This window comes from Mytilus galloprovincialis, chromosome 11 (assembly GCF_965363235.1).
Source record: "Mytilus galloprovincialis chromosome 11, xbMytGall1.hap1.1, whole genome shotgun sequence".
In the NCBI taxonomy this organism is placed as follows: domain Eukaryota; kingdom Metazoa; phylum Mollusca; class Bivalvia; order Mytilida; family Mytilidae; genus Mytilus; species Mytilus galloprovincialis.
Window position 1 is genome coordinate 57833225 of NC_134848.1, and position 144179 is coordinate 57977403.

The following is a 144179-nucleotide window of genomic DNA, read 5'->3' on the forward strand; positions in this document are numbered from 1 at the left end:
TTATATGTCTGTTCAATGTCAGAAGTCTGTTATTCACTCTATTGTGGTTGACGTATGAACATTTTTGTTTTTTCTGAATTTTATTGTTACCTTAGTGTGTCAGTTTTGTATTATTTTTTAATTGTTATAAAATACATCAAATGACATAATTTCAAACCTGATCTTAACCAGTATCAAATTTTTAGAAACTTATCTGTGACACAATTTTTGTGGCGTTGATTCAGCTGCGAGCAAGACATTTCGTGGTTCTGTTGTGTTATTTTTGTGTGCTCTCCTATGTTGTTGTACGTGTTTGTTTTTATTCTGTGTATTTCTCTTTGCTAAATGGTCTTGCTTTTATTTGTACTGTACTTCTGTCATGTGATGTTGTCATTTTAGTGTTATATTCAACATTGCCATAAAAGCGAGAGGTTTGGCTAGCCAACAAACCAGGTTCAACTTACCATTTTTTTTCTTAAAATGTCCTGTATCAAGTCAGGCAAATGGCAGTTGTTATCTCATAGTTCGTTTCTCTGCGTGTTGCATTGTCGTTAGTTTTTTGTTCACTTAATAACATGTTTCTGTTATGTCTTTGTTTTCCTCTTAAAATTGATGTGTTTATTTCGGTTTTAGTTTGTAATTCCGATTTGTTTTCTCTCAATCGATATACGACTTTCTAACAGCGGTATACTACTGTTTATTTGGCATTTGGATTATTTCCATTTCGATGTCGCAGCCTTTTCTATATGTTATTGGTGTTTTCTCTCAATCGATTTATGACTTTCGAACAGCGGTATACTACTGTTTAGTTGGCATTTGAATTATTTCCATTTCGATGTCGGAGCCATTATTATATGTTATTGGTTTTTTTTTCTTTTTTCTTGGTCTCATTGGCAATCATACCACATCTCCCGTTAATATTCTAACCGGTATTTTTTTCAAGACAAAAAAGGTAAATGGCGACTTTTGATGTTACTTACGTAACAAACAGTATCACAATTTTAATATTTAGTCATGTTAATGTAACATAAAGAAGTTATTTCTTCTCCAATTTTGTGTTGTAAAATCTTTAGAAAATGTATGTTCCTTAACTGTACGAAGGTAATTAGCCTCACTCATTATTTAAAAAATGTAAAAAATTCTAAATGTCCCGTTCCTGCGAAAAATTCACAACATGATAAATTACCATCTGTAAGGTACCTTACCTGTTGTTTGTGAACTACGTACATCACGACTAATCTAATTCCCATTATTGAAAAGGAATCCCCGCCGTTATTTTGACATGTTACGCAGTATATGCATTGTACGTGTATTGGAATTTACTGTACAGCGTCGCATTTGGTTTTAACACTTCTGTTGTTAAGTGGAGTATTTGACATATTAATTATTTCGTCCTTTTTCTTGTCTTTAGAGATATTTTTGGTAAATGTTGTCTTTTAATCGGGAGATCAATCACAACAGTAAAAATACGTTTGGTCATCTTGGAAAGAATGTACCGATTAGTGGTAGATTGAATGAACACCAAAAACACAAAACGACAGTATTCATTTGGATAATGAATTAGAATATCAAACAAGCTGACACACATTGGTTTTTTTATTTTATCTAATGTAGATACGTTATGTAATTATCGTAGTTAGTCCAAAAATGAAACATTTGTTATGAAAAGTTTTCATCTAGTGTGTAATTTAAAAGATAAACAACGCGTTGGTAAGAAATTTTCAAAAAAAAACAAATAATGTCAAGTTGTCTGTTTCAGGAGTCGCATGGTCATTGATCCGTCAGATGTTTCGGCATTTAGACATTTAAGATCAGGTAAATGTCTCTTTTAGATTGGGTAAATTTGAACAATATGAAATTTGTGAGAATAACTACATTACATGAAAGAAACTCATCAAAATACTTAGTTTATATAAAAATAGGACGGTGTGGTATGATTACCAATAAGACAACTCTACACAAAAGTAAAAATAAGACAGAAATTAACATTTAAGTCAACCTAAAGCATTCTACAATGAGTTAAACACATACCGCATAGTCAGTTTTAGTCCTGAATTTACACTTGAAACGAGAAATCTAATGGCCTGATTTATCTACACAATAATGAACAAAAACAAATATGATACTCAGCAACAAACAAAAACCATTGAATTACAGGGTCCTGACTTGGGAAATGCACATACAAAATGTGGCGGGTTTAACTTGTTTGAATTAACCGTTAACTGGTTTAGTATGTTAACAGTTTCACAGTTCATTTATAGTGTTTGTATTGAGATTTACATGTACTAAAATAGATCTTTTTTATGTCAATTTAAAAGATTTTACATGCATCTTAATTGATATAGTATTCGCGTGTATTCATTGCCACAAAGGAATATCTACCGCTAAGCACAGAGGGAAAAACTATTGGCGTTATATATGAAATTTAGTCGAATAACCGTCCGCGTCTAACGTGCGACTCCTCGATGAAAAATTCACCCACGTAAAAAATTTTTACTGAGGGTATACTTGGCCATACTTAAGAACCAAGAAGAAAATAAAAAATGAAATTTAATGATTTATGAACTTGTACTCATTTAAGTTGTACATATCTGAGTCTTATATCAATAAAAAGATACCGATAAATTGAAACACTCGTTGTTCTGTTATAATTGAAAAGACGTTTCATATGTTAACTGCATTTGTACAAATATTTAAAAAAATATCTGTTTAAAAAAAGTGTTAGAATATGTGTCATCAGAAAAAAACATCGATCCAAACTAACAAAGAACAACTAGGTGTTAATATATGGCTTGTAACTAAAGAAAAGTGTCCATAGCAAAATGTTATGCACTAAACCGTCATTGGGATTTAACCATTAGATATTCTGATGTTCATTACTATACACTCAAAACAAATTTTTCTTGACGGATAACAGCGTCTGCAAAATAAACAAAAGGAATCTTTAAACACTGATTAAGCTGAATTTCTATTTAGGACTTGCACATAGACATATTTATGCCATTTGTCTTTTCACATTTGGTGTGTTTTCATCTTGTTTGAGTATAATAGCTAAATTCAGTATTTATTTGATCCTTATTCAGATTGTATAGACTATCAGCAAAGATCCTCATGCATGCATGGTTTTGTATACTTCGATTGTAAATGTCAATGTAGACCAGGTTATACAGGACAATGGTGTGAAATCTGTACGTATTATAGTTAGAATGAGAATTAATAAATAATATACACAAACCATTGCCTCGAGGATTTGAAATTTATTCTTTTATTAATTATGATATTACTACAAAGTGAAATGGTACACATAGAAGTATGTTTTCCTGTTCCAATCCAATATCTCTGAGAATAAAACATTTCGTTTCGCAATGCATAAACGTAGAAAATAACATTGCATTGCAATCGAAACGTAAAAATATATGTCGCGTGTAAGGGGACATCAGGATTACTTTGAAATATATCAAAAGATCCGTTTGTAACCTATTTCGAATAATCTATGATCGAGTAACCTCTCATATCCCTGTTTAGATATCATCAAGAGATTGATACTACTAGCCTGTCAATTTTTTTAATTTACTGAAGACAACAGAAAATGTTCAACTACTTACATATAAAGGTATTGTTTCTTGTTGGAATGCTCCTCAGTTGTAACCAAGATTTGCAAAAGGTTACTAACAAAATTTGGCATACACTATGGTTTCGCTTGCAGATATTAAAATTTCTATACATGTAAGATACGTTGAGTGAATTAAAAGAAAATGTTTTAAAAGATACACAACATTTTAAATTTTTAGACTAGTGTATGGTGGCCGCTTAAGGCCATTTCACGTTTCCGCCCTTCATATTCTATAGGGCGCAAACGCGAAGACGCGAAAACGCGAAGACGCGAAGTCGAAAACGCGAAAAGGCGAAATATTTTTTCTTTCCGATTTCGCGATTTCACTTTTTCACCATACTAGTCTTCTTGTTCCTTCTTTTTCAATATCATTTACAAAAAAAAAACTTTCTATGATGGTTGATTTAAAACTGCTATACATTAAAAAAAATTATTCTCAGTCGTCACAGTTTTTTTGTGGAGCCAAATTAGCAAATACAAAATGTAGCTTTTGTGTGAGGTTATATAAACTTAGCTTGTTGTCACTTTGTAGTTTGTGAAGCTTAAAGCTAGGTTTAAGCCATCTTTATAAGTAAAGAATATGACAGTTGTTTTCAACTATCCTTGGGTAATGATGTTTGTTTAGTCGGTTTTATGGACTTTTCGTTTTAGAATTTACATTAAAGTTCATTCTGTTGTTGTTTTATATATATGCACTACACAATGCATTACTCCTTAGTAAGTTAAGTGAATATATATTTAAGTGTTATATTGAATAAATAGTCAAACCTTATATATAAAGTCAAACCTTATATATAATAGTATCAGAGAGATAAGTTGCTATTGTAATTACAAAGTTAAACGGAACAGATGCATATTTTATCTATTTAAAACAAAATATACTTGAAATTCCTTTAAGTAACAATATTATTAACACAAAGTGTCGCATTATATTATTCTTAGCATCTAAATATCATTTAAAGACGTCAAAGTGGTTTTGTTTTACAGTACCATTAAATGACCACGATTGAGGATCAGTTAACAACGGGTAAAATGTACTACATGTATCTAATAATTGTTTTTAAGATATAAACGCATGCAAAAGTATGCCATGTCGGAACGGAGCTTACTGTGAAGAAAATTATGGTCTTTACGAATGTGGTTGTATTGGAGGATGTATTGGGAAAAATTGTGATAAAAGTAAGTATCGAATTTGTCCTCGGTCAAACTATTTGGCAATACACATACATGATATATCCAAAAAGCATGTTTTCTTAAATCTTAGGACCAATCATAACTTAGGGATGGTCATTTGATTATGTGGCTCATAAGTTTTTCTCGTTTTTATATAGATAAAACCCTTAGTTTTCCCGTTTGAACGGAATAAAAAATAATTTGTGGGGCCCTTTATAGCCAGCTGTTCGGTGTCAGCAAAGGCCCAGTGTTGAAGAACGTACTTTGAGAAACTGGACGATATTTATCTAAACGCACTCAAGAACATCTGTATCGTTTTAAAAGACCCAATGAATTCAAAAGTATCATTTACCAACTTTATCTTACGGTGTTTATATATCTCAACTTGTACGATTCGCTCGTGTATGTAACAATGTTTTAGATTTTAACGAGAGAAATTTATGTATTACTGAAAAATTATTACACCAGGGTTTTCGATATCACAAACTAGTCAAAACATTTACTAAATTTTATCATCGGTATAAAGACATCATTCGTAAATATAGCTCAACATGCAGACTTCTAATACGTTCAGGTATTTCACATCCAATTTTTTATGGTAATATTCTTTATAAAGCACAAAGGTGTCAGTATTCACCTCAGAAACTTACAAAACCTTTGAATAGACTTATTAAGAAGGGATATAATTACGATACTGTTGTCAAGTCATTAAAGATTGCATATTTTGGCGTTAATATTGAGTCACTGATAAGGTCTTTGCATCGGAACTAAACACATTTATTCTAAAAACAGTTGTTGGCATGACACGGGTTATGTTCTTCTCTTATATGTTATGATGGTATGATACTAAACCCCTAACGGGAAGGATTGTGCCTGATGTTCATATGATGAAATCATAATCTTTCAGTCAGTTTAATTGAAGTCTGGAGCTGGCATGTCAGTTAACTGCTAGTAGTCTGTTGTTATTTATGTATTATTGTCATTTTGTTTATTTTCTTTGGTTACACCTTCTGACATCAGACTCGGATTTCTCTTGAACTGAATTTTAATGTGCGTATTGTTATGCGTTTACTTTACTACATTGGTTAGAGGTATAGGGGGAGGGTTGAGATCTCACAAACATGTTTAACCCCGCCGCATTTTTGCGCCTGTCCCAAGTCAGGAGCCTCTGGCCTTTGTTAGTCTTGTATTATTTTAATTTTAGTTTCTTGTGTACAATTTGGAAATTAGTATGGCGTTCATTATCACTGAACTAGTATATATTTGTTTAGGGGCCAGCTGAGGGACGCCTCCGGGTGCGGGAATTTCTCGCTACATTGAAGACCTGTTGGTGACCCTCTGCTGTTGTTTTTTATTTGGTCGGGTTGTTGTCTCTTTGACACATTCCCCATTTCCATTCTCAATTTTATTTGAACTATTATGGTTTACTTTATAAAAAAAAATATTTCTTTTAACTGGATTGTACACTGCTGCCTTTGTTTTTTACTGTTAGCCTCACGCAATAAGTTGGTATGCACATAATCTAAAACACATATCTATTTGAAACAGCCCTGAAAGATTTGCTGTAGAACATTTACTTGAGGCCCAGATGAAACAATATTTTACCGTCTTTTTGTGTAGTTAAGGTATCGAACACATAGAAGGGATCTTCAAATGCCAAAAAGAGGCATTAAGCAGGGTCGTCGTTATTCTATGTTTATTTACTATATGACTCTCTATGGAAGAATTTAAAATCTAATCCTTAAGAACTTCAGTGCAGTATTTACGGCTTACCACCACCACATTGTTAGCTGCTTTATCGGCCGTTACACACACAAACCGCTTTTAAAGTATTTGAGGTTTTATTTCTTATTCTAGATAAAGGCGTATTTTGTATTCTTTTATTCATTTCTGAATTATTTTCAAATTGCAATATTTGAATATCCACAGCATTCGTATCAAATATTCAATTAAGAATCAATACAAATATTTTACTATATGACTCTCTATGTGTGTTTAGATTTAATTTTGGTCAACGTAATCTGTACGATAATTTACGTTTGATTGATTGATTGATTGATTGTTGGTTGCTTAACGTCCAGTGGCAAATATTTCATGCATATTCAGGACGAGAACAAGTTAACAATAAATACTATAGGTAGGTTGATACAACAGAGGCCACCTGGGATGATGGTCAGGTAAATTTGGACTGCCACTGGAAAATGAGGGTATATTGGAAAGGGACAGAAATTTTGACTTGCAACAGGCCACCTACGGACCCCTCAAAGAGTTGTTGCAAGGGTTCTTAACGTGCAAAGAGCGTGGCACTCTCTGTACACGAGGCATCGGATTTAACGTCCCCCTTTTGACCGGACGTGACTGCGAACTTGATACATCCCGCACAGCCAAACGGACGCCCCACTTCGGCAAGCGTTTTACTGCCGGTCGGGAGAAGACCAAGTGACCATATTTCTAGACCCCAGTCACCCTTGGGGTTAATTTACGTTTGAAGTTGGATTCATAACAAACTGCACATATATATATTATAGTTAATTGCTATAATTAAGTATATTGTTGAAATGCAATATCAGTATTTAGTTCTATTTTAATCTTTAATCAATCCTAATTCTATCTTACTTTTGAGATATAGTTTTTCATATGTTACGTCATTCTTCTGCTGTTTCAGAAATTCATATATTCATATGTGACGTAATTTTTAATGCCTTTTCACCATCGTATGTGACGTAATTTTTAATGTCTTTTCACCATCGTATGTGACGTCATTTTCATAATTTACTGCGCTGAGGCCTGGACTGAGTCGGGTGTGTCTATTCTGTGTTGGTCTTTCATTATGTATTCGTGTTTGTTTTATGTAATGAGTTCATACTTCAGTTTCATTATGTATATCTGTTATATTCATTTGATAAAATTTACTGTTTGCAATAGCATTAATTGTTCTAAATAATAAGGATGTTCTTATCCCAAGCATAAAAATTTAGCCGTATTTGACACAACCTTTTTCAACTTTTGATCTTCAGTGCTGTACAACTTTGTACTTTTTTTCGCTTTCGATCTTTTATATCTGGGCGTCACTGGTGAGTCTTGTGTGGACGAGGCGCGTTTTTAGCGTATTAAATTTTAAACCTGATGCTTTTTGTTATTCATTAATCATGTGTTTCTTTGTCAAATACGTTCTCCTATTTATTTGTATTGTAGTCCTGTAATATTATGTTGTCATTTCAATGTTATATTTAACATTGCCATTAAAGTGCGAGGTTTGGCATGCCACAAAACCAGGTTCAACCCACCATTTTTTCCTTTAAAAATGTCCTGTACCAAGTCAGGAATATGGCCATTGTTATATTATAGTTCTTTTCTGTGTGTGTTACAATTTAACGTTGCGTCGTTTGTTTTCTCTTATTTTTTAGTGTAAGTTGACATTACGAAAAGACGTGTCACGGTACTTGTCTATCCCAAATTCATGTATTGGGTTTCGATGTTCTATTTGTTATTCTCGTGGGATTTTGTCTGATGCTTGGTCCGTTTCTGTGTGTGTTACATTGTAGTGTTGTGTCGTTGTTCTCCTCTTATATTTATGCGTTTCCCTCAGTTTTAGTTTGTTACCCCGATTTTGTTTTTTGTCCATGGATTTATGAGTTTGAACAGCGGTATACTACTGTTGCCTTTATTTACATATTTTTCCCGTTGATATATTTTTTTACAATACGATGAAAGAGCGTCTTTTGTGACCTGACGACACTGTTTTCAATCTATTTTTGATTGAGAAAGATATTGTGGTAATTTTTCTAAAAGTTTTTGGAGGGATCATATATTTGAATATCAAATATTAAACTAAATGCACGAAGTACACGAATTACACGCCATAACAGTTAACTTAATGATATTAATCTTTTATTGATTTTGTGAATCAGAAGCTGCGTTTTTGGATTGGTTTTATTTGAAACGTATATATTTCTTAAAATATTTAAATGATATAATGTCAGGTAAAAAGATTTGCCGGTGACTTAAATACTTAGTCCTTAGATTTCTTTGTTGTGTTCTGTGTAGATTTTTGTGTCTTTTGTTAGTCATGGCGTTGTCAGTTTGTTGTCGATCTATGAGTTTAAAAATCCTTCTAGTTTCTTGCGCTATTCTTTTATACAATCAGGTTCAAAATGATAATTATGTACTGTTTCGTGTATCATTCAGGCAACATCCAGTACATGACTGTCTTGGATTTTCTTTAAAAATATCACGATGATGTTACATAAATACTTTTGAAATCTGTTCGTGTATTTTTAATTTTTAATCAACGCAAAACAAATAAGCTCAGATACCTGGGACGATTTCATTTTATAAAGGATTTTATTGTTTCGTTCCTCGAACTTATTAACCCGGTGTAGGTCCTAAAGTTGAGGTTCAATTTACTAAAAATTAATCGGGCATGATTTATTAGATTCGCCCTCTGAAAAGCAATCATAGGATCAGGAAAAACACTCAGCGAAATACCATTATTTACTCTTTTAGAAATTCTTTGAGTTAAGTGTTTTTGGTTGCTTTAATATACCCAGTCAATAATCAAACGATATTTTAGTGGAAATGCTAACAAGTATCGAACTTGGAAATGTTGGATGCAATAAGAAGTTATTTACCCAAAAAAATGAACTCATAGTGACCGTAATTGATTGTAAAGTTCATGCCGTTTTGTTTTTGGCATTCGTCTTCCTTGGAGATAAACGCGGGAATGAGCTTACGACTTCGGTCATGGTTCAACTTTATTCTGTGTATATTTTTATGACATTGACCTTATATTGTTTTTATACTGCAACTCAAATTAATACATTGATATGGTTTTTAATAGTAACACAAATGTCAAACTTATTTTTTTAAAGGGCCCCTGATTGTGAAGAAAGTGTTCCATAATGAAATTGACATTATAAAGAATATAGCTATTTTACTACATTAAGGAAATAAACACAGCTAGTTGCAGTATAAATTCGGTTAATTGGCCTTGTATATGTATTTAATTTTCACAGTGTTTTCTTTCTGGTGTAAAATTCATGAACATCAATCAGAATTACTGCTCGATTATACTATTACTCTTGCTCGACTGACTGGCTAATATAGTCATGCCAAACTTCATATTTTCATTGAAGTATACGATTTATGAAATGATACAATATGAAGTTTTTAACTTCTCTTTGATATAAAAATGAGAAATGTATGTACATTTTGTTTAATGCGTGTTGTAGTAAAAAGAGAATGGTTGATTATTTGGTTCAAACCAATTTTCAGAACCCGCCGCTAATGCCTACATGGGGTTCAGTTTTGAAAGGTGAAGAAAACCAAAATGCCGGGAGATAACCCCCTACCATAAGAAACAAAAATAAAATTTGACAATAATAATCGGATATGATTTCAATAGTTTAAGCGAGGTTCAGGCTCACCAACATAAATGATATCTGGTCAGTGCTTGTAGTTGTTATACTAACAATACCAAACGTTTTGAAGGCAAGAAAACTTATTTTATGATAGACAATACATCAATATTATTCAAAATTTTACAAAATTGATTACAAGCAATTATAGATTTGTTATGTGGTCAGTCGAAAAGTAACACACATACTTTTGTTAACTATGTGATAATAATTTCAAACTGAATTTCTTTTTTAGATGGAACATGTCACAGTAACCCATGTTTGAATGGAGGTACGTGTAGAATTAATTATTTGGATTCTGACCACACTTGCTTCTGTTCCCCTGGATTTACTGGACACATTTGTGAAACAGGTATATATCTAAGTACCAACCCTTATTTATCCTTTATTGACAATTTCAATATAAGAAATAATAATAAATTGGATAACTGGTAAGAAATATTAGTGTATATCTGCTTATTTCTCTAAATAAATATTTTCTTCATCCATATTACCACCGTTACTTTGATCATGTATACAATAATGTTATCTTTTAATTTATTCGCTTAATATTTTCTTTTGAATATGTTTGTTCTGATTTGATACCGGTGCTGGTGGACTAGGGTGTGGTTACAATTGAGGGTTTACAAACTTAACCCTGCCACATTATATATTGGCCTGTCCTCAAATCAGGAGTATGTATTTCGTTGGTTGCCGTTGGTTTATGGATTGATACCACCAAATTTCGATACGTCACATCCGGTTGCATAGGAAAAACGGTTAATTTTTTTTTTACCTGGAATTGGACAGTTGTATTAAATTAATCTTACACTTCATTGGAGTTACCTGGTCGCCAAAATAAGTGGTAAACATTTTATCCGTTCACTTACAGTGATTGTTATCATCTTATATGTTAGGACATGTTATATGAAAATTGGGTCTGAGGATATCACTTTACTCATTGCAAGTATTTCTTTATTTTAAAAAAGGATAAATTCTGCCCAATTTTTTGAAAAGAGCAAATTTAGCAAAGAATTATAGTGGTAAACAAAGGTGCTATTACACCTTTTACATGTATTATGGAGAGCTGTACATACACCTTTGAAGTTGTTTGTTAAAATTGCATTCTATTTGAGGGAAATATAACAAAAATTAAATACTTTGAGTGGGTTGAGTCTATTAAACATATTGAATGAAATTTTGCCTTGAAATGTAAATACATCAAATATTTCTTGTCCTGCTTGGTCGTATCGCTCTTTATTTTTTTTTTATTCTTATACATCCTTGACCTTCAAATATCTAACGTTGGGCGTTCCTGATGAACGTTAATCGATACAATCTTTACGGACGCATGTAATTTATAACGTGTTGTTTTCAGTTTTAACTATGTCGATACCTCTGCTGGTGAATTATAAGTCCCCAATGGTATCAACAGCTCAGTACTCAGTTCTTCGGTACTGACATTATTTATAACAAATTTCTCTAAAATTGTGCACATTTTTTATTTAAAGTTCAAATTTAACAAAGACTAATCGAGGAAAATATTGGTGGTTATTACACCTCATATCGGCCTGTTCATGTAACATATTTGTTATTCGTAAATTGTTATGTTATTAATCAGACAGGGAGTTATCTCGTTTGGAATGTTTCACTTTTTGTCATGTCAGGACTTTTCATAGTCAGCAAAACGGTTTTGGTGTTTCAAATAGTTTGAGGCAGTACGGTGACCCATAATTACTTAACTCGACTTATTTTAACTCTGGTGGATAGTTGCCTCATTGTCAATTATACCATTTCTCCGTATTTTTATACCAGTCCCCGCGTGTATCATCAGCTCAGTTGTCGGAACTTGGGTATTAACAGAATTTATACTCATATATATGATATAAATGATATATTTAGATTCTCTTACTACACTTAAATATTTCTGTTATACTCAAGACAAGCCACTGACAAGCAACCGCCTACTGGAATAAGCGAGCTAGAAAACAAACGTTTACTTGTTAAATAAAAAAATTTCCAAACATAATTTCACAAGATTTGATGAATAGATTACAATAAACTTACGTCTATATATGGAACTGTTGCACAACAGAGTGAAAGTGATCTTTCAACTATCAAATTGTAAAATTGTAAAATAAGTTGTAGAGAGATCCAACGTTTGATGTCGTCGAAACTTTTATTTTCAATAACTATATGTCGTCTTGTATGTCACTCCGTTTTTTATGGGGTTCGTGTTGCTAAGTCTTTAATTTTGAATGTTGTGTTTTGTATACTGTTATACGTATGTCTTTTGATTGGGGTTTACTTTATTCCTGTTGCGTTGTCAGTTTGTTATTTGAGTTTGCCCTCTCTTTTTCGTATTCAGTGCAGAGTACTTAAATACGGATAGTATTTTCAGTATATTAATTTTTAAGAAATCAATGAATGTGAAAGCAATCCGTGTCAGAACCAAGGAAGTTGCAAAGATCATATGTTGGGTTACACGTGCACATGTTCTGCAGAATATACGGGAAAAACTTGTGAAATAAGTAAGTATGGGATTTGACATACAGTTATGTTATCAATAGAATAAATTATTTAAATTTTGTTTTCAGATATGAAAACTAATATCCTTAACCAAAAACCTGAATTGTGACTTAAGATTCAAGTTTGTTTGCTATACCAAGTACTATTTAGACCATACTATTACATTCGTGTGTTTCTTTCCATCTGTTCTTGCTTACGTTCTAAATAAAACAAAAAACTAACTGCTCTGACATAAACATGAATCAATCATCTACGTATTATCAACAAACACTGTGATCATTAACGAAGAAGGCGAAGGTCGATAAAGCTCTTTATAATTATTTTTTTTCCGAATAAAATTCACAACGGAAAGTCCCTAATCAAACATCAAAATCAAAAGCTCAAATACTTCAAACGAATGGATAACAAATGTCATATTACGCACTTGGTACAGGCATTTTCAAATGTAGAAAATGGTGGTTAAAACCTTGTTTTATAGCTATTGAAACCTCTCACTTGTATGAAAGTCGCATAAAATCGATTATATTGACAGCGATGTCTGACCAAAACAAACAGACATAAGAGGTAAAAATGTCGAAATAGGGATACGACAGTCAACATTGTGTTATATTTTTTATCAATATACAAACAAACAAATATATTAAAAGGAAACACAAATTCCACAAGCTTAAATGAAAGACAAGAATACAAACATTAACCATAGCACAATAACACATTGTCGGAAGGTACAAGTACCGAACAACGTCAAATGAATATCACAAAGAACAACGTCAAATGAATATCACAAAAAACACTAAACAGTAGATTCAAAGTAATATTCAAAGATACAAATAAATATAGATTATTGTACCGAGATTATCAAATTCGAGGTATTTAGTCCAAAAAATGAATGAACTCCGACCCTATGAAAATAAGAAGTCGACAAGGTGAGGCGCACAGTTCTTTTCCAAAGGAATGCCGCTAATTTGTTGAAAAAATTCTACCTCCAAATTCAACAAATATGTTGTCAATAAACAAAACTCCAGAATAAAGATCACTTATTCCGCTGTGTAGCATGTTTTACGTTATTGTTCACTATTACCAAAATATGCCGTGTGGTATCTACAAGTAATAAATTGATAGCGTATGCTATTATTTTTATTGTGAAAAGCATTGTGGATTATTTCTTTTAGATGATTTTTTTTTTAATTTTGAATGGGGATCGACAGTTTTAATAGAACTTATTTCAGAAAAAGATCGATACTTAAAATGTCCAGAAGTTCGTCAGAGTTTTATAGAATCCACATATGGTTAATACCATGACGCGAATGAACAGTTTTACAGTATTTCTGAAGATCCTCGTTTACTGCGGACAGATTTTTGTTCAATCTAATGGACAGTAGTCTAGTCGAACATGCAGATATGCTGGCAATGTACCCTGTTAGTACGGAATTAAAAGAGGCTTAGGTATCCTTACAAACGAAGTATAAAGTCCTCCAATTTGTTGTACACTGTTATGTTAATAAAAGCCATGACGGACTTATTTTTTTCATCCTATTCAAATGATCTGTTTTTGTATATGAGAGTACCGGAGTACTATTTAGTCCTGATTTTTTATACGCACAAAGACAGTATTATTTGAAGCCTTGTCCCCAGGAACAACAACATACTTATCGTAGACAGATTATAAACATTTCACAGACTATTTGTCTCTCGAAATGGGCTTTGGTCGATCAGTTTTCAACTTGTGAATGCGACATTTTTATCCGAGACCTGTGTGACCAGTTCAACTTCTTCTCGTTTAGTATGTTTAAATACCTAGTAATAAAACTCAGAGGGGTCTGTAAATATAAGGCGAGTAGAAACCGTCACATGTAAGAGGGTTTTGATGGTTTTGTTCGAAATCTAGGTCGGTCAATGCTTGTTTATGATAAAATACTTTTCTTTGGGTGCAATGGTTTTGGTGTAACTGTAGGATACAATACGATGAGATTAATTTTGAAAATAGAATGGAATTTTATACAAATGTATCATGCTTACAAGGGGTATTTGCCAAAAATACCGGTTGAGAGGTACAAAATTTCTAGAGCCGTTAGGCGAGGGACATTTAATAACCTCGAAACCGGTATTTTTGACAAATACCCCTTGTAAGCATGGTATAATTGTTTAATTCCAACGAATGTTCCACCTCAGAAAGTTTTTTATAACCAAGTATTATATGAAATTTCGACTTGAATGTATAATTTTTGTATACACAGCAGCTGTGCTATTTGCGCAGTCAAATTGCATTGACCGTATAATCTTTTCTTATCTTTTTTTTTTATGTACAGTCACTGACTGTATATACCTCCCTTTTTATGATAATAAGCTGGTTCTTGGTTAACTGCTACACTTTGTTCATCAGTTTCAGTGAAGCGTAATGCAAGTGGATTCCAGTTTTATATGACCGGTTGACAATTAGTTTCCGTTGAGTTTTATTTATGACGTCATTCCCGGAATTTTTACGTCATTCGGTCCAAATTCAATAATGATGCTTTTGATCCTTAATATTTCATCTGGAACCATATATTTAGAATGACCATGCATTTGTCATATCAGAATAGAAATAATTCATTGAGTTATTTTTAGACATGGTATTTCCCATCTGCCCTGGTATTTGCTAGGGTATTTCAACACTTAACAAATAATTTATGATGACTCGGAATGTCTTTTTTAGTTATGTCTGAGAATGCGTGCAAGATTACATGAGAAAGTTCTCAATAATCCAATAATGTTACTTTCATTTTATATAATAATTCGTCTACAATAACATAAACGGTACCATTTTTTCTGCACCAGATGTGCATTTGACAAAAGACGTATCAGTGACGACCGATTGAAAAGAGTGAACAGGCCAAATGAAGTACGAAATTGAAGAAAATCGGAACGGTATATAACTAAATAACTATTAACATCTGTTCTGGGACAACAACCTTTGCAAATATTAGTCAAACCGGAATCATACCAACGAAACTTTAACATTAAATTCTAATGACATGTATAATTTTACAATACACGTGTAGTGAATAACGACACAACACGCTTTATCAGCTGCATTGCGGACTAGAGTATGGAACAAATGACGATGATTTATTCGTCTATGATTGATTGATCGTGAGTCAAGGATAATGGAGGTGACTTCGCGACATCCTAAGTTCAATAAATTACGACATGGGGAATAAATTGTTTGTAATGACATTCAATAGTCGTTCATTAGCCTGGCGTATAATTATGTAAGAAAATAAATAGTTATGATTTTTTTCAAGATTTAGAATGTCGCAGTAGTCCATGTTTAAATGGAGGTTTATGTACTGATAACCAGAAATCTGGTCATACGTGCCACTGTCCCCTTGGATTTACAGGATATAACTGTGAAAAAGGTTAGTTGATCTATATTTTTAAAGGTATCTATACTGAGTGTAATTGACAAATAAACCTGTAAAATATGAAACATCATGTGTGGAATTGAATTGTTACCATTTATGATATTAGATTAAGTATACAGCTGTATATTCTACCTTCTGTAAGGATACTCAACTTAATAACTTACAATAAAAATTTTGCGAGCAATTTATTTTTTCGAATTTTGCGATTAGACAAATAACGCATATATAAATCTTTACGAAAATGTAAAACTTGGTTCTTCCTTTATTTAACTAAATCGATAGAATCTGAAAATAGCGAAATTCCATAGGATGTTTAGGCTGTAAATGATGAATTCGCGATATCATTTGGCTAACGATCTGATTATATGATTTTCTTTTTTGAAATATTTAAATCTTTCTTACAAAATTGCCGTAATAATTACATACCTTCAACTAGTTGTTATCTTTAAGTACTTTAAACTTTATTGTTCTTATTGTCGATAAAACGGTCAACAGCAATTTCTCCAAAAATGTAAATTGCCGTAATAATTACATACCTTCAACTAGTTGTTATCTTAAAGTACTTTAAACTTTATTGTTCTTATTGTCGATAAAACGGTCAACAGCAATTTCTCCAAAAATGTAATAGATTCATTATGACCGAAATTTTTCATTAAACCGTTAGAGTTTGTTGTTTTTATTAATACACAACTGGTGAAATACATGCTTTAAACTATTGCAAGCCTTGTTATTAGAATTTGCCAAAAAATGTATTATGTAGTCATTACCTTGCACCTGTTTGGTTCTATTGATTATTGAATATGACGAAACAATCTGTAAATTTTACAACAAACATGTTAGTTTAACACTTATTGAAAATTATTCTTTAATAATATCGTGCTTCTAGAGCACTTTTTTATTGTTTGTAATAATTCGTCAAATTTTTGTCCCAATCCAATATACCCTCATTTTCCAGTGGCAGTCCAAATACCCCCGACCATCATCCAGGATGGCCTCTATTACAATACCTACCTATTGTACCTACCTATTGTATTTATTATTTAATTGTTTTTGTCCTGAACATGCATGTAATATTTGTCACTGGCTTTTAGCAACCAACAATCAATCAATCAATCAACTGTTCTTATACTGAAAACTAGAGATACAAGTTCAATTTATGTTTCAAAAGCAATCGATGTTTTTCTTTTCATTGATCTTTCTTTATTTCGTTTTTCATTTTTAAGTATTAATTTATACTTTAATTAAAAAGCCCAATTAGCAATATCAGTTTTTCTAACAGTTCTTATTAAAGATCTCAATTTCAAAAAGTTCTATCGACTGGAGGTAATTAAGCAAACCACATTTTGTTGGTTCCATAGTAAACACAATTGACGGTAAGCCTCTCGCCTTTTAACCCATTGTCAGATTTTATTAATTAATTGACTATCAATGTTCATCATAATATGACTGAGGGGTAGTTAAATCACTATTGGCATATTGTTCCAATACTTCGATTTGATGGTGTCATATTCATTCATTCAATATTCTTCTTTTTTTTCGAACAGATCCGCTCGTTTTGATAAAACCTAACATAAGTCTTTCCGAAGTAAAAGTTGTGTCTGCGGGATACAATATGTTAACCATACCATGTTATGCAGAGGGAATTCCAGTGCCATCTATTACATGGGAATCTCTTGATGTGAGTACGGATTACAATAACACATATATGAAAATAACTGCTTTCGTTTAATGATTTACTGCTTTAGTATGCAATATTTGTGTTTCAACTTCAAGTATAATAAGGCAAGCAAGTGAAAATCAATTTGGTTAAACAAAGAAATGATAAAACCATTTCACGAGGTTAACCAAATACATTCAGTGTGCTTGGTGGTGTAATGGCGCAAAAAGGAAGTAGAAACATAACACGTAAAAACACTTTTAGAAAAGTTTGGTTCTCAATGCTCTTAAATTTCGTTTTTATTTGGACTTTCAAATTTGTTTGATTCGAGTATCACTAATGAGTCGTTTGTGTCTGGCGAAAATACTAAATTTGAATCCTGGTATCTGTGATGAATTTATTTACAACCATTAGGTCGATGCGACTGCTGGTGGAGATTTATTCAACAAAGGTATTACAAGCCCAGTAGTTAGCACTTCTGTGTTGACATGAATTATCTTTTTACAATTATGTTTTTACATTTTTGAAATACTAAGGCTTTTCTACCTCAGGAATAAATTACCTTAGCTGTATTTGGCAAAATGTTTTGAAATTTTTGGTCCTCAATGCTCTTCAGTTTAGTACTTATTTGGTCTTTTAAATTTTTGATTCGAGCGTCACTCACATGACTAATGGGTCTTTTGTAGACAAAACGCGCGTCTGGCGACAATACATTATTTTAAACTTGGTATCTGTGATGAGTTTATTTATTATGAAAATCTTTAAATGCCTTTTATATATCGTTTAAACGAAATTATCAAATGCGTGCATTTTATTTTGTTTTTATAGAAACCATCACTTCCGAACAATACACTACAACTGGCACATTTTCTTGTCATTCTGAACGTTTCTATAATTGACGGTGGACATTATATGTGTACAGCCAAGAATAAAGTTGGTACAGATATAAAGGTTGTGGAGGTTATTGTTAGAGGTATGTATAGTGTAGTGCAATTTACATGGTGTTTTCTTAGTTTATACCTTACTTCACCTGACCCTCTAGTCTAGCTTGTAGTTTACGTTGAACACTAAACCTTTCATTTAAAATAATCATGCAAAGGATTGAAATTAACCTGGCAATGTATCTGAGATATCGACTTTACTGTTGATGATTATTTTCCAGTTTAATACATTTTTAACATAATAAAGAAGATGTGGTATGATTGCCAAACGGTCATTAGCTTCGAAGTTTACACAATATATATTTATAAAAAATATATTCAGTTTCGTCAAAAAAACAACAAAAGTATCGATGTCGTACAGTACGATGCAAGTCAAAAGTTCAATTCATTCGAATTCGTATTCATGCGAACTTCAGTTTCACCAATTTTACCAAAACGTGCTTATTTTTTTTTGTACCTGTATATTTATAATATACTGATGTTTAGATCAGGTCATATGACCTACGGAAATTTCGGAGAGTGTCTAAAAGGATAACAAAAAATAATGATACATTATAACGTGACCATGAATTGCATTTTTTTCTGTGTAATTTTTCATAATTTGGATATATTTTTAAGTATGTTTCAAATAAGTTTGAGTCGAATCAAAGAATATAACTTTGACAGCTATTGCCTTTTTTAATCAACTTAAAATAGCAGGAGACAATTTTTGTTCTATTTTAACGTAAAACTCCTGAATATTAGAATTTCGAATTATACATTTTGTGCAGGTGTTGACTTTAAAACCTTAATGTCGTTGTTTTATAAACATGTGGGTTTTACTATCAAAAGATACTTTGATTTTCAGCAAGAAAACATTTTGGGATTATTTCTGGTAAATATTCCTCAATGTCAAATGTCTTTAGACCTAAATCAATATGTTAACATCTAGAATGAAATGTTCAGAATGTTGATTTTATCCGTTAACTCTTTGTGAATATGTTTTTGTATCATCTTTCTTTACCTTGCGATTCCTTGTTTGGATGGCCTGTTCCAACTCCAAGTAACGTTTCAGAGCTTTAAGAAAAAACTAAAACAAACAAAATTTCTTGTTTTAGTATCAGTGATACAGAGATTACAAATGAAAAAAACATATATGAATCAGAGGTGATGAGGAAATTATGTTGTATCGTTTGTATCAACAATTGATCCTCCCGATGTTCAGTTTGTAAGGTTAAATATATGTAAATAACATTCAGAATTATATTTATAGCTAAAGATAGCAAGTTAATTGCACCAGTAATACATGCTCCGTCATCTGTTGAAGTTAAGTACTATTTAGAAGGCAGACTGACATGTAACGTTACTGGTTTTCCTACACCAACAGTTACATGGAAACACAACAATGTAAGAATAAATTACAATTATTAGATGACTGTTGGTCCGAGACCACAATTATTTCGCAGTGCATTTCCTTTAGAACATAAATAGAAATTAAAAAAATGCAACCTGCGCTTTCTCAATGAAATTTTTACAGTGTGTTGTACTACTTTTGGGACAAATTCTTTCCAAATTATAGAAAATTATATCGGCTCTAACTCAAAATATGGACAATTTTATGTTTAGAGCGTCTTAAAATCTTTTACAGCTTCCGAAGTGCTAAATTTTAACCTTTTTCAGCTGGACCAAATCACTACTTTCCTTTAAAATTCTGGACCCAAATTTTTTTACAGTGTAATTTCACCCCAATTTGAGGCATTAAACATGGAGAAATAAATTTGGAAGGGTATAAAAAAAAATGGAAAGTAACCCGCTGTCAACACTAGGGACTATGTTCGTGGACAACGAAAATCAAGGGACGACAATTGTGGTCTCGGACCTAATTTATTTCTGATTTCCAGACAGTCTCTTTTATAACTTGTGAACTGTACTAGTGAATCCTTTTTCGTCAAAAATTATATCATTTGGATCCATTCTTCGGCTGTTCGGGTGCTTCACTAGAGAATCAGATTTAACTGAATAAAATGTCTGATAGGTTATAGAAAAGAAACGCCTGTGACATTTTTTTCGTCTTTGTTTACAAACTTATCAGGATGCGTTTATATATATATATAACGTATAAATATATTGTGTCGTCATACATTACTCTTCGATCAGCGGCTTGTTTGCTGAATGTATATTATGTTCAATATTTCCCTGAACTTTTTTCTGTCATCAAGTGCATTTCACTGTGAGTTGTATGGTAGAAATAAACAGGTTTTATAGCGAAATCGTTACTTTATAAAAAGCAACAGCAGTGAAAATTTCGAAAATGGAAGTTGTTTTGTAAAATTTTCTGTAATTTATGTTAGTTAATAAACAAATTTTTTTTTAGAAAATTGTTCAGACTTCTGGAAACACCTTAGTGATACGCAGTGTGACAAATGCAACAACTGGTTCTTATTCATGTATTGCAACAAATAGTGCAGGTACCAGTCAAGCAAACATCCAACTGAAAGTATCGTATGGTATGTGCATGGACTAAAATTAAAAACACAACTTTTCACCTACACAATAGTGTATTCGAAAATAAGGTTTGGTGTACAAGCAAAAGCAAAACACGAGCAAATATGTCAAAGACAATCCTTAATTAATGAAACCTATCGTTTTAATTATCATTTTCTCTATTTAGCGTGATCAAGATTTAATATTGAATCAGTAGAATTGGGAACGTTACATCAATGATTACAAAATTGAATTCACTCGCATTTTGATTTCAATTGTGGAATAATTGGCTCTTATTTTGCGGTTGTCTTTTTTATCACGACAGTGTTCTGAAGTATTGACACAGAGCGCAACGATTCAAATGACATGTCTTACTGAGTTTTAGTGGCCTCGTTCAAATTCAAAGGTTTTAAGTTTATTGCGGAGTCTGAAATTATATGGTTATTTTATTTTGTTACTTTATGTTGTTAAGGAGTTAACCTTTTTTACCAGTTTGTTAAAGAGTCATCACAACATGCACAAGGCTTTTTCACGTTATGCGAATTTTAAGGGAATCAGATATATGCTCTTTTCTCAGGAATAAACAGATGTGTCGACTGATCAAGCATTTTTTGGTGGTATTAGATTTGTTGGTGGGGGGGGGGGGGCAGCTCAATAAAGATTGTGTTGTTAAATTGAGTATAACATTTCCGTTGTTTTCTTTATTTCTGTAAATTATTGTTTCTCTGTTGCAGTTAAATAATTAAAATTTTATACTATTGTTTAACCTTTTTATTAGTATACGCTTCACAAGTAGACCTATGGTATAGGAGAAAAAAATGCGAGTGCCTTAAAACTTGATATATTAAATACAAGTTATTATCACTTGTTTATCTCTAAGAAGTATCCATTCAGGCACTACACATTAGTTTTCAAATGTACACAAATCAAATCCTGATAAGGTGGATAAATATCCTTCAGAAATAAATGAATGCCTTAAAAAGTTATAATATTAAAAACATGGTTTAGAAAAAGTTAATTTTGTAACTGTCCATAGAGTGACGAATGTATACTGTTTCGGTAATAACCATCGATAGGCTCTATTTAACTTCAACTTTGTATTTGTTTTGGATTTGGATTTTTTTTTCATCTGGGCGTCACTGGTTAGTCTTGTGTGCATGATACACACGTTTGGCGTATTGAATTTTAAACCTGATACCTTTCGTAAGCTATTATTCGTGTGTTTCTCTGTCATATATTTTCTCCCATTTATTTGTTTTTCTGTCCTATATGTTCTCCCATTTATTTGTATTGTTATCCTGTCATGTAATGTTATGATTTTAATATTATATTTAACATTGCCATTAAAGCGGGTGATTTGGCATGCCACCAAACCAGGTTCAACCCACCATTTTTTTCTTTAAATGTCCTGTACCAAGTCAGGAAAATAGCCATTGTTATCTTATAGTTCGTTGTAGTTTCCCTCTTATATTTGATGCGTTTTCCTCAGTTTTAGTTTGTAACCCAGATTTGGTTTTTTTCCTCAATCGATTTATGAATTTCGAACAGCGGTATATTACTGTTGCCTTTATTTTATTGTATGTCTTTTGTCTCAAAATAAATACGACAGTATTGTACAAGATATCATCTGAACAAACAACTTATAACAAGCTAAAGCTAACAGATTTTCGTCATAAAAAATTAAGCAGACATATCGTACTAGAATATTGACATAGTATCTGTTCAAATGAGAGTACCTTTTTTTGGCGTAAAAATCAGGGGAATTGACAGTCTATAAGAAGAAAATATACCTTATGTTTTGTAGATGTAAATATGTCAATTCTTCTCAAGGGTAATAATCCCTTAATGAATAAAGCTGATGTTCATATACATTTTTAACTATGTGTATTATTTTAACGATATATTTTGATCTCCTATTTACATTGCATATTCTGGAATTAGACACTATAAAAGGTTTACTTTTTATCATACTTGTGTCTGTAAGTCAAATCGTTAAAATTCAGTTATTGTTAAAGGGTTCTTGATTTTGTAATTTTGTGATGTTGAGGGAATATAAACAAAATTTGGCATGCAACTGGTTGCAAAATTTAAAGCGATATTTGATTAAGTTTCAACACGTTCAATAGATTTCAACAATCAATTTACATTTCAGCTTTGAATATAACCTTGACTTGTCAGATTTTGTTTTTAAAATGTGTCTACTACACGTTTAAATAGTCGCGGCTATCCAAATTGAGAACATATGCAACCACATACAGCAATACATGCATACTAGTGTTTTTGATTGATGTTGAAGGTACCGCAAAATTGTTTGTATTCAATATAATCTTAACATAAAATACCATTGCGAATTACAACAAGACAGTATTTGATTATATATTGACCCCTGCCCTTCAAACAATCCCAGTATCATCTTTTCAATTTCAGTCATTTTCTATTTAACTATCAGAATATAAAGGCATATATGTATTCTTTACATTATCCCATCTCAATCTGATATTCAAATTATAATTTGTACAAGTTTAACATTCATATTATGATTTGCACAAACTATCGGTACAAATTAAAGTGATCATAACTTCTACACAACATATACGAACCGTCTGTTGGCTTTATTATTTCGAACGTCGCTGATGAATCTTTTGTAAACGATAGAATCATCTGGCGAACAAATTTATAAGCCTGTTATCCTTGATAAATATTGTTTTATTTCAAGGCATTTAAGTATGTTAAACAGCAAGCACTTCCCTGATTAAGCGCCAACGTCCAGTATTTCATTCTAGCAGTTGGGTTACACTTTACTCAAATGGCGGAAATTAAAACTGCTTGGGAACGTTTACAACTCGCAGTGAAGAAACAGTTCTGCTCCGGGGTTAAGACACCATTGTTACTTTGTGATGAAGTTTAGCAATAAAGGCGCTGTTCCGTGGTCATGTTAGGTTTTTTTTTTTGTATTTTATTATTTGGTTTCAAGATGGATACAGCATATCCTTTTCCTTCTCCTCTGAAACTACTGAATGGATTTGAATGAAACTTAGCATGATTGTTCCTTAGAGTATCCTGCACAAAGTCTGTGCTTCGATTTTTGATCCGTCAAAAAACATGGCCGCCGTTACTTAAAATAGAACATAGGGGTCAAATGCAGTTTTTGGCTTATATCTCAAAAACGAAAGCATTTAGAGCAAATCTGACATGGGGTAAAATGTTCATTAGGTCAAGATCTATCAGCCCTGAAATTTTCAGATGAATCAAACAAACCATTGTTGGGTTGCTGCCACTTAATTGGTAATTGTAAGGAAATTTTGCAGTTTTTGGTCATTATCTTGAATATTATTATAGATAAAGATAAACTGTAAACAGCAAAAATGATCAGCAAAGTAAGATCTACAAATAAGTTAATATGACCAAAATTGTCAATTGACCCCTTAAGGGGTTATTGTCCATTAATGACAATTTTTCACAATTTGTTCATCATATTTGCTAACTTTAAAAAATCTTCTCCTCTGAAACTGCTGAATGGATTTGGATGAAACTTAGCATGATTGTTCCTTAGATTATCCTGCACAAAGTGTGTGCTTTGATTTTTGATCCGTCAAAAAACATGGCCGCCGTTACTTAAAATAGAACATAGGGGTCAAATGCAGTTTTTGGTTTATATCTCAAAAACGAAAGCATTTAGAGCAAATCTGACAGGGGTAAAAATGTTCATTAGGTCAAGATCTATCAGCCCTGAAATTTTCAGATGAATCAAACAAACCATTGTTGGGTTGCTGCCACTTAATTGGTAATTTTTAGGAAATTTTGCAGTTTTTGGTCATTATCTTGAATATTATTATAGATACAGATAAACTGTTAATAGCAAAAATGTTAAGCAAAGTAAGATCTACAAATAAGTCAATTTGACCAAAATTGTCAATTGACCTCTTAAGGAGTTATTGCCCTTTAAAGACTTTTTTCACAATTTGTTCATCATGTTGACTTACTTTAAAAAATCTTCTCCTTTGAAACTGCTGTATCAATTTCAGCCAAACTTAGGCTCAATGAGTTTTAGAGTTTCAGAGTATCTAGTATAAATTTTATATTTTCTTTCCTTGTATGTCAAGAAACATAGCTCCTATGGCTAAAATAGAACATAGGAGAAAATGATTTTTTTTTTGCTTTTGAAGAAAATAGGACAATTCAAAGAACATTTAAATAAATTGAAAAGCCAAAATAATCATTGATATGAGATTAAACCAAAAAAATTCAGGTGAGCGATTCAGGCTCTTGAGAGCCTCTTGTTTCTATTCAGTTCAATTGATATCTGATTTTATACGAAATATAACATAGTACACAAATTTCATGTTCCCATATTTATCTAGAGAAACAATTTTTTGTGTATGCATGCTGGATTTTTTTGTATGGAACCAATCAAAAATAAAATATATGTTTTCGACATATGGTACTTTCTTTATTTTGTTACTCTCAAAAATGGGTTATAAATTTAAAAATAATACAAAATTATATCGTATACATTAATGATACAAAAATAATTGCTCTTTTTTTTCTATGTTACTAGAACACACCCGTGAAATCGCTGTTCCGTGACTGAATTTAAGTTTATAACTATGTGTGAGCCTTATTTAAGCCTGGCTATTTAGTATTGATATTCTCATCTGATAAAGTCATGCTGATCAAAGATGCACAGTTTTCTCTACTTTCGAAATCTTTCTGTTTGAAACCGTCGATATTGAACTTATCAATTATTGGTAATATTAATTATTTGAAAAACAATAGGAATCTGGAATGCCTTCACATATAAGTTTCATTATTTAGAGTATGGAATTTGAGTAGAGATACGCCTTAGTTCAAGTCTAAATTTTTAGAATTCGTATTGTCATCTTTTAAAGTCATACTGAATAAAATACTACAATGAGAAATGTGACAATGATAGATTTTAGTAATGTCATCCCTGTGATAATGACCCGTGTATATAGCAAATCCTAAATACACAGTTTGGTGGTGCTCCTGTCAGATGCAGAACGTACAGATAAGGTTTTGGTAACATGTGAATATACTTTTGGTATCAGTATCGGATTCGACCCGGAACTTGGCAATATTAATTATGGGGAAAACAAAAGGGTCTAGAGTGGTGTAATTTTTAATCAACACCATTGTCCTATTTTAGCTATAAATAAAGTTGAATTCTTGGTTTGTCGTTTTAACCCCATGACGGCTGACAAATTGGACCTCGTTATTTTAGTATTATAGATTCGAAGCATAAAATACTTTTTTGATTTCAAAAGTGTTATGCTCCTTGTCAAAAATTGAAATGCATCGAAACCGCGTTCATGTGAACAATGTTTTGTACTTAAACCTATAATATAGGATTATATCTTTAATGTCTCCCACAAGGTAAAAAATCAATGAGATTTCAATTTTGTGCTAAAATTGCATTTAAAGTGGTCTTGTGTGTTCAGTTTTTGCCAGATTTATCAAAGGGTTCATATCAGATGTCTTTGATGAGCTTTCAAACTTTTATCTCTCGTAAATATTTATATTAACAAGGTTGTACACAACAACAAAAAAATGTTTGATTCAGTTATTGTCCTGAGACTGATCGGATGTGTGCAACACGAGGAAAATTGGAACTATTTTCTTTCATTTTAATGAAAAAGTAAAAAATGTCAGTGTCTTAACCATTTTAAATTTTGGATATTAATTTTAATTTTAGAGTTTCTATAACTGATAATGGTATATTTGTTCATTATATATTCCCTCTTTTCATGCAGAAGTTATAGCTATTTTATTTTAGATGTTCCTAAAATAATCACCCCTCCGGTTACATCTGTTTTAATGGCTGGCCATTCACATAATTTTACCTGTATAGCCACAGGATATCCAAAACCAAGTATCAAATGGACATACAAGATGGTATGTAGGTGTTTTGTTTGTTTATATTTAATTTTCTAATTTTAATTGTATTCTGGATGATAACGGTGACCTATAGTTGTTAACTGTTGTGTCATTTGGTGCCTTGCAATCATACCACGTTTTCTTTTTTTTAAATTCATTTCCGTTTGAATATTTTACATTAAGCCATCTAAACTATCCATCAATTGACAATCCAGATGTCGGCTATGTTTTGTGTTGATTCTAGACCTTTAAAAAGCTTATTATCTTTTTATCAGAACTTTCAAATAATTAAAACAATTTGACAATGTCTTGTATTCCTGGAATAAGTAAATGTGTTAGGAACATAATTGTTTACTATTTCTCTTTATAGTATATCAAGCACACAAAAGACATGCCTTCACATCAACTTTATGATAATGGTTCAGTACTTATGTTGTACTCTATCAATACACAAGAATCTGGTCAGCTGACATGCACAGCACACAATGAATTCGGAGAAGACCACGTTTTTGTTTCTGTTATTGTTAGAACCCGTAAGTGTTTTTATATTTTTGAACGATTAAAACTTAGTTTACATTTGATTAAGTGTTTTTATCCTAAACTCAGCAGTAAAATACACGAACACAAAACGTTAACTTTGAAAGGACACATCGAAGCAGAAAATAACGCTTACTTTCTCTATCTTTATATTACAAAATAAGTCAAATAAGTACAACGAATTATTTACATAATTCAAATCCCAAATTAGAGCATAATAAATCAAGTTGTAAAATGCCGCAATGTCAAAACTGTATCAAACATTAGTGCGATTTTTAAGAAACTAAACATTTAAGAAAAAAATATTCTTAAGGTTTAAGGTGGTACCTAACACTACAGGGAGATAACTCTGTAAAATCAGCTAAACGTTTTATTTACGTTGTGTTGTTAAGGGTATATTAAGCTTCTCAATGATCAAAATAAGAGTTTGTCAAACTGCTATATAACCAGTGTAATTTTTCTGATAAAACGGTTGGTTCAAATTTTTTGAAATTTTTATATTTTTGTAAAAGGGTCAAAGTAAATACTTTGTCAAAATTTTAAGAAAATTAAACGAGCCAAATTAATTTTAGTTAAAGTGTTAGGTACCACCTTAAGAACGATTTGTATGTTGTTATAATCAGTAAATAAACTCGATTATGATCATCTAATATTAAAGTATTTTTTACAGCTAATCCGGTTGGTTAACAGGAGATACCTTCCACTGATTACATACACCATGGAAAAAACAAATTCGCAATAAATGTATCTACAATAAGAGTTTTTTTTATCATATCAGTTAAATACTGTATTCTCGTCTTTCGTTTAAGCTGATGTGCTTCGTGTATATGCCTTTTGCCTTCTTTTCTGACATATTTGTCTTGTTTTATAGTGATAACGAGTATAACGCAATGTTGACTGGTGCAGCCCTTTTTTGGACATTTGTACCTTTTATTTGTGTTTGTTTTCAATATAATGGCATTTTATGCGACTGTCATACAAGTGCAGCTATTACTCAAAGTTTTATCAACCATTTTCTACATAAAGAAATTCCTGTTACAAATCAGGCATATGACAATTGTTTGCCATCCGTTTGATTTGTGTGAGCTTTTGAACTGTCCTTTCAGTTTGGTAATTTACTATTTTACTCTTTGCAATTATGCCTTCTAAAGTTTAAAAAAAACAAGCTGTATTAACGTATAACAAAAATAATCGGTGTTCAATGACTTTATTGCTGTTGTATCTGTGTAAAAAATAAAGTTAATGTTGAATAACTTACAATATGACGATGTGCAAATTCTCTAGACGGATGGTGAGCATGGACAAATACAAATATAATTACAATATAAATACATTTTATTGTCAATTATGACGCCCAATAATTTAAGCATTGCAATTAAGTTAAATTTCAAACAAGTGATCACATATTGATTTATTGACACATAAATTTATCAACAATTAAACAAAATCAAGTCTTTCTGAGCAGAACAATTTCTACAGAAATAATATTTATATATAGTTTTACAATATTATACAGACAGACAAACTACCGGTGATTACACTATATCTATATTTTACAGAGATTTAAATGTTCTCTCTTTATATAAAGTACACAATAATAAACTTATTTTTTTTTAATTATAAAACTACCCTCAGATGACATTAAATATATTAATTTATGAGCCTTTAAAAGTGTTTTTTATTAATAGTTATCAAAGGTACCAGGCTTATATTTTAATAGCCTTATTTAAGTAATGTATACAGTCAGATCTTTTATTTTCTTAAACAGGAAAATGAACAAGAAAATGAATTGCATTCTCAACTTCAGTATTGCATAATCTACATATTCTATCCTCCACTCGAAGCCTGCATATCTGCCTCTTCCAATTTCCAATTTATGTGCACTGACTCTGAACTAAGTGAACAATCCCCTTTAATTTTATTTAAAATAAATAAGAATTTTTGCTTAGGTCATAAACAAAACAGGTAGATGTATGCAACTTTTTAATTTTCATTCCTTTTATCTTTTATTTTTAAATCGAAACAACTGTTCTGTACATTCGTAATTTTACTGGTTTGAGTGTTCTGCAAACCATTTTAGCTATCATTTGTCTTCAATATTACAGAGATATTGAAAGTGACAATATATTCCTTTCAATACTGGAATTTAAACAAAGATAATGGTCTGTTCTAAAGGATTTTTTTCTTATTCCTCGAATATTTAAAATATGTGGAATTTCCCTCTGCTGTACACTATAAAGGATACCAAAAGGGTTTTCAAATTCATTATTCGAAATGAAGTGGCAACGCCATTAGAAAACAAAATAAATAACTACAATGCATTGTGTTTCTTCCAAGTTCGACCAAATTACCCATTGTTAATGCTGTATTATCAATGACTGTCTCAGTGCAGGGATGTTTCAAAACTGTTTTTTTTTTAATTAATCAGCAGATTAGTATGAGACTTTCATAAATTTTCAATTGTACCATGTAATAAATATGACCGTAATTTATACATTTTGATTGTGAATCTCAGAAACCATTTGAGAAAAATCTGGAATTTGAATGTCTAGAATCTTTGTCGTTTCTCTCTTTTGACCAAATAATCATAATACTAAAAGATGTCTGAGTCGCATCGGGCGGAGCTTCGGTCAAATGGGAGGAAATGAAAATTACACTGTACATATCCTTACTACAATGATGTAAGGGTTACAAAAGCAAACCTTGGTGTAAGTCCAACGGTTGGTAAAGAAGTGTGGCTTAATACCATTGATATAATGCCTTATGGATCAGGTATAACCTTATTATTCAACCATATATACATGTTAATTGAATAATTGTAAATCAATTTCGGTTGCTATACCCTGAAAAAAGTCCATGAGATCCTTTTTGTTTTATTTTAGCATTAATTATGTTAATGTCTATATTCATAGGTGAAACTGTATTCGACTGATGCCTCACCATTTATACCACTTGAGCAAACACTGTAGTCTATATATTTGTTTACTTCTTGGCTCATGTCTTCCCAACTTTGGAGCTGTTATGCTTCTAAATCATCTTGCTTTAGTTTAATGTTTAGAATAAATAAACTAAACGTTAAATGCTAGTAAACTAGAAATTATAAAATAAGAACAACATAAAATAATTTAGGACTTTCCAATTTGACTTACTTGACGTAAAAAGTTCATAAACATAAGTGGGGATACCTGCTGATACCTTGGTAATACATGAAGAACTATGTACTGTGGATTCATTTATGGGGTCACACTGAGGTCACTTTGCATACGGAAAATATGTCTGGGAATTGCGTCCTGGAAGGAAGCAATGAAAATAAAGTAAACTTCCTCTGAATATGAACAAATTAAAGAACTTTCTTCATAAAAAAAGTATATGTACATAAGTTTTATAAGAAAACTCTCCGTTGAGTTATAAAAAAAAGGTATCTTATGATTTTAAATTAAATTATCAATATCTGTTTGATTTTCATTTTTTATTAATCCAAAAAGTGGACCGTTTGTACACTTTTCTTTAAAGACAAATAATATACAACCGTTATTGGAAATAGTACTTGTTATACAATAGAGAGACTATAATACACTGGCAGCGTTATCAACGAAGTGGTAGGAAAACATTTAGTATGATGTGGTGTGTTTAAATATTCACTAAATATTCTATGTAAGTGGTCAAGTGTTTTATCGGAATTATTATTGTTAAATCTTCATTTAAGACAGATAATTATTAAGAATGTCTATTACAAATTGACTACTAGAATAAGGAAGTAGCATAGGGTTCAACTAGGGTTTATCTTTCTTATCTGACATATTATACCTGTGTAAGACAGATATTGAAACAAACTGCAAAATGATCCTGATTATTTTAACTGGTAATGTATAGATTTTTATCTTATCCTGCCCCCGTTTTAAAAAAGTGGGGGTATACTGTTTTACCTCTGTCTGTCCATCCGTCAGTTCATCCATTCATCAATCCATCTATCCGTCATTTCCATTAATATTTGTGTCGTATTTTCTCAGAAAATTACTTGACAAGGATATCTTTAAATTTGGTTTCAGGGTTTATTTAAGTTAGTTATACCGTGTGATGCGTTTTCAGATTCATCACTCAATAACGTCCTTTTTACCGAACACTTGTATTATTTTACAAATGATATCCTACAGTAGTTGAAAATTTTCGTTACATTTTTTTTTTCAGGAACTACTTGACTATAATTTCTAAAATTAGGTTTCAGGGTTTATATAAGTCAGTTGTACCGTGTGATTTTCAATTTTATCACTCAGCATCTTTCTGTTTACCGAAATATCTCGGCGGGGGTATCATTGGTGAGCAGTAACTCACAGTTTTACTGGTTTATTCATGCTTCAAATGTGTATCAAATCATAGGGATAGCATTAAACAGTGTGTATCACAACATATTAATTCTTGTTAAATCTTCATTTAAGACAGATAATTATTAAGAATGTCTATTACAAATTGACTACTAGAATATGGAAGTAGCATAGGGTTCAACTAGGGTTTATCTTTCTTATCTGACATATTATACCTGTGTAAGACAGATATTGAAACAAACTGCAAAATGATCCTGATTATTTTAACTGGTAATGTATAGATTTTTATCTTATCCTGCCCCCGTTTTAAAAAAGTGGGGGTATACTGTTTTACCTCTGTCTGTCCATCCGTCAGTTCATCCATTCATCAATCCATCTATCCGTCATTTCCGTTAATATTTGTGTCGTATTTTCTCAGAAAATTACTTGACAAGGATATCTTTAAATTTGGTTTCAGGATTTATTTAAGTTAGTTATACCGTGTGATGCGTTTTCAGATTCATCACTCAACAACGTCCTTTTTACCGAACACTTGTATTATTTTACAAATGATATCCTACAGTAGTTGAAAATTTTCGTTACATTTTTTTTCAGGAACTACTTGACTATAATTTCTAAAATTAGGTTTCAGGGTTTATATAAGTCAGTTGTACCGTGGGATTTTCAATTTTATCACTCAACATCTTTCTGTTTACCGAAATATCTCGGCGGGGGTATCATTGGTGAGCAGTAACTCACAGTTTTACTGGTTTATTCATGCTTCAAATGTGTATCAAATCATAGGGATAGCATTAAACAGTGTGTATCACAACATATTAATTAGTTATTCAATCATGCGTTCATATGCAGTTTTGTATCTCTATTCTACGAACATAGTTGTTTAGATATATTTTATTTTGTTTTGTCCATCGTTGTGTTTATGATTTATATCTGAATATTAAGATATTTTAGCCTCGGAGAGAATAAGAGCTTCACATGCGGACACTTGTTGGTGTGGTTGTAACGGTGCAACAAAACCTTTCGAAATGTTTAGTCTTCAATGCTTGTAAACCTTGTACTAAATTTGACTTTCGTTAAAACTTTGTTTCGAGAGTCGTTGATTATTTTTTTAATGACGACACACGCGTGCGCCGTATTAAATCATTATCCTGGTGTTTGCAGACATATTTACTGATAGCTCACATTTTGATTAGTTTACCAAGAAACTATTTAACAGTATTTAGATGTCTTGTAATAGGCCCTTGTTCATGGTTTTGGATTATCAAACTCGTTTGAATTTAAACAGGTTGAGGAAATAAAAATATTTACATATTTTAGGAATATGTATGCTGTTAAGCAGTACAGTAGGTAAGTATTTGACAATGCAGATAAAGATCAAATGGTTGCAAGGTCATCAAATGTGTAGCTACTTATACCTAAATATTAACCCATATTAAATTAAATCGCTATTCATATTAGGTTTAAATGAAATAAACTGTTGTCTGCAATATGTTTTTGATATCGAATCTATTTATGACTTTTGAATAGAGGTATACTACAGTTACTTTTTTTATATATCAATCTAGGTCTCGATGTTTCTCGAAAAAAATTTGAACTGTCTTGGATTAAAAACTATACGGACGTGTCCCCTAGTCTAAATGACAAATGCTTAGAAACATACATTAAACGTCATCTACTGATATAATGACTATTCTTGATAAATTACAAAGCAATCATAGGTCTCTTGACAGAACAACAATCAACGAAGTCAACATCAATTGAATGTGTTACACTTGATTATATTCTATCAAAACTAGTATATAAAACCAAAGGTTTTGTTCAATGTATGTCAAATACCAATGAGAAATTACATAATATCAAATTGTTTTAGATTTTTAATAAATCCGATGTTTAAGACGTTATATCTCCATATTTTGATAACATTAAAGCACATATAATATATCGTATACGCATACATTATATGCGAGTAACTTCAGACCTCAGTTTGGGACATATTACTCCTTTATCATGAGACTGTGAAACCTCAAAGTTTTGATATGGTCATTTTAGTAAAATGGACTTAAACATCGGAAAAGAACGAACAGTTATCAATTTGTTTAAAAGGACCTAGATATTGTTCACTGTCGACAAATTGGAAAGAGTTTCGTCTGGTCATTACAATATTCAATGCTGCTGAGTTCGAAAGCTTCACTTAATTTTGATCCGAAAACTGAAATCCACGAATCAAAAAACCTATTGAAATGAAATCTTTGCTGAATCCACAAACATAGATGTTCAAAATAAAAGACTGTTATCGTGTTTACAGTCACAGTATATATTTTACAAAAACAAACAAATGAATTGTGGTTAAATCATTTCTACATAAGTAGTCCAAAAAAATTGAAATTAAAGACCAGAATTGTGACCTATCGCAATAAAAAATTGCAAACTATGACTAATCAAGTAATATTTGATCACATCTTAATTTATTTGTTTGCTTAAACTTCTGGCATTATTCGAAACACAACAACAACTTGTAAAGATAATATACGCTTTATACGCTTGCTATTAGCTATATATTTGTACTATATCGTTATTTATTGAAAACAAAACTAATAAAGTCGCCGACTTATATTATTTTTATTTCATCAAAACTTTATTATGTTTACTTAGTGATTTTGAATTTAACTGTTTTGAATTCTTTTCCAAAAGCTGTTATTACTGCCAAGAAGATTATTCGAAAAAAAAATGTATTTACAAAATGTCATTTTAGGTAAAATATGTTATTTAAAACATGTGTATTACACAAGTGAGTTTTTCAGCACCTGGATCAATTTTATATTCACTTGTTTTTTAATCAATGATACTTATAACATAACTTACAAACGCTTCAGTAATTTGTCTCTTTTAGCAATATCATTGGCCAAATTATAACTCATATCATTCCCCTCCTTTAGTTCACCTTTCCCAAAACTAAATATATTCAGTGTTAGTTATTTGTGTATGTTAGGTAAACACCGGTATTTTGTCTGTTCAATCTTTTGTTTTTTTCTTAACATTTATGTCTAAGACCTGCTCCTTTTTTCGTTTAAAAACATAAACACATTTGGCTAAACTTCTTTACATAAGCAGGATCTAGATTTGTATAACATTTTGTTAGGAAATAATAAATTTTTGTCAAAATTTCAGGAATTTAGAAAAAAACAGGATTTCTTATATTTATTTAATTTTAAATAAATCATGGAAATATAATTTTAAATAAACCATCGTTGAATTTTTCATGGTTTTTCATGAAAAATTGTACAATATATATTTTATCAATTCAATTAAAAAGATTGCAATAATTACAAACTTTGAAATAAAAATAAAACTTAATCAATTTCATAAGGCTTCATGATTTAAAGATTTTGTAATAATGAATCGCGTCAAAGAAAAACTACACGACAGAAAGGACAAAAAATGACTGAGTAGAAAAATTCTTCTTAGATCAAGTTTGCCTGAGGTAGTCAGAACATAAGTTAGTGTATAACTTCTAAATTTCTCAACGGACATTTAAAGGAAGGTATCTTATAAATCATGTATATACCGAAGCAATGACAACTTTGATGACAACGACGGGGATTTAAAGTTTTCCAGTAGTGGTCCCGATTTATACAATGCTTTGTCAATTGCTGAAAAGGCTACCGCCACATAAGAATTTTAATTAAGATCTGGAAGAAAATAATGTATAGAATGCTTTAACTATCATATTATATTTTTTTCTCAGTTATGTGTAATTTTTAATTTATTACACGACATGACGTGATATGATTTTCAAGTCGAAGTGCTCTGCAAATTAATTTTCTTTTAATAATGCTCGGAAATTAGCAATATTTGCCTGACATTATTGTTGTTACATATAATTACTTTTTATGGTAAAACATTGTAATGCATTAAGTACGTCGACATGGGCTGTTATATATTCAGTTTAATTGCAGATGTAAGTCAAGCATGTGGTTGCTCAACTATTTACGTTCACGGTGTTGGCACAGTTTGTCCCTGTGATGGAACAATTGGGGGCGGAAGTAAGTAGGTTTTTTTAAATTGTATACTTACACAATAAAATGATATACCAATAGTAAAAATATATCTGCTTAAATAATACTAGAACACACCCGCGAAATCGCGGGCATTCAGAGCGTGGTTGAAAGTATGTAAAGTGTTGTAGGAAGAATTTTGTAAAATATTTAATGACTTGAGAATTTTAGGAAAAGTATCAAAAGTCATAGGTACTTGGGGACAGGAAAAAGTATTTTGTGTCCCTCCTCCTATTTCCAAAATTCCCAATTTTTGGTTTTCTATTTATTTCATTATGAACATACATTTAGTATATTATGAACATTCAAGGCAGGAACCTGTAATTCTGTGGTTGTCGTTTGTTTATGTGTTATATATTTGTTTTTGTACACAAATAAGGCCGTTAGTTTTCTCATAAGGCTGAGTCATTTGAATTGTTTTACATTGTCATTTCGTGGCCTTTTATATCTGACTATGGGTATTGACTTTGCTCATTGTTGAAGGCCGTAAGGTGACCTAAAGTTGTCAATTTCGGTGTCATTTTGGTCTCTTATGGAGAGCTGTCTCATTGGCAATCATACCACATCTTTTTTTTTTTGTAATCAGTGAATTTATGTAAAGGATTTAAAGACTGGAGAATTTCAGAAAAAGGTATCAAAAGTCATAGGTACTTTGGGACAGGACAATTGTTTTTCTGGCCCGGCTCCTCCATTTCCTCCCAAAAAATGTTCTCTATTAATTACCCAAATTGAGGTCTTCTCGTTTAATAGTATACATAACACATGGATAATTTTAGCGCTTAACTGTATATTATGAACATTCATAAAGGGGGTGGTGGTGTCGTAGGGTTCCTGATCCCGATATCCCGGTCTTACATGTACAAACATGAAATCCCGAGGTCCCGAATTTAATAAGAATTAAATATCCCGTCATCCCGAAATTCCGATCTTAAAAGCACCCGATCCCGACGTCCCGAAAAGGTCCTGCCCCCCTCTCATTCATTACTATAAAGTGTATTTTGTTTTTACTTTTAATTCTCAGTTTAATAATCGATCCACGGCGGTTATTGATATATTATACAGACCATCCGATCCCGACGTCCCGAAAAGGTCCTTCCTCACTCTCATTCATTACTATAAAGTGTATTTTGTTTTTACTTTTAATTCTCAGTTTAATAATCGATCCACGGCGGTCATTGATATATCATACAGACCATCTCTATCTAATAAACTCTGTGACCGCCGTGGATAGTTAACTTGAAAATGATATCAGACAGAAAATACTCTTTATTCGTAGTATATGTACTATGTTCAAGGTATACAGAAAAACGCAAACCGGAAGTCTAATATGACTTAAAATTTCGTCCAATGACGGAAACATATCCGGATGCCTTTTTTCTCGTTTTTCTCCCAAAATAACTCAATCTGAATAACCATATGAATGGATGACAAATATGACTATCCACTGTACCGATAGGACATAGATGCATGATGATTGATTTATTGTGGAAGGAAGAGAAGCGACACCCAAAATGAGGTCTTCTCGTTTAATAGTATAGATAATACCAGTTTTACACAAAAAAATGTACATGAAACTAATTGTTTTGAAACGAATGTGTCGCAATTCGTATTAACAAAAAAAAAGAATTACTACTGTACGCCAAATGAAGAAAAGTGGATAAAATTGTAACAAATTGAGGCAGCTTGATACTCTTCTCCTTCAAGTTTCAATTAATGACATTTGTCAATAGTTGGGATCACTTTTCTAGCATTTTAGTCATTTTTGCAAATATATTGTATAAACATAGAAGTGTTGTTTAGTTTGTATTTGCTTTAACTCATCAATTGTTTTATTGATCTTTTAATTTATCACTATAATACGGATGTTCAGTGCTTGTTAAACACGGACTTTGTACGGTGGGTAGCATGTTTGAAGATTGACTCAGAGCCTGAGTAGGATTTTATAATCTAAATTTGAAAAAGAAATATCAACGTTTATATAAATATCTTTTTGGACAGGAGTTAATCATTACACAATATTGACTGATGTACGATTGTTCTGATATGTTTACCAATTATGTTTTTTTCAGTTTTTTTTACATTTCGTTCTCAATGTAATGGCTTTTTACAAGACTGTCATACAAGTGAGAGGTTTTGCTAGCTATTACACCAGGTTTAGTTCATCATTTTTTGCATACGAAAATTCATGTACCGAGTCAGGAATATGACAGTTGTTATTCATTCGTTTGATATGTTCGAAATTTTGATTTTGAAATTTGCTATAGACTTTTCGTTAAGAGGTTTTCTTCGGAGTTAGGTAGTTTTGTTAGTTTTCTTCATATTTTGTATAACAGGCCAAAATTCAAACTCTGATTATAACCACAAACTGTATGAAACTCATATAATGGAAATGCATTTTTCAAATATGACAACCTTATAGTTACATTTAAAAATGCTTTTTGAACAGACAATCTACATTCCCATTCGAACCAGCCAAGTGTCTGTTCGTATGACAGAGACGCTAGCATATATCATAACTTCACGTTTCAGTTTGTTACATCTAGAAATTTACAGTCAGGGTCAGTTTATTACAAAATTTTACAACAAGGGAAATCTTCCAGCTTTGCAGCGGTGAAAGTTATTTGAAGTATCAACATTTCAGCCCAGTCTTCATATGGATAATTGTTCTCCAAGCTATTGAAACGATATCCGTTATTCCTTATCAAAATTTATTTGACATTGGAATATTTTTTCCAAGGATGCCTTTTAGTGTAGTTAAAGTAATCCCATCAAAATAAAACGGAGAGATAATGATTTCATTTCTAGTAGTTTATAAGAGCGTGTTCGTATGGAATTAGTTCTAAATAGACTCGCGATAGATAACGAAAAAAAAATATTGATACACCAGAGGTATTCATTCGTCTACAAAAGACTACAATGAAGTTCAAATAAAAAAAGATATAAAAAAATGTCCACATAAAATATTTGTCTGGCATTATTGTTGCTACATATAATTACTTATCATGGTAAAACATTTTAATACATTTAGCACTTCGACATGGTCTGTTATATATTCAGTTTAATTGCAGATGCAACACCTAAACCATGTGGTTGCTCAACTATTTACGTTCACGGTGAAGGCACAGTTTGCCCCTGCACTGATATTCCAGCAAATGGGGACAGATGTAAGTATGCTTTTAAAATGGGTTTGATCGTCTCGCGTGTGGGAAGTAGTTAGATCAAAATAATTTCATGATAGATACTAAGAAAAACGTTTGGTACACAAGACGTTTTCGTCTATAATAGACTACAATGAAGCTGGAATAAAAAAAAAGCTGTAAAACATGTTCACATAAAATACGATGTTGGACCAAAATTCCTGCAGGTTCCGCCAAATTCGAACCTTAGCCGGGTCAAACCAAATACTTAAAAAGCAAGTAACTGTTGTGTTTTTGCTTATCATGCTACATTAAGAACGTAGTTTAAAGACTCGTCGTCTCGTAGTCAGCATACTGTACTTAGCTAGTGCATGCAATCCAGTAGGAAACTAGAACTTGGAGTGTTCTGAAGCTAAACATGTCACGACATGATAAAGGATTCCTGCGATTTTACACCGAAAATCTAATATAGCTATAGTAGAGTATGATAATAGTGTTTGAGGTGATTATTCCAAGCACAAGTATAATATAAGGTTCTTGAAAATATTTAAATAGAAGCTGCTAAAATAATAACTGAACTCCGGCGTAATTCCTCGAGACAAAAACTGTATATCGTATTAGGATTAGAAACTCTGGAACATAGAAGGAATAAATATAAGCTTATTATGTTTCATAAAATGTTGAATGGGATGACCCCTGCATACTTTAAGAGATAGCCAGTCATACTTTCCTAATCAAACTCCTTATACTTTGAGTGATGAAAATTATACTTGTCACCCTCCTTTTGCTAATACTAGCTCTTACTTTAATAATTTCATTTATCTCACTATAAGACTATGAAATAGTTTTCCCCATAAGCATACAAAAATCCCAAACTTGGTGTATAATCAAAAGTGGACTAATATAAAAAAAAAGAAGATGTGGTATGATTGCCAATGAGACAACTGCCTACAAGAGACCAAAATGACACAGACATTAACAACTATAGGTCACCGTACGGCCTTCAACAATGAGCAAAGCCCATACCGCATAGTCAGGTTTTATAGGACGGATAAAGTATTTAAACCTTTTAGTTATGGGATAAGGAAACATGATAGAAGTCATTATCAATTCAGAAATAATCTAATTTATTTAATCAGTTCTTATCAGAATACACTAGTGTTGTTCCAAACTGTAACCACCCTGTTGAGGATAATCCGCATTTCGATTTTGTTTGCCCTTAGTACAATGACGTTAGACCGATTTTACTTGATTATATTCACTAAATTGTTATCGTTTATATAAATATACAATGTTGATTTTCATTGCTTTTGAATCATATATTAGATAAAATTATAGCGTTTGGTGTGTCCTTAAACAAAGAAGTGCCAAACTTTGAGAAAACACATAATTATCAAGTTGAAATGTATTAACAGACATATATTTTTTTTACTGATTTCTTTTTTGTATAAAATTAATAAAAGTTAACAATTTTAAGGTGATCTCCAACTAATATTTTTTCTCAGTTTCTTTTTTTTTTTTTTTTTTTTCTTTTGCTTAAATAACCAGGTCTAATCTGTATGTTTCATCAAAGAAAACGTCATTAAGAGTTTTTACTCTAACTGACCATTGAGTTAATGAAGAATAGTTCCTGTATTTTTCAGCTTTAATTGTTTATACGTCCAGGGAAATTTGAGCAGCTGCTAATTGTAATGTTTAAGAAATGGAGAAGCTACATTTTTTTTGTATTTGTATGGATTTCAATAATGACTGCTTTGTGAACAAAATGACAAATCAGGCACCATGCTTACAATTTTGCACGTCATACGCATTTTTGTCTAGGAGTTATATAAATCAAAATGGTAAAATTTCAAATAAATTACCAAGCTGCAGAGCGTTCAGACCCATAATCCGAGAAGGTTTTTGTCAAATACAGTCAGAGTGAACTGCTATTCATTTCTATTGACAATGTTTCTTTTCGGATACCCAACAGAACACAACATAATATACAATTAATAAAGGAACTATCTAGACGCACACTTTAAGTTTTTTTGTGCGCCAGAGTTTTACAGTATAAGTATTTTTCTAGTATGGCTTTATCATATTCCACTGTTGTAGTCATATCTTAACCAGTATGACATTCAAAATTGCAAATACTGAAGTGAAATCATTTGGGTTTAAATACGCGAGACAACTGTGTTTATGTATTTTTCATAGTTTAACTGTGTCAAGTTGTGTTGTCAACGTATATTTGTTCCGCCTAACAGAAGTTCTAATGGAAACTTTTTTTATAAACATTGTCATAATACCTGTCCAAATATTCTGTACTATTTATTCCGTCAAAAACATATACTGTAATATTTATTCCTGTGGAAATAATATTCCAGAATATTTTTTCCTTTTGGAACTTATGTTTTGAAGGAACTTCTACTCCGTGACAGTGTTAGCCATCTTGAAAATTGGATTTGCTACAAACTCAAAACTTGTATATGGCTATTTTTTTAGGAAGGTGAACGTATACTTTGTAGAAGCATAATCTAAAATTCTATTTCTAGTTTCTAGAAACTGTTCACATATGCCTAGAGGAATATGAGAGGATTAAGATATAACTCCTGCCGCATTTTTGACCATGTCCGAAGTCGGGAGCCTTTGGCCTTTGTTAATCTTTTATGTTTCCTATCCCCATTTTCTTTATATGCTTTAAAGTTTGATGTGACGTTCATTTTAATTGAACTACTGTACATTCTGTTCAGGGGCCAGCTTTTCTTGTTGTGTTGAAGACCCGTTTGTTGCCATCGGCTTCTTTCTTCTTTTTGGTCGAGTTGTTGTCTCTATTACAAATTTTCTATTTCCACATTCCCAATCTTCAAAAATGTTCGGTTTAAATGAAAGTTAAAGCCTTTATTTCTTCAGAAGTACCATGTGCTGACAGTTGTGGAAGAGATTTATATATAGATAATGCAAATGTTTCAAATATGTAACATTAGAGTTAATTTCATGTATATGGATAGTCGGTTTTTCAACTTTCAAAATCCATACAGAAGTTATATGCATAACAATAAACTGAACTCAATGCAAACAAATTAAAAAAAATACTTAGATAGAGAGCTCAATCTTGTGATATACTTTGTAAAACTGATAACATGTAACTTGATTATCATTGCCTGTTTAGCCACAGTCCCACTAGACCACGATCGCACCATTCAGATCGTGGTGAGGTCGCGGTAGGAGCGACATAAAAATGTAAAATGTCGTTGCTTTCACGATGCTACTACGTCCTCATTACGCTCATACAACGATCCCGCTACGATTATACCACGTTCTCATTGCGCTTATTCTGCGACCTCACTACGCTCATCACGTTCTCACTACTACCATACCACGAGTTATTCAATTGCAACACGATCTTACCACGCTTCTACTGCGATTATAGCAAGTTCTTACTACGATTATACTACGTTAATACCGCGATCTTACTACGTTTTCAGCAATAACGTCAACATCGTGTTCCATATCAATACAGTTCCATTCCTTCTATTTCTGATTCATTCGTAGATTTTTCGGAAACAAGGATTTGATTTACTAAACAAATCTTTGTCGGAAACAGTACAGTCATGCCACCAAAATCTACTGGGCTTGGTGGTAGGATTGATGTAGAGACAGAGGGAACTCTAATAGTTACGAATCCTGATCCAGGTGAGATGTCGGACCGACCAACCCAACCTAAATTACAACCTATTGCTGATCCATCAAGCTCAAATGACGATTTTTTTAGTGAACGATAGCAGAGACGACAAAGATGTATGAAGCATGGTTGAGCCGTTAGAGAAAATGGACAAGAAGTCCAAATTACATACAGACACACAAAACTTGGAGAGATTTAATATGTTTTATGAGAAAATGACAATGAGAATGATGGTCGTAGTATGAACGTAATGAAGAGCGCAATGAGGGCGATAAGGTCGTGGTAGGATCGTACAATGTTCTTGAACAGCGCGGTCTAAACGTGGTATAGTCGTAGTGAAAGCGTAGGTGGGTCACGGTGAGATCGTGATGGTCGTAGTGAGGTCGTAATAACGTCGCTTTGAGATCGTAGCGCAGTCTCTCCGAAAAGAATCGCGCTTTCGTTACGCTCTCGCTACAATGGTACAACGACCTTTGTGATCTTACCACGAACTTAGAACGAGAGCCCGTTAGAAGTCCAAATTACATGCATACACACAAAACTGGAGAGAATATATGAATGATGGTCGTAGTATGAACGTAGTCAGGTCGTAAGAAGAGCGTGATGAGGACGGCAAGGACGTACTGGAATCATACTCTGGTCGTGAACAGCGTGGTATGACCATAGCGGAAGCGTAGACGGGTCGCGATGAGAACGTGATGGTTGTAGTGAGGTCGTAATAACGTCGATGTGAGATCGTAGCGCAGTCTCTCGGAATGGAATCACACTTTCGCTACGCTCTCGCTACGATGTTACGGCGAACTTTGCGATCTTACTACGACTTTAGTGCGCTCGCACTACGCTTCTACTACGACCTGATTTCGCCACGACCGCACCACGATTGTTTTGAACATGTTCAAAGTAGATTACGCTCATCACGATCTTGAAGACCTCACCAAGACCGTGATACGACCTTACTGCGATCTACACGATTATACTACGATCATCAAAACTTGCATTTTTTTCACAGATCGTAGTGCGATCGTTGCCTTGTGAGACTGCGGTATTACCAAAGGCATCGGGATCCTGAAAACAATGTGCAAATTACTTCTTTTGAAGTAAAACGCAGAGGAAGTAAAACTGTTTTTTTTTTTAATAAATGTCGAATGTGTCTTTAAGCCGCGGAGGCAACTTCCACATACAAATACAGTTAAGAGGTAAGACCGTTTTTTGATTATAAGCATTGTGTATAAGTTTTATATCATTTTGTTGAGGCAAACTGAAGTTAAATAAAGGAAACGACAGATTCTTCCATTTTCCATTTAAAGGCTACAAGTTGAAGGCCGTACTTTGAACTATAATATTTTATCTAACCCTGTCTGGGCGAAGAAGTATTTTGTAAGAGTTACCCCCCCCCCCCCCCCCCCCCGAACACTATTTTCCCTTTTAATGCATCTCATTCGTAACCGCAAAAGAAAACAACAAATTTATTTTATAAAATTGCTCGTTATGTCGGTCGTATAATTGGTCCTACTAGAGCTATCTTACAATTTGACAAAAGGTACGTACAGGTATGCTTGACGAATCATACGTAATTCTCGTTTAAGGGATCCTTTTTTTTTGACATATTCAAATAATCGTCATGGAACTTCAATGGAATTTCACCTTTATGTTAGCCTATAAAGGACAATTACCCTACATGCAACGGCACTTATTTAATAATATTTTTCGTGATATATAGGATTTCGAGTAAAAATATTATACCACCAGGTGAAAGGAGATACTTCCATAAAATATCCTAAATATAGGGACGTCAGAAGAAGAAAAAATACTCCTCAAAACAAAACAAAACGTGCTCCCTTTACGTTCGTTCGTACCTTTCGTCAAAATGTAAGAAAGCTCTACTTTGACCAAAGTGTTATGAACATTCCATATGGGAGTTATTTCCCATAAAGGATTTGATATAAGTGATATTCATTTCTGTCTTGTAAGCCATAAGTTTTGTGACCTAGGATCTTTTGACTTGAGGTTCTTGATTAAAAAAAAAGGTCAAGGTCAGAGGTCATGGTCATATTTTAAATCTTGATTTTAGCTTATAATTGTTTGCAATTCTTTTCAAAAGATGGTCGAAAGATACAAAAGGGCAGTCAAACTCAAAATCGAAAATAAACTGACAACGCCATGGCTACAAATGAAAACAAAACAAATAGACAAACAATAAAACACGTGACACAACATAGAAAACTAAAGAATAAGCAACACGAACCCCACCAAAAAACTAGGAGTGACCTTAGGTGCTCCTTTTCTGGCACCCGTCGTGTTGTTTATGTTATAATAAATCCAATAAATAGTCTAATTCGGTCGGTCACATTCATGAAAGGGAAGGGGATTGTAGTTACGACGTAAGGAACAAATCCGATATCATTTGTGATACGGTTATACCATAACGGTCAACCAACTCGTGATGGCGTCCGTAAAATTTACGAAGGGATAATTTCAACTTCATGAACATTTGGAATTTTTGGTGTAAAAGCTTCCTTGTGAGTAGCAACCATCTATCAAGAAAATCATGATAGGAAATGCAAGCACGGGAATATCGTATTCAAAAGCCGTATAAAGCTTGGTTCACACTGCCGATCAGATCACCTCGATGAACCCGATTGTCCAAATTTCCACGACCAAGCCCAAACAAATTCTTGATCGGGCCTGTTTACGACTTCTACCCGACCGCAACCCGACTGTACACGACCTTAACTCGACATTTCACGACAACATCAGGACTCCATCCCGACAACAAAATGAATACTTATTCGATAATTCCGATCAATTCACGATCTTTACACGATCTTTACTCGACTAGCTAGACCAAATCAACTTTTTCACGATCTCAGTCTGAACTCGACCAGACCAGATCGACCTGATCGTATATGGGTCGTAGGGATAATCGGAAATTGGTCGGGTGTACACAGTTGCAGTGTAAAAACGTCCGAACTTTTATTCACCGCCACTTCAGAGTGGGTATTACATGTATATGTTACCCTTGTCCGTCCATACGTTTGTGCGTACGTCCCAACAAAATTAGTTTCCGCTCACTAATTTTATTTTTGCCTTAACCAAATTTTATGAAACGCCGTATACACAATGCTTATCACCATAAAACACAGTTCAAATGCATATTAGGGTGGCCGTTCTTGAGTAATGACCCTTAATAATGTTATATATGCTAGCTGGGATATTATCAGTGTTCCAATGGACACATTTGGCGTATATTTGGTTATATTCATTAGAAGGCCCGAGTAAAATCATACAGTTTAAATATCTATATTGAAATAAAGCAATTGGATTTGTGGGCAAGGTGGTAAGAGCTTCGAGAGACAGGTTAATAGCTGTAACGGAGCTTGGATAGTTGAAAAGAAGACGAACAAGAAGGTGAAGACAGCAACGGGCGCCGAAAAATTTAGGTGAGGCAGTGGCTGACACGCCGACCACATGTGGGCAGTATGAGAGAATTGCACTAACTTAACAAAGAGGAACACAATGCTTATAAAAACTTCCTCATAGTGGACACTGATATGTAATGGTAGTTGTATTGTTCTTTTTTGGAAATGACACCACAAAATGAAATTTGTCACTGGATTAGTACTTATGTTAGATAACAATATACATAAACTTTACCAACGTTTTTCCTTGCATTCTTACATATAAAGCATATTGTTAGTGTAATATAGGTGTATAAGAAAGTAATCAGTATTTTTCATCGATTTAATATCCAGTAGTTGAATGGTTAAAGATACTTATTTTCTTTTTGCTGTATGGCAACAACCTGCATGTATTTGCTTAAAAATATTGCAAAAAAGAGAGCAACCATGTTATATATTTCCCCAAAATTTGGGCCAAAGTAGAATTTCAATCCCATGGAGTGATACCTTTTCTGAAACTGTTTACAACTTTACATATATCTATCAAGAGATCAAGAGTGCATTTCTTTCTAACCAACGTTTAGTAAACGTTGTGTGCCATGTGTTATAGTTTGTTTAACGTTACAGTAGTAGAAACAAATGCATCGTTTAATCAGAGTTTGCTGACCCTTTTTGAACTGTCAAAAACGCATGCAAATTTGTTGTTATTTGAACTTATTACGCGAGGAAATAGCCTCCGTTGAAGCAGTTATAGACACAGAGGACATCGCTCCTCTATGCATATTTAATTTTATTGACAGTTTTTCATTTTAATCAGATGAATGTATGAAGATAGTGATGATAAAGCCGTTTTAAAAAAAGAGTTATGTTCTTGCTTACCATAACTCAAAATATTGTCTAAAATAACTCAAATTTAGGTATTACCCTCCTTCCTTTCATAGCTGTTATTTTATGAAAGAAATATTTTCATATTTGAAAAATCCGCCGGTGCCAAAATTGCAGGATATTCTACCTTCCGGAACACCTGAGTTTATACCAGGTTTTTGTTGGGGTATATGTTGCTAAGTTTTTAGTTTTCTATGTTATGTGGACTGCTGTTTGTCTTCTCGTCGGTTTTCGTTTTTTGCTATGACTGTGTCGGTTTGTTTTCGATCTTTGAGTTTGATTCGTTCTATGGTGTCTTTTGCCTCTCTTTTAAAATGTTACCTCTCCTTGCAAAACTAACGACACGTACTGTACATGGAGGAATTTTTGTACAGTTATATATGACGTTGACAATATATTTTTGCGGAGGCAGAGTTATGAGAGTTAATCAGATCTGCACATACTTTTAGAGAATCGTGTAGCAGTCATGTGTTCTCGTGTATGGGCGAGTAGACATCGAAGAGTTGTCGAATGTGGTCGCGAAGGGATCGGGTATTGGTCAAGTCTGGGATAAGATAAATATAGAAGTCGCTGTGATCTGAAAGCGATCGGACATTGGTCGAGTTGATCTGGAAATGATCGGACATTAGTCGTGCAAAGGTCGAAATGATCGAGTACTGATCGGTAAAATTTGTGTATTCCGACCAAACCCGATCTCTACATGATCATTTCCCGATGAATTCGACCGCTACTCGTCGAATTCTCGATCTCTTCTCGAGTGACTTGCTTCTCGGCCCTTGCTCGATTGTTTTTGACATGTCAAAAACTCTCGGGTAGAAAGTCAAATCAATGACGAGTTAGGTAGACTATCCTGAACATCCTTGTCGATTGAGTCAGACCAGTCTCCCGATCACGTAATTTTTCTTGATCGGGGTTGATCGAGATGATCTGATCGACAGTGTGAACCTAGCTTAAGATATCGACAATATATTTGTACTAAATTGTAAATTGCAACATGTCGTAACATAAATTTTGGCTGAAAGGGTATTTCAACATTAAATTAAAGTTTTCTCTCCTCTATAAAAAAATTTAGGAATATAGTGATATAACTCAATAACCAATGTTAATTCAGACCTTTTGTCCTTTGAATAGAAGCCCTTGGTTTGTAACCATGAAATGACCTCTAGGTCATAGGTGAAATTGACGTTCTAGATTTCGATGCTTTTTTTCAATGTTTGTACTTACTTAATGTAAAAGTTTATTGAATTATATATTTTTGAATCAGTATCAAGTTAACTATCAAATTTAAACCTGAAGTGACAAATTTCAAACCGGAAGTAACCATTTATATCCCTTATTAAGAAAAAATGTATAGAAACCATATATTTTTGGAATCGGTGCACAATCCATCTGATGGTGGATGTGATATTTCAAACTGAATTGACGTAGTTCTATATCAATATTGATCTTTATGGGTGTAAAGACCTTCAATTGATCTCTGAACGACTTGTTTTTAATCTTTTTTTATTCATTTCATTCCTTTTTGCACTTCAACAATCATTTTCAAATGGCGTCAAAGCTTGTCATTTGTATAAACGCCCAAACGTGTCCAACCCCCAAATGTGCTATATCAAGCTTCTTTTTTTACTGGAACTATCATTCGTGTCTATATTAAACATACGTAGGTTATTTGGTTATTGCATTTTCATTAAAGTATACTCATTAAGCTATTTGATAAAATAGAATAGAAATAAATCACTTTGGGTCTTTTCCAAACCGGCAGTATAATCTTTGGAAACGGGTGAACGTCCGTTCGGTTTTGTTGGGTGATCTTATAAGCAGCCATGCTGAGTTAAATTCTATATCAATAAGTCAGAAACATCGTAAAGGTGAATGCACAATTCTCTGCACATAAAAACCCTTGCAGCCTTTTACATTTTTTTTTAATTTACGCAACTTTTAAAACGGCCTCTATTACATAAAGGAGATTGAAGTAGTCTCTTACTGAAGACATAAAAAAAAAGCGGTCTTCACTCGCTCTTTTGTAAAATGAAATCCAAACGAATAATCGTAAATTTTAGGGCCAACTGAATTCATGGTATGATAATAGAACATATCGACAGTTTTTACTGATGGCGTTCAAATAATGTATGACCTATTTTACCCTTGTCGTTATGTCTCCTGTTCGTGTACCTTCGATGATTGAAACCTAATGATTTATAAAACAACCTGATAACCAGTTTATAATTTGAAAAGCTTTTAGAATTTCAGTTCAATTCTGCTGAAAACCTGCCGTCGGATCTATATAAAAGGCATCATCGGAGTGTATAAGTAAAAAATAATTTACGTAGTAAACGATTAATTCAACTGCACTAGAACTGTTTGTATGTTCTATCTCAATAAGCATGACATATTTGCAACTAGACAATATGCAATTTCTGGCAAAATTGAATTCACATGTTACAGATTAAATTTGCAATTATGATAATCATTAACAACCGGCATGGACATATTCACGTATTATTATGTTTGATGTACAGATGCAACGTATTTGCACAATAACATAAATATAGTATGAATGTACACCTCTATATTCCTAATCTTATTATTTATTAGTGCCCATACATGATATAGTTGTGTTTATAGCACTTTGGTGTTATCCCTACACATGCTAATTAATGATAATTTCCCCAGATCATAGAAATGCCGTAAACGTTATTGATTTCATTTAGGACATAAGTGTATTAGCGCTAAAAGACGCAAGACGTTTTGTCGTTTAATAGTGGACACGTTTTGGTGAATAACAATTATCAGACACATTTTGGGGGTTATGGAATTGAGCACGTTTGGGGAGAAAAAACATGAATGGTTGAAAAGGACACATTTGCGAGTGTTACATATGTGTATACATACTTCAATACACTTGACATAAATTGGGTTATATTTATTAATTGTTATTTGGATTGAACGTTGTCTCATTGGCATATATACCATATCGTCCTATATCTATTCACATTTAGTTATTAACACTGTTAATGTATACTTGATTGTTAGTCCAGACAAACTAAGTTTGAACCTCTAATTGCAACAGATTTTTTTTAGTTCTAATCTATACCATTAAGCCCCAAATATACAATAAAAAACGTCCATTAAAATCTAGCTTGAGCAAAACTAAAATTTGGCAATTTTAATTTCTTATGGAAATTAACGTTGGATAAAGATATTTTCATAAGATTTATGTAGAATATGACAATTTGATGGGGTTAAAAGTTCATATTATATAAACTTGGGCTCATGAAATGTATAAAACCGAAGTGTTATCGGTATTTTGTTTGATTATTTAAGGCACATTTGTCAGGAACGAATTGCAAATTAATGGCTTTGTGAAGATTTTAAAAACATAATGTGGATATTTGGAGCGTTTATATCTGTAAATTATATTTGTTCAGAATCTACATTGTTTAAAGCAACTTTAAACCACAAAAAGAAGAATGTATGCTTAATTAGTTTTATTCAATTTGAGATGCTTTACCTTGGTATGCTGAAAATTGAATAAATGATCAACTAATGAATTATAAAACTTAGGTTGTAGCTTAATATAAGATAGGATAACACCTTACGAATTGTTTGTTATACTCTAAAGACGGCTTACATATCAAGAATCAATACATTCAGAAGCGGTTAAGTTATAATTTTGTATCAATTTTTAAATATGTCTGCTTATTTTGCAGAGTGATCTCTCATATCAATGCAAATCTGCATAGGAATTTTAAAATCACGATTTTTTAGTATCCCTCAAGTCAGATTTTATGGAACTTTTTTCTGTGTACATTTGGGGAATAATGATGAATATTAAAACCTAAATATCTTCTGTTGCAAGTACTTCAAGGTTAGGTGACTGGACTATGTGTATACATTTTTATTATATTAGATGATTCTAAATAATGTTGTTATTATTTTATTTATACCCATGTTCATGTAATATGGAGTGAGTTTGTATAGGCTGTGCCTGTTGTTCAATCTTTTCCATATCTTTATGAATTAACTATAGTTAAAATAAAACATGCAGCTGTTTTTGAATAAGAATTTTGACGTTCGTATAAACCATATCCTTTCAGCACTATAGAATCTAAGGCTTATGTTGAGTATAACATGTATCATGTACATTGTACTGTCGTATGTGCGTTTTTTCGTAGTTTTTTGTCTTTTCCTTTTCACGCATGTTGGGTGTTTATACCATGTTATTCGGTTTTTTTTTTATTTATTGCGTCTTAGATTTAAGGAGCTTTCCGATGATATGCTTGCGCTTGAAACAAAATATATGGGCAATATGAGATATTACTCACATTAGTATACAAAATTGTTACCTGTTAAAGAAAGATATCGCGATGGTGTCTTTTTCGAAACAGATTCTTGTACGCCAAGACTATTAGTTACATAGTGTGCTAGTGACCGTATACGGTATATATGGGATCAGTAAATTCCATAGCGAAGCTCCAATCCCCATATGGAATTTATTGATCCCATATATACCGTATTACGTCACTAGCACACTATGTAACGAATTTATATTACCGACTATCTTAACGTGTGAAATTTAGACTAGTGACCTATCAAAATGAGCAAGTCTTCAATACTGTTAGCGTTAAGAAACTACTTCCATTGATCCTACAAACACAGATGCCAACAATAACAACTTGTTAGGTTTAAATGTGTTTTATGAATTTATTTCAATCTTAATTATCAATTACTTCGTTGTTGAAACCTTTAAGATTTTTTCTCAGTACCGTTTTGGTTTGTTTAAGGGACGCAACATCACTACTAACCGTGTATGAAATAAGCCCCGCCTCCCTACTAATCTAATATGAAATATACACGGTCTCTACGCGAACGCTTTTAACCAATTATATTCCTAGAAATTTAAAGGAGGTAGGATAAACATTCATACGTTATCAGTTGAAAAGTTATTATTGATATGGCCAATTAAGGTTAAGGTAGTGGTAAAAAGGTTTATCGTTATTTTGTGAATTTTTCCTTCCATCTTTTTTGTGATAACTTTTCATATCATGCTTCTCGCTTGATATGGAAATTAGACTAGCATTTAATGACAACGTCGTATTAGGTAAAATAGCAATAACAGATTGTTATTGGTCATCTCATCTCGATTACTTTTTTTCCCTTTCGCTGTATCGGCTCAAGCAAGAAAATCAATCTCGTTGAGATGATCAACAATAATCTATAATTAGAGTCTTTTATCTTCTGTAAAACTATGTCAGTCTCATTTCAACAGACTGTTAAAACCATTGTTTCTTTTCTTTCTATACACCAATGATACAAACAGGTCCAAAAACAGGCTCTTTTCTAACTGCGGGTTAAATTTGTTGATTTTAATGTGTGTTTAGAAAAATGTCAAGAATGTACCAAATCAACTTAAATAATGACACAAGGTTATGAAAATAAACCAAATTATCAACATTGCTACTTTATCGCAACTAATGTGGGTAAAATCTACGTTCAACAATAATACGACTAAGGTATCTGAACTATCATTGATAAATTGGTAGAGTTGAAAAAAGTCATAGTGCATTGCTCAAGTTAAACAATAAGAATTCTGATAAATATTTTTACTCGAATTACCACTAAAGCTTGCACTCCCTTTTTTATAGTGTCGGATATTGTATATTACTAAGACTTTCAAAATTGACGATAACTGTATAGTAATGTCATTTTATCTCTATGTAAACTGGTAATGTTTTGCATAACGAATTGCTTTTTTTCTCTTCTTACAAATTCCATTCTTTTGCCTTACTCAGTCTTCATAAAATAAAATAAAACGTATATGTCAAATAATACAATATTAAGGACCATGTATAACATTCAAAAGAGAACAGAAACGAGAAGATATAAGCGAATATATTCAACGAGTATTGGTTAAGAAATAAGAAACCCAACGACAGCTACTGGAATAAAACGGTACCGTAAGCCTTCAAAAAGTATATATGTTTATGAGTTATTTTCATATCATTTTCTTTCAAGATATCAACGAATGTGCTAGTAATCCATGTCAAAACTCTGGAGTGTGTCACGATCATGTTAATCGGTATTCATGTACCTGTAAATCAGGATATACAGACAAGAATTGTGAAATAGGTAAATAGATTAGAAACGTCATGTAAACAAAATATCTTGGCAATTTTGTATTGCCTTAAAAGTTTATTTATTCGGAGAACATTTATGACAAAAAAGTTCAAAGCTATGGTATCAATACAACTGAGGTAACGCATGAGCTTAAAAAGAGACGAAACCAGGTATGTCGATGGTAATCGTTTTCGAGGATAATGTAATTGCTGGAAACAAAATGAGTGAGCAAGTTAAGATTGTACTCAAATTATGAAAAAAATGCAATCACCGATTCCATGACTCATTTACTTATGGTAATAATGAAGCTTGCGTTAAAACTTGTGTCTGGTTCGTGACATATTCTTGTAAACCAACAACCACTAATACATTATCACAAAACATTGACCATAACGTCAGGTGATATATTACAATTGTAGATATAAACGAATGCCGAGGGAACCCTTGCCACAATGGAACATGCACTGATGGAGTAGCAAGTTACAGTTGTAGTTGCTATGCAGGATACACTGGCAGTATCTGTGACAGAGGTTATTTATTTTGTGTTTTAGAAATCAATAAGAACTTCATACACATTATCGCTATTCGTCCGACATTACTTGACATTGCAAAGGTTCCCGTAAAAGTTTGACATCAAAATAGTAAAACAATTTTGACGCAACAATGGAAAAAGATTGTTGTGTGACGTAAATAGTTCAAGCTGGACATATTCCCGGATCAATTTGGAAAGATTTTCAAATAGCGATGATGTTTTTAGATCTAATAAAACCTTTTTGCACTTTATTTTACCTTGCGTTGACCTCGCAACAATTTACCACATAACAACTTTTCGAACGGTTAATGTAACATTATAACTTAATTAAGATCCAATCTACCAGAAAACCATGAAAAATAATCCGTATGTCACTTTTACAAAAGGTATTTTGGATGACTATCTTGAAAACAATTATCCTTGTTTATTTCCATGTCAAATTATTCCTTAATTTCAATTTTCATTTAAATTAGACGAAATTAAAAAATCCATCTACTTAAAAGGCATTTTTAAAATTGTGGCCATTTTGGAAAGAAAAAACATAGTTTCCATCTGCATTTTGTTTTTTATTTTGCATATCATACTACCCTTTATATCAATTTTCTTTGAAAGCAATCTATGTTAAAACCCTGACACCTTAAGTCGTCAACTTTGAAGATGACAGCCAATTTTAAAATGTTTTACACTAGAGTCTCATCTACATGAGTTGCTCATCGTTCCGGTACAGTTAAATTAAGATTAGTTCAGAAACAACCTGGATAAAACTTTGTTGCATAAGAACTGAGTTGTATGATGAGGTCAACATATATAAGTGATTACATATTCTTTTTATCATTGTTATATTATAACAGTTTATCAAACATTTGTTATATAGTTACAAAAATATTACCATAATATACCTCTTGTAGCAGTTGAAGTCATTTGATTATGAAAGTTTAAATATTTACCAGCTATTAAAAACTTTCGTAACAGGGGGGGGGGGGGGGGGGGGGTTGATAAATAATGTAAAGCTGATAAGGTATTTTTTTTGTTAATACCGCAGTCCCACTAGGCCAAGATCGCACTACGATCTGTGAAAAAAATGAAATTTTGATGATCATAGTACGATCGTGTAAATCGCAGTAAGGTCGTATCACGGTCGTGGTGAGGTTTTCTTGATCGTGATGAGTTTTGCCAACTTTGAACATGTTCAAAACAATCGTGGTGCGGTCGTTGCGAAATCAGGTCGTAGTAGAAGCGTAGTGAGAGCGCATTAAGATCGTAGTATGACCGCAAAGGTCGCTGTACCATCGTAACGAGAGCGTAACGAGAGTGTGATTCTATTCGGAGAAACTGCGCTACGATCTCATTGCGACGTTATTATGACCTTACTACGACAATCACGTTCTCACTGCGACCCAACTACGCTTCCACTACGACTATACCACGCTGTTCACGACCAAAGTACGATTCTAGCACGCTCTTGCCGCCCTCATCACGCTCTTCTTCGACCTGACTACGTTCATACTACGACCATCATTCTCATTGTCATTTTTACATAAAGTATATTAAATATCTCCAGGTTTTGTTTGTCTGTATGTAATTGGGACTTCTCGTCCATTTTCTCTAACGGCTCAACCATGCCTCTCGTTTACATATAAATTAGACCGTTGGTTTTCCCTTTTGAATAGTTTTACACTAGTAATTTTGGAGACCCTTTATAGCTTGCTGTTCGGTGTGAGCCAAGACTCCGTGTTGAAGGCCTTCCTTGACCTATAATGGTTTACTTTTAAAAATAGTTACTTGGCGATGAAGAGTTGTCTCATTGGCACTCATACCACATCTTCCTATATCTATTGACACATCTGTGTCCTCTCTGCTAGCGTTCACTAAAATATCGTCATTTCAGTTTTACGGACCAGCAATGCGTTTTAATTTAGGTCGGATTGGTCGGTCCGACATCTCTGCTTGATCAAGATTCGTTACTATCAAAGTTCCCTCTGCATCTACATCAACCCCTACCACCATGCCCACGTGTTCTAGTAAATTTTGGTGGTATGACTGTATTGTTTTTGAAGGATTGGAACTGTATTCATTTGGAACACGATGTTGACGTTTTGCTGAGAGCGTGGTAAGATCTTGTTGCAAGCGAATAAGTCGTGGTTTTGGTCGTACTGAGAACGTGATGAGCGTAGAAAGATCTTGATAAGCGTAGTGAGGTCGTAGATAAAACGCGGTGAGAACGTGTTAGAATCGTAGCGGGATCGTTGTAGAAGCGTAATTAGGACGTAGTAGCATCGTGAAAGCAACGAAAATTTACATTTTCATACCGCTTATACTGCGACCTCACCACGATCTGAGTTTATTTTAGATCGCGGTGAGCGTGGTGCGATCGTAGTCTAGTGGGACTGGGGCATTAAAATATAACCCTGTTTAGAATGCAATTATATATCAATACCAATATTTAACAAGGTTCATTATTCTCTAGTGCTTTATATTTTGTGTTATTGTGTTTGGGGGGAGGGGACGGTATTTTTGTATCATCATTGTTTTCCCTCGATGTCTCTTTTTCACTACTTACAAAAGTATTATTAAAAAATGTACTTTACATTTTGCACCTTTCAAACACAAATAGTCCTGTAAGTCATGAATGTTTTAGTTAATGATACCACCATACTTGGCTCGGTACATTTTTTTATTGTCAAATAGTCACAATGTACAAGCCTAGGGCTTTTTGTGGTGAGGGGATACAAGACAATTTTGTATAGGATTATACTGGCTTAATACGATCTTGAAATAAATAAGGCGATGACCATCTGATTATGACATGTGTGAGAGGAAGGGAATATATAGTAAAACCTGTTCAGTTGTTACCGTACGGCATTCAACAGTGAACAAGGCCTATATCATATAATGAAATATAAAGTACCCTGTGAAACAATTAAAAAAAAACCAATGGGCTGATTAAACCTAATACATTTCAACTTAAAATTAATTCAAATATACGACAACACAATAACAACCTTCAAGTTTGTACAAAATTACACCGTTAGCTTTCAAATGTGCAAAAAAAATATTTAATGAGTAATGATCAATGCATTTTCTTTCAAGAAATTAACGAATGTGCTAGTAATCCATGTCAAAACTCTGGAGTGTGTCACGATCATGTAAATCGGTATTCATGTACCTGTAAATCTGGATATACAGGCAAGAATTGTGAAATAGGTAAATAGATTTCTAAAACGTCAATTTAACATATAACTTGGCACAATTTTGTAATGCTTTCAATTACTTCGATTAATTCATAGTCATATCAATACCTTTAGAATATAAAAAGCAATATTTAAAATACATATTGAGTCATTCCAATGATTTTCAAAAAAAATGTGTCGAGATGAGCGTCTGCTGCTGTGAATGCATCACTCAATATCCAAGCTACACAATTGTTCCAACCTGGATAACTCCTTACAAGCTAATTATCATGTTTACAGTTACCTGTGTTCGTTATTTCATATAATTATTTTGCACCAGGTTATAGTTGACTGTTTGCCATTCTTTGACATCTTGTTTTATATTGTGTAACCTATCGTTTTTATCAGTTCAGTGAATGTTTAATTATTTTTGTTCAATATTTATTTTTGATATACATCAGCAATTTCAATTGACATTTTATAGTATGCCTTTCTTTGTTGTAATTATATACCACTGGTACATGGTAAGGTAAAGGTTGGTCGCTGTTAAAATGTTTAAATCCCTAGTATGTCTTTGCATCTGTCCTAAGTCGGGATTCTGTTGTTCAGTGGTTGTTGTTTGTTGATGTGTTCATAAGTGTTTCTTGTTCCTGTTTTATATAGATTAGACCGTTATTTTCTTGTTTGAATTGTTTTCCACTTGTCATATTGAGGTCCTTTATAGCTTGTTGTTATGTGTTAGCCAAGGTTCTGTGTTGAAGTCCTCGTTTTGACCTTTCAAATGTTTAATGAAATACTGAAATATTATGGGTAAGTCCTTATGTGTTTAATACTCTAATATATAACATTTGATTTATAACATTGTTTAGCGCGTTCTTTCGAATTGTTTTGCATTGTCATTTCGGGGCTTTTTATAGCTGACTATGCAGTATCAACTTTGCTCATTGTTGAAGGCTGTACGGTGACCTATAATTGTTAATTTCTCTGCCATGTTACTCTATTGTTGAGAGTTGTCTTATCGGCAATCATTCCACATCTTCTTTTTGTATATGTAAGTCAGGAATGGTTTGGTCAATAATGCAACCATACTTTACCCGGTACATCTTTTTCATTTCTCAAGAAGTTACCATGTACAAGGGCTTTTTGTGGTGGAGTGGGATAAGAGAATTATGCATAGGATTATTCTGGGTTGGCATGATATTGAAATGAATAAGGGGATGACCATATGCTTATGACATGTGTGTGAGGAAATGATTAGATAGTCCGATCTGCTCATTTGTAAATGTATAACATTCAAGTGAACAACGTATATACCATATGATGAAATATAAAGTACCTTGTGAAGCAATTCAAATGAAAAACCGATGGGCTGATTGTATTTAACAAATTTCAACTTAAAATTAATTCAAACATATGTAGACCCAATAACAACCTTAAAGTTTGTACAAAAAGACTTTCAATTGTGCAAATAAATATTTAATGAGTAACGATCAATGCATTTTCTTTCAAGAAATCAACGAATGTGCTAGTAATCCATGTCAAAACTCTGGAGTGTGTCACGATCATGTAAATCGGTATTCATGTACCTGTAAATCTGGATATACAGGCAAGAATTGTGAAATAGGTAAATAGATTTCTAAAATTCAATTTAAAATATAACTTGGCACAATTTTGTAATGCTTTCAATTACTTCGATTAATTCATAGTCATATAAATACCTTTAGAATATGAAAAGCAAGATCACAAATACATATTGAGTCATTCCAAAAAATGCAATACCCAGAAGTGTCGAGGATATGCGTCTGCTGTTGTCCATACATCACCCAACATTCAAGCTACAAAATGTTCCAACCTGGATGACTGTTATTATTATGTTTACAGTTACCTGTGTTCGTTATTTTATATAGCTATTTTGTCCCAAATAGTTGCCTGTTTCGCATTATTTTACATATTTTTATATATTGTGTAACAATTCAGTGTATGTTTACTTTTTTCAATATTTCTTTCTGATAGATATCAGCAATTTCAATTGACATTTTTGTAGTGTGTCTTTCTTTGTTGTAATATTTTACTACTGGTACATGTTAAGGTAAAGGTTGGCCACTGTGAATATGTTTTATCCTCAGTATGTCTTTGCATCTGTCCTACGTCGGGATCCTGTTGTTCAGTGGTTGTTGTTTGTTGATGTGTTTCATAAGTGTTTCTTGTTCTTCGTTTTTCATATAGATTAGACCGTTATTTTCTTGTTTGAATTGTTTTCCACTTGTCATATTGCGGTCCGTTATAGCTTGTTTTTGTGTATTAGCCAATGCTCTGTGTTGCAGTCCTCGTGTTGACCTATAAAATATTTAATGGTTTACTGTTTACAAACTGTGACATGGGTAGAAAGTTATCTCATTGGCACTCATACAACATCTGTCGTTTTTTGTATATAGCACATTCATTTCAATTACAGATTAGTTGACTATTCTGATATCAAATATCTTAAACACAAAAACATGTTGCTAGCGAGTCTGGACGCGTATACATCGTATTGGTCGTATTGATTGTAATCGTAAAACTTATGTAGTGACAATTCCAGTTCCTCGTTACTTTGTTGAACCACTACCCAGTTCGTACAGTACGTGTGATCATGTGCGAGTGAAGCGTATATATTGAGATATTAAGTGCATGTCCTGTTGTGGTTAATGCTCTTATATATAACATTTTGACTTCTAACCTTGTCTTACGCGTTCTTTGTGATCATTAATTTTGAAAGTTATGTGAGCATAAAAACCATTTCATACGATTTTGTTGATGTTGTTGTCAACTTTGGGTTAAATCAGTCTGACGCTAGTGCTTTGTTTCTTATATGATATTAAGTATGTGACTGCCGGTAACCTACAAGACAAATATATGCATACTGTGGAATCATTTTTTTTTTTATCATGGGTGCCAATTTTTTGTGGCATAAGGAAGACTAACATGTTTATTGATATTTATTTTGTGGTTTTGCTGAAATCTGCACAAAAGCATACAGACAATTTGTAATTTGTTGAAAATTTAATTACGTTCTTCGCCTGTACCCATGAAACTACCATACATTGGCATCCAACGAAAAATAATGAAACCACAGTAAATTTGATATTTACTGATACATTCAAACACTAAACAGGACGTTCCATGTGATTGTTTTTCATAATTGACTGTTTCTTTCTTAAACAGCAACTGCAAATCATCCGTAGACTGTAAGATTGTAATGCAATGAATAAATTAGAAGTTTATTGGCCCTTAAAACACTATTGACACAAAATATCAGTTTAAATATATCTTAACTTTCAATTATAGACAAAGAGTGTCAAAGTAACCCATGTTTAAACGGGGGAATATGTACAGACGATCAAAATTCAGGACATACTTGTCACTGTCCACCCGGATTTTCTGGAAATAACTGTGAAGAAGGTTAGTTTCTTTTTTTTTTTTTTTTTTTATTTATTCAATGTTTTCTTTATTGTGTAACACTGAAGTACACAATGTGGTTAAGGTTATCATGGTTAGTATTTTCTCAGCTTTTTCTAAAATACTTTAATCATAACAATATTCTTAATTCGAAAGAATGCATTTGTTCATATGTCAATAAAATGGAATTTGATGCGACTGCCTTACAGTTGTTTGCACTTGGTGAGATGTGTTTAATCAGCTTTTGATTTTACCATTTTATAAGAGATATTCCATTTAGAATTGTTTACTTTTTATTGATAAAATTTGTCTTATGAGCTAATAAGCAAACATAGTTTGATGTGAGCTTTTTAAATGCTAAAAAATGAAATGTGGCATATGGAGATATCTGTTAAATGACACATAATATTGAAATCACGACCCTTATTCATACCGATTAAACTTCAATTAGAAAACACAGTTGACAAATGTAAAGAATGATCTTCACTCTTCCGGAGCACTTGTTATCAAATTCATCAGCTTTATATGATTAGCAATGAAGTCTTTCTACAATATTAGAACATCTGGCATGCCCTTGTCGTAGGAATGCAGCTATTTTGTATTTGAAGATTTATCATATTACATAAAATTGTTCTTATTCAAACAGAGCCTTTTATAATGATCAAGCCCAGTGTGTCCCTTGCAAATATCAAAACAGTTTTAGAAGGATCTAGTGTTTTAACTATAGTGTGTAATGCAGAAGGAATTCCTGTGCCATCTGTCACCTGGGAATCTCTTCATGTAAGTAAAAACACAAAAAATGTAGTTATATTTTAAATCAGAAGTGACTTTTATTTTATAACAGGTTTTTTTTTATATACTAATTGATTTTAATACTTAATTTAAACAAAATTATTGATGAACGATTAAACCATGAAAGGAAGGGATTGTTTAAATACTTTTAGAGTGTTAAGGAATTAGATCATTTTCAAACTACAACAAGTAAAAATTTAAAAACAACGATTTTAGTCTACAGGTTTCTGATATCTTTTAAAAGTCCCATTAGCAGCTAACCTATATTATACAAAGTTTAAACTTTACCTACATTGGCAGTACATAAATACAGAGAATTGGATGACACTATTGTTTTTGTTTTGTTTTTGAGGTGTTTGTGACATTGAAATTTGATGAATTTTGACTTACCTTTCTGTAAATATGAAAAGGCGAAAGATAACATAATCATAAAACTTTGCTCAGTGCTCAGAGCGTAAAAGTCATGCTCGACACATGAAATTCAACATTTTGATTGTTTGATTTTGGAAGATAAGTACAAAAAACTGACTCGAAAGTGTTATGACTTCAAGGCCAGAGGTACATTCAAACTCATAAATTAAACACAAACGACAACACCGTGTCTAAATACGAAAAAAGACAAAGAATTTAATGTAAACTGCAAATGGCATTGATACAGCAATTTGTATGATACTAAATGTGTACGTTAGACCTCGTTGAAATTCCGCAGTGATTTAATTTTCAAAATATATAGTTGGTCTATTTTGGCAGTATATTGTGGATTAATCATAATTCGTTGAACATCAAATTTCATGGATTTCATGTGATAAGTCCACGAAATTAAACGTTAAACGAATAACAAATTTCCTCTAGGCTTGTATGCAAACTTCGGCAAAACCACGATTTAAATATCCACGGACAGGCACTATTTTTCTAAATCAATGAAAATTGGTACGCACGAACATAAGCTAATCCACAGTATATTGATATATATGAACACGATAAAAGCATTCGGTCAATGTATATGTTCTATTAGTAGAACGCCTGTTGCATTTGAAAACATGGACATGTGTACAGTGCCCTTTATCATTTACTATTATCACATCATTGTGGGATCATCTCTGATGATTAAGTTATTGAATTCTTTAATGATTCTTCTATCATACGGCTAAATTTCAAATGAAACGAATCTCGTCTACGGAATATAGTGTTTAATAGACGTTTTTTCGGCCACAAATCATTCATCATCAATAATGGAAGCGACATTGTTCACCAGCATTTCGACCAGCATGCTGATTCAATTCATTTTTGCGAGTTCGCATCACCGACAAAATATACCATATAACTGACAATTTTTATCTCGGAATACCTCTCCGTCGCAAAACGAAAGACTACTGGATTTTAGAGCTGAGAACAGTGAGGCCATAGCTATGCAATGACAAAACTGATGATAAAGGTTTTCTTTTTAGTTCTTTTTTAAGTTCGGTGAATGTGAAGAACATACTCAACTTTACTCCTCATCGTAGACGCAGTCATGGTCATAGTCACTTAACATTACCTGCTCTCCATGATGACTCTATTGATTCCCTAATGCCATTTATAAAAAAAAACTTATTTATTCATTACATTCGCACGAAACTTTATTCACTACCCCTTCAATGCTCCATTCTCTATACTCCTACTTAAAACATACTGTTAAAACCCTTTATTCAACCGAATTCACATGTACACCTGTTATGTCTGTTATTGTCAGTCATAGACGTTTGAAACCATTGGAAAGATGAAAAGAAAAAAAACGCACTTTCTAAAGGTTACTTTACAAAGATATCGAGGACTTTAATCTTACCAATATTCGTCATCATAAATCAGTTCACTCGAAAACAAGGTTCAGTCTGTACCTATCAGTTGAACAAACCATCAAACAATGATTTTTATACAGGCAAGCGATCATTTACATAATTTACATTTAAAATGAAATCAAACGTATCTACAGAATTACATTGCACGATCTCGCTTCTAATTCAAATTTTTATTTATTTCTAAATAGAGTGATACGATTTTCAGCATTTTGCGGAGGTCATGTTGATTGATACTCATATGTATTGTAAAAATACGAGTAGTCACTGGTTTTCATAGGTGGACTTGCTTTGACTGCTAAGGTTCCTTTAATTTACAACTTTCGAGATCGTTAAATTTCCTTTAAAAACTTAGATTTTGGTGAAAATCATTCATGCGGTTAAGGGCGTCGTCAATATAACTTTTTTTCGCCCTTGGTTGAACAAATGAAAATGCTTTATTGCTATATTGCTATATCTTAACGGTTTTGTTCATTTAGCAAAAACAGAGATAGCAGACATGTCTTTAATATAAAATGACTTCTTATCATTAAAGTATCAGCTTAATTCAAATACTAAGTAACATGTTAAATTTGTCTTTTATTCTTTTAGAAACCCTCATTACCGCATAATGCAAGACAGATAGCAAATTATCTTGTTTTTAAAAATGTATCATCTACAGATGGTGGACACTACGTCTGTACAGCCAAGAACAGAGTCGGTATCGATAGAAAAGTGGTGCAAGTAATTGTGAAAGGTAATAGATAAAAACTATAAATACAATACTTGCAACCTTAGGCGTTACAATTTTAGCGATGAATCAGCGGTCATCGATCAGTCACCGATCAGTCAAGTCCGCGTCAAACTCACGTCAGCAATCCGTGAGACTTAAAGTGAAATTAATTGACTGATCGGACTGATCGGACGGATAGTACCGATCGACCTTGCTGACGGATTGAACTCTACTACGTCGCATGATAAACTAATGTATGTACTTCGAGATTCTGCCAGTTGAGACGCACCCTTTGATTGACTGCAAGGGTACAGCGGATCCATGTACACTCCCTAAGGATTAATGGAGATGTGTCCTTTACAATATTATCCCACCACCAGAACAATCCCCACCCAACACCGCCCAAAGGAGCGTGTAGGACACCGGGAAGTCTGTTATTATGGTGGAGGAAGCCGAAGTCCTCGGAGTGAACCACCGGGCTTCTCGGTGGGAACAGACAACCCGAAGAGATTTCAGAACTTTGATCTCTGGGTCAAGCTAAGAACAACTTTGACCTACCGAGGCCCCCAAAGTATTCAATCTAGTTTTTACTCCGGTCTGGATACCAGAGGTGTGTGTAGGAGGGGGGAAATCACCCTACTGATGTACTGAAAATTCGATGTCTCGAGTGAGAATCGAACTCGCGACCTTCAGTACTGTAGCCATCGGTCTTAACCACTAGACCACGAACCCACTAATACAAATTACGGAATCTTAGTTTCGTTTAATTTAATTAAAATGGCTACCCGTGAAATACGAACGTTCAAGTTCAACTGAAATTATTTTTCATTAATTATGTTAAGTTTTATGAATTGAAATGAAAAGAAGTGTACAGATGAAACCTCAATTAAAATATCATCATTAAAACTTTAAGTATTTTGATTCTTATTATATCTCAATTCTAATTAAAAGACTTGTTTCGAGATGTTAAAAATAACTGATTTCAAATAAAATAGTATTATTTTTAATAAAATCAAGAATAGTTTTGGTAATTTTCAACAATGCAAACACAATTTTAGTATGTTTTTTCTGACATTCTTTTAATTTTAGGAACAACAACATTTTTCAAACTTTATGAAGTACATAAATCCAATGTCAGTCAATAATAACCAATTTCCTAGGAAGAAATTCATGTTAACAATATTAAAAACAAAACTATTAATCAACACAAACAAAGCTATTAAAGCATCTTATATCTATTCCAAATTTATGTATTTAGTTAAAATGTTTAATGTTATATTTGTAATTCTCATTGGGTTTTGTCAAATGTGTTCACGTCTTTTCTATTATATTCATGTGTTATGGTAAAGAAAATTAATCACCGCCTTCATTAATTAGATTTCATTTTGTTCAACGTAATCTGTACGATGGTTTACGTTTAAAGTTAGATTCAAAACAAACCGGACATATAATATAGTTAATTGCTACCCTAGTTTGCTATTAATAAGTATTGGAATGTGCATTGTTATTTAACATGTTAAATGTAATATCAGTATTTAGTTCAAATATAATCTTAAATCAATCCTATTCTATCTTATTCATTCAAATATGACGTGTTTTTTTGTCATTTTTTACAATTTCAAATATGACGTCACTTGTCGTTGAGGTTTAAACTTATTCGGATGTGCTGAATTTCGTCGAGTTATGTAGTGTATTTCGGTTGTTTCCAGTAATTAGTTAATACTTAAGTTTTATTATACATCTTTTGTATAGTCATTTTATAAAATTTACTGTTTGCAAAAGTATAAGTTATTCTAAATAATAGGGATGTTCTGGTACTTAACGCCGTTTTTGGAACAACTTTTATGAACTTTTGGTCCTCGATGCTGTGCAACTTTGTACTTGTTTCGGTTTTCAAACTTTTGTATCTGGGCCTCACTAGTGAGTCTTGTGTGGACAAAATGCACTTCTGGCGTATTAAAATTTTAAACTTGTTGCCTTTTGTTAGTTATTATTCGTGTATTTCTTTGTCAATTATGTTCTCCTATTTATTTATATTTTAGTCCTGTAATGTTGTGTTGTCATTTTAATGTTATATTTCAGACGGCCATAAAAGAGGGAGGTTTGGCATACCACAAAATCAGGTTCAACCCACCATTTTTTCCTTCAAAAATGTCCTGTACCAAGTCAGGAATATGGCCATTGTTATATTATAGTTCGTTTCTGTGTGTGTTACATTTTAACGTTGTGTTTCCGTTGTGTCGTTTGTTTTCTCTTATTTTTGAGGGTGAATTCACATTACTATAACATGTATAAGACGTGTCACATTACAGAATCACCAGAAAGCCGATTGGAAATCATACCTTGGTCCAATTGTTCAAGCATACAACAGTACAAAACAGGAAACGACAGGATTTTCACCATTTGCTCTGATGTTTGGCAGAGAACCACGCCTGCCTATAGATCTTGCACTAGGAATAGAAACAACGAAAGAACAGAAGACAAATACGAAGTATATTGAGAATTTAAAAGAAAGACTGAAGAAATCTTATGAGTTAGCTACGAATTCAGCAAAGATAGCTCAAGGACGTCAGAAGAAACATTATGACAACAAAGTGCGTGGAGCCATATTACATCCAGGCGACCGAGTACTCGTAAAGATTCTGAGTTTCGATGGAAAGCACAAGCTATCTGATAAAGGGGAGAATGACAGCTACGTCATATTAGAACAACCTAACTCCACTATCCCAGTCTTTACAGTGAGAAAGGAAAGCGGACATGGAAGAAAGAGAACCTTACATTGGAACCTTCTGTTGCCTATTGGTTCAGTTTCCATCGATGAAGATGAAGAAAAGGAGAAGCCTAGACCTACTCCTGCACCACGATTAAGACCCAGGAAGAATAGGGAAACAGATCCACAACCAAAGCCAAGTCTTCATGATAGCACTCTGACAAGTTCTGATGAAGAAAGGGATGACGATTATTTGGTTTATGTGGTTACAGAACCTGACGTTGAACACTTAAGTGCTCCACACAGTGCTATAGATGAGTTAGAAACGCAGGATGATGATGATACCGTTCAGGACGAGGATGATGACGATCAGGAACACGTTGCTGAACAGCAAGATACTGGAATTGAGGGTGACGACCTTCCTTCTGAAGAGAGTGATACAGTTGATCCAGTACTTGAGCCTGATGAAGTGTCAGAGACCGATCAACAAGTAGCTGACGCTACATTATCTGATGATACAGAGGAACCTGGGCAAGACGACACTGTTAAAGAAACAGTAGATAATGTCCCTCAACCGGACATTGAAGCACCATGGATAGAACCGAGAAGATCTGTACGTGCCAGAACATCGACAGCTACCACGAAGTATAAGGATTTTATAGTATCCAAGAAGAGTCAGTCACAACCTGATTGGAAGAGTAGAGCTGATTATCTGAAGGATATTGCTTCTAGCGGTACTTTCAAAGGCATGGAGGACCAGATTCTAGCAGGCCTTTTGAAGATTGCCACTGAGAAGTGATTGATTACGAGGACGTCATATTTTTTCTCAGGAGGAGGAGAGATATTTGTGATGTCATGGAAGACATTCTCCAACAGAGGGGAGGATGTGGTAGTGTGGATTTTTATCATATTAATCATTTATATATTTTATATGTTTTATAGGTTAGTCTGATACACCATTAATTATATTCTTTCATTTGCAGAGTAGTTTACTTAAGTTTACCTTTATTCTATTGATTGCCTATTGATTATTCATTGATCCATAAAATCTAACTGTTTAACCTTGTAGCATTTACCTACTATTGATTTTACTATCAGTACTCACTGTTCACTAGAGTGTTTAGGTTTTCTTGTATTCTGATTGGTTTATTAAGCCTTGCCCCCAGTTTTGGTAGTAGTTTTGAAAACAGTAATGGAGGATTGATGTCTTTGTTTTGATCCTTATATATTTGTATGTTTTGATGCACTTTGTGCTCATAGACTTTATATTGTGACTGATTAGTAGTTCCATAAGTTCTATGGATTAGTATAGTGATGGAATTCATTCTGAAACAGGACATCATGACTTTGTATGAACCATATTTGATGTGAACCTCTGTTACCATTACTGTAGAAGTATGAAGATCGTTACTGTTAATATTAGTTAGACTGTCGATGTTAGTTATTAAACTCAGTTCCACAGACTGGTGAGTTTATCATGTATACTTGAAATAGCATAATATATAGTGTTTATTTAAGACAGTGAAGAACATTTGATATAATATAGAGTTATCTACCGTTGATATATATGCTATGGTTATTTGTAGAATATGGATTTACATATATCTATTTAGTAAATGGAAATAGTGTTATATGATCTTGACATTATAGTAGTATGTTGAATTGTCAAAGCTGATGATTGTATATGAACGATGAGTGAATATTTGCAAGTGTTAATTATCATCAGGCATGTCATGTCACCTTGTGTATAGATATTGTATAAGAACTATAAACATTCATTAATCTGATTTTATGTTGATCTGCAGTAATGTTATAATAACTGTAACACAGTATGATATAGTATTTTTAGATTAATGTATTTAATATGTATCTTGTTATATGTTGTAGGGTTTATAATAATAATTATATTATTACATCATTGATGAATAAAGAACCCTAGACTAAGATGAAATGGAGAAATCACCTTTTACACTTATTTATCCCAAATTCATGTATTTGGTTTTGATGTTATATTTGTTATTCTCATAGGATTTTGTCTAATGCTTAGTCCGTTTCTGTGTGTGATACATTTTAATGTTGTGTCGTTGTTCTCCTGTTATATTTAATGCGTTTCCCTCAGTTGTAGTTTGTTACTCCAAATTTGTTTTTTGTCCATGGATTTATGAGTTTTGAACAGCGGTATATTACTGTTGCCTTTATTTATACTATTTTTACTTTTTTATTGCAACCTATTATATTACAAATTAAGGTGTCCTCGTAGAGGTCCGCGTTCATCAATTGTTAACACTGTCGAGTTCGGTTTACATAAGAATTTCAAATATAAACGTATCCGTCCGATCCATGCATAAAATTAATTTACTGATCGATCACTGAACGTTGTCACGGTAACTCTCACATAGGTTATTTGACTAATCTGACGGATCCTATGGGTCACCGATCACCGATCACTCATCGATCAGTCAAACATTCGTCACCGATCCTTCACCGATCAGTCAAGTTCACGTCAAACAGTTACGCATAAGGTTGCAAGAACTGTATGCATCTTTTATTTGGTTATAAGATGAAACTGTGTTCATTATACCTTTAAATGTTGTATCATCTTAACAAATATTAAAGAATTAAAACTATCAGTCTCTTTTGATTTCTGCTACAAATGATCACTGTCTCTCGGTTATTTTTTTTCTGATTTTGAGTTCGTATTGTCGCTTGGATTGTCTACGCAAAAGAGTATTGTTTTGTGACTGAAAATATGTCAAAGGTCACCGAATTCGTGAATAATAAGTACAACAAACACTCGGTTATAGTGAACTGCAAGATAGGCAACATTTGATATTTGTTTGTCTCGGATGATATATTAAAATACTATTGGAACATTATTGGAGAACATTTCGTGTTCAAGCCGTTTTAGGTGTCAATATACAATCGAGAAAAGGGCAGACCTGCATTTGTTTATACATAAAAGTCTTAAATCATTGCCAAACCCTACAAGACCCAAATTATTCTGCAATTTTTTATATCAACAAGAAATATTAGGAAATTTAATAATAACGTACTAGCTTTTACATTGCTTGTGCAAATTGAATTAATAAGGGATCCTACTATCTCCAGATTAGCAATGCGTGACGAACAAATTCAATTTGTTGATGTCCGATTCTTCGGCTTACTAAATGTTGTTTATATAAAGCACAGTTTCATTGTGTTAATCCACTTTGGCATTAAGTTTGTTGTCCCTTATCTCAAAGTCACAGATATACCTTCAACTTGAGAGAAATCTCTCTACTCTTGGTAAATTCAAAGCACATTTTATCACATATGACAGTGGAATGGTTTTAGCTGGGAAATGTTTATGTGTAACACTTAAATTTGTATTTCAGCTAGAAATGACAAACCTCACGTAGCGCCATTGATACACGCACCGTCAACAATACAGGTTAAATACTACACAGAAGCTAAAATCACGTGTAATGTAACGGGATACCCAACACCGAGCGTAGCATGGATCCACGATGACGTAAGATTTTCTTTTTATATTTAATATTTCTTGATATTTCATTAATATCCCTTTATTGTCATGAATAAATTCAGCTGCTACTGGGATTTTATAACACTTCTTCCCAGTGTTTGTGCAGAAAGTTGATGGACCAGGGTTTGTCAAAGATCTTTTTTTTAAATCATCAAAGTAACGAGCTATACTTTTTTTTATAGGTCTTTGTATATTTTTAACCTTAACCTTTCGTACATATTTTTTTTTTTATTTTCTTGCACGGATCCGAATTTATACTTCTAGCCATTGTGCTATATGGTTATTGTCTACAAAAGACTAATCAGTGACGCTGGAATAACAAAATGTTAAAGTAAGGAGTTGAAGTGAGAGGTTTAGCTAGACATTAAACTAGATTAATCCAGCATTATCTACGTAAGAAAATACCTGTTCCAAGTCAGTATATATATCAACGTCAGGAATCCCGCTGGATGACGCCATTCTCACATTTTGCGAAGAAATAAAAATCGTGACGATTAATCCCCATTATTTGTGAAAGATATATAACGGTTCGACTTCGTCCATCATGTCCATGTTGTTTACTTTTTTCAATTTTTCAAACAAGAAATACCAGAAAACGTATCAACATGATATTGTATTCTAAATATTGATAGTAAAAGACAATAATAATGGAACATGCATCATAATAAATTGAGTGACACAGAGCTGAAATGCTTCTGGAAATATGATTTTCTTTCATATCTCCTTGGGGTACGGAGAATACAAGTATAATGTATTTCTTATCATTCATCATTGTTATATCTCTGCACTATTCACTACAAACCACTAAAGTCTGAAATGGCCTATATCTGTACTCGACTATACTGATTTTTACTCGACCAGTCTGAATTGGTCTGACTTTTACTTGACATTACTCGACCCCAGTCTGAACCATACTTGACTGTACTGAATCGTACTTGACCCTTATCTTTGCCGTTGAAAATAGTCTGAACTAATACTCGACCAGTCTGAAACAGTCTTAACCCATTCTCGACATGTACTCAACCTATTTTTCCAGTCTAAACCATACTTAACCAAAGGTCTGAACAATATTCGACCAGTCTGAACCATACTAGACCAAAAAACCTCTACTTTTTTAACTGTTAAAATAATTTTTTTTTTACTGACATATATTACAACAGCCAACAAAATTTATAAAATACTTTAACCTTATTAAAGAAATATATCTCTGATTATATTTAGGATAAAAAAATTAATTATATATAACTTATATCAAAAAGGGATAAAATTAAATGAATAAATAAAATTGTTTTTGTGATTAGTGGTGAAATATAAAGTATAACCTCTGCTTGGGGGCAAACTCATAAATAAGATCACACCTAGTCAGAGGTATTAAATTCTAAATAACATTGATTCAAAATTGCAACATCCTGTTTAAATTAAATAGCAAGGCCTTTCGAATATACATGTATGTACTAGATAAGTAATACACGAATTTAAGAAAAAAAGGCTTTCTTTTTACCTGTAAAATACACATGTTCTGAGGTAATTAGAACATATTAAAGTGCTTTATGTATGCCATGTTAATTTGACAAAAAAATATTTAAATAAATTGAAATTATTTTTTACTGTTACTTTGGAATACATTTCCTTTTTTAAAAAGGTTATCCAAGGATTGCTATGGAAATTCTATCATAATGATTATATTAAATTCTTGGTTTAATAAAACAAAACAATTAAGCTCTCATTTTTTTTTTTTAATTTATTAAGTTGTTTTATACACTATTTATACACTATTATATATTATATATATATATCTTAATAAAAAAAAACATTCACTGCATTATTACCTGAACTCAACTGACACCATAAATCTATACTAGGCTTAAGTTAATGGTGAAAATAGTCCAGTTACCATAAAAAAAAACTTTCGAAACATTCATAAAATTTTGAATAATATTGAAAATATTAGTCACAATTCATTTTTTTAGATTATTTGATCAGCTTGTTTTATTTATATTTAACCGGATTTTTGTGACAAAAATGTCGGTTATTGATTTGGGGATGTACGGCGGGCGGGCGGGCGGGCGGGCGGGCGGGCGGGCGGGCGGGCGGCAATCAAATGTTGTCCGTGCATTAACTCATGAACCGTTCAACCAAAGCTTTTAAAATTTTAATATGTTATTACTGACAACTATACGAAGGTCAAGTTCCATAATGGCGATTTTGACTTTTACCGTTCAGGAGTTATGGTTCTTGAAAGATTGAAAAATGGAGTTTCCAGTCGTGTCCGTGCATTTGCGCATGAACTGTTCTACCAAAGCTTCCCAAATTTTAATATGTTGTTACTGATGACAGAATGGAGATCAAGTTCAATAATGACGATTTTGACTTTTACCGTTCAGGAGTTATGGTTCTTGAAAGATTGAAAAATGGTGTTTCCCGTCGTGTCTGTGCTTTTTCTCATGAACCATTCAACCAAAGCTTTTGAAATTTTAATATGTAGTTACTGATGACAAAATAAAGGTCAAGTTCAATAATGATGATTTTGACTTTTACCGTTCAGGAGTTCTGGTTCTTGAAAGATCGTAAAATGGCGTTTCCATTCACGTTGTTGCATTTACTCACGAACCATTCAATCTAAGCTTTTCAAATTTTAATATGTTGATACTGATGACAAAATGGAGGTCAAATTTGATATTGACGATTTTCACTTTCACCATTCATCAGTAATGGTTCTTGTGATATTGCCAGGACACAAATAAATGTTAATAAATCCGGTTTGCTGTCGTTGTGACAGCCTCTTGTTTAAAAGTTGATACATATAATGATGTAAGTGTTGATTAATATTGAGTTGAAGTTAAATTATGATTGATTATTGTGAAATTTTAATTTCAATACTGTATTGAATACATTTCAATTTTTAATTTCAAGTTGTTGTTCAAATTTCATTTTCATTAAAAAAAATTCCTAAATTGATAAAATTCAGTTAATAGATACAACGAATAGGTCTAGTTTGGTTAAGACTTGGTCGAGTATGGTTCAGACTAGGTCGAGTATGGTTCAGACTAGGTCGAGTACAGTTCAGACTATGTCGAGTACGGTTCGGACTCGTATAAAACGGTTAGGTACTGGTCAAGTACACATTCAGACTCGTAAGTATGGTGCAAACTACAGTGGAGTATTTTCAAGTAAATCTCAGACGAATTCAGACTGGTCGAGTAAAAATCAGTACAGTCGAGTACAGATATAGGCCATTTCAGACTTTTAATGGTTTGTAGTGATTGCAAATGACCAAGACTTTTGCACTTCACTAAATTGCATTAATTGTAAACAAAATATTTGCGAATTATACTAGATGTCTGAAAAGTAATATACTAGAGATCTAGATGGTCTTTTCTAATAAGAATAGATTGTGAGGCCGTTGAACTAAACTAAACTAACAAGTATCTTATGGGTGATGAACAACTTTTTAGTTTTTCAAGTTGTTAAACACTTGTCTTATCCCCTTCATCATCGTTTTGTGGTTAGCTTTATTACATTCAGTATTTAAATATATATCTGCAAAATGCTCAGCGAGGCGTACCGATTATTAGGTAGTCTGCATACTGATATTGTAAAAGAGAAACGACGGATTCCAGAGGGACATTAAAACTCATAAATCGAACTTTTAACTGATAACAACATGATTTGAATAAGAAAAGACAAACAGATAAACAATAGTTCACCAAATACAACATGAAAAAATAAAGATTAAGCAACACGAACCCTACCAAAAACGGTGGTGATCTCAAATGCTCCGGACGGATAAGCAAATCCTGTTTTAAATATGGCTCCAGTCGTGTTGTTCATGTTAGTACAAACCTGGTAATAAATCTAATTCGATATATCACATTTGTAAAAAGGGAACAGGATTGTAGTTAAGATAACAGGAACATATCCGCTATCATCTACGAAACGGATTTTTCAAAACGGTCAATCAACTCGTAAAATATCAGCTGTGAGTCACAATAATTTTGTTTTATCAAGTTAGCGCATGAAAGAGTTAAAGCTTCTTAATGTGTCGAGCAGCAGATATTTAACAATGTCTATATGTGGACAACCAGGGCCGATTTACACGATTGTATTTGTGTATTTAAACGATATAAATGAGTGTTTTGCTTTGTTTTACAAGCAATCCGGGGATGATGGAATAAATTCAGTTCAAAGTTATATATGTAGGACTCTAAAGTGAGATGGTACTCCAAAGTGCGATGGTCACGCTAAAGTGCGATGGTCTACGCTAAAGTACGATGGTGTCTCATGCTAAATTGCGATGGTTGTTTTTTCGCATAAGTAAAATGATATATCACGCTAAAGTGCGATGTCCCAAAAGGGTGAGATTCGAGGGATTAAAACATCGAGGTTAAAAAACAGTCTTTATGTAAAAGTTGATATGCTAAGGCATAACATATGTGATAGGCTTTATAATCTACCTGTAGGCTTAAGCGATTGTTTCTAAATTTAGAAGACCGACCACGTAATAAATGCTAAAAAGGTAATTTATGAGTCGCAAAATACTATATTTTTTAACAATTTTTAACCATTCGGTGCGTTTTGCATATCTGGATAATTAGTGTAAATTGCCGTTTACACTAATGTTACAACCTCCCTTACAGTCGTCATTGTAAATAACAAATACAAAATTCGTTCATTGTCGGAATATGCAACATTTATTTGTATAAGCTTTAATTTGAATGCGAGAAAAAGGCAATGTTCGCCGAGATTTGTCCTTTTTCGTAGCAAGTACAAATACATGTTTTATTTTCCTACAATATACAGAACAAACTAATGTTTTAGCAGACAATTTATTATTCACGCATAAAAACATGTATCTCTATTTTACCGACGTTATTTTCATTAAAGTCGACAGCAGTTTAACGGGGATCGCAAAGTAAACAGTCACATTAACAATGATTCAAATATTTCCGTTTGCTTCAAATAGAAGCAGGATAAGTATGTGTATACTATTTTGTATTTATTTAGTAAAATTTAGATAAAAAAAACATTGTGCTTCAGCCGACAAAGAACGGTTAAGTTTAAATTAATAACTAGTGAGTCATGAACATTTGTTGGTAAAGTTGTTAATCAAATATTCCTAATCTATCTTCTGGCATGTTCAATTTTGGTTCGTTCGAACGACTGTTAACGTCATTATCAAACTACGTTTCTAACGTCTATATTTACGCGAACCATCGGACTTTAGCGTAGACCATCGCACTTTAGCGTAACCATCGTACTTTAGAGTCCAACATATATACTTCGGACAATTTATTATTATGTCGGTGATTAGGCCGGGCATGGTAAATATTAATGATAGGTAAACGTATTTGACGTCACATAGCAGTGATATTCACTTTTATGAAGTACTGAACAAACTGATACAGACAGTAGTAACACCGGAAACGTCTATTACAAAGCAGCTTTCATATTCATATCACATTATCATGTGCTGGTATCGATATCGGTTATATTTGCCCTTTAGCGTTGATAAACTATGTATCGTTTCCTTGCTAGATTGGAATTTTTGAATCTCCCATTTGTATCTTCTCAAATGTTTTGATCTGTGTTAACTTCTATTTTCTTATTACTGCGCAGAATCCTGTTCAATTTTCTGGAAACACGTTGGTTATACACAGTGTAACAAATGCAACTACTGGTACTTATACATGTATAGCAACAAACAATGCAGGTAGCAGTCAGGCCAACATCCTATTGAAAGTGACCTACGGTAAGAAAATGTGGTGCGAATTTGGAAAATTATTTCCAAGATAACCTATATATTTTCAAAGCAAGAAAGAAGAATGCAAAGGTATTATATTTTTAATTATTGAACTATGAAAAGAATATTTATCATTAACACAGATTGGTTGATTTTTTTATGGCTCATGGTTTTTATTGATGAATTAGCAATAAACCCATAGAGCAACTTATTAAGTCGAAATAAGCGGTGAAGAAATTTATTTTGAAAAAAAAGATTGTGTCAGCATTCAGATTTAAGTTACAGATTACTAAAAGAAAAGGTGCAGCCTTTGTTTTGTGCTATACTTTCAGTGTTAAATTATTGTTTTGTGTTTGCTATACTTTCGGTGACTATTAATTCTTTTTATTTTCATTTTTATTTATTTTTACACCCTTCACGGTCAAACGGCATCCTCTTCTTTAAGAAGGGTGAAACATACCTGAGGGACTATTAAACTCAAATGTGTAAAATAAACAGATAACGCCATGGTTTAAACAAAATGCCAATAGACAATCAATATAATACACAAACTAATTATTAAAACCTAAATACTGAGCAACAAGAATATCACCAAAAATAAAAATAGGGGTGATCTCGGTGGTCCAAAAGGGGAGGTAGATCTTGGCACCAATCGAGTTCATATAATTACCTACCCTGTGATAAGTCTACTTCGGTAGGTCAATTGAGGAAAGGGTACAGGATTTTAACGTGAATTTTTCTGTAGAATGGCAGAATTCAAAGGACGACCACTAATACTCCAACACTTTATCAAGGCTTGAGTTTCAAATATATAAATACGCAACATTTAAAATAAAAATCATATTGTGTTAGATATGGTATACCGGTTAGACAGGAATATGACAGTTGTTTTCTTTTCATTTGATGTGTTTGGGCTTTTGATTTTGTGATTTGTAAGGGAATTTCAGTTTTGAAATTTAGGTTATTTTACTTGTTATTTATTTTTGAAATCGTCCTCAAAATTTGTCCTCTAATATTGGCTTTGTAAAAGCTTTCCGTCAATGCGAGTACTCTACTTGTTACTTTGAACTTTTGTTTGTTGCTGTATATTATATTTGTTTTTCGTATATTTTATATCGTATCGTTACTACATTTGTTTTTTACATCAATGTACACCCTACCATTTCATTACTGTAATTAACTATTTCTCTAGCAGAAACAGCCGCCATCTTTTGGCTTCGAAAGTAGGAAACATGAATCACATGTCCATCGAACAAGATTTCGCACCTACTCCATGTCAATTCGAGAGAACACTGCATGTTTTGAATAACATATAAAACATGTATTTAACGTGGTCAGCAGGCACAGTTGTCTATCATGTAGCCAGTCTGTTGTTTTTTTATCATCAACTTGAACTCCTCTTGTAAACAATGTCTTTGTTTCTGTCGTCAAATAGGTGTTCCAAAAATCGTCTACTCTCCTGTAACAGCTGTTATAATTGCTGGACATGCACACAACTTTACCTGTATAGCAACAGGACATCCACAACCAACAATTATATGGACATATAACATGGTAAGTGTGATCCTTTAATATGTAACTGTTAATGGTCAATTCGGGATTGGGAAAAAATGGCGTGCCGTACCACGGTATCGGTAAAAATTTCGGTTTTAAGGCAAACAAAATTTTTCCGATCAAACAATGTCGAGTGTGTTACAATATTTCACCCCTCGAGATACTTAGTTTTAAACATATAAAGCGCGAATTTTTTAAATGCTTAAAATTCATCTGTTGATAGTACACGATTTATGACGGCGGCATTTGTTTCTATTGATTTTTATCCTTCCTTTTTTAAGATTGCAAGACACTTGTGTTTCTAATATTTGACATTATGTATGGTCGCCTTTTTTCAAGACTTTACAGAAGGAAATTTTGACATAACTAGATAGCTACGATTTTAAATCATGTCAATACTTTTTTGCACTCAAATTTCGTATGATGTTTTTACACGAAACCCATTACACTGATTGATATGTTGGTCTGGAAAACATTATAAATTATTTGCATGATAACTCAAGCCATTTTAAACTGATTTCATAATTTTTCCGTATGCTGTGTTGTTAGTTTAGTTTAAACATATTTATTTATAGTGGATTGGGGGAAAAGTTTTGTTGTTACATAGCTGCCTCAGATAAAGGGAACGTTTGAGCGTTCACAAACCTATAATGTTTATTTTTTACAAATTTTAACTTGGATGGAGAGTTGTCTAATTGGCACACACACCGAATCTTCTTATATCTATTAACACCGCCATATTCTCTATACAACATATCCTTGTATGAAATGATGAACATTGCAGTTTACAAGGCATACAACAGACATGCCGTCACACCATTTCCATAAACATGATTCAGTACTTACTTTGAACTCTATGAGTACACAAGAATCTGGTCTACTGACATGTTCTGCACAGAATGAGTTTGGAGAGGACCATGTGTCCGTTTCGGTTATTGTGAGAAGCCGTGAGTATATTTACATATATACAACCGTACAAAATTATAACACTGAATATATGTGGTACGTTTACGTTCCTATGTTTAAATTTTCTGCGTTAATTCTTAAACCCCCATATTTGGAAGCCATGTTGTATAAGTACTTGGAAAAAAATGAAAAGAAAAGAATACCAAAGTAAAAGTTGCAAAATATGTTTCGGTATTGAAGAATCACCTACTGAGCTGATTATATCCGCGGGGACTAGCACTCTATCATAAAGGTTAGGTGCAGTTTAAAATTGAACACAACCTTTTAAATTCAAAAGGAAATTGTCCTCGTTAGGTATTAGAAAATTGGTTCTAATGCAAAAGTACTTGGCTTTTTCTTTGCAAATAAACTCATCATAGATACCAGGACTAAATTTAGTATATACGCCAGACGCGCGTTTCGTCTACAAAAGACTCATCAGTGACGCTCCAATCCAAAAAAGTTAAAAAGGCCAAATAAAGTACACAAAAATAAGCACAAAATAAGCTTACAGTCATTGTTAGTTAATAAATAATTGATGAATCATTAACTTACCTCAGGCATAGATTACCTTAGCTGTATTTGGCAACACTTTTAGGAATTTTGGATCTCAATACTCTTCAACTTTGTACTTTATTTGACTTTTTTTTATTCGAGCGTCACTGATGAGTCTTTTGTAGACGAAACGCGCGTCTGCCTTATATACAAAATTTAGTCCTGGTATCTATGATGAGTTTATTTGCAGCCGTAAAAAATTCAGAAATTCATGATAATTGTTAACGTAGAAAGCATTCTTGCTTTTCTTTTAAATATCTTCGTTAGAAATAGGCATTGGAACTTTTATTTTATATGTATAATTTCGTTCTGGTGGCATTTGTTACTAGATGCAGGATGAGAGGCATAAGATACAGTTACAGGGAAGGTAATCGCGTAGCGACATCAGAACTCTACATATCGGGCAAAGATGCATTTTTCCAGTAACTTAATTATAAGCTTGAAAACGACTCCTTTTTTTAGCTCACTTGGTCCGAAGGGCAAATTTAGCCATTCTCATCACTTTGCGTCCGTCGTCCGTCGTCCGTCGTCGTGGTCGTCGTCGTCCCGCGACGTCTGTTAACTTTTACAAAAATCTTCTCTTCTAAAACTACTGGGTCAAATTTAACCAAACTTGGCCACAATCATCATTGGAGTATCTAGTTTAAAAAAGGATTCCGTTGACCCGGCCAGCCAACCAAGATGGCCGCCATGGCTAAAAATAGAACACAGGGGTAAAATGTAGATTTGGGCTTATAGGTCTGAAACTCTGGGGGTAAAATTGTTTAACAAGTCAAGATCTATCTGCCCTGAAATTTTCAGATAAATTCAAGGACAACCGGTTGTGGGGTTGCCACCTCTGAATTAGTAATTTTATGGAAATTTTGCCGTTTTTGGTTATTTTCTGATTATTATTATAGATAGAGATAAACTGTAAACAGCAATAATCTTCAGCAAAGTATGATCTACAAATAAGTCAACATGACCAAAATGGTCAGTCGCCCCTTAAGGAGTTATTGCCCCTCAAGGGGTTATTGCCCTTTATAGTCAATTTTACCAATTTTTCTTAAATTTTTAAAATCTATTACAAAATCTTCTCCTCCAAAACTACTGGACCAAATTTAACCAAACTTGGCCACAATCAGCATTTGGGTATTTTATTTTAAAAAATGTGTCCGGTGACTCTACCAGCCATCCAAGATGGCCGCCATGGCCAAAATTAGAACATAGGGGTAAAATGTTGATGTTGGTCTATAACTCTGAAACCAAAGCAATTCGAGCAAATCTGACATAGATTGAAATTGTTTATCAATTCAACATCTATCTGCCTTGAAGTTTTGAGATGAATCGGACAACAGAAAACCAGTTGTTGGGTTGCTACACCTTTTAAAATTGGTAATCTTAAGGAAATTTTGCCGTTTTCGGTTATCTTGAATATAATTATAGATAGAGATAAACTGTAAACAGCAATAATGTTCAGCAAAGTAAGATCTAGAAATAATTCAACATGACCAAAATGGTTAGTTAATCCCTTAAGTAATTATTTCCCCTTTATAGTCAATTTTACCAATTTTTCGTAATTTTTTGTAATCTTTTACAAAAACCTTCTCCCACATAGATCTGAAACTACTAAGACAAATGTAACCAAACTTGTCCACAATCATCATAAGAGTATCTAGTTTAATAAATGTGTCCGATAACCCTGCCTTTGAACCATGATGACAGACCTGGCTAAAAATAGTACATAGGGTAAAATGCAGTTTTTGGTTTATATCTCTGAAACTGAAGCATTTAGACCAAATCTGACTGGTGGCGAAAATGTTCATCAGATTTAAATATAAGAATTTCTACACAAATTATGAGAATAGTTTTGTACACAGATTTTCCCAATCGTTTTACAATTTATATCCTTTGAAATAATAAAAAGTTAAGTGTGTCGTTTCAAAAAATAGAAACCGAAATTTTAAGTAGATGTCTTAAATTTCGACCCCATTAATTTCTAGCTCATGACGATATATTTTTATTTATTATTTAAATAAAGTGGGAGAAAAATAGCGTGTATGCAAATGTTTCTAAAACTTTACTGCGGGATCAAAACTGTACCGTATGCCCTTAACAAACATATACCTTTAAATTTATTTCATTATTGTATTATTTTACAGCGAATCCAGTTGGTTAAGATGTGGACTTAACTGATAGCAACCACTTTGAGTCTAGATTAAATGTTGAAATACATAGATTATTTATTTTGTGTTACTTAACATTTTTACAGCGTTGAGGCTGAAAACCATGTCTACCATTTTCCAATCAGTTTGATGTGTCTATTTCGTATCTTCAAATTCACTTAGAATTCTTGTTAGTTCTTCTATTTACTGCATTTTTAGCTTTTTCTTTATAACTCTTTCTCACATCGCTTTTCGTAAAAGAAATATGCGATATATACATGTACTCAACCTGTTTCATTATATAAATAAAATAGGTTTCGATAATAAAAATCATAATAATTGATTTTAAACACAGACATGCTCATGATGCTCTCAAATAAACTGCTATTCCGGAGAGATTTTAAAATATGACTTAAATTAGCATTGCACAAGTTAAACGTTCTATTTCACTAACTACTTGATAAGCATTTTCACACTTTTTTAATTTACAAGATATTAACTCCGTCGTAAATTCCAAATGTCCTATTAAAAGGTTAGTGTAACGCGTTCGCCTTCCTACTATCTATAAAAAAATGATTTTTGAATCAACGTATTTGTACTACATACGTAAAAGGAGCAATCTGATTAAAATACTTAGTCTGAGTCCAAGCGATTTACAGACGGATCTGTCAAGACTCCGTTCTTTTATTATAATATGGCAATTATTACTTCAACCAATCAAATTATATTCTGTAGGATTCCAAAGTCTTCAAAACGGAAAATAGATTCATCCGATAATTTATATCTTTAAAAGTGATCTGTATTCTGATGAGATTGTAACCATGATTGATAATGATTACAATGGAGATATATATGACATGATGTGGTATAAGTTCCAATGAGGCGACTATTCATCCAAATCACAATTTATAAAAGTAAACCCATATTGGTCAAGGTACGACCTTCAACACTGAGCCTTGACTCACGCCGAACAGCAATCTATTAAGGGCCCCAAAATTTACCAGTGCAAAGCCAAACGGGAAAACCAACGCTCTAATCTATATTAAAACGAGAAACGAGAAACACTTATGAACCACATAAACAGACGACAACCACTGAACATCAGATTCCTGAATTAGGACATACATAAGTATGCACATTTGAATTTCGATTGTTTTGAATAGTTGTCCTTGTTAAAAATCATACTACATCCTTTAATTGTATATTCAACAATAGACACGTCTCTTTTCTATATGATATTGTTAAAGTCGACCCTAGCATAACAGTTGTGTATAGATTATATATAATGATGAACACCAAAATCATTACATACCAAAAGTATCAAGATATGACAGCAAACAATCGGTGCACTTTGGTCATTTACAAAATTATTTCGAAAATTAAGCAAGATTATGGTATATCTTCCCACTTCATTTGAAATTTTCATAAGTAAACCAAGAAAACAAATATAAAAGAAAAACAATAATAAGTTTATGTGTCAAAAAAATAACCAAATCCTTAAACTGATTCGGGACGGGACGTTCGAACTGGCAAACGTACAAACCGGACAACAGATATTGCCCATTACTATCGTAAACAGAACATTTAAAAAGTACTTGAAGAGTAAATTTGAGAATGAAAATTGGGAATGTGTCAAAGTTACAACAACCCGAGCAAAGTGCAGATAGCAGCCGAAGGCCAACCCATGGGTCTTCAGTACAGTGAGAAAATCCAGCATCCGGAGGCGTGCTTCAGCTTGCCCCTAAACAAAAATACAAATTCAGCACTAGAAAATTATGGATTATCATAAATAACTAAACATAAAAAAAAAAAAAACATATTATAATCATTTAAGAATTCTCGCAGTTACTAACAAAAACAAGAGCTGCTTTACTAGATGATAAGAAATCATGCTGTCAAATTTTATACAGCAACGTCTTGGTCAGTAGAGACTCTCGCTGTTGTACGTCTGTACTTTGTAAGAGGTTCTGACATTACAAACGGAAAAAATCAAAATGGAAAAAACAACGGCGTGATATTTCAATATAAAAATAAACGAAAACCAACTTCAAAATATAGCATTCATTCACATGAAGCCGCAGCAAATAATCTAAAATTGGTGAATCGCTAGAACTGACAGACGAAAGTTGGAATACTAAACCTGTTGGGTTTATTCTTTTCTATAAAGGTAGGGCGAAATATAACAGAGGTCCATTCAAACTCATAAATCGAAAATAGACTGACAACGCCATGGCTAAAAAAACAAGACAAACAGACACACAATAGAACACAAAACACAACATGGAAAAGCAAAGACTTATCACTAAGACTAAGACTAACAGTATAATATCAATGAATATGTACCACCAAGATTGCAAACATCAACGTCATAAACTGTAAACACAGACTTGATTTTGTGCAGAATAAACTATACAACATTAAATTATATATAGCATTAAATAATAAGTTTACAAAACTCAAAGGAATGATTAAAAAAAATCAAAGAAAAACTTCCAAAGAAATAGTGTTTCGTAGGGAATTTTCTGGGATTTCCTCCAGGTGTTATTATTCGGTCATTTATCTTCCTAAAAAAAATGAAACACTCCAGAGTTGCATGTTCTAATTTTCGGGTTAATTTCTGCTTATTTTTTATGTTAACCAATTTGAAACGAACACACATATCTTGTACAATTGTGTTCATGCAAATAAGATTACATAATTATAAAACTGGGTGCTCATATTCTCCGCAAAAACCGTTTATTTTAATAACTCCACTTTTCGAAATGGAATTTTATTGTTAATAACTTAAAATGCGTGAAATGTCTAAAGAAAATCTGTATTACTCGCTAATGACTGCCATCAGAGGATCACTAGATTAATTACTGAAATTAAGGAAATCACCTCTTGCAAAAAGAAATATAGACATCAAGTTCCAGCAATAATGGCATACTTTTATAACGTTGCATTTGATTGGACGTTTCATCTTTATTGAAGCTTTTTTATTTGATTATTTTAGCATAAATAACCGGTAATCGTTTCTTCTGATTTAGAAAGAAACAAACATCATAGTTTGAATTGATATCAAGTAAATATCAAATGACTGAAATTATTTAATGTGATTATTATCAAAATCATCATAATGATTTCATACTAGCATGATAAACGGAAATGTCTATCAATCGTAAAATTAACAAATGTATTGTTCTCATGCATGCATTGTGACTCTCTTTTTATGTCTGTGTTTGTTTATTATTTGTTTGTTGGTAGATATGATTTATAATTATTCAATATTTCAGCGGAAGAAACATTAAAGCGTGTGTTTTACTTTTTTCGGTTTATGGTGTTAATGATTGCAGGGGATGATTGCACGTACGTAAAACTGGATTGACCACATCACGTGTTCATATATAAGTTTAGGCTACCCTTACGAAGTATTGTCGATTTTTCGCGTAGAAGTCGAGTTTTAGTGGTTAGTGTTATCTGTTTAACTGTTCTTGTTCGAATCCGCTTAAGACTAAATCTTCTTCTTTTCTCGGTGAGTCATTTTCAAGTACAATTTCATAAAATGTATCCAACTATAATTACATTGAAGAATGGTAAATCAGGTATAATTTTGAAATTTATTCAATGAACCATCATGTAACCAAACGATTTTATTTGAACACAAAATCTACAAACACTTGTCATTTTGGCTTGCATCCACAGAAAAGTTCCGTGATAAAAAAAAATCTATCGAGGAAGAATACCTTCTGCTAACTTTAATCAAATTACTGAAGTACTGAACATTGAATGACCGAAAGTTCTTGTGGATATTCAAAAGCACATCTCAGAGAAACAGATCACATCTTTATACCTGAAACTGAGGTTAATGTACAGAGATATAATTTTTTTCTGATACAAGTTTGTGCGTTGATGATGAATAAATGACAGGAAATTCAACCGCACCGTAATAACTATTATACTGTAGTGATACAAATCAGTAAAACTGGGACTATTATACTAATATAATGCTAGTCCCAGAGTAAACACTGGTGTGTTGTTATATATTATATTAATTTTCTTTCATTTGTATATCATTCAATTCTACTATTCTAATCATAGTGCAGTGTAAGTGCATGGTGGACACTCTTCGGTAAAAAAAATCGATTTTCAAAAGATTGGATTGGAGATTGCACTAAAAAATATATAGGTTTATGCAAACTAAAAATAGCAGTAGTTTTGGGTCTAATTAGTTATCAAAGGTACCAGGACTATAATTTAGTACGCCAGACGCGCGTTTTGTCTACATAAGACTCATCAGTGACGTTCATATCAAAATATTTATAAATCCAAAAAAGTACAAAGTTGAAGAGCATTGAGGATCAAAAATTCAAAAGAGTTGTGCCAAATACGGCTAAGGTAATCTATGCCTGGGATAAGAAAATCCTTAGTTTTCGTAAAATTCAAAGTTTTGTAAACAGGAAATTTATCAAAATGACCACATTATTGATATTCATGTCAACACAGAAATGTTGACTACTGGGCTGGTGATACCCTTTGAGACGAAACGTCCACCAGCAGTGACATTGACCCAGTGGTGTAAATAGTTACCAAAGGTACCAGAATTATAATTTAGTACACCAGACGCGCGTTTCGTCTAGATAAGACTCATCAGTGACGCTCATATCAAAATATTTATAAAGCCAAACAAGTACAAAGCTGAAGAGCATTGAGGATCCAAAATTCCCAAAAGGTGTGCCAAATACGGCTTAAGAAATGCGTCTTTACAATTTACTTAAGAATGATGTATTTTGTTGTTTTAATCCTTTACTCATGTTTATATGAGGTGTTGTTTATACTTCAATGAGACAGAAGACTTAAAACACAAAAAGAACTCAAAAGGTACCATAATCACCAGTTTATGAGTGTTGTCTTCTTATTTGTTGTCTTTCGTGTTTCGTGCCGATAATTAGTCACTCAGTTTTGTGGGAAATGCAGGTACGTATCTATGTTGCTTTTTATTTGATACATTAGAAAACTTAACAATGAGTTTTGTTTGTACAATCCACATGAAAGTGTCTCTTCTCGGACTTTTTTATAATTTGGGAGTCAAAAATGAGGATTGGGATAAATAGGTTCGTTAGTGCTAAATCTTCCACTAACATGGACCAGTGGACTGGTGTAATAGCCAAAATTGTAAAAAAAAAACTGTTCAAATATGGTTGCTTTATCAATGATAGCAGTTATTTGCGGACCAATGACAAGTTAAATTTATACTGTAATGCACTAAAAAAAATATATAGGTCTATTCAAAATAAAAATAGCAGTAGTTTTAGGTCTAATTAGTTATCAAAGGTACCAGGATTATAATTTAGTACGCCAGACGCGCGTTTCGTCTACATAAGACTCATCAGTGACGCTCATATCAAAATATTTATAAAGCCAAACAAGTAAAAAGTTGAAGAGCATTGAGTATCAAAAATTCCAAAACGTTGTGCCAAATACGTCTAAGGTAATTTATGCCTGGGATAAGAAAATCCTAAGTTTTTCGTAAATTTCAAAGTTTTGTAAACAGGAAATTTATAAAAATGACCACATTATTCATATTCATGTCAACACAGAAATGTTGACTACTAGGCTGGTGATACCCTCGGGGACGAAACGTCCACCAGTAGTGGCATCGAATTAAACTAATATCTGGATATTTTGCGTTTTCGAAAATCAAAATATGATTAATGTCTCGTTTCTACTTACATAGATTAGGAATTTGGCATATGTTTGAACTTACTGACATACACTGATTACCAATAAGTCTTATCTTATATATATACCTTTGCATGACAGAAATTACATATACATGATGTGGATTTATTTGACTGGTGATTATCATTGTACTTTTACTATTATCTGGATTTATTTTTTGATAATATATCCATGCTTTAACTGTACTTTGAATTTTTTTTTTTAATCCAATAATGTTTTATTTAAAACCACCCTGTGACAGAGTGGTTATAAATAAAACATTATTGTCTTTTATTATTGTTATACTCATTTATTTTATTATTTATATTTTTGTATTTTATCAATGTTTTATTTAAAACATCTCTGTCAAACACATTTGTTTCACAACTGTGTGTGATAGAGTGGTTTTAATTTTCACATTATTGTATTTTATTATTAATTTGAGGAAGTAAAATGTACAACAACAAAATATACTGAACTCCGAGGAAAATTCGGAAAATCCCTTCTTAAATTGTAAAATCAAAAGCTAAAACAACTGTCATATCTCTGACTTTGTACAGGCATTTCCTTAGTAGATAATTGTGTAATTAACCTGGTTTTATCTAAACCCCTCTCTTATATTGCAAACCACGCATTTATAGAAACAATAAAATACAACAAAATCAAACACCAACTATTTCATTGTATTTGGATAAATGCCCTAATCATGGCGTTGATTAATGTATCCTATTGCGAAAAATGCAGCCTCGAGTGATTGGCGTCAAAATTGCTAGTCGTAAATTCGAAGCGACTGTTTTGTCTTCTACTTACACTTCAGACTGCCGTAAGCCGACGGTATTTATTATACGACAGTTTGGAAAATCTCTTCATCAACCTATCTATCTACTCCTGAAATAAGCACTGGGGAAGAGAATCTCACAAAATAACATAAGCGACCTGATATCCAATATAAGTAAATGTCCCACATCACTCATTGATGTCATTTTTCGTCCTCAAACAGACCATCGGGAATTGAGACTTACAGTAAAATTATAGTGGTTTTTGAGTAAGCAAAATAATGCAAAGACTTCTACATCCGAGTAGGACTCAACCACGCTGATTGATTCTACATCTGTCAAAACTGCGTGAAACTCTCTCGAAAAACGATCCAACTTTGTCAAGATTTCTTTAAATAATAAAACAAGAATTCCCAGACATATTCACCGTGACATATGTTAGGACCTAGCCTTCAAGGTGGTCACAACTTCATGCTGGTCTGAGCCTTACGGATTTTTCACCATCTAACGATATTTTTTTTTTCAAACGCTATCAAACACTAGAGAATGTTATTTAAAACGCTTTCAAAGGCTTAAGGGAGTTTTTGCAATTACTTTACTTAAAATGATGTTTGTTATACTAATGTTTGCCTATTCCAAGCAACATTACGCGCACCATGTGAAATTCCAGGATGAAAAGTATACCATCAAATCTAGTAACTTACAATAACTACTTGACACAGAAAGTATAGTCGTGATCTAAACGAGTCTTTAAACCAGTCTTAATAGGGCAAGAAAAAACTGCTTCTCAGTCGACCAAGTCGAATGTTGACCTACTTGTACTTTTACAAGTACCAGCACTGCCTCCTCCATCTCCTAATTTGCATATGCATTACCTATCGAACTAGTTAAACGTTACCCTCTAGCATCGTATGATGGAGTACCAAAATCTCAGCATTGAAGTTTGCAAAACATCCACGTAACCGTCAATGTTGAACGCTACCCAGTTATTTACTTCAATGCAACTTTTGTCCATTGGAAAATATATAAGTTGTACAAAAATGAAGCCAACTTTTGCAAGAAGTTCTTCAATATGGATTATAACCAATCGTCGACAACACATCAAATGAGCATAACAACGTTTTTTCATGTGTCAAAAATGACAAAATCGACACTCGGTTTAATCAACCCATTAAACGTGGAAGGAGTTATGAAATGGTTCTGGTAAAGGATCCAAACACTCATGCCTGGGAGAAACGTCTTTCGTTTATTCGAACGATAAAAGTTTCAAGTTTTAAGTTTTTTAACCCTAGTTTCAAATTTTTGAACAGAACGCCTCTCTAAAACTTGCGCAAATGTGTTATTTTATTTCTCTCTGTTTTTCTTTATAATAAAAACAACTGCTGGATTAAAGATCTTTGAATCGGCAACCAATAAACAAAAGTAATTTGAAAACATTGAGTTCGGTTTTTCTGTTGAAATACGAATAAAACATTGCTCTTTTAATAACATTTTTTTAATAATTAAATCGATTCGTCAATCATATAATTAAAAAGTTACTTTTTATTCGTGTGATATTATGTAACCATTGTTTTAATAACATAGTTCAAAGTTCATTATTTGGTCAAAGATACCAAATATATTTTTGACGACTCAGTCAAGTTACCGCAATTTGCAATTGCCTGATTAAATTGTAGTAGACATGTTACGAAAAGGTATATTCTCGACGCTGAGGTTGACAAATTAGACATTAAATGTGAGGAAGGTGTCAAAAAATTGATTATCGATTAAATCAGGTAAAATTTAAATCCTGTGCGTCTTGGTTAATTCAAATCACATTATTTAGAACATCATCATTTAACATCCTATATGACATTTGCTTTTGTGATATCATTACTGGCTCTCATAAGACATGAAAGGTGTACGCGTGCAGGAGTGCGGGGTGTGCTAGAAAAAGGGGGGCTGAGAGTTATACAAGTTCATTCAATTCTATATTGATAATATATACATAGTAAGCCAGTTAGATGCTGTTTTTATTGTTGTATTACAGTTCCTGAAAAATTTCAATCTGTCGCTCCACTAATCCCACACAAAGCTCTAGTCTGGTTGATCTTTTCTCTCGGGTGTCTCCGTAAGCTTCTAATGACTCTGAAAGTTTTAAGCGCCTTATAGCGTGTTCGACATATACCCGACACTGTAATATTCTCAAATTCCTTTTCTTAACATTTTCTTCTTTCTGCTCGTGGTTAAGCTCTTAGCTGATGGCGTCTGCAATGGGTAACGACGGGCGATCGACATAGATAAATATTTAATCCGCTAAGATGATAAATTCTGGGGGCAATCTAACTCCAAACCTGGTCCAATTAAAGGCAATAGATTATACTGTTGGCCCAACAGTGTTGGGCATCATTTTGATGTCCTAGGAAACCAATTCGAATAAATCTTATATGATTTCTGTTGTCCACAATCACCTGTGTATGAATGCAATGTCTGTGTCTGTGTCCGGAGTAAAATTGTTCTTGAGGTTAAGTCTGTGGTCTGTAAATGGCATGAGAGGTTCCGTCGATTGCAGCTAACGCTGTGGGTAATGTATACCACCCATCGCGTAGTCGGCGCCAATTTTCTACGGTTGGCCAAGAAATATTGGGGGCATATATTTCCCAAAGAATTGGAATAAATTCATTTATTTATAAAAAGAGAAAACGCGCATAACGCACAACTCTTGATCTTGCTATAGAAAATCAATTGCTGCATTAAAAGTTTATTAGAAAACTATGCCGAAAGTCCTTAAAGACATGGGAGTGACTGTGGACTCTTCTGATAGTGAAAGCAGTTAAATAAAAGCATGGTTTCATATTTTCCCCGCGTAGTTTACAAAAATAATAAGATGTGGTATCAGTGCCAATGAAACAACTATCCATCTATCTATTAGCAATCATAAGGTATTTGACAATGAGAAAAACCTATACCGTATACTAGTAGTCGACTCTAAAAGATCCCGAAAAAGTGAAATAATTTAAAACAAAACCATTTACGCGGAACAAATATGACAGACAGTAGCCAACGACAACCACTGAACTACAGGCCCTTGACTTGGGACAGGCTACTAAAAAATGTACTGCGGGCTTAAACATGTTTGTAATATATTTTCTGCATTTTAATCGCCCTATTCTGTACGTCCTTGTTCTTTTTATTAATTTATCCTGCTCTTTTTTTTACATAAATTGTCATCCTGCCTTTTGTTTTTTGGCCAAGTTGCTCATTCTGCCTTCTTTTTTTTAACTCAAAACACCTGACCTGTCTTTTTCATTTAATCCAATTTCAATAAAACGTTTCAGGAATTAATAAAATACAAAATATCTGCATGAGGTGGTGTTAAGGTGTAAATACAAAGTCTTTATGCAATGTTTTTGAAACTCTTGATGGGTTGTTCAACCGGTCAGTAGTGACTCATATTTTACACAAACCTCTTATCGTTCTGAACATACATGAAATATTTGCCACTGTACGTTAATCAACCAACAATCAATCAATCACAAACCCCTTCTGAAGAAAATACAAATTGAGCTGAAACTATTTAAATTACGACAAAGTTGGAAGGAACTAAAGGAAGAAAATACATGCCTTCGAAGCTATATGACCGGGAGTAAGTATTTTTAAGCTATAATGCAACATATTTCAAGTTGAAATTGTATAAAAATCGTGTGTTAGGTGTTTTAAAACAGACCCCGTTAAATTAAAAATGTAGGTGGCAAACAACTGGATCAAAATACATACGCTCCCTTGTTTGTTTTTCATAACTATAATTATAAACATGACCATTACATATATACTGAGTGCCAATGAAAACGCAACACTTTTGTTTTTCAAAAAAATCTTATAATTTTTATTTTATTTATATTAGAACTTTGTATAGTTGGTTGAAAATGCATTTTAAGACAATTGTCGACAATTTTACGGTTGAGTGATTTTTGGAACAAATGCGAAGTAAGGGTTATTTTGAACGGACATAAACCGAGTTCACCGCTTTAACACATATCCTCAGTGATTGATATAATCTTGCATCCAGTTCATGTTAAGTTATGGGCATAGAAAACTCTAGAGGAAAGAACCGAATACAAGATAATATCTTAACGTTTCAGAAACCAAAATGTGGACTACCATGCACAATGCAATGCAGAAGAGCTGACTGGATATAGTGCACAGTTGTTTTTCAATTATAAAACTACTCTGGAGCTTATAAAATGAAGCATTATAATCAACATTATTGTTATACGAGATATATAATCTTATTTTTACCATTGTAATGAAAAAGCAAACACAACATGCCAATACACTTGCCCTAATTGACCTTTCCCTTGAAAATCGATAAAGCGAAGGTTTGTTTTGTCAACATGATCCCATGGTAATGCTTATGTTTTTCTAATGTTGTCTCGTGCTCATCAACCCAAAATGCATACATGTAATACCAATATTAAAATATAAATATAAAAACATATCCACATTTTGGTACTTATGGGTGGGAGAGGGGGGAACTTATCAAGAACCTCATCAACCCAAACAGGCAATAGGCAATATGTATTGCCTGACCAAACATAGCCCTTAAACCAACCACCACTTGGATATTGAAAGAATAAGGATGTATCATTTGAATATAAAGCTGCTTCCATCACAGTTTTTTTTTTTTTTTTTTTTTTTTTTTTTTTTTTTACCGTGCCATATTGGCATCTTCTGCATTTCTCAACACAGACATACATAATTTAGTGTAGTATCAATATTTTCCCCATTCATTATTTTCCTATTTTCAGAAATCAAAACATTACTTCAATTGCAATTTGTTCTCACCATATTCTGATTAGAAAAAATCCTTTCCTTTTAAAAAGGTTGTTCGAACTCATTGACATGAATCATCGTGCAATGTCATATTACTTCTCCTTCATTCGTCACCCTGTCAAATCTGCAGGTAACACCATCTGAAAACAAAAACATTCTATTCAATTCTATGTACAATCAAACAGACCGCTGAACGCGGACCTCGACGAAGACACCTTATAATTCAATACACATCATTCCGATAAAAACCATGAATATCAAGTGACATGTCACACTAAATTCTTCCACTTTCTCAATAATTCTATTCTTTTCTAACAAAGTCTTTAAATAGCATTTCTATCAGTATGTACGATGTAAAAATAAATGAAAAGTCCACAACACAGTCAAAAGTAACATAAGAGACTATTTACCCTATAAACAATTTATTATTCTCCTTTCAACTACAATTTTCCAAAATGGCCAGAACCCCCACTTCCACATATATTTTATATAGCGATAGCACTTTGCCCTGCGTTTAACCGGCGCACGGCATAACAAATATCTGACCACCTGGGTTGATAACTACCCAAGGTCTAAATCCCAAAACATTTTGCCACCAAGGTCAAACATTACCATCTAGTTCTATCAAGAAGCCGCCAAGGCGAATATAAATGACCACCAAGGTCTTGACGCCCCCAAGGCTAGTATTTTTAATTCATTGTTGCCATCAAGGCAAATGTAAAAAATCATAAAAATGACCACCTAGGTCTATTGCCACCAAGGCATATAAAAATGACCACCTAGGTCTATTGCCACCAAGGCATATATAAATGACCACCTAGGTCTATTGCCACCAAGGCATATATAAATGACCACCAAGGTCTTAAAGCCACCAAGGCAAATGTAAGTAAAAGTTAAAGAATATAGTTACTTTGCCGACAACACGTGGAGCACGACCTTCCCACAGCTTGGATATTGAAAGAATAAGGATGTATCACATGTACTTCCGCCAAAGATATCAACCAATGAGGTTATCAACATACCCACCATTTTGACGATTTTGTCATTTAAAGCTTGGCTAATGTCAGGAATTTTCCCGCCCTTATTGTTAACAAACTGCAATAAACATCTGAGTAAATGCCAGGACTTTCTGACAACCAGCGACATGCAGTTTTGGGCATGATCCAATGAAGCCTTTCACAGTATACAATTACGAAAAGACTGAAATTGTAGCCTCTACAATAACCCGAATCATCGACAAATTCAACCAAAATGAATCATTTAATGATAAGCCACATCCCGGGATACAAAAAGCAAGAAACGCTCAGCAAGACCGATACATTTGGTCTTTAACATATCCGATATCGACTCTGATGGCTGCTCAAAGGTCACGAGAGTTCAATGGTGGTCACGGTAGAACATTTGGAGCAATTTCAGTAGAGCACCATTTGCGCAGAAATTGTTGAAGAGCACCACAGTCTTTCCTTAGTGACATCTAAACGGCCGTCCGGCGTAAACATCGAATTCTGTAGACCAAAAAACATTCATTATGTACCAAAAAACATCAGTGGTGGTTACATAGACATTTGGTACGCGCCTTGGCCAAAAGTCTTGCTTTTCGCCGGATTTTGGTCAAATCGAGCAAATTTTGCATCAGATTTAACATGGTTTCGACGATGAAAACCACCACCAATATCATAAAGTCAGCTTGAGTTTGCTTTGCGGGACAAGTGGAATAAAATTCCTCGGGATCACATTAAACGTCCGGGATGATCAACTCCACGGCCCTGTGGAGATTGCACTGCACCACAGGGCTCTAACATTTTGTGTTAGGACTGTGAGTTGATGATTCGACATTGGATGTTTTGTTTACCTATTGCGCACGAAAGATGACAAGGAAACAGTTTTTTGTTTGGTATAGATCTATTGTTAAAATTGTTAATTTTCAAGAACAATTTATTTTGAAAGATTATCATTTCTAGTATAAATTTTATTTTTGAAAAACCAAGTGTTGCGTTTTCATTGGCACTCAGTATATATTCACTAGTAGGTATAAAACAGATTATAATACCTAAGATTATTTGCAAGGTCTATTAAGGGCTCGCCGAAGAATTTACACACGTATGTACCCCGTGTCTCCGTTGCCCCGTACATCTACTGCATTTACATGACCGCCCCCCCCCCCCCTAATTTTTTTGCATTAGAGTTTCTTAAAAATATTATGGAATGTATTAATATCTATTTCTTATATTTCTTATGGTACAAATGTTATTGAATATTCGTTCCATACGGAATTGCCTCCAAAAGGATCAATGCAGTTTTTAAATAATATTCAATGTAAACACAGATAATCTCTTTTGTGTTTTGACACAGTCCCCACATTTAAAGTGTAATTTGTCAACCTCAGCGTCGTGAATATACCTTTTCGTAACATGTCTAGTTATACATGTTATATGTTATATATAATATATCTTGTTTTCCGATATTGTTGTAGGTTTTGTTTTGTTATGTTTACTGGTGGTTAGTCAATACGGTAAGATCACTGACACAAGACAATCACATGTTTTATGTGTGGTGCAAATTATTCTAAGGTAGTGACTTTCACTTAAGTTTGATTGAAGTATGTCTAAAAGACCTTCAAGTGAATTGATTTAAAAAAAATGAGAAATACAACTACATTTGTGTATCAGAATTAAAGAAAAACTCTTGTAAAGGTCAGTTTACTTAATGGTTCTCATTATTTAATCAAATTTTATATAAGTTCAAGATAGTCGAAAAATGCAATTGTAAGAATTATTACCAAACACTAAAGATATCTACATTTTACCTGCAGATTTTGATTGTTCTCATTAACCTTGTATTTTCCCTAATAAAGTAGAGGGGATATACCTATCCGAAAATGCAGTGGAGCTTCAGTTATGAAATATGAAATGAACATATTGTATCATAACTAAGCCCCACCTTCTTACCTTTGATATTTTCGTTGGGATTCATATTTAGTTATCTTAAGTATGATACAAAATAAAATTGCAGATTAATAGACTATAGTTTTACAAAAAGACAAATTACTTCTTAAAAACATAAAAAAAAGGCTTTCAATTATATTACAATTTAGATTGTTGTGAAGTATACTTTGGGTCATCGTGCAAAAATGGGCATGTATCCAGTTGTTATCACACACATTGTACCTGTCAGTGTGATAGGGGATGGGCAGGAGATTGTTGTACAGAAAGTACGTATCTTGTTTATGTGTTGTTACATAGGATATATTGAAATATAACGAGTACGTACACATGTATCAGTTGCTATTTTTTTTCTTTTGTCATGTCGTTATCAGTTTATTTTAGAGAAAGAAAGTTTGTCTATTTATATCGAACTTTTTTGTACAGTTTCTCGTGTAATAGTACAATATTCCAATCTATGAATGGACAGTTTATTGCTGTTAATATTAGATCTACTCAATGAATTTTTTTTTTAAAGTTTACTTGCATCTCTGTTACATACTTGTTTTTATATTGTTGATTATGCTGTTTGGGTTAATTTGTATTCTTTGTATATATACTTTCTTATTTTAATATCATTTACTTTTACGTCTGTTAATGATATTGTATTTAGATATAAACGAATGCAACAGGAATTCCTGTGATCATGGAACATGCACCGATGGAATAGATGCTTACAGTTGTAGTTGTCATGGTGGATACACTGGACGTTACTGTGACAGAGGTTGTATAACTTGTCTTATGGTGTGTTATAAAAACAAACAGAGCCCGGCATGTTTGTATATATGGTAGCAAGTCATTTTGTGCCATGACCATTTCGTACCTTTGTCATTTCGTACCCAAAATTATTATTTCGTACCCAACATTTACCATTTCGTACTCTCGAGAAAACCATTTCGTACCCTATGGGCCAAATGCATCAACCATTTCGTGTTTACATATTTCGAATCATATATTTGTAAAAACAATCATAATCTTTTTAAGATATTTAACATTCTAAAATGTTTTTTGTTTTAAAATATAAACATGTATAACATAAATAAAATGCATCCTGCAGTAGAACAAAGAATTTGCTATTGATCTGTAACTATTTGTTACATTATAAACAGTTGTTTCTATGAGGAAATACAGTCAAAAAGGTTCACAAATCTTCCAAAAGGTGCGATTTGGCATTCATAATAACCTTCCATGAGGTACGATATGATATACATACAAATCTTCCATGAGGTACGAAACTGTATATATACAAATCTTCCATGAGGTACGAAAATGTATACATACAAATCTTCCATGATGTACGAAAATGTATACATACAAATCTCCCATGAGGTACGAAATTGTATTAATATGAATAACTCATGAAGTACGCAGTGAAAAACATAAATCTTCGATGGGGTACGAAATGATATGCATACAAATCTTTAATGAGGTAAAAAATGGCATACATGTAAATACCCTATGAGGTACGAAATGGTCAACGTACAAAATGGTAAGAAATGGTTTATTCAAGGGTACGAAATGGGGGTACGAAATGGTTAGGGTAGGAAATGACTATAATTCGTATACATCGATTAATACAAATATCGTAAAATCACGTCAAAAGATGGTACTACAAGAGACTCTTTAACATTTCCTGATCATTATTTGTAACTCTTTAAATAATTTACGTGTCGTATAACATTACATTCATCTTGGGGTATTTAGTTACTACAAGAATACCTAGTTTATTGATCACATGCAGTTATATGTTTATTTGTTTTATCAGATACTGGTACAAAAATCAACAACACTTTAACGTCATGAAAAGTAACCATGTCACATTTGAAAGAAATTTCGTAACCCCTGATTAATTTTTTTCTGTAAAAACAACAAATGATAAAAACAATCAAAGACCGTCCTTTTTTTAAATCAAATTAAAATGAATGATGATTGCTGCTTTTGATGTGCATTCCAATGAATATTACAAGGAATGTATATTACAAAATATGTAGATATGTCTGAACCAATGACAACTCTTAAACAGATTTATCCATCGGATCACTAGCAGTGATGGTGATACCAGGATGTGTACATTCTTTATAATATAATTCTTCTAAACATCAGCCCAACAATGTTAGATTTCTTAATATGCTTTCGCAATTTTTTTGTTCTCCCCTCGCCAGGATTCGAACTCATGCTGGGATATTGTTACACCAAATCGCTATGCACTGTATCCGACACGCAAGACCACTCGGACACCTAGACTCCCAAAAAGCTTTTGGTGACCGGGTGTTACCTTTCCTCGTCAGTTTTAATCTAGCGTCCTAATACAGTTCACGATATATAAGGCATGAAGATGGAATTGTTAAAGATCAACTTAAATATATATTGTAAAGGATCATACAAATCATATCATGTAATGTATTACGAAGCTCGATAAAACAACTGACGAGGAAAAGACGAGGAAAGGTAACACCCGGCCACCGAAAGCTTTATTTTTGTTGAAACAACGTTGAAACCTATGATTGCGTTGGATAAAAACCTCAATTTATATACGTGTGCATGTAAAACAAATTTCGTTGTAGGGGGGTCTAAATACAGTACACTAGAGACCATAATGACAGAAATTAAAAAAAAACTATAGATCACCGTACCACCTGCAACATTGAGCATTCCCATATCGCATAGTCAGCTATAAAAGGCCCCGAAATGACAATGTAAAACAATTTAAACGAAAAAACTAACGATCTAATTTAATTTAAACAAAATGAACGAAAAACAAATATGAAACACATAAACAAACGACTACGAGTAGCCGTTCATGTCATTGGCGGTATGAACATACCATATTAAATTTTGAACGTGTTGGTTTTCACTTTTAACGCGTTGGTTTCTACTTTCAACTCGTTGTTTTCATCATTTCCATCGCGTTGGTTTTCACTTTCAACGCGTTGGTTTTCACTTTCAACGCGTTGGTTTTCACTTTCAACGCGTTGGTTTTCACTTTCAACGCGTTGGTTTCCATTTTCAACGCGTTGGTTATTACCTTCAACGCGTTGGTTATTACCTTCAACGCGTTGGTTATTACCTTCAACGCGTTGATTCGTAATTCATACGGTATGCAAAACCAACGCGTTGGTTTTCAATTCCATACCGTGTTTTTTTCACTTTTGTCAACCAATTAAATTGTTTGTTACAAAGTATTTTCTAAAGATATCCTGTCGTCATTTGTGTATCCCTCTAACCGTTCATAAAACTGAATAAACTTCGGTATTCCAGTATTGTGGTTACCAAGCTCAAGTGATCCGCCTGACCCATTATAGACAAGCACCTGTGATTACATATACATATGCTTGTCTTAAGGTTACATAGTTATGAGTCGTGTACAATTACACATGTTAGAATGTAGTTAAATGTAATTGGATAATGACGGTTCCTGCTGTTAAAATTGGAAAAAAAATAACGTAAAATTACTAAACGACCTATATTTATTCTTTACTTTTTCGTAAATGATATTTTAGATTTCAACACTTCATACGAACATAGCAACACTTAAAACATGTAATAAAATCAACGGTACCAATTTTGTTGCACCAGATGCGCATTTCGACAAAATATGTCTCTTCAGTGATGCTCGTGGCCAAAATATTTGAAATCCAAAGCTTATATAAAAGATGAAGAGCTATGAAAAAATTTAACTGTCGATGTGAGGCCAAAAAAATTAAAAGAAACAAAATAGGCAAATGCTTAGACAACTTAGTAATAGATTACACAACTTAATACTAGATATCAATGATTTAACATTATTGGTTTCTTTTATGACAACCTAACCATAGAGTAGAACAGAAAAGCCATGAGAATATCCAAAGTTAATAAACCATGACAGGGTGACAGAGAGGTTGTGGTACGTAAAACAGGGTTGGCGAAGTATTATGTGCCCGGGAGGAAAACCCGTGTTTTTTTGCGGGCTGGGCAATACTCCAAGAAACGGTTAATACTGTGTAATACTTGGCAATATGCTTTTTAGGCTTATTTTAACACAAAGAAATGAAGACGTGGTGTAGTATCATAGTATTATAGCTAAATATAAACATTTCGTAGAGAAAATCATTAAGAGTCATTTCTAGAGGACGGGAAATCTAATTTCATTCTCTTCTCCACTAGTTCTATGAAGGCAGAGTACAAGGTTTGCACCTTTAAGGATACCTTGTTAATTTCCAAGCATTCTTCATTAGTTGAAAACAAAGATGGTATTTTGTTAGAAAGATTTTGATTGGGTAACATAAGTGTAAAACTTACGGTATGGAATGAAAACCTTACGGTAGGGAATTGAAAACCAACGCGTTGGTTTTTCATACCGTATTAATTACTAATCACCGCGTTGAAAGTGAAGACCAACGCGCTGAAAGTGAAAACCAACGTGTTGAAATTAAAACCAACGCGTTGAAAGTAAAAACCTACGCGTTGAAAGTAAAAAACCAACGCGTTGAAAATTCGATACGGTATGTTCATACCGCCAATGACACGAACGGCCACTCATAAACGACAACCACTGAATTACTGGCTCCTTGGGTCAGGCGCATACATACATAATGTGGCGGTTCTAAACATGTTAGCGGGATCCCAACCCTCCCCTTATTCTGGGACAGTGGTATAACATAAGAACGAAATATAAAAATGCTTAACTCATCAGATGGACAAAAATACAAGTGGACGTGGCCGGATACTTGTACTATTGTAACAAAACGCATTTGATTAATAGATCGTACAACTGATGTTCTTAATTATCTTGTATTTTGAATTTATTATCTACACAGAAATCAACGAATGTGCTAATAATCCGTGTCAAAACTCTGGAGTCTGTCACGATTATGTAAACCGGCATTCCTGTACCTGTAAATTTGGTTATACCGGAATGAATTGTGAAATAGGTAAATATATGTTCAAATACATTTTTAAAAACTTTGCACAATTCTAAAGTGTTTCAAATAGACTGACAACGAAGCAACAGTTGTCTCATAAATCCAATAAAAAAAAACCTGACGAAATCGAATGATCTTCAACAGGCGCGGAACAGAGCATGTTGAGGGTAAGTATCTACTTTGCATGCATCACCTGCCGATCAAATCTTCACTTAGTCAAAATATCACCACAGGGATTACAACTGATAATTTGATATGGATAACAGGTGTCTATTCTAATAACTAAAGATCTAAAACCGCAAAATAATGAAGCAAGCGAGTTGGGCAGTTTATATTAGTTTATGTCGTCACGAATTAAGTTATGTTACCGCGTTACTATTGAAGCACTAACTTGTTAAGTCCGTAAACATGCACGAGCGTAAAACATTTATAAAGATATAACTATTGTCATTGACGGAGCAGATTAACTTTCACAATATTTCGTCTCTTGTGTGATAAGCGAACGCAGTTATGAAAAGAAGTTTTATGACCATAGTAATCATTAGTATACTTATTTTCTATCGTCGTTACTTAAAGACTTTCAGTTCCTGTGGTATCAATCAGTCAAAACCTAGTGCTTTGTTGCTTTCATACTATTACGAATACGTTGACGTAAAACTTGACGATAATTCGGTTATTCAAAAACATCTCTTATTGACTTTCCTTACTTTAGTATGATAATCTTTCCAGATACTATTTTTACTTTAAAAAAAACATATTTTGGTGTTTTGTCAAAAGAGAGTAATGGTAATAATGTTGTGCTGTTGGGTATGATTTAAGATCAATTATATCAATATTCAAACCAATTATTGATTCTTTTGCAACAAATATATTTGCAGATATCGATGACTGTGCAAGCAACCCATGTCAACATAACGGAAGATGCATAGACCATCTTAGTAGTTACACATGCTCGTGTAATGTGGGATATACTGGCAAACATTGCGAAATGAGTAAGTATAATATATACATGCATATGTGTGTCTTTGTCAAATGTGTGTTCTTACAAAGAAATGGTATCTTTAAACGACAATCTGTGTTATTTCATTTAATTGTTCTTTAAAAATTGTATATGGGATGGGAAGGTTTGTGATATGATTACACTGGTAGTGTGGCAACTTAGTATTATATTGTTTTAAACTTTGATTTTTTTTTTTTTTTTTGCTGACGTTCGGTATCAGTCGGTGATTTATATCAGAACACCCTTTTTCTATCAACCATTTATCCAATATGGAAAGAACAACTAAGAACATATGATTTTGTAGCACCATTGAACAAGAGAAGAGATCTAGTGTTCAATATTAAGTAGAATTCATATGAAACGGCTAGCACTTCGCTGTCTAACTAAAAACATCGGTCAACAAAGACTATTAAAAATCAGCTTTCTACATCCTAAACAACATCTAGGAATAATCAATCCCAATAATTCACATTTGTTTTTGTTTCTGTCCTACAACATAAAGTTAAAAATTTCGGAGACATTACGAGTTTAAACAATGGATGTTTCATAACTTAACGTGTACCAAAAATAATCAAGACATAATAGTATCTAATCATATTATACTACAGCTTTCCATTTTAGACATTGAATGTCATAGTAACCCATGTCAGAACGGAGGGATCTGTACAGACGACCAAACTACTGGTCATACGTGTCACTGTTCAGGATTTACTGGAAACAATTGTGAAAAAGGTATAACAAATATGACAGACATGAACTAACAAAAACCACTTAATAACAAGCTTATGATTTAAAATATGGACTTGAAGAATGTGATAGAACTAAATATGTTTCTGAGCTATAAACCTTTGCTCCAACACCAAACCAAGTGACAATGGTGTAACAGCACAAAATAGGAGCAAACTACAATAATATGTTGCATGCGCTAAACAAAAAAGATCGGCAAAAGCCTCCTTACCCATTATAAATAATTCCTATATAAATTTTGTTTAGTTATAGAATGTTTTGGGTTTTGTTTATCAAATTTAAACTTTAATGTATATTCCTTCTTTTAATCTTTATATAGATTTCGTTATAATAATCGCAATAAAATAGTATGTGTTTTGTGATACTATCATGAGTTGGGTTTTTTCACTGCTATTTAGATATTTATTTAATCACAACAATATTGGTATTTGAAAGTATGTGTGCACATCATTATAATTATTTGACTCTTTTTATTTCTTCATTTGCGACACTTCAATTTATTTTCGTTCATTATTCTGTACGTAAATTATGCAGTTAGTTTTTAGTTTGTTTTCAATTTGTCATTTCGGGGCTTTAAATAGCTGATTAAGCTGATTGTATTTGCTCATTGTGGAAGGTAGTATGGTGACCTTCAATTGTTTATTTCTGTGTCATTTTGGTTTCTTGTAGAGAGTTGTCTTTACGACAAACATACCTCATCTTCATTTTTATAATTACGTAGTTAACACATAAATTGCGGCATAATTAATTTTTAGATAGATAATACAATATGTAAAATAAAATGTTTCTTTTGTTTTGATTTCAGTCTTGCTCTGATTCTAAACAAGAATGATTTCTTTTCCTTTTCAAGATAAAATTCTTAGAACGTAATTAAATTTCAACCTCTCAACATGCACGTAGCTTTGGTTGCTATATATAGACAATAATAGTGCATTGACTTGACATATCAACGATATAAGGATGAGGCTTAGAAACGGGGAAATGCGAGGCTGTGCCGAGCATTTTCCCCGTTTCGGGCCGAATCCTTATATCGTTGATATGTCAAGTCAATGCACTATTATTGTCTTTATACTGCAATCTAAAAAAACATTTTCAATTGTTGTTTATTGTGTTAATGTTATTTATTTGATTTAAATATTGGGAAAAATCCCCCTTTAAAAAGGCCTCATATCACACAGACTGAGAAATATAAAACACGTTGAAATGTACATCATAACCGCAATCAATGATGAACAAATTCGTTGCAGACTAAAATATCATCAATAAACATAAAACATAATGATTTATAGGTTGCAAACAAAAAAATATTAATAAGTGAAATATGTTTTCCCAAAAATTTCAAAAGAAACAAGTTTGAGTCGTTAAACGCATCGTTGTTTACATTGGAAACAAGAACAGGTTGAAGAGGTCGTATGAATAATTAAATATAATTTCGACAATTTCTATTCAAATATTCATGAGGAAAAGTGATATCAGGTCAGTGACCGTATATGGCATAGAAATATACAGTCAACGCATTTTGACTGCTCAAATAGAACGAGTGCAGTATAAAAACTCATAAGAACAGGTATGTTAACAGCTACATGTAACCATTCGACCTTTAATAGTTAACAACGCCCATACCATATAATAAGATAAAACGGACTCGGTGAACCATTTAAAAAAGATCACCAATGAGCGAATTATGAGTGAATAAGATTAAGCAAAGTTCGATAAAGACATACGACAACTATTGGAATACAAAGTTGTCGATTAAATCCGTTTATCAGCCTTAAAATATGCAAATGTATATCAGTTATTTAATATTGTTTTTGTCTACCTAGAAATCAACGAATGTGCTAGTAGTCCATGTCAGAACTCTGGAGTCTGTCATGATTATGTAAACCAGTATCTTTGTACCTGTAAATCTGGTTATACAGGTCAAAACTGTGATATAGGTAAATAAATGTTAAAAACTTCATTAATGATTTCAAAATACTACATTGCACAATTGTGCGGTGCTTTCAAAAGGAGGGAATAGTACTTTCATAAATACATTTGTTAAAGACAGGTTAGCATACACAAAAAGGAGGGAATTGCATTAAGTATCGATTGACTATTATATCAGACGACTATCATAGTATCTTATCATTTTCAAACACGTATATGAATTGAATCGTTCAACTTCGATTGTGACGGTAAAACTTATGTCGTGTCGTTCTTCCTCGTTTCTCTATCAGAGCACTATCCTGTTGAGACCATATAGCGTATATTAATTTCATGGGATATGATAGGATTTGTATTCTCAGCCAAATTTGAGTGCTTTTCTAGTGTCTTGTGCATATTCTCTAGCGTATTTATGCTCTTACTCATCGAATTTTGAATTTTCAAATTTGTATTACTGCGATCCTGGTACTATCATTGTTTAATATCTTGAGTAGAAAATTCGAAAACGTCTGTATAGTTACTTAGAACTTTCAGTCCCAGTAGGAACCATTGGTGTAAAGACAGTGTGTTTTTTACGAACATAATATTCAAGATACTATTGCTGCTAAACTGCGAGATAAAACAAAATACATTATTTAACGATAACCTAAAATATTGCCTTTTCCTTTAAGCAATGTTAAACCAAATACAGTTTTGTTGCTAAATTTGATCAATTTTTTGTATCTCTCTTAATTTCCAAACAACGTGTGTTTTCCAATGTACTTGTGAAGAATCTTCCAATACATGTGAGGTGCTTATAATAGTTTTTATTGTTGTTTTGGATTTTTCACACATTTTTCATCTTAATAGACGCAGAGGACAGAACTTTTAAACATTGACTATTGTATGAAAATAACAAACAGTTATAATAAGTACACACAAAAGTTATTGTTTTCGATATAGGAAGCCCCATCTGAATTTTTATTTCATAATTTACAATTTCTGGTTACTGTCTTATAAGAGCAAGTTATAATTTTCGGAACGTTATGAGTGTAAACAATTGATGTTTCAGAAGTGTATTCGTTTACAAGAACATCAAGACATTATAGTTCATATTCAGAAATATAATTTTTATTTTAGACATAGAATGTCAAAGTAATCCATGTCGGAATGGAGGTATCTGTACCAACAACCAAACAACAGGCCATACATGTCACTGTCCACTCGGATTTACTGGAAATAATTGTGAAAAAGGTACAGTATCCCAATTTCTATTTCCATGAAACTTATTTCATCGATATCTCTGACCATAAGTAAAATTGTATTGGCATCTTTGATACAAATATTACTGTGCGATGAATTGTTTCTTTTTCTAAAATGATTGTTGTTTTCATATTTGTCGCACTTCATTTTTACCACGGTTTTGTCGGTCTCTCTTACAGTTTTGATTGTCCCTTCGGAATCCTTTTTATTTAAAGGCGAGTAACACGATTTGCAATAATAGAAGTATTCATTATAGTTTAAATGAAGTGGATTGGGGCAAGTAAAGGTCACCTTCTAAAGTTAGATAAACTGATAACGTATAGTCACATATAAAAGGCTCCAAAATGAAATTAAAAAAAAACAACAGAAAACTAAGTCTTATTTAAAAATGTAAAATTTGAATCCTAGTACATATGATGAGTTTATTTGCAACCACTGGGTCGATTCCTCTGCTGATGGAATTTTTATTCCTCAAGAGCATCACCAGCCTAGTAATTAGCACTTCTGTGTTGACATGAATTAACATTAATATGAGATTAATTATAAAATAACTTTTTACAAAAATTGGATTTTTTTTTAAATTAAGGCTTTTCTACCAGGAAGAGATTACCTTAGCAGTATTTGGTAAAAGTTTTAGGAATAATCTTCCACCTCAAACTATATTTATATTTTTTTACCTTTTTTTTATTCGAGCGTAACTTATGAGTCTTTTGTAGACGAAACACGAGTCTGTCGCAAATACAATATTTCAATTCTGGTATCTATGATTGGTTTATTTATAATCATTCAATTTTTTAAAAACAAAATATGACAGACATGAACCAACAAATCAACAAAAACCACACACTTACAAGCTCATGACTTAATACATGGACTTCATAAATATGACAAAACTACACAATTCTGTGAACGTTAAACCTTTGCCATAAACAGTGATGAAACATCACAACAACAGAGCAAACTATAAAAAGTAAGTTACATACTCTAATAACAAAACATCGGCATAAGCCCTTTCCCTTCTATAAATATAATATGTATAAATCTTATTCAAATAATATTTTAAGTTATAGAATTATTTTGTTTTTTTACCAAATATGAATTTAAATGTATCTTCCTTTATTCTAAATTTTTATTGATTTTGATACAACGATCGCAATGGACAATTATTTGTTGTGTGATAGTATGATAAGTTGTTTTATTTCTTTTCACTGCTATTTATATATTTATTGAAATCACAACACTATTAGCTATTTGAAAGTATTTGTGCACATCATTAGAAGTGTATAACTCTTTTTTATGTGTTAGTATATTTTTGCGTGAACCTTCTTATATATATATTGGCGAGTTTTAAATGTGTCTGTGGGCCACTAGATATATCTCGGTCGGAAGTCAGAATAAAATTCTCGGAACGTCTCAAAAGTTTTCGATTATTTATACAGGTACTTATCTGAGTCTTTGGTGAGGTTATCTACGTCTTTGATACTGTCCCTCTATGGCTAGGCTACCACGTGACATTGTATGTTTCAACACTCAAAGTAAATTGGAAAGTAAAATAATAAAGAATAAGTTGCAGTCAAAAAATCGTTTAAATATTAGAACCTATTTGCCTTTTCACAAAACATATATATTTTCAATAATATGAATGTTTAGTAATTATCAAGTATAATGATAATGCAATTATATAATTCATGCTTTGAGATGGTCCCTGTACTCGTTGTATTTGTAGGATTTATAAACCTGGGAATAGTTTATTGACATACAATGACTAAGAATAAATTATTTCTGAACGTTAAACATTTGCGATTTAGCATTTCAATCACAGCATGAAAAATGTCGGCAAGCATGAAAAAAAAATAGGAAAACAATATTTCTGTTTAAATATCTATCTAAGGAAAGCAGAAAGATCATCAAAGAAAAGGATTTTTTCTGTAAAATAATTAATAGCTTATTTCATCAATAAAAACTACCAGATTAAGGAAATATTCATTGTTAAGGTTAAACTGAAACTGAATTAATTCCTAATCATTATAAAATATGATAATCAAACTTGTAATTGTATACGTGCCTTATGTCTCACATGTTTGATCAGTCATTACATTTATGAAAACTATTTGTAACGTATGCACCAATGAGCCGGGATGCGTACTCAAAATTAGCTATATATGTAAATTTTAAATGGTCGTGAATGAAAACATACTTGCGTGGTTTCAATTCACAAGGATTTTAAATCCTTGCATCTCACAAAAAACGTAAGTTATGTTTTTAAAAAATGATAATTAAATGCAATGTACTATCATAATGTCATTTATTTTATACTGTTTTAGTAGGGAATTATAAGTCACTGCTTATATTTTGTATAGGAATATATTCATAACATTTAAAAAGAGGTTCATTTGATAAATAAAATGTCCATCCGTAAATACTTGACATCTGTGCTATTGATATTATAATCAACCTATTTTCAGAAGAAAAAAATCACAAACAGGAATGTATGTTTATTATAAAATTTCATTCTTTTTTTCTTTCTTTTTCTTTCTTTTATTAGTTCAACCTTATACCATCTAAATATCTGTACTATGATACAGTTTTGAAAATTGAATTCATTTTGTGTTGACCAGCTATACTACATGTACACGTCTTGATTCATTCACATTGTACACCCTGTTCATAGGCATACTATCGATTTGCGTTCACAAAAATTCCGGATAAAATGTCAATGAATCCGGAGTCAAGACACTTGAGGTAGGAAGTTTGAAATCCGAATTCAAATATTAGATTAATGTATGTGATGAAGCAAATGCGTATTCTTATCCAGAGTATCAGTGCATATGCTTTCTATTTGTACAAAAATACCGCGTTCAGGTATGCATATTAATTTCACTCACGAATGCGAATTTTCGCTTTTCTGATCTTAATTCAGGTAGTGTGAGCTTGGAATGTGATATTCAAGCACGATCATCATTGTTTACGGTATTCTGACCTCTAGCTGTACCTCTAGCTTTGCCTCTTTTGTTTTCTCTTTTTAAGTAACTGTCCTTTTATATATTTTGACAGGATTTTCTACTTAAGGAATAGATTACTTTATTTGGCTTTTTTTTAACTATTTTAATTTGAGCGTCACTGGTTTCGTCTTTGTAGACTTAACTTGCGTCTGGCGTACAACATGTTAATCCTGGTATCTTTTCTAATCTGCATTTCTTTTTAAATTTGTTCTTTTGAAATTATGTTTATGTATTCATAAAACTTCTGAAAATGAGATATTCTTCAAAACCATGTTTCCCTGCAGAATGTCAGGAAATCCTTAAAATCTGAGATGTTTAATGAGACCACAATAAGTCTCTATATAATAGGTCCAAATGAAGCTGGTGTGTTACTCTCAAGAAATATATACGAAACATTTTTAAAAGTTGCATGCCATAGGTCGTCTATTCACATGGAAAATTTATCTATACAGTATCTACCAGATTATAAAGCAAACTGAGTGCTTAAATTTATATTGTAATTTGTTTGTCCAATATGTATTATATATCCGGTTTGTACAAACTGGAATTTGCAATAGGTTTATGAAATAGGATGTACAATCCCAAGTAACAAATGACATATTCGATCTTTGAAATGTATATTCAAAAAGTAGCTGTATATATACACATTTCTATCACAACTATTCAACAGTACTTTCAAACGACGTGTGGAAGAATGTACACAATATTACATATTTCTAATAAAGGTAGCTTAACTTCATCATTCTCTTCTTCTATTCATATTCAATTATTTCAATTCAAATTGAAACAAAAATGCTGGTGACAAGTCAGAAGTCGTAGGTTCACGTATTGCTTTTCTCTTTTTGTAAATAAAACAATTTGTTTCATACTCGTTGTATCTGTTGAAAATAGTAGATACATACTTTGGTTAGAGTGTTCATAAAATACATATTTTATATATTGTATAGCTAGGAGGATATCGTCTGATCTGAGCTTAGATGAACTCTTTTTTATCAGTTCATCATAGTCACACATAGCTGATATGTATAACAATAAATGATTCTCCTGCAATATCAAATCAAATTATCTACTTCGGATTTCCCATAAGTATGCTTATAATTTTATATTCAACTTCTCGGAAAATTATTAATTTTTTTTTTTTATATTTCTATTCAAACAGCTCCTTCTATTATGATCAAGCCAAGTGTATCCCTTGCTAATGTTAAAACAGTTTTAGAAGGATCTAGTGTTTTGACTATTTTGTGTAATGCAGAAGGAATTCCTGTGCCATCTATAACATGGGAATCTCTCGAAGTGAGTACAAACACTGCGTTAAAGTGAATAATAAAAACGTATGTTTTTATAAACGTTTTTCATAGTTGGATTTTATATTAATTGAAAAACTAGTGGCTGAAAATATAACATGAAAAGCATTATTATAAAAAGAATTTTAAATACCATTATTATGCTTCCAGAATGACTCCTCATGAAGGAGGAAATCTGCCCAAAACTAAAATAAGTAAAGGAACTTTCATCCAACAACAATTTCATTTCCTTAGTTATTTTTTATATCCTTGTTTGTCTTCCTTAAACGATTAGTGCTATTTGAACATCGGTAATCTACTGTTGTCTAAATGTATCTGATTTATCAGTGCGATTACTCTCAGATTGTTCCTGCAATATTTTGGGTTTCTCTCTAACCAATAAGTAATGAATTTCCACTTGGTATCTTTCGCCTTGATTTAACAATATTTATTGTGAAAATTCTTAAACTGACAATATAAAAGCACGGACTATTTTGACAATACTATTTGTGTTTTTTTTAGATGTTTACGTAAAATAAATTTGGGGACTGGAACTCCTGCTTTTATCAATGACAGCGATATAGTAATGTATATAGATTAAATTATAAATGTAACACATCGTAGAGCAGTCTGCAGTTATTTTTTTCAAGACATATACTCTGTTTACTTAAATGAATATTGGCAAGTTAACAATCGGTTAATATGTCTATGTCCAGTTCATTAACTGTAATGACGTTGCAGTCTACATTTTTACCTTTAATTATCCAGTAGATAAATTTCGAAAGGAGTAGGTCCGGTAAGGACCGATTTTGGCCTCAAATTTCAGGTTCATCTGACGAAAGATTTTGACCACTTTTTAAACACTTAAGTGTCTATTTCATTTGAATCAATTAGTTTATGTGAAAGATTTTAACTGATTTAGTCATTAAACTCGATCTGATTCAAGCTCAAATATCAAAAATCTACCAAATATGCTGAAAAATGTCACTTTTCTGATGTTTTTTGTCAAAAATGAAAGTGGCCGCATCCGTGTTCATCCTTAACCTTTATATATGTTATGTCTTATCATAAAATACAACTTACATTTCAATATTAAGGATGAACACGAATGCGGCCACTTTCGTTTAACCCGAAAACCGTCTAAATTTTAACTAAAATGATGGAATTGTGAAGATTTCAATAATTTAGCACGACTTAATGGTGCTAGTACCCGATATATGTGCATTGTATTGTCAAAAACAGCCCATATTTATGTAGCAGAAGCATTCTACTGTCCAATAAATAACTAAAAGTTTACATTTTAACAATTTTGTAAAACTGCTATATTTTGGGGCCAAAAAGAGGTCTTACCGGACCTACTCCTTTACATAAGTAGATAAGCTTGGAGATGATGTTACTCTGTTTTTCATGGGAATCATCCAGATATCATAAAACATGACAAAATTAGTAGATTTTTGTTATGTTGACTTTCATATAATGCTGAATATATATATATACTCAGACAAATGGAATTATCTCTTGATGCAATAATTTATCTGTTTAATGGGTGTATTATAGCTTAACATTTTCCAATTTATGCTGCTTCAGGTAATTAAAGTCCGAAGGGAAAACTATTCCTATGAAATTAGGAATTATAATGATGAAAGAGTTATAATTTGATCAATAAGAATCGGCTTGAATCCATTAACAAAAATATACTTTTATCAATTTCTAACAGAAACCATCATTACCGCAGAATGCAAGGCAGGTAGCCCATTATCTGGTTTTCGAAAATGTATCATCTATAGATGGTGGACACTACGTGTGTACAGCCAATAATAGCGTCGGTATCGATAGAAAAGTAGTGCAAGTAATTGTGAAAGGTAAGGGATACTTATCATAAGAAATGCTTGGGTATTAGATAAATAAATATTTCATGTTTATTCATTTATTTTAATAAAACGTCAACACATATTATAGAATCACAAAGTTTTGTTTTCTTTTTCGATATATGAATATTTGTATCATTGCAATTTTTCAGATATCTTTCCATCTCATTTTCAGTCTTTTGTAGATTTTGCAATAAATTGTCTTCACAATCGAGTATTGTTTTGTGACTGAAAATATATAAACGGTCAACTTATTGCTAATTTTGATATTTTTTATACACAAATATTTTGAGTCCTTGTCGAGTTCTTCAGGACCTATTTTTTTCTACAATTTTCTCTTTCAACAAGAAATGTTAGAAAATATGAACATTTTCTAGAATTTGCACTCAGGTCATGTTATCTTCATATTAGTCCTTCATGGCGTACAATTATGTAGGAGTCTCCGTTTCCAGTGTTTACTAAAGATTGTTCAACGAAAGTACAGTTTAATTGTTTTAACCTATTTTGTCCGAGCTGCACGTGTGTTGTCTGTCCTTTTCTCAAATTCACAGATAGAATTTCACCATGGATAAAAAACACTCTCATCGCAGGGCAAATGCAAAGCGAATCATATCAACTGAACGGTTTTAGTCATTTTAAATGTCTTTATGTCAAGGGGTACAATCAAAATCACGTGATGGATATACACACACCGGAAGTAACAGTCGAGCAGACCGCTTGAAAGGTAAGTAGTCGTATTTACTTGTTTATATCAATAAAATTTAATAAATAAGGTAGTGCACCGAATGTCGGATACTATCCAGTTTGAAATACACAATTATCCTTGCTGGAAAGCGTGCAGTTAATGCTAACACTTCGACACAGTTCCAAAATTTCACCAGATAACACACACACCTCATATGTTTTTATAACAAAATTTCTGAAAAGTCAATGTTATGGGAGTTTTTAGTGGAAAAAGAATGCATTTTTTAATTCATCATCTTTAATTTTGATTTAATCAATCAAATAATTACGATAAATGGTCGTTTGACAGGAGAATAGCCGAGTTTCACAAATGATACCACACACACACCCCATTAATTTAACAGATAACACACACACACACACACACACAAACCGAAACTGAAGGTATGTACGAAGTTTCAAGCAAAGTCAAATGATGTATTTTACTACATTATACTAAAAACATAAGAACAATTTAATATAAGCCTTAACCTATATAACATTTTAATTGAAAAGCAATCTCTCATCGCTTTAATTTTCTTATATGTCGCGTGGTGTATTTACAAAACCAGGTTAGACTTATACAAGGGAACTCAGAATGGTGTTCTGTTCGTCAAATCATTTTGCAGCTTTCACGACCTTGATTGTTTATCGAATGTTAATCGAAGGGACTTAACGCATTTATATAACGAAGGGCGAACAAGTTTGATTAACATACCGAACCGAAATCATCTCATTTGCATATCAATATAAATACATAAATTTCAGTTTTCCTACCGTAAAAGGGCTTTATAGCCAGTCATAGTCGTTAACCTCTCCCGTAGTAGTAACTCACGCATGACACCAACATATCTTAAAACAGAAGCGATGAGAGATAAGTTTTTAAATAGATTATATCTATTGTTAGATTATTTATATTTTTCTTATATTCATTTAAAAAAAATCAATTTTCTGTATGTCATGTCACGATGATTGTTTGTTTTTACGTTCTTTGCGATTAGCTTAAATAATGTGTGTGTGTTATCCGTTGTTTTTTTCGGTGTGTGTGGTATCATTTTTGAAAATTGGATTTTCGACAATAAACCAAGCGTTTATCGTAAAAAAAATTATTGTATAAATCAATAGTAGCGGTGTTGAATTGAGACATGCATTTATTTTGCCAAACAAATCATAAAGAAAACAATTTTATGAATTTTTGATTAAAAATATTCAAAGTGTGTGGTTATCCGTTGAAAAAATATTGAGTGTGTGTGTTATCCGTCGAAAATTTGGAACTGTGTCGAAGTGTTTGCAATAACTGCACGCTTTCTAGCAAAAACAATTGTGTATTTTAAAACTATATACTATCCGACATTCGGTCTGCCAACTTATTAATCAAAATTTAATTGATATAAACAAGAAAATGCAACTACTAACCTTTCAAGCGGCGAGTTCGACTGTAACTTCCGGTGTGTGTATATCCATCACGTGCTTTTGATTGTACCCCTTGTATGTGAAACAATCAAAATTGTATTGCAGCTAGAAATGAACACCCTCATGTAGCACCAGTGATACATGCACCGTCAACCATACAAGTAAAATACTACACAGAAGCTAGGATCACGTGTAACGTGACCGGTGACCCAACACCGAACGTAGCATGGATTCACAATGATGTAAGAATTTATCATTATGTTCAATATTTTAAATAATTAGCATTAGGGCCGCACCTAGTGACGGGTCGTCCTATAATGATCAGTCTATCCGTCCGTCTTTCTGTCCGTAACTACTTGTGTCAGCTCTTTATCTAGAGATCCGTTATAATTTCATACTTTATACTTGACATATATGAACCATCACAAGAGGGTTTGCCATAATGTTTGTACAACTTCCCATGTCGTAGTGGAAGGTTAAAAACTTTGGTTTCCGTTGACAATCCCATGTTCAATGGTAAAGATCATATCCGTCCTATATCTTGATAACAGTAATAATTGTATAGTTTATAGTTCACATGTATATTAACCAACACCAGAGGGTTTGTCATAATGTATGTACAACTTCCTTGGTCAAAGGCAAAGGTGAAAAACTTTAATTTCAGATGACAATCCCATAATCTAACGTAGATTAAGTTAGATAAAGGATTAAAAAGTGATTGAGTTGACAAAGTTTTTATATATTGCGTTAATTAGATCCACACGTCTTTTTGCTAACCTAGCAAAATGTACACGTGGGTGACGGTACAACGAACTTTTTTTCAAATATTTTTTCAATACTTCTCTTTTTTTTTTCTTCTTGAGTTTACAAGCTCAGCTTAAATATAAATATGTAATAACCATTTAAGGTGAAGCAGTGATCATTTGGATTTTAGGGGTTGGCGGTACGAAGCTAACACGGATCTGAGGATGTTTTTTTTTTAAGTAAAAACTAGCGGCGTTCACTCCAAGATTTATTTTACATCGTGTTTGCGAAGGACTTTTTACCTTTGATCTGAGCCTAAAAAAGATTTCAAAAATATTCCTATCCCCTTCCATTCCAAAGTTTTACATTTAACTTTTTCACATATATTTACTAAAAATTGTGAAATGAAGTTGTCAGATTTATCAAAATCTTGTATACGATTACTGTCCTTGGTTTTAATATTTTATATTCTTAGCAGTTATTATTCAATACATTAATGCTCTCTCTGTTCTTGTTACGGCAAGTTATGTCAAGTTTCGGGCAATTTTCGTTCGTTGGTAAGATATTGAGAAACCTTTAATACGAAGAAGATACTTAACTCTATCACAAGGCCCAGCGGGGGAAAATTGAATGTCGCCTTCCTGTGCAAGCCTTTCAAAAATTGATCATTTAAAAGATAGTGAATCGAATTGAAATTTTGGCCAAAAAGCTTTTTACGAAACCGTCAAAATAAAAATATATCTTGCTTCATTTGTGGTGTTTGTCTACTTACTTTATAGTTGTTATGGACACAAAGTATGTTTAAGTACTTTCATTTCAAAGAGTAGTAGTAAATGACAGCATTCGGTATTATAATAATAAACGCAATATCACATAGCTGAGTGGATGGTAGAGCAGATGTGTACTCATCGGAAGAGCATTGTCAACCTATGCATCGCCTCAATTGACAATGTTTTCGCTGGGTAACCCTTTCAGCTATGTGTTAATGAAATTATATAATGTTCATAAAGTTATAAAAGTTACGGCTGCAAAATAAAAGAGTCACTTCCCTTGACTGAAATGAAGATTTGTTTACCTCAAAAAGTAAAATATTTCTCTCGCGCGATGCCCCGAGAAATCTGATTTTCTTGGGTAACTAAATCTTCATATCTCCATCAGGTTTGGGAAATACACATTTGATATCTCTGTTATCATTCGACTCTGTAGTATTATAAAGATCCAAGACTGTTAAACTTCAGTAAATGCATAAATTCTTAACAAAATGTGTCGAGGATAATGCTAGACTATTTCAAAAAATAAGTATTGAGATTGTAAGGCCATTGAACTACACTATTACTAATAAGTAGTTTTCCGAGTAATGGTCAGCTATGCACTGTCTCGCCGCCTTCATAATCGTTTTGTGTTTAGTTTTATTAAACTAAAAAATAAGTTATTTCATTATTCATTATAATGTCTGTGATATGTCCGGTTCAGAAATATTAAGGCCAGGTCAACGTAGTTGACGTCACAAAGCCGTGACGTGTAATTTGATGAAGTGCTATGACGTTGCGCACGGTATTCGGTCTATGTTTCATTTGATCATATCTTGATGCAACAGTAGGACAAAAACAAATCATTTCTGCGTATTATTAAATAGTAACTTGTCTTGATTCATCGTTTGAATCGAAATTAAATAAAACCTGATTTTAATAAATTAAATGTTATGTATTATAACATAATTAAGCAATGATTCCGCGTTCATACTGCCATTTTTGACGTGTAAGACGTAACAACAATAACTGACCATCCAAATATAAACGAAGAAAAAAACCCAAACTACTGAATGGATTCTTATGAAATTTGTACATGTGGGATATACTAGGATCATATTCATGGTGTGAAAAGGTAACGATAATTATCATGTCAGTTCACAATCTGGCGGCCATTTTCGAAATTCCTTAAAGCTGTAAGATTTGAAAATTCGAGAATACGAAAATGAAAGCAAGCACTTCGATATTACAATATTTTTACATAAATTATAGAAAGGGGTCGCCACCTCTACATGAAAATGTAATTCTATTGAATTTTACGAACACGTTTTTATATCTAACACAGCTTCTCTCGTTTTATTTTTTTTTTTCAGTATTTTCCGTGTCTCCCTTAAATGTTACCATGGAGCCATTGTTCAAGATTTTTTAGAACCATGATGATTTAGGCTATTTTAAAATTTTGACTGACACATGAACTATGAAAACAAATGTTACTACTGAAATGTAATTTGTTTGAAGATTTGTTTAAGCCTTCAATGTTAAGGAAACGCTAAATTTTTCATCAATCTCCGTCAAGTTGTCCGTGTCTCCCCAAAATGTTACCACGTCCAAAATGAACGTTTTTTGCACGGAACGTATGAAATGTAGCGTAATTTATATATAATTCTATTTTCCATTAACTGAAAGTTTAGCATTTTTGTGTCATTAGCTATATAGCATTTAACATGTTGTGTGTAATAATAGACCCTGTTCACACTAGCATTTTTTTTATCGATCTAATTTGAATCGATCTAAATAAAACCAGTTAGCGTTCACATAGTCTTTAATCATATCGATCTCTATCGGTCTAATATGAACCACTGCGTTCACACTACAATTAAAAGCGCAATCGATCTAACCTTTTTGCCCGTAAAACTGTAAACACTGTGTATAAATAGAACTGATTTATCAAATTCATGTGCTGATACACTGATACACACACTTGGAAAAAAAATTGGATAAAGTTATTGTTTCTCTTGAATCTCAATTTAAAATTTTGATACTGGTGTTATTGCAGTTTTCTTTAATTTTGAAAAAAATAACTGTAGCAACGAAGTTACAACATGACGCCGGAAATACTGCAGTTCCTGCAAAGAAAAAAAATCAACATAAGAAAAGAAGACACAGATTTCGCAAATCTATGCTATGGCGAATACAACATGTTTACAGTTTGTTTTAAAGGTCTTTTAACAGAGAAATATGGGTTAAACAACGAACCTCTGAGATAGTTTTGCCGCTATACATGAGCATACGTTATTTTCGATTCAATCGTACTAGTTTAAACCGATCTCTGCGTTCACATCTAAAGTAAGATCGGTTTACTTTAGATCGATTCAAACTAAACTACCTCCTTTGGTGTTTTAGTTTAGACCGATTGAAGATCGATTCAATGCGTTCACATTAGCCCTTAAACCGATCTAAAGTGAACCGGTCTAGTTTAAATCGATAAAAATGTCCTAGTGTGAACGGGGTCTTATATTTTTGGAGATATTTTTTAATAATTTCTCTGAAAAGGTAATAAATCACCAAGAAATTTTGACTTAAATCATATTGTTGTAAATTATGTGCTGATCTTAAAGGCGTAGAAGTTTTTGATAAATGAAACCTTTTCGACTCGACTTTGGAACCTAGAAACATGTATGTGCCTGCTAGAACGAATGTTTGTTGTATACAGTCATTTTTTACGCATCCACAAACATAATAATCTTCTTGAAAGACACATATTTGGGATGTTGATAGTACGGATAAAAAGACCATAAAATTATTCGTTATTTATAGTTCGAAAACTACATTTTAAGGCAGTTGATAACATTTATACTTGTACTAAACAGCTTTGATACTTGCTTTTTCCACACTATGTACATGCCTAGACTAAGATACTTGTGGTGACGGAATCCTGAGCATCATAGAGGATATATGCATTGACATGCATGGGCAGTGACAAATACTTGATATATGTATTTTCAATAAGATTATGAGGAAATAAAGTTTATTTGTCAAAAATATATAATCAGTCATGTATACAGTCTATTTCAGGGGTTAAAAAATCCACTAGCCCGACGCCCGGGACTAGATCATTTACGCCTCGGGCAATTAAAATGTGTAATCCGATATGCCCGACGGACTAGTAACAAAAAATTCTTAACGTTTCCAAAATGGAAAGTGAAAAATCCCTTTATCACTATTCTATGTTAGCCATTTCGATTCAATTAAGTCATCCGGGATTCCAAGAATTTGAACTGGTTTGTACAGGTCCTGTTGTACATATTTTAAAAATAGAACAAATAACTGTGGCATGTCTGGGTGACCTGGTATTATGTGTTGATTGCAATTCTCGTACTTTAAATATCGATTTCTCATACCATGGCTTGGAGTATTGTACATTGGTTATCGTGCCGAGATTTCCAATTAACGGTATTTGGGGGTATGATGTATTGATTGGTATTGACCTGTCTTGTTTCACAGCTATTGAGCACGTAACCATGCAACAAAATATTTCTTAATATTTTAGTACGGGAACCTCAGGAACTTCGTCAGTTTCAACGAAAAACGGTAGATGAAGGGAGTAACGAGGCTGAAAATTCATCCCCCAAAAATGCTAAATACGACAGGAAAAGCCGCGGAAAAAAAAGAATAGTGTCCAGGACAGCAGCGCTGTCAAGTCTTTAGCGCGAGACTCACACATGTTCATGCTTATTTGGCGGCATTTTCCTTTGATCTATTGTTTTTTCTCTTTGATCTTTAAATTTAGCAAAAAAATCAAGCATTCACTTCCTGCCAGAAAAGTTGGCAGAACTGGGACAAAATGATTCCCCTGGCAAGGTTGGCTATTGCTGATGAAAAAAAGACAATGCTCTGTGAATATTGCCGTTAGTTGCCCCAAGCATGCCAATAAAAAGTCTGCTTTGAATGTGGGAACAACTAAGTTAGGTTAAGCACCAAAAGAATAAATAACAGATCAACAAAAATTATCAAATACAGTGTATAATGTCTCCTTCAAAACAAAGGACACCCACTTTGTATTATGCAGCAAACTCTTGATTTTTAAGGCATACTAGGGCTAGCAGGTCAGTTTTGATGGACTAGCAGTTCTTCCAACAGGGCTAGTAAAGTCCTGCTGCCAATAAGTCCTGGGCTAGTTAGCTGTAACAAAATTGTTTAACCCCTGTATTTTTTTTTTTCTAAATAAGAAGTTAAACATCTTAATGCCAGCTGTATTAAATACAGTGCAAAGCTTTGGCATTTTGTACAGAAGTCGGATGAAATAATTAAAATCTACGTCGAGTAACGTTACCATTACTGAACCGAACACTGTGCGTAACGTCTATGCAGACTGATACAGACAGATGGAACACCGAAAATGTCTTCACCAAAGCAGCTTTCATATTCATATCACATCATTATGTGTTGGTATCTGTATCAATTAAATTTGTTACTTGGTGTACCATATATCGATCCCTGTCCAGATTATGATGGTTCATTGGTCTCTTTGTATCTTCTCACATATTACGATCCTTCTTAAAATTTCCTTTTATTGCAACTGTGCAGAATCCTGTTCAATCATCGGGAAACACGTTGGTGATACACAGTGTGACGAATGCAACTACTGGTACTTATACATGTATAGCAACAAATGACGCAGGTAGCAGTCAGGCTAACATCCTATTGAAAGTGACCTACGGTAAGAAAATGTGGTGCTAGTTTGGAAAATTATTTCCAAGATAACCTGTGAAACGTCGCACGATACTGGTGTTACTTTGGTGAAATCGCGGACAAGACGTATTCATGTCATTAATTTATATACATTAAATTTGATATACTAAAGTGTTATATATCATGTTAGAGCTTTTTAATTCTTCTTTCCGAATATCGCAATTTTTTATATGTTCCAGGCTGATTTTATTATATAAAAACAATAAAACCCTCATTTTTTAAATTATTTACTTGTCCCGCTTTACACTAAAAGTTTTGTGAAATTCCGAATATTGTAAAAAGCACACCAAAAAATTCGCCAAACGATATAAAAATTTGTCCCGAACAAGCACGTCATAATGGGTCAATGACGTTATGTCCGTTTTTTTCTACGGACAGACGGATTTACGAAAAAAAGGGATCAAGCTGATACAAATATGTGTCCCATGCACGAAAAGTCATTTCTGTAATTTATGGTGAAAAAAGTGAATACCAAAGCAATCGCCATGTCGTAAGTAAATTATTTTTATAATAGCATTTTGTACAAACGTCTCGCTTTCCTCTCATGCAATAATCAAGGATTTAGAATTGTTTTTTCTTAAAAATCCAGTTGAATAGCAATGTCCGACATTTTGTCCTTTTCAAAACAAATTGACGTAGGGTTACAATTTTCCTTTTTTTCATGATGTTTATTTAATGCAGTGCTATTCGCTAAATAAAAAAAAACATAAGGGATAAAAGTACAAAAAAATATCTCTATTTTGATATGAAATTATCATAGATCTAATCTAAAATATCAGATATAATTTAGATTAAATAATAATGTCCGATACAATGTCCCCGCATACGATTTTGACGTTTTGTAACAAAATGTATAGAACGTTACGTGTAAATTTTTATGAAAATTAGCCGTAAAAAATTAAAAAAGATAAAGCACTCAGACACTTACTTACACAACTTAAAACGGGAGACAACACACGGTATTTGGACTTATTTTGAATCATTTATCGGGAAAGTTAAAATCGGCTACTGGTTACAATAAAACAAATAGTTATGACTACAGAAATTCAAAAAGAAATGAAGGTATATTTTTTTTTCTATGGGGAAAACAAAAAATAATAAAAAACATGGAATACAAAATTGAATTAAAATATTTTCTTTCAGAAAAACAAAAAAAGCCGAAATGAGTTCTCGAGAAAAACTACAGTGGTATCGGGACCAAAAAAAAACAAAAGAGAAGTGAACAAAAAATTCAGTCGTACATGAAAAATCGTAAATTAACTCAAAAAGAACAAAGCAATACGAAGGTAGCGATAAAGAAAAGAACATACCGGAAGAAAGTGACAGAAAGCAGAACAAAGGAGGCATTAAGGAAACACAATTACAGACAATCCTTGAGAGATCATGGTATAGGGCAAAAACAAAACAAAAGGAACAATTATAACTTGAAAAATGTATTTGAATACAGAACATCAAAACACAGAGCAGTAAATAAACTAAAAAACTCACTTCCGCTTACTCCTCTGAAAAGAGTAGCTACTTTAGCTACTTATCTGGATAAAACTCAATCTCCAACAGTTCGCAAGTTACAAAAATTGAATATTGTTAAAACTCCAGAAGAACAGTCTGATATAATTGTTGCAACGGCCGTTTTAGAAGATATTAAAACGGCAATTAACGCATCAAAATTAAAACGAAGTAATGAATCTTTAAAGGGAATGAACACTATCATTGCATCTTTAAGCGGAGAAAAAGTAACTGAGAAAAAGTGTAGAAAGCGTTTAGCGATGAAACTTAATATCCCGATTAGAAGAATAAGCGGAGGTAGGAGAATTCGTACCCGCATTTTGAGGTCGGACCATTTCTGTTGGAGCTTTACCAAAAGAAAAACTCGTGCTGATGCGTTATCAGAAGATGTAAAGCGTCAAGTATATGAATATTGGCAAAAATCTGGAATTTCGCGACCAACTGGTAATAAATCTGATGTCAAACGTGACAGGCTTGGTCCAAATATTTATGCAAGTCATATGATTCATATTCTTGAAAAAACACAAACTGAGGTTTATACTGACTTTAAAATAGAAAACCCTGAAATTAATATATCACAAAGATCCTTTGAAAACTGCAAACCTTTTTTTGTAAGGCCAGTTAGACAGAAAGACAGACAGACTTGTTGCTGTAGGTACCATGTTGAAATTAAAGCTGCGTTCAAAGCATGTATGAGCTTTAGAAAAAAAATACTATCCGAAAAAGAAACTGAAAATAATGTACCTACACATTGCCCAGTCTTTCGCGACATAAAGGATCTGTATAGCGTAACTCTTTGTAATACAGAGGACAGATTTTATGATATATCATGTTTGAAAAGAGAGTGTACTATTTGTAGTGTAGATAACTTTAAATTGTTAGACGAGGAAAGTGACGAATCAGAGTCTGCTATGGACGTGAAATGGGAAAAATTTGAATACATTAATTTAAATGTGAAAGGGGGTAAAACTGTTAGGAAACTCCAACTGGTCACAAAAGAAACCAAAGCAGGTGTTCTTTTTTCACACATTAAAGAGTTACTGAAAACTTTTCCATTTCATCAACATAAAGCTTCATGGCAAAATGAACAATTTAAATCGTTAGTGTCGTCTCTATCGTTTGGTAGCTGTGTTTGCGTCCATGACTTTTCAGAAAATTATAGATGTTCAGAAATGCAAGAACTTCAAAGTACGTATTTTCAAAAAACAGAAGTGTCTGTCCATGTGTTGATTATTCACCGCCATGCAATGCTTGAATGTGACGGTATAGAGAGCACTGAAGAAATTCCTTACATTATTACAGAACACTTTTATGTCATTAGTCCTGATCAACAGCACGACCATTTCTTCGTACATGAGGTTCGAAAACAAATATATGAGTACTTGAGATCTATATCATATGATACCAGCTGTATTCATGAATTCACGGATGGCTGTCCATCCCAGTACAAAAGCCGTCATTGCTTTGGAGACTTAAGCAATACTTTCAGTGACTTTCCAGAGTTAAATAGATTTAGCAGGAATTTTTTTGAGACATCCCACGCCAAAGGTATTTTAATAGTTAATACTTTTTCAATGTCTATTTTATTCAAACGTATACTTTAATAATTATGTTTAAATCTGTAAAAGAAATCTAAACACATTGTTGTGCTCTTTTTATACACGTTAAAGTCTTAACATGTCTCGGTTCTAAATATGTTTAGGTTGAAGAGGATGTTTAAAATTATGCTTCGTGTCATGGTAATTTGAATAAGTGTTTTATTCCTTACCACATTTAATGGTGTTTATATTGAAGAAAGATGAACATTGTATGTTCTTATTTTGACATGTGTTCAGATATTAAACATTATCATAAACATGTTAAGAACTAAACATGTAAGTGTTTATCAAAATAAGCACGGTTTTTCAGTGTATATTTTTTTATTAACAAAAGATAGAAAAGTTGGTTGATTCACACATGCATTTTGATAACGCATGCAATGAAAAATCTTTAAAAAATCAACATTTAATAATACTTTGAAAGAACAAGCTGAACTTTAGCCAATCTTAAATTTCTAATTTAATCATACAATTTCGAAACGGGCATAACATGGTTTTAAATATCCCTAAAAAACTACTAGGACAAACAAATCTCTCCTGTATAGTACATTCCACGCTTCAAATCAAGCACATTCTAGATATATATTGTCCTAAACCGATATTTTTTTTTTTTTTTTAAAGCAGTTTTATAATGAAAAATATGCAGTATCTCGATCTGAACGACTCATACTTATTTCAGGACCACAAGATGCAGCCGGAGGAATTTTAAAACGACAAGCAGATATAGCAGTGTTGAGAGGTCGTTGCCGTATTCAGACCGCAAAAGACTTTTATGATTTTGGTACTAAATCCCTGACATCTACCAAATCAGGAACCTGCAGAAGACGAATATTTAGATATTTAGAAACAATTCAGCGCGATTTTCCTTTGTCTTTTAAACCTGTTAACAAAATACGATCTATTCATAGTGTTCGAAATCAAAATTCAGAAGGTCATTTATCGTTAAACGACCTGTCCTGTTTTTCGTGTGAAAACTGTTCCAATAATTTAGAGGAAGAATGTTTAAATGTCTCAAAAACAGGAAATTCTCGTTTTCACATTATGGAACGAGAACTCCATTTACAATCAAACGACGAAGCTGAAATTTCAGAAAACACTGTGCCAATGACATCTTTAGTTTCTTGTGAAAGTATAATTGCAGTGTTTACAGACGACTCGGATTATGACTATTTTTTATTGCTTGTAAAGAAAACTCTAAATGTTTTAAGCAAAAGCTCTACCGATTCTTGGGGGACAAGATTACCTCGCGGAACTGAAGTGTTTTCCGGCCTTTACTATGACCGTCAGGCCGATCCTCTTCAGTATAAACTAATAGAAAAGAAAACAGCTGTTGTTCCCGCTGATTCCCTAGTATATATTTGTGCTGAACTCAATGGCACTGCCATTCTAACTTTACCGGAGTCAATCCACCTCGACATTCTAGAGTGTATCAATGAGCGCTGTTGCCGTGCAGAGTGAATAAAAAGAAATTAATGGCTTTTATGATTAAAATGTAAATTTATCAAATGGTCTCAATTTTATTAAAAGTTTAATTTCTATTATCTAAGAAAAACATGAATCTAAACTTTTAACATATTTCGTTTATAAAATCCGTTAAAATTGGAGTCAACTGAATAACGTGCAATCTAACTTGAGTTTTTTTTTATTTGCGTAACGTCTTTAAGCGTGTAACGTTAGGTAACACCAGTATCGTGCGACTTTTCTGTATATTTTCAAAGCAAGAAAGAAGCATGCAAAGGTATTACATTTTTAATTATTGAACTATGAAAATAATATTGATCAATAACACTGAATGGTTGAATTTTCTTATCTTTAGACAAAAGAACACAACGTTTATGTTTCGTGGTTTTACTGATGTGCTAGAAATAAACCCATAGAGCAACTTATAAAATCGAAATTAGCGGTGAAATTATTTTTTGGAAAAGACGACAGATAACTAAATTAAAAGGGTGCAGCCTTTGTTGTGTTCTATACTTTTGGTGTCAAATTTTGGTTTTTGTTTCCTTTACTTTCGGTGACAAATAATTCCTAATATGAAAAAAACTTTATGTATACTTCCTTCACGGTCAAACGACAGCGTCTTTTTTAAAGAAGGGCAAAAATACCAGAGGACTACTGAACTCAAATGTGTAAAATAAACTGATAACGCCATGGTTTAAGAAAAAAGGCTAATAGACAGACAAATAGCACACAAAAGCTAAATATAAAACCTAAATACTGAGCAACAAGAACCCCAACAAAAACAAATTGGGGGTGATCTCAGGTGCTCCAAAAGGGGAAGTAGATCTTGGCACCCGTTGAGTTGTTCATCTCAATGTACACTCTTTCATTCCATTACAGTAACAACTATTCCTCTAGCAGAAACAGTCATCGTTTGGGTTCCAAAGTAGAAAACATCATTTACGTATCCATCGAACAAGATTTCGGAGCTACTTTACGTGAATTTTAGATAACATATAAAACATTAATATAACGTGTTCGGTAGGCAAAGATGTCTTTCATGAAGTAAGCTTTGTTTATTTTCTGAAATTCATTAGTATCACTTTAACCGGAACTACTTTTATACACATTTGTCTTTGTTTCTGTTGTCATGTAGATGTTCCAAAAATCGTCTCCCCTCCTGTAACATCTGTGATAATGGCTGGACATGCGCATAACTTTACTTGTATAGCAACAGGACATCCAGAACCAAAAATTATATGGACATATAACATGGTATGTGTGATTATTTTCTGATAATTAGTGTGTTACTGCTCAGAGAGAAGTCAGGGCTCAGAGAAAGGGGGTGTACCTCACCAAGTTGGCGGTACAAATGCCAATTATAAGGCAGTTGGCGGTACAAATGACAATTATAAGGAAGTTGGCGGTACAAATGACAATTATAAGGCATCACCTGAATCCGCCACTAAATATGTTATGTGCAGGTGCATGTTGAATCTAAATGAAGATCTATTCTGTTTTTCCTACGGCTTAGTGTGTATCTTTGTATACTTTCACAAAGTGAAAAAAACAATAATAATACATTTTTTTTCTCAGATTCGAAAAAATATATATCCTACGACAGGGCTCTTTTTGAAAAATGTTATTAATTCAACATTGTAATACGAGCTCTGAAAAAGTATTTATCGCTACTGACTTTGTTTTTGTTATTAATGAATTAAAACATTACTAAACATTTACGATCTTATATTCATGTCTATACTTTTTTTCTACACTGCAGTGTTTTATTCATACTGCGTATGCAGTTTTTACACGTAATCCATAGAACTAGTATGCTTTATTTATTATCAGATGGGCCAAACCATTTAAAGCTTATTTAATATATTTCACTTATGTCGTGCTGATATATAACTATCCCAGTTAAAGGGACACATTTTGTTGTAAACCGTGCACACCTTCTTGTTTATAAATGAAATGAAGAAACTTGACTTGCTCATTTATTTTCCAGTTTACCAAACACACAACAGACATGCCGTCACATCATCTACTTAAACATGACTCCGTTCTTACTTTATACTCTGTGACTACACAAGATTCTGGTCTTCTGACATGTACTGCACAGAATGAATTTGGAGAGGATCACATGTCAGTGTCGGTTATTGTGAGAAGCCGTAAGTATATTGACATACTAGTAATTATGTACAGTCGTAATAATTGATAATTACACTTAATATATTAGGATCGTCTTCTTTTCTATAATTGCCCTTTCTTGTAAATTCTCAAACCCCTGTTTGGTGTATCTATTTAATGGTAACCTTCCTCGTGACTTTTCAAACAAACCAAGAATTTGGAAGCCAAATTGTATAAGTACTTGAAATTAAAAGAAAGGGATACCACGTTTAATTTACCTGGCGGAGTTGCAACCTTAGTTTCGGTATTGAAGAAACAACTACTGACCTGATAATGCTCGTGGGATCTAAGCACTACCATATTACCAGAAACGGAACGGACGCACTAGTATTAGAATATGGAAATGAGCACAACATGAGTTTAACTGGAAAACAATCCTCATTAAGCATAAGTAACATGTTTCTAATATATGGAATCTACAAGTCCGTGGGCAGTCATTGATAGTTTTTCATTTGTTTTAAATCGCAGTGTCAAAGAATTCATGAATTAATAATGATATTAAATTTAGAAAATATTATTTGCTTTTATTCTTAATGTTAAATGGGAAATTATGTTCAAAACTGAATGTTTTATTCAAAAGGTATTGCAAACTCTTACTGTATTTTAAATGATACTATGATTCAAATGTTCATTGTAGTTATATAGTATTTAGTTCTGATGCAAACACATGTAATGAAAAGGAATCAAATAATTTATATATATTCTTGAGAAAAAAAACTGAATAACATAATCTCTAATTAAAATAAGATAAGGTAAATTTCCTTGTTAGAAAATTAATCAAAAACAAATGCTATAGACAGAACGTATGATCAATCAGATTCTTAAAATGATATATAGAACGATATATATATGAGTATACAGATAGTTATCAAAGGTACCAGGCTTATAATTTAAAACGCCAGACGTGCGTTTCGTCTAGCTACACAAGACTCATCAGTGACGCTCAGATCAAAATAGTTAGAAAGCCAAACAAGTACAATGCTGAAGTACATTGATGACCCAGAATTAGAGAGTATTTAAAAATGCAAACATATTCAGATTTCGTCTTTCAACAGTTGAAATAGTATATATAATCAACTCTTTATGCAGATATTTAGTTGTGATTAATGATTAACCAACATGTACCTTTTAATATATTGTCATTGCATTATTTTACAGCGAATCCAGTTGGTTAAGATGTGTACTACTAGCAACCATACTGAGCGAAAATTGAATTTTAAAATACAAAGATTATTTATTTTGTGTTACTTAACATCTTTACAGCGTTGAGGTTGAAAACTATGTCTACCGTTTTCAAATCTTTTTGTCTGTTTCTTATCTTTAAATTCACACAGAATTCTTGTTCTTCTATTAACTGCGTTTGATATAAATATAGGAAGATTTGGTATGAGTGCCAATGAGACAACTCTCCAACCAAGTCACAATTTATAAAAGTAAACCATTATAGGTCAAGGTACGGCCTTCAACACGGATCCTTGGCTCACAGCAAGCTATAAAGGACCCCAAAATTTAAGTACACTTTTCTTTAAGAAATTCTAATTGCTGTTTCTTAAGTTACACTGAAGATGTAAATTCAACCTGTTAACGCAAAAACAATGTACGACTTGTATATCAATACAATGGGTTTCGATACTCAAATTAATTCAAACACAAATACGCTCTCAAAAAAGCAACTATTCAAGCAAGATTTAAAAAAAAAAGAATGACTTAAATTAGGATTGCACAAGTTTAACGATCTGTTTTACTAATTTCTTGGTTAGCATTGTCACACTTTCTTAATTAACAAGATATAGATTCCAAATGTCTTATTGAAAGGTTTACATAAGGCTTACGCCTTCCAACTACCTATAAAAAGGAAAGGAACAAGACAAACAGATTGACAATAATATACAAGACACAACATGGAAAAGAAAAGACTAGATTAAGAATAACAGTAAAATATGTACCACCAAGATTGCAAACAGCAACGTCATACACTGTAAACGGAGACTTGATTTTGTGCAGAATAAACGATACAACATTATACCATATATAGCTTTCTCAATTAGTCTACAAAGCTCAAAAGAATGATTTAAAACAATAAAAGACAAAAAAAATGTGTACCTAGGTGAATTTTCTTGAAAATCCGCCAGGTGTTATTACTATGTTACCGTTATTTGAACTTCCAAAAATGAAATGCTCCAAAATTGCATCTTCTAATTTTGAAGTAAATCTCTGCTTATTTTTATATTAACACATTTTGAAGGAACACCCATATCTTGCAAAGTTATGTCCATGTTAATGGGATTACATATATGATCGGGTGCCAATGTTCTCTGTGTAAAAACGTTCATTTTAATAACTTTACTTTTAGGAGTGCAGTTTTATTATTCACATGCGTCAAATGTCTAAAGAAAATCCGTATTCGCTAAATAAATGATTGCCATTAGAGACTTACTAGATTTATAAATGAAATTAAGGAAATTACCTCTTGTAGAAAGAAATATAGTTTCAGCAATAGTTGCTTCTTTCTATAACTTTGCATTTGATCGGACGAGTCATCTTTATTGAAGCATTTTTTTTTAAATTCGATTATTTTAGCATAAATAACCATAACTAGTGATCGTTCATTCTGGTTTAATAAAAAAACAAACATCATAGTTTTAGCAAATATCAAGATTGTTGATTGTTGGTTGCTTAACGTCCAGTGGCAAATATTTCATGCATATTCAGGACGAGAACAAGTTCACAATAAATACAATAGGTAGGTCTTGTCACAATAGAGGCCATCTGGGATGATGGTTGGGGACATTCGGACTGCCACTGGAAAATGAGGGTATATTGGATAGGGACAGAAATTTTGCCTTGCAACAGGCCACCTACGGACCCCTCAAAGAGTTGTTGCAAGGGTTCTTAACGTGCAAAGAGCGTGGCACTCTCTTTACACGAGGCATCGGATTTAACGTCCCCAATCTGACCGGACGTGTCTGCGAACTTGATACACCCCGCACAGCCAAACGGACGCCCACTTCAGCAAGCGTTTTACTGCCGGTCGGAAGAAGACCAAGTGACCATATTTCTATTCCCCAGTCACCCTTGGGGAGGCATATATCAAGTGTATATCAAATGATCAAATGACTGAAATCATGTTACCAAAGTTATGTTTTCATACTTGCATGACAAACGGAAATGCCTATTAAACTTTAAAATTTTAAAGATTAAGAAATGTCTTTTCTCATGCAAGTATTGTGCCTACTATTTTATGTATGTGTTCGTTTATAATTGTTTTTCTCTTCAAAGTTCGTATATATGCTTTATAATTCTAAAATATTTCGGCTGCGAAGCACACGGAAGAAACATTGAAGCTTGTATTTTACTTATTTTTCGGTTTATGGTGTTAATAGGTAAAGGGAATGATTGCATGAACGTACAACTGGATTGACCGCATTACGTGTTTCTATATAAGGTTAGGCTATCCTGACATAGTGTTGTTCGTCGTTGTAGAATTTTCTCGCAGAGGTCGAGTGTTGGTGGTTGGTGTTATCTGTTTAATTGTTCTTGTTCGTATCCGGTTAAGCAAATATAGTCTTCTTTTCTCGGTATTAAGTCACTCTCAAGTACAATTTCATAAAATTTGTCCAGCTATAATTACATTGAAGAATGGTAAATCAGGTATATGTTTGGAATTTATTCAATACACCTGCTCGCTTGAACTATTGACGTCATACAACAATCACTTTTCCATTGTGACGTCAGATATTTTGTATTATGACGTCAACATTTTACGGGAACCTGTGTGATGTGCCATAATGGCAGGCAAATAGCGAGAAGGTGTATGAAAAATCACGTGAACCAAACGATTTCATGGGCACACAAAATTTACAAACAATTTCATATGCACACAAAATCTACTAACAATTGTCATTTTTGGCTTACATCCACAGAACTTATGCTAAGATGTGTGATCAAATAAATCTATCGACGAAGAGATTTTAACGGAGAGGAGCTAAATCGGGGTCTGTATACCAATAAACTTTTGATCTCTCAACGATTTATCAGTACAGTGAAAAAACTATTATAGAGACAAACACAAGATAGATTCGACATGTCAAAGTCAGACCCGTTTCTGAAAGAGAGTTAAGAACTTCTGGAACACTTACATCTGATGGAAATCACCTTTGCCAACAGTCTAATGAACGACATTAATACATCATTAACTATTAAAAGAGATGTCGACGTTATTATACTAGACTTAGAAGATAATCTTCACAGCGTCGACGTACAGAGACGAAATTTCGAAACTATCAAAAAAGTTTGAAGAAGAAGCTAACAAATATTTTGCTCATTAAATATTTTGCTAAAGCATTTGTGGGGCATCCGGGGTGACCTTGTTCTATTTTATGTACATAGATTTGCATTTGTTATACTTTGAGAACTGAGCGAATCAGATGAGTGTGTGAGTTTAGTATGTTTTATTCTATTGCATTGTATTATTATATGTTTGGGGAGGGTTAACTTTCTGGTAATAAGACCCATCACGGCCTGGCTAGGTAATTGGGTATGCAAATGCTCACATTAACCTGTACCGATACAGGCTCCAGAATGTCCTCCTTTATATGCCATAACTCATGGTAGTGCTCCTAAATAAAGGAGGCTCATACGGAGACAAGAAGACGACAGTTGATTTGTGAGTGTCTGGATGGAAGTTCTCATTTTTTTTTTAGGCTTTTTTCTCTATTATTTTTATATTTTGACCAGTTTTCCCCTTTTCGTTATTTTTTTCGTTATATTTCACTATTTACTTTATTTTTGTCCATTTATTCTTGACATTGCTCATTATTTTCTCTTTTTTAACCCCCATCTAGACCCCCTTTCATGTGCTTTTTAAAACGGAGTCAATGACTAAGTTTTGCTATTTGTAAAATCTACTCACTACTATTTGTACGTACATGTACCTGTAATAATTGTTTAATTTGTGACAGTCGATTTTTGTGTTTATAAATGCATAAAAACGGATAGAGAATAAGCCTGTTTAAATGTCAGTCAAACATAAACAAATGATGACTTCAGAACTGAATAAACAGAATGATATCTTTTGGTATATGTAAGTAGAGAATATTTTAATAACAATAGATAGACGGTACATGTGCTGAAAATAAAAAAAATATGTCTTATTCACTATAGATATAAAACTAGATGGTTATTTGGTAACATTTGGAATACTTATATGATCTTATATGTTGCCCGTAGACAGTCGATGGACATAGGCATTAATCATCGACAACCAATAGGCAACAGAGTAATTATAACAGAGTAAGGCTACGCATTTCAAAACATTTTTTTTTAATTTCATAGTAAAACGGAAACTTTAGCTATTCAAAATTAAGATGTAGGTGGCGCATTTGTGTAGCTTAAATTCGTAAAAAAAACATTAAACAAATTCGCATTTAATGAACTAATTTTGTATCATTGATACTCCGTATTCTTTCTTTCTTAATGTATGGTAAGTATTTCTTGTCATTCTTATTATGCTGTTCCTTCCCTGTGGAACTCTTAGGTACCCCCACCTCTTCCCAGTGATACTGTTAGTATCCCTCACTTTCATTGTGATACTGCTAAGTATCACTCCCCTTCATTGTGATACTATTAGTATATTTACCCTTTCCCATTATTACATAATTCGGTATATTTCCTTTCCTGAAAAAAAAATGTTTTCCGTACTGACGGGTTCAATGAGTGTTTAAGATGTAGAACGTTATTGCAACACTAGCGCTTTTACGTATTTGTTGTGAATGTACTGATTATGCGTAACGGGTTGATACCTCATATCATTTCTTTTGTATTATAAGGTAAGTATTTTTTGTTATAATTTATAATTATACAGTCCCTTCCCTCTGGTACCCTTCTCATTTTCGGACAGACTGTATGCTTTTCTGTCATTTTGTGTTTTCTCCTCTTCCGTTTGACACGGTAAGTATCCATCCCCTTTCCTGGTATACTATCTTTTGTCCTGTCGTTATGTTTTTATCCATCCCCTTTTTGAACATATTGTTATCTTGACAGTTATTCTGTCATTCCTTCCGTACGGTAAGTATCCCTCCACTTTCCTGGTATACTGTAGTTATCTCCTATACATTTGCTGGCATACTCTCAAAAATGCAATCACTGTGATATTATCCGTAACACCATTTACCTTCTTCCTGATAGCGACGTATCGACATCCTTCCCTGTGATGCTGTAAGTATATCTCCATTATCTGATCTTCTGTAAATACCTCAGTCCCTGTGATACTGTCAATATCCCTCCAGCAAGAATGACTTAGTATTAAGAATATTATTATGACCGGCGGACATATTTTGCTCCGTGTTTAAGGCCTAACTGCTTTTCGTTGAAGAACATCAATAAAAGTGCTTTTTTGTTTTTGTGTGTTTTAAACTAATATCCTTTCTTTTGTTTTATACGGTAAGTTTTTTTTTCTGATTCTGTAATAATTTTGTTCCTTGTGGTACTATAAGTACCACTTCCCTTTCGCGTGGTACTATAAGTACCATTCCCCTTCCATGTGGTACTATAAGTATCACTCCCCTTCAATATTTTACTATAAGTACCACTCCCCTTCAGTGTGATACTATTAGAATCCCTCTCTTCTCCTGAATCCTGAGTATCCTTCACCTTCTCTTCGATATGGTAAGTATCCCTCCGCTTTCCTGACAAACTGTAAGTATCCCCTTAAAATTTCCTGTCATGCTTTAAATTATCAATACCCCTTTATTGTCTTAGTGATACTGTTTACCCTCCACTTTCCTGTCTCTATCCTTTCCTGAGATACTATAAGTATTCCCCCCTTTTCCCTGTCTTACTATAAATCACGCTCCTTGTCCTGTCATACTGTAATATCTGTCCATTATCCTGTCATTAAGTAAGTATCCCCTTTCCTGTCATACAGTTTATACCTTTACCCTGTGATACTATAATTATCACTTCCCTTTCCTGTCATGTAGAAAATATCCAATTTCCTGTCATCATGTTATTATCCCTCCCTTTCCGGAAATACAGTTCATTTTCATCCATTTTGTTATTCTTCCTCTTCCCTGTAATACTGTACGAATCCCTTTCCTTACTTACATACAATGCTACAATTTGGAGGCCCAACTGTGTGTGAGTTTGACATAAAGAACAGCAATAAAAACGCTGTTCCGTTGCTTTCTGTAGGTTTTTTTATATATTGCATTGCTAAATATCCTTTCTGTTGTCCGGTACGGTAAGTATTTATTGTCATTCTGTAACTATTCCCTTCCCTAACCTGTCATACTGTATGTATACATCCCATGACCTGTCATCATGTAAGTATACAGCTCCTAATCTTACATCATGTCAGTATCCATCCCCTGACCTGTCATCATGGCAGTATCCATCCCCTGTCCTGTCATCATGTCAGTATCCATCCGCTGACCTGTCATAATGTCAGTATCCCTTCCATGACATGTCATCATGTCAGTATCAATCCCCTGACCTGTCATCATGTCAGTATCAATCCCCTGATATGTAACTATGTCAGTATCCATCCCCTGACCTGTCATCATGTAAGTATTCATCCCCTGACCTATCATAATATGTGTATCGCTCTCCTGACCTGTCATACTGTAAGTATATATCCCCCGACCTGTCATACTGTAAGTATCCCTTCCCTGGCCTATCATATTGTAAGTATCGATCCCCTGACCTGTCATACTCTAAGTATTCATGCCCTGACCTGTCATCAGGTCATTATTCATCCCCTGATATGTCATCATGTCAATATCCGACCCCTGACATATCGTCATATAAGCATCCATCCCCTGACCTGTCATCATGTCAGTATCTTTTCCCTGACCTGTCATACTGTGTGTATCTCTTTTATGACCTGTCATACTGTTTGTTTCCGTTCTATTATCTGTCATACTGTTGTGTCCCTTCACTGACCTGTCATACTACAAGTATCCATTCCCTGACCTGTCATACTATAAGTATCTATCCCCTGAACTGTCATCATATCAGTATCCCTTCCCTGACCTGTCATACTGTATGTATCCTTTCTATGACCTGTCATCATGTCAGTATCAATCTTTTGACCTGTCATACAATAAGTATCCCTCACCCTGATATGTCATCATGTAAGTATCCTTTTTTCTATCATACTTTTTATACCCCTTTCCAAGGAATCTGTAAGTATCACACTCCTTACCTGTGTGTCTGTGTTACAAATGTTCTTCTTGAAATACTGTAAGTATCTCTCGTCCTGTCCGGCGTTGTGTTGTTATCCCTTTTTCGAACATATTGTTATCTTTACAGTTATTCTGTACTCCTTCCGTACGGTAAGTATCATTCGCTTTTCCTGACATACTGTTAGTATCCTTCATAAATTTCCTGTCATACTCTTTAAGAAACTTATCCTTGTGACATTATCAGTAACCCTTTTCTTCTGTGTGATAGCGTTTCCCTGCCCTGTGATACTGTATTTATTTACTCTGTATGGCCGAATCACTAAACACATAATACTCTAGTACATCAAAAATTAACTTCTAATTAGTAAAATGGCTCTGTCAATTTAGTTGTCCAGTGTTCATATATACGTAGCCACGTCTGGTCCGGTCAGAATTGAGACGTTTAGTGCGTTGCCTCGTGTAGTTTCATGCTATCTGTACGTGTAAGAAACTTTGCATGAAGTCTTTGAGGATCGTTTTGACGGTTGCATATCAAGTCTTTGGGGATCGTTTTGACGGTTGTATATCAAGTCTTTTGGGATCGTTTTGACGGTTGCATATCAAGTCTTTGGGGATCGATTTGACGGTTGCATTACAAGTTTTTTGGGGAATTGTTTTGACGGTTGTATATTTATAGTTGCAGAATACCAGTCGATAAGACCATAATACCAGTACATAAAACCATAAAACGTCGATAAATGTTCATCAACTATACTAGTATTCGGAAACTAGCAAATCGTTTCACGTACCTTCATTTCATTACAAGACATACCTTTTGGACTAAATGTTAATTTGTTCTCCACGTCATAAACATCCAGAAAATATTTGCTACTAGACGTAAAGCAACCAATAATCAACCGATCAACTGTTTTTGTTAAAGTCATATGTTATTTCAAATGTAAAAAACATATAAAGTGACGAAAAAATGGTTTCATCAGTCTTAATGCCATTGTGAAGTCATAAAATTGAAAATGGAAATGGTGTTTGTGTCTGAAAGAAGACAACAACCCGACCAAAGGCAGAAAACAGCCAAAGGTCCAAATAGGTCTTAGATCCAGCGAAAAAAATCCGCCCCCGGAAGCACTTCAATCCCGATTTTACAGCAATATCATTAACGTTTAAAAGTATTGAACGCCGAATTCGGAATACCAATAAAAAAGACATGTGAATTTATTGTATCCTAAAATCATTAAATATAAAAACATTATCAAATAATAAGTGTTATATTTGCTAATTATTTGCATCGGCTCTGTGATTGACGGCGTGCGCATGCTCGACTATATGAAAATAAAAGGGGGAATATTTCTCAAATGGAGGTCAACCAGAGCTTCCCCGAGACGTTTCAGTCACTGACACCGTAAGATCAACTCCGTTGTGGAAGACTAGGGCGGTGGTCCCGGATGTCTGCAACTCTACACCATTGTTACAAGGAGAACTGCCTACACTTGTATATGGGTACTTTGGTGAAAGTGACTTGAACGTTATTGTATACTAAAAGGGGATTGGGGTAGAACACTACTACTACAATAGGGTATGGGTTTTGCTCGTTGTTAAAGGTTGTTCGGAAACCTATTGTTGACTATAGGGTATGGGTTTTGCTCGTTGTTAAATGTCGTACGGAAACCTATTGTTGACTATAGGGTATGGTTTTGCTCGTTGTTAAAGGTCGTACGACAACCTATTTTTGACTATAGGGTATGGGTTTTGCTCGTTGTTAAAGGTTGTACGGAAACCTATTGTTGACTATGGGGTATGGCTTTTGCTCGTTGTTAAAGGTCGTACGGAAACCTATTGTTGACTATAGGGTATTGGTTTTCCTCGTTGTTAAAGGTTGTACGGAAACCTATTGTTGACTATAGGGTATGGGTTTTGCTGGTTGTTAAAGGTCGTACGACAACCTATTGTTGACTATAGGGTATGGGTTTTGCTCGTTGTTAAAGGTTTACGGAAACCTATTGTTGACTATGGGGTATGGGTTTTGCTCGTTGTTAAAGGTCGTACGGAAACCTTTTGTTGACTATAGGGTATGGGTTTTCCTCGTTGTTAAAGGTTGTACGGAAACCTATTGTTGACTATAGGGTATGGGTTTTGCTGGTTGTTAAAGGTTGTACGGAAACCTATTGTTGACTCTAGGGTATGGGTTTTGCTCGTTGTTAAAGGTTGTACGGAAACCTATTGTTGACTATAGGGTATGGGTGTTGCTCGTTGTTAAAGGTTGTACGGAAACCTATTGTTGACTATAGGGTATGGGTTTTGCTCGTTGTTAAAGGTTGTACGGAAACCTATTGTTGACTATAGGGTATGGGTTTTGCTCGTTGTTAAATGTCGTACGGAAACCTATTGTTGCTAACATCTACGTGATGTTTGATATTTGTCTCATTGTCAACCATACCACATTTCTGTATTTTATATTCAACAAAAGACAGGTGTCTATACAAACATCTCTAAGTTGTCTTTAATCGATGACAGTTTTATTCGTTGAAGTAATGATCGATCTTCAATAAACACCAAAATCTTAAAACAGAAAAATCATCAAAGATATTACATCAGACAATCAATGATGCGTTTTCTGACTTGGGATATTAACATAGTTATGTTGCAGAATTAGGCAAGTTTTTTTAATCCCTACCCTCTCTTTTTAGTAGTAAAATAAACTATGAAAATACATATAAAAGAAATGATAGGGATTCATAAACTTACCTTAAAATCATAAACTTATGTTGATACGAAAAGGGAAATGCAAATTGACGGACGTACACACTTAAAATATCCTTGGATTTCATGGATGAACTCATTTTCTAGAATTTGTGGTATATGTGAATCCAGTTTGTATACGCCCGTTTACGGGACGTATTATGGTATACCGTTGTCTGACCGTCCGTCGTCAACATGTCGGATATCAACTCAAAAACGCTTCAACCAATGTGCATGAAACTTAGGTGAATTGTTTATATCTATTAATGTGAGCTCCCTTTCGTTTTTTATAAATGTAACTTTGCATAGGCGGATCCAGGGGGGCCTGGGGGCCCGCCCCCCCCCCCTTTCGTGGGAAAAATTTGGTTGATTATATAGGGAATCATTGAAGCATGACTGGAGCGCCCCCCCCCCCCCCCCCCCTTAGGAAAAGTTCTGGATCCGCCACTGTTTGCACATGCACATGCGCCGTGCAAAGTTTGCACATGCACAATATAAATGTATGCCATGATCATTGACCTATGCAACGGCGTCATTAATGGAGATAATTCAGAAAAAAATACAGATGCAGAGAGAAAGCAAAGTTTCTCCAAAAAAAACGAGAGACTTCAACAGAAGTCATTTCACTTAAAAAATTTTGGTTCCAATTTGAGGGTCTATTTGTGATTTTTTTGTACTCCAAAAAAGGATTTTTTTTTGTTGTGTTTTTTTCAGATAACATTTTTTTTTGAGTGGATACAAGAATCATTAAAAAATCATTCAGTAACTAGTATATAATAGGGAAAAAAATAAGAAGATGTGTTATGATTGCCAATTAAACAACTTTCCACAAGAGACAAAATGACATAGAAATTAACTACTATATATAAAAAAAAAAGAAGATGTGGTATGATTGCCAATGATACAACTCTCCACAAGAGACAAATGACACAGAATTTTACAACTTTAGGTCACCATACGGCCTTCAACTATGAGTAAAGCCTATACCGCATAGTCGGCTATGAAAAGCCCCGAAATGACAATGTAAAACAATTCAAACGAGAAAACTAACGGCCTAATTTATGTACAAAAAAAAAAGAACAAAAAACAAATGTGTAACACATAAACAAACGACAACCACTGAATTACTACAGGCTCTGGACTTGGAACAGGCACATACATACAGTATGTTGCGGGGTTAAACATGTTAGCGGGAACCCCCCCCCCCCCCCCTAAACCTGGGACAGTGGTGTAACAATACAACATAAGAACGAATTATACAAATCACTTGAAAAAGGCTTAACTCAACAGATGTATAAAAATACAAATACTACAAATACAAGTGAGTGGACGTGGGCTGGTACTTATAGTTTTTTTTTTTTACTTTTACTTTTTTTACCTCATATCCTTTCTTTTGTATTATACGGTAAGTAGTTCGTGTTATATTTTGTAATTATACTGACCCTCTTCTATGGTACCCCTCCCATTTTCGTACATACTGTAGGCTATTTAGTCATTCTGTGTTTTCTCCTCTTCCGTGTGACACTGGAAGTATCCATCCCCTTTCCTGGTATACTATAAGTATCTTTTGTCCTGTCGTTATGTTATTATCCCTCCCCATTTAGAACATATTGTTATCTTTACAGTTATTTTGTTTTTCCTTCCGTACAGTAAGTATCCACCCCCTTTCATGGTACACTGTAAGTATCCCCTATAAATTTCCTGGCATACTCTTAAAAATGCAATCACTGTGATATTATCAGTACCCTCACTTACCTTCTTCGTGTTATCGAAGTATCGACCCCCTTCCCCTACTATAGTTACCACTCCCTTTCCGTGTGATACTATTAGTATCCCTCTCCTCTCCTGAATCCTGATTGTTCTTAACCTTTCCTTCGATAGTGTAAGTATCCCTCCACTTTCCTGAAAATATGTTAGTAATCCCCTTTAAATTTCCTGCCATACTTTAAATAATCTAATCTTTGTGATATAAGACGGAGTATCCCTTTTACCGTATTCATAATACTGTACTTATCCCTCTCCTTCCCTGTCTTTACCCTTTTCTTAGATACTGTAAGTATCCCCCCTTTTACTGTCATTCTATAAATCACGCTCCCTGTCCTGTCATACTGGTAATATTCGTCCCTTATCCTGTCATTCGGTAAGTATCCCCTTTCCTGCCATACACTTAATACCTGTGATACTGCAAGTATCCCTCCCCTTCCCTGTCTCTCCCCTTTCCTGTCTCTACCCTTTCCTTAGATACTACAAGTATTCCGCCCTTTTCCCTGTCATACTATAAATCACGCTCCCTGTCCTGTCCTGCTGTTAACATTTGTTCCTTATTCTTTCATTCAGTAAGTATCCCCTTTCCTGTCATACAGTTGAGATCTTTTCCCTGTGATACTGCAGGTATCCCTCTCCTTTCCTGTCTTTACCCTTTCCTTAGATACTGTAAGTATCCCCCCTTTTCCCTGTCATTCTATAAATCACGTTATAAATACTGTTTATATTCTTCCTTTATCCTGTCATTCGGTAAGTATCCCCTGTCATGTCATACAGTAAATACCTTTTCCCTGTGATACTGCAAGTATCCCTCCCCTTTCCTGTCATGTAGTAAATATCCATTTTCCTGTCTTCATGTTATTATCCCTCCCTTTCTGGAAATACAGTTAGTTTTCATCCATTTTGATATTCTTCCTCTTACCTGTAATACTGTACGGATCCCTTTTCTGACTTACAAGCAATGCTCCAATTTGGAGGCCCAACTGTGTGTGAGTTTGACATGAAGAACAGCAATAAAAACACTGTTCTGTTGCTTTCTGTAGGTGTTTTGTATGTTGCATTGCTACCAAATATCCTTTCTTTTGTCCTGTACGGTAAGTATTTATTGTTATTCTGTAACTATTCCCTTCCCTAACCTGTCATACTGTATGTATACATCCCCTGACCTGTCATCATGTAAGTATACAGCTCCTGATCTTTCATCGTGTCAGTATCCATCCCCTGACCTGTCATCATGTCCGTATCAATCCCCTGACCTATCATACTGTGTGTATCCCTTCCCTTCCCAGTGATGCTGTAAGTATCCATCCCCTGACCTGTCATCGTGTCAGTATCAATCCCCTGATATGCAACATGTCAGTATCCATCCCCTGACCTGTCATCGTGTAAGTATTCATCCCCTGACCTATCATACTATGTGTATCACTCTCGTGACCTGTCATACTGTAAGTGTCGATCCCTGACGTGTCATACTGTAAATATCCCTTCCCTGACCTGTCATGTCAGTATTCGTCCCTTGACCTGTCATGTCAGTATTCATCCCATGACCTGTCATACTGTAATTATCCTTCCCTGACCTACAAAACTGTGTGTATCCGTCACCTGACCTGTCATACTGTCTGTTTCTATCCCCTGACCTTCCATACTGTAATTATCTATCCCCTGACCTGTCATTATGTAAGTATCCTTTCCCTGACCTGTCATACTGTAAGTATCCTTTCCCTGACCTGTCATACTGTAAGTATCTCTTCCCTGACCTCATACTGTAAGTATCCCTTCCATGACCTCTCATACTGTAAGTATCCCTTCCCTGACCTACAAAACTGTGTGTATCCCTCACCTGACCTGTTATACTGTGTATTCCTTCCCTGGCCTGTCCTACTATAAATATCCATCCCCTAACCTGTCATTATGTCGGTATCCATCCCCTAATCTGTCATCATGTCAGTATCCATCCCCTAACCTTTCATCATGTCAATATCCATCCCCGGACCTTTCATCATGTCAATATACATCCCCTTACCTGTCATTATGACAGTATCCATCCCCTAACCTGCCATCATGTAAGTATCCCTTCCCTGACCTTTCATTATGTCAATATCCATCCCCTGACCTGTCATTGTGTAAGTATCACCTTTTCTATCATACATTGTATACCCCTTTCCTATGATTCTGTAAGTATCACGCGCCTTTCCTGTTTGTCTGTGTGACACTGTTACAACACATCCTTGATTCTTCTTGATATACTGTAATTATCACTAGCCCTGTAATTATGTTATTACCATCCCCTTTTCGAACATATTGTTATCTTTATAGTTATTCTGTTATTCCTTCTGTACGGTAAGTATCCCTCCCCTTTCCTGACATACTGTAAGTATCCATCATAAATTTCCTGTCGTACTATTACTAATTTAATTTTGGATGTAATGCGTCTTCTGATTGGCTGATCAGGCTACGCGGGTTATTCAGTGGGCACCACATTGTTGATGTAATTTCTTCATAGACAGAAAAAAATATTAGTCATTCCTAAAATAAACTAATCCTTGTGACATCGGTACCCTTTCACCTTCACCTGCAATGTGATACTGTAATTGTCTGCTCTGTATGGCCGAATTACTAAACACGTAATACTCTAGTAAATCAAAAAAATAACTTCTAATTAAAATGACTTTGTTTCAACCCACCATTTTTTTTCTTAAAATTTCCTGTACCATGTCAGGAATATGGCAGTTACATGTATCTAGTATTTCCTTTCTTTGTATGTTGCATTGTCGTTTGTTTTTTGTTGCACTTCAGCGTTCTGTTGTTTAGTTGTTTTCCTCTTGTAGTTGATTTGTTTATCGCGGTTTTAGTTTATATCCCGGATTTGTTTGTTTTCTCTCTCAATCGATTTATGACTTTTGAACATCGACTATACCAAAATACGGACACGCAAATCGTTGAATTTCACGTACATTCATTTCATTACAAGACCTACCTTTTAGACGAAATGTTAATTTGTTCTCCGCGTCTATTAACCAAGAATCCAACGCTCAACTGTTTTTATTAAAGTCATATGTTATTTCAATTGTAACAAATAAATATAAAAACGACGAAAAAGGGTTTAATTTCATCAGTCTTAATGCCATTGTGAAGTCATAAAATTGAGAATGGAAATGGGGAAAGTGTCAAAAAAACCAACAATCCTACCAAAGGCAGAAACAGCCAAAGGGCCCAATGGGTCTTAAATATAGCGAAAAAAACATCCGCAACCGGAGGCAGCGTCTTTCCCGATTTTATAGCTACACCATGAACGATTTAAAGGTATGGAACGCCGAATTCCAATAAAAAATGACATGTGGATTTATTGTATTTTAATATCATTAAATATAAAAACATAATCAAATAAAAAAAGTGTTGTGATTGGTAAATATTTGCATCGGCTCTGGGATCGACGGCGTGCGCATGCTCGACTATATGAGAATAAAAGGGGGAATATTTCTCATATGGAGGTCAACCAGAGCTTCCCCGAGACGTTTCAGTCACCGACACTGTAAGATCGACTCCGTTGTGGCAGACTAGGGCGGTGGTCCCGGATGTCCGCAACTCTACACAATTGTTACAAGGAGAACTGCCTACACTTGTAAATGGGTACTTTGGTGAACGCGACTTGAACGTTAGTGCATATTAAAAGGGGGTTGGGGTAGAACACTTAAATTCAATATTAAGTTCTCGAATATTTGAAGTTGTCTCCTGCACTGATATATGGTGATTCGTACACGAACTATAATATGCGCCATTTAATGAGCTTTAATAAATAAACTTTCACTTTACGATGAGGTCCTCCACAAAAAATATATAATTAATTTGATTACGAATGATAATGACGTGAGTATCTTTTCCTTATGTTTAACATTAAGAATAAGTCGCTGACTTCTCCTTTTACTGATATATACGTTTTACAAGTTTGGTGTGTTTGGTAGCGAATTGACATTTCTGCAAAATACATGTTTGCAAGATCAATATTTAAATATAAAGATTAAAAGTTTATTTTTGATTAAGAACATCATACACAGTATATTATGCATATAATGATCACAAATATCAAAAAGTAATGTCACTGGACCCAAAGTAATGTTGATATCATTTCATATTGTGGTCTTTTTTATTGTTTATTATTTCTTTGTTTATCTGTTCATAAACTATAGCATTTAATTAAATATTTCTTCAACTTGCAGAATAACCTGTTGAAATGTATCAGTAGGAACCACGGTAGTAGCATGTTGGAATCAATTCGTACAGTCTGACGTCATATTAGATTACAGAATATTGTTCCAAGTCTTCTTTAATTGATACAACGTGGAGAGGGAAAAGTTAATAAAGGGATATTTAGACAAACTGACAATGCAATAGTGATATTTTGCACAAAAATTATTGTAGAGCTCATTCAAAAATATACGACGAACAAAACAAAACAAAACACGACCAAAGAAAAAACAACAGTCCACAAAAGTATTGCTTTTCCAAGAAAATATTGATACTGAAATGACAACTATCTTAGTGAAAGAAATTGAAGACAGTAAAGAACTTGCCTTCAATACTATGCATTCTTTTCTTCTCTATTTGCTGTTAACTCACCATATGTCTTATAATATTATTATGTATGTCTACGTGTTTCTGTATACCAATGTATCAACATAGGTTCTTCAGAATAAAATATATGTATATAGAGCATATCACAACAGAAAACTTAAAACTGAGCAACACGAAAACTCGGCATATTCTCAGATCCTGCTCCGAATGAGTCACTTGTTATCTGTAAATATATAATTTATGCATATACTATTATTAAATGAAAATATTGACCAACTTCTCTTTAAACGAGTTGTCATATGAAATTATAATATATATTTTAATTGTCTACGGATTCTTATGTGGAACAAGGACGAGAAGGTTCACGTTTTAATTCAAATTCAATGTTTCTAATTTCACTAATGTGAAGCTAATTGGATGTGAAATAATTGCCAATAAGACAACTATCCCCAAAAACTCAAATGGAGTGGATAAAAGCAATTATATGCTACACTTAAGCCTTCAAACACGAGAAAATCCCATAATGTATATACTTAAGATTGTTTTTAGATGTTTGTTATCATTTTTTTGTCTCGCTTGACGGAACTACTAGTGGTATGTCAATGATATTTTGTATGCAGTTATATAACCATTGGCACATCTCATTTCCATGGAGATTATCGGACTCCGCCCCTTAGTCATGGTATATTGACTTTTAAAATTTTGCTTAGTTAACATGTATAAGTTTGTGATTATGTCAGTTTAAGGGTAACCATTAGT

The 144179-nt window shown here is 33.2% G+C and overlaps 4 protein-coding genes and 1 long non-coding RNA gene across 5 annotated transcripts; all 5 read left to right on the top strand.

The window, feature by feature from the left end:
• Window positions 1–1743: 1743 nt before the first annotated feature.
• Window positions 1744–28340, top strand: LOC143051264 (neuronal cell adhesion molecule-like). Its single transcript, XM_076224223.1, has 13 exons — window positions 1744–1794; window positions 3063–3167; window positions 4658–4771; window positions 10418–10534; window positions 12579–12692; window positions 15975–16088; window positions 17639–17772; window positions 18580–18724; window positions 19945–20078; window positions 21046–21178; window positions 26950–27068; window positions 27421–27583; window positions 28258–28340. The coding sequence occupies exons 1-13, from the start codon at window positions 1746–1748 to the stop codon at window positions 28272–28274; spliced, it is 1458 nt and encodes a 485-aa protein (XP_076080338.1). The 5' UTR covers window positions 1744–1745; the 3' UTR covers window positions 28275–28340.
• A 3789-nt stretch (window positions 28341–32129) lies between these two features.
• On the top strand, window positions 32130–80885 carry LOC143052455 (basement membrane-specific heparan sulfate proteoglycan core protein-like). The gene is made up of 16 exons (XM_076225498.1): window positions 32130–32179; window positions 33227–33256; window positions 35866–35952; window positions 39033–39128; window positions 53064–53177; window positions 53585–53695; window positions 56788–56901; window positions 58378–58491; window positions 60195–60308; window positions 60952–61085; window positions 63524–63668; window positions 69729–69865; window positions 75494–75626; window positions 77053–77171; window positions 77956–78118; window positions 80813–80885. Exons 1-16 carry the CDS (start codon window positions 32158–32160, stop codon window positions 80827–80829), a joined length of 1650 nt encoding a protein of 549 aa, XP_076081613.1. The 5' UTR covers window positions 32130–32157; the 3' UTR covers window positions 80830–80885.
• LOC143051265 (uncharacterized) lies at window positions 66014–68220 on the top strand. The gene has a single exon (XM_076224224.1). It carries the CDS (start codon window positions 66056–66058, stop codon window positions 67151–67153), a length of 1098 nt encoding a protein of 365 aa, XP_076080339.1. The 5' UTR covers window positions 66014–66055; the 3' UTR covers window positions 67154–68220.
• Window positions 80886–94581: 13696 nt separating the features above from the next.
• Window positions 94582–127408, top strand: LOC143052456 (cell adhesion molecule-related/down-regulated by oncogenes-like). The gene is made up of 15 exons (XM_076225499.1): window positions 94582–94615; window positions 95198–95314; window positions 95698–95808; window positions 99881–99994; window positions 100864–100977; window positions 101607–101717; window positions 103556–103669; window positions 104778–104891; window positions 109062–109195; window positions 110903–111047; window positions 113295–113431; window positions 119270–119402; window positions 125135–125253; window positions 125987–126149; window positions 127327–127408. Exons 4-15 carry the CDS (start codon window positions 99979–99981, stop codon window positions 127341–127343), a joined length of 1317 nt encoding a protein of 438 aa, XP_076081614.1. The 5' UTR covers window positions 94582–94615; window positions 95198–95314; window positions 95698–95808; window positions 99881–99978; the 3' UTR covers window positions 127344–127408.
• LOC143052454 (uncharacterized) lies at window positions 119457–124044 on the top strand. The gene is made up of 2 exons (XR_012971121.1): window positions 119457–122488; window positions 123218–124044. It is a non-coding gene; the product is annotated as an uncharacterized LOC143052454 (long non-coding RNA).
• Window positions 127409–144179: the final 16771 nt, after the last annotated feature.

Bases quoted from the DNA above. Each gene is read 5' to 3' on its own strand.
- LOC143051264 (XM_076224223.1), top strand. From the start codon at position 1,746: ATGGTCATTGATCCGTCAGATGTTTCGGCATTTAGACATTTAAGATCA. The intron at 18,725-19,944 runs GTATGTATAGTG...TTATATTTATAG, and splicing joins TGTGGAGGTTATTGTTAGAG to CTAAAGATAGCAAGTTAATT. The intron at 27,069-27,420 runs GTATGTAGGTGT...TTCTCTTTATAG, and splicing joins TCAAATGGACATACAAGATG to TATATCAAGCACACAAAAGA.
- LOC143052455 (XM_076225498.1), top strand. From the start codon at position 32,158: ATGATCCTGATTATTTTAACTG. The intron at 60,309-60,951 runs GTTAGTTTCTTT...TTATTCAAACAG, and splicing joins TGGAAATAACTGTGAAGAAG to AGCCTTTTATAATGATCAAG. The intron at 61,086-63,523 runs GTAAGTAAAAAC...TTATTCTTTTAG, and splicing joins TCACCTGGGAATCTCTTCAT to AAACCCTCATTACCGCATAA.
- LOC143051265 (XM_076224224.1), top strand. From the start codon at position 66,056: ATGTTTGGCAGAGAACCACGCCTGCCTATAGATCTTGCACTAGGAATA.
- LOC143052456 (XM_076225499.1), top strand. The intron at 101,718-103,555 runs GTATAACAAATA...TTGTCTACCTAG, and splicing joins TGGAAACAATTGTGAAAAAG to AAATCAACGAATGTGCTAGT. The intron at 119,403-125,134 runs GTAAGAAAATGT...GTTGTCATGTAG, and splicing joins CCTATTGAAAGTGACCTACG to ATGTTCCAAAAATCGTCTCC.